This window comes from Chrysoperla carnea, chromosome 4 (assembly GCF_905475395.1).
Source record: "Chrysoperla carnea chromosome 4, inChrCarn1.1, whole genome shotgun sequence".
Classification (NCBI taxonomy): domain Eukaryota; kingdom Metazoa; phylum Arthropoda; class Insecta; order Neuroptera; family Chrysopidae; genus Chrysoperla; species Chrysoperla carnea.
The window spans coordinates 13,830,563-13,974,741 of NC_058340.1; the positions used below are offsets into that span (position 1 = coordinate 13,830,563).

Here is a 144,179-nt window from a genome sequence, read left to right on the forward strand (position 1 = left end):
GGGAAAATTCAGTTTACTTATTTTGGTTAAAACTTTTCATTTCAAATGCATTATTTTATTTAAAATAAAATTATACCAAAAATATTTATTTTTTTTATTTTTAAATATTGGTTATTTTTTTTGTTTTTTGGTATTTTTATAACATGGAAAAGGTTTTGTTAATATAGAAGAAAATAAATTTTGATCAAATTTTACAATTTATTAAAATATCGATTTATAATTATAACATAAATAAATTCTTGTTCATATCACTTAGAAATTACTTTAAGTGCAAAAAATTAAATAAATAAACTATAATAAAATATGATACAACAAATATATATTTGTATAATAAAAACATAATGAACCAATTCATTCATTGAGAATTCCATTTCAAAATCGGAAACGATCTAATTTGTTTAACAACACACCCTAAGTGAAATCTCTTCATGATGGATTTGTCAACTTTATTCAAAGTTCAATTAATTTCTCAACTTTTCTCAATTGAAAATATAATTTTAATAGAATTTTATATAATATTAAAGATGCATTTTTTTCAATCTTTAGGTGGTCTATTTACCGCATTCTCCATTATGTAAGTATTAAGGGCTCAAGGCAAATAATAAGTGTACACTGAGATATATTCAGTATCTGACTATTTTTGAAAGTTGTAGAGAAACTGCTTAAAAATTTTCTTTCGCTTATATACAGCTTAGGGGCCATTTATTAATTATTGAAATTTAATATTAGAAATAATGTATGTACATCGCGAACTATAGTCTTTGTCCTAAAGAATAAGAATCATTAATTTACGCCAAACTGTGAGTTTTTGTGTAACTATGGTCTTTTTAACAATGTTTTGTTATTCGGCAAAACGAGATTGAATCTTACGTAAGAAGGGGAAAAGGATAATTCGAGAAATCTTATGTATACTTACGTGGGGAAAGGAGGTGCCAACAATCGTCAAAACCCCACTTAGGTAACTAATGAATGGCCCATTATTACGTATAAACAATATTTATAACGTATAGCACAAAGAATATATCTATTCATAGAATAAAGTTTCCAAATAGTCCTGTAGGAGTTTTACAACACTTGCGAAATATTCTTGAAGAGTTTACATGCAACGTTAAGTTAAAAAGTGTCTCAATTCAGCTATAGATTTCTAAGGGCTGTCAAACAGCAAGAGAATTAACGTGAAAATTAAGTGAGAGTAAATATTTGGGTAAAAAATATTTTTAATCTACTATTTTATATCACAACGCTGATTACAATTAATTTGAAATTATTTCATAAATGCCTGAAATGGATTTTATAAATTTCCAATTTATAGTAATTAATTAATTACATAAAGATCAAAAATATGATATTTTTGTACAAATAAATATATATCTTCAAATTTTTGATCAGTATCGTTTGACTACCCGAAAGTTCACTCCTTATTGGTTCAAAATGATGAGTAAAATCAAATTAAATGCAACATTTTTGCATCTAATTGGATAAATAAAATATATTTAAATTTTTATAATTATTATTGATATACATTTACATTTCAATCCATATTATATAAAGGCATCTGAAAATTAAGGTCCAAACAGAAGTAAGAAAAACGGTAGATATATATTGAGGTAAATATTTCAAGATAAACGATAAATATATTGTAACAATGTTGAAAATGATTATGAGCTTCGTAGTATTAATTTAACAATATGTACAAATAATAAACTTGAGTGGAAAAAATTTCTCAAGGAGACATTTCTTAAATCGATTTTTCATTTCTCAAATTGTTTGTAGTTTTCTAGTAATGAGGGCCGTGTATAAAAAAGGTCATTTTTCAATTTTTTTTCAAAATTTGTGAAACTTCATTCCAAATAAGGGCGTTAGATTTTTGTATCTTTAAATTTTTTTGATTTATTACAAAAAAGTGACCCTCGAATTACGACTCAATAAAGAAGATAAAGATACTTAAAGCTACGCCGAACTATCAAATATCGCTATGAACTTTAATGTACTTTACTATTACCAAGTCTAGAAAGTAGCAGTGTTTGGTAAGTTTTTTCAGATGCCTAAATAGATATTTTAAATCTACATATGAAGAATAGAGTTGCTTACCCTTTACACTATATCAAGTGAAATTTTTAACACTACCCCTTAAATTACGACACAAATAGGAAACCAATTATTTTTGTGTATTTTGTTAATCACATAAAATATCCATCTTACATATTGACTTACGCCCGCAACCCAAGTGAAAGCCGTTTTACTTGAAGGAACATTATACAAAGGCTTCGAATTTTACCTAGACTTTCAGGGTAGTTAAAAATTCAATTATTCACCCAGGTAAAAGCTAAGAGATACAGCAAATGTCTAACTTAGAAAGTTTTTCTTTATAAAATAACAATTACCTTTTGTTGGAAAAAATTTTTTGGAAACTTTGTAAATTGGGTGAAAATTGAATTGATTATTTCTCTGAATTTATTTTTATGTTCGATTTCTAAATTTTTGGGACTTCCTCTCTATACCTTCCGCTTTAAATTTTCCTATCCCATTTTATGACATGTTCTGTACAATGTGTATTGTTAAAAAAGAATAAATAAGTTGCTTTGAATTGATTTTCGAAAAAAATTTTGTTAGTACCTTGGATATTAAAGTTTTTCTTTATTTCCATTAATTTTGTTTCATTTTTTTATTTTATTTCTGCCGAATGTATTAACAGGGTTTCAAAAAAGAGGTTTTTTATTTTGTAAAGAATAAAGAATTTAGTCTTTTTTCATTTATTAACATAAATTGAATTTTTAATGGCCTGGAAAGTCCACGTCAAATTGGACACCTTTGTAAGATATCCTCCTACAAGTAAAAAACCTTTCACTTGAATGGAACACCCTGTACGTACTCGATATAGAAAGTCGAACTGTGGTTTTTGCTGGATGACACTGGCAACAGCTACTCACATCCAACTTATAGATTTATTTGAGATTTAGTGTAAAAGGAATGCAGCTTAATGTGTACAATAATTTAAATTGATGAAATGGTGGGAGAAATATTACTATTACGTATTGAATATTGAGAATTACATTTATTAAATTTATTTTCATTTTATTTACAATTTAATATTTAAATTTTATTTCTTGTATACACATTGAAAACGTTTGGAAGATTGATACACAAATACAAACTAATAAGGAGAGTCAAAAAAATAAATTATCAAACAAATTCCGTTTTCGACTGCTAACACGCAATACAGGGTATAGATTCTTGAAGCGCTGACCTGACTTAAATCAACTGTGTGTAAAACGAACGCTCATAGTATGAAATTTGATTACGTCCGCGTCGAGTTGTCTCAAATTAGTTACTTTACTCTACACCCAATAGCCTATATAAGATAAAACTGGCAGCCTAACACAGTAATAGTTTTAAAACGATTATCCAACTTTAAGTCAGTTCATGACTTTAATAATGAATTCGTGAGCACTTTCATTGCTTTGAAGCGCTAGGTAAACAAACTGAGTGCCCTTTAGACATTCAGTACGACATATCGAGAATTAATTTGTTTTCTTTTAGAAAAATATATGCGTGAATTTTTAAAAGATACTCAGTCTCTTTAACGACCTTTCTTATCGACCAAATGCACTACTTGTAATAAAATGGAACTACCAATTTATTGGAACTAACAGAAAAACCAATTATTCCGTTTTACAGTCTTGGACTAATCTCTAATCGGAACAAGTCTGTAATAAAGGCCTAAAATTTAAAACAATTTCAAATTTTTTTAAATAAAATTGTTATGTCTGCTATTTGAAAAAACTTTAAAAAAACAATTTTTCAGTAAAATTATATCGAATGAAATATATTAAATTCCTCAGCTATAAGAGAGTATTTCTTAAAATTATTGTTCAGAATTTATTGTTTTTTGAACAATATAAACTTTTTTTACTTAAAAATAGTCAATTTGTTTCTTAAAACTTAATGAATGAAATTGGTGTCCCGTAAATGGTCGAAAATCTTTCGACTTTCACAACTGTATTGAAATATATACAAAAAAATGCCACGGATTAATATCATAAAGTAACGAAAAACTTCTAAAAAGAAAAAAATTAAAAAGTGGACAAAAAATTAATGTTAGAATAAAACATTCAAATTTTACTTCCTTAAATAAAGTTCAAGTATAGTAATCGCGAAAAACTTTGTGAAAAACTAACATATACTCATTCATACTCGATAGATTGTCTGTCAGTTACGGGACACCGTTTTTATAAATTACAATAAAATTATTTAGATTCAATAGATCTACTTTCAAGTTTATCAACATCACTAATTTCTTTTTGAGTTAAAATTGAAATAAAATCATCAGCAATGTCAACAGATGGTCGTGGGGGCATCATTAAAAATGCATCATGTGCTCGTTCCCAAAATGTGGGTGGGCTCGTTCTGAAACAAACATTAACCTGTTAGAGTTTAATTAATGAAAAAAACATTCAAGAAGAAAGCGATTTTAGAAATTTAAGATTTGGGCTTTTTAATAAAAATAGGAATCTACTGAAGAAGAATCTAGAAGTCCACTGATATTTCTTAAAATACTCCATATACTTGTCGAGCCTTTCTGGTAAACATATTGTTGGCATATCTAATGATTTCACGAATTGTGCAAATTTGCACAGTGTGAAGCGTAGCATAAGTCAGTTTGGTGAAATAGCAAAAAATAACTGAGAATAATTTATCTGCCCAATATCAAATTGTCTGTCACTAAAAATAGTGTCGTCATATATCAATTTCGCAACTCTGACACTCGCTTTATTCAGCAAACCAAATGAAGTCTTTAAACATTGTTTATTGGAATACAAGTGGTAAATTTTTTAACCCAGGATAATAGCTAGTAGTATTTGTTAGTAATAATAAGCAAGTAAATGACAAATATATCCTCTTTTTATTAGGCCCAAATAAAAATTATTTTTTTAAACAGATTTTTTATGAAAATATTTACAATGAAGTATAGTTTAAATTTTATATTCATTACTATTATGGATCTACCCATAAATGGGAAATTTATATACAATGTGTTGCATTTAAAATAAATACACCCTCATATTTTTGTTACCTAAAGGAATATCGATTTGAAATTTTGCAGTCATACAAGGTGATGGGTCCTTTTTTTTAAGATACTTAACCGAAATCTGAACTTTAAACTCAGCTTAAGACGAATTGCCAGGGCCGATTCGTAATATTTTGCCTAGCGCCAGAGAGGGTTACAGATATCGAAAAAAAAACTGTTAGAAAAAGTTGCTTCGAATATTTTTTTTATTCCCAAACACCGATTTTCATGACAAAATTCGCATTTTAAATAGTTAATTATTTTAAACAATTTTTTCTTATAATTTTTTTTTCAATATCTGTAACCATCTCTGAAGCTAGGCAAAATATTGCGAATCAGCTTTATTTGTCAATTTGTAGTAGGCTGAGTTTAAAGTTCATATTTCGGTTTTAAAAAATATCACACATCTTAAATGTATGTCTGTGCAAAATTTCAAATCGATATTCCTATAAATGACGAAAATATGAGAGTATCTTCTTCTATAATAATCTCAGTCTCCCCTGCTTTCAGGAGAAAAAAATGGTTAGAGTAGAGATAGAAGTAAAAGGTAAAATTTAGAGTTAGTGGTTTTCTGTTTTAATTTTCTTACCTACATAACAGATACTCAAGGCTTTTTAAAATTTACGAAATCTATTTTTCTAGCGTAATGTGATTTATCATCAGATTGGAATTGGCATGCGATGAATATAAAAAATAAACTATATATCTAAAATATTGAAGAACTTTTGAATAAAAACAGTAGCGGACGTAATTAATGTCCAATTAAAAAAAAAATTATGTATATAAAAAACTACCCGCTACCAAAAAGGAAGATATTAACTCACATGCAACCAGGACTTACGGCTCGTCTACATCCTGCACAGATTCTTTTAATTTATTTTCAACATTATCCAATTTTTCTTCCATATTTTCTATAGTGTTTTCACCTTCAATTTTAATTAATTGAATCGTTTCGTCTGTTTCATCACCAAGTTTTATTATTGTATTTTCCATATTCTCCTTTAAGGTTTCGATTTCCGTATTAATATCATTTGTTAGATTTTCTACATGTGAATCCATTTCATTCTTCATATTTTCCATATTCGTTTTAATATTTTCTATTTCATTCATTGCCGCATCTTTTCTATTATCTATTTCATCCGTTATGTCGTCAAATTCACTTTTTGTCTCTTCCACAATATTATCAGTTTCTTTTAATACTTCGTCCATCATATCTTCAGCTTCATTGGTTACTGCTGTTTCTGCTTCTGATAATTTTTCAGAAATTTCTTTTGTTGCATTATCATGATGAATTCCTAAGAAAAAAAATATATATAGCCAATTTAACTACAAAATGAACAGCTTCATTAAAACTGAAGCATAGAATAAACGAATACCAAGGCATAGCCCCCGCAAAGGATTTGGATTGAAAAAGAATATCTTACGAGGATCCAATTAAGTAATCATATTGGTGACAAATTGTGAAAAGTAACGGACTCTCTAGGTGTGTAACCCATTTTAATGTATTTAAAATATGTGGGATCTCGAAGCGTTCATAGCGCACAGTGATATAGAGATTAAATGTCTAATAGAAAAGTTCCTGCAATTTCCGACGAATCATTAAGAAGATTGAGCTTCGTTAGTGATAACTTTCAATTTTAATTATTTTTTTATTAATAAAAGATTTGCGTTCACGGGTTTATTATTGCAGGAATCGTTCAATGGGTTATTCAAGAAGAAAAATCGCGAAATGTTATTAAATGAGAGTGTGGAAATTAAACATAAATCAGATTTTTATAGAGAATCAAATTTTACATCGGATAAGTATTTTTAAAATTTTTTCAAGCCAAAACAGTTAGAACAAACAGGAAAAACAATGGCAAATTTTGATTTTTTGCTTTTTTCTCTGTATATTTTTTTTGGGTAGAAATGGGGATAGGTATTCCAGCAAACAAAAAAAAGTAGATTAAATTTCTTTTTAAAATGGTATACTGAAATTTTTTTTTTTTTGTTAATATAGTCAATTCAACCTGGCTTTTTTTCTCATTTCATCCCTTGTTCACATTTTATTGTAAAAATTGTTGTTGTTCTCATTAAAAAACGGTATTTTACGTTTATTATTTAGGAATATACACATCAATTGATGGTGTTGCCGCAAGGCAGTAATCAAAGTTTCTTCAATGATTTTCAAAACTATTTGATGTAATTGAAACATATTATTGCATGGTAGTTATTTTTTTATTAAAGCAAATTACTAATTTTTGTTTCAACTCACTTACCTAATGTTTCTCCGATCGTATCCACAGCTGATGTTAGGCCATGTTCGACTGATGTAACCGCTGACTCCATAGCATCTTTCATATGTCCTACACCAGTAGTAACCGTTTCTTTTGCATGTTCTCCAATATCTGCAATATAACGAGATATTTATTATTGCCATAGGTATTTTTAAACGAACTTTCTTAAACACTTCCGATGAATTACCATAAAAAATAATTTAATTATTTTTAACTATTTTTATAAATATTCAAGGTAATATTACAAATATATAAAAAAAGAAAATAACGGACATATTATAAATGACTTTTAGAAATTAACATATTGTTATTGTATTCATTATACGACTACTTTCTCGCCAAGGTTTACGATAATTAATCAACGTTTTTTTTTTTAATCGATAAAAAAAATTATATTTATTTTACATAGTAACAGGTTTAATTCAACTTGTAGGTGTAACATTAATATTTACTTTTTAAGAACTTTAACCTCGATCAAAATCACCATTTAAGTTACTCAGATAACAAGGTTAGAATTCATAACATCAACTGTGACTAAATCAAGAATAGTGCTCATTTATCTAGAGGCTACAAAGTGAAGGGAAACATTTAGACAGACAAACTGACAAAGGTTGCAATAGCAAGACAGTGTCAGGAAATTTTTACTGATCGGTACCACCAATCAAATGTCGAATGGATCTTTTCCAGAAAGTTACAATGAAAAAGTAAATACAGATATGACAGAATTGAGTTGATTGTGATATTGTTCGAAATTTGTGCCTGAAGATTAAAAGCAGTTATATTGAAAATTACTGACTCATACGAAGAACTAGCGAAATCTAAACTACGAGATCGAAAATGACAACTTCTGCGAAGAGTGTGATGAGGAAGAAGAAGCAGTAGAGCATCCGCTAAACCAATCCAAGACACAGGAAAACTGGCGTTCTAATACCTTGGAACAAAGTCCTTTCAAATGATCTTGAAAAGACAGTGTAAACGGGCAGCGAGAAAATAATAAGCTAAAAATGCTTCATTGCGAAAGCTTATGAGAGATTCTTTTTTCTGAAAGTACCCTTCAGTTATTTTTATACCATGCATATAAGTAATATGCAAGGTATACTAAGTTTAGTCCCAAGTTTGAAAAGCTTAAAAATATTGATGCTACCAACAAAATCCGTCTGTGGGCACGATTACTCAAAAACGAAAAAAGATGAGGTCGAGTTCGTAAATGAGCAACATAGGTCAATTGGATCTTGACATATGGGTCCGTAGGACCCATTTTGTAAACCGTTAGAGATAGAACAAAAGTTTAAATGTAAAAAATGTTCCTTATCAAAAAATAAACAGCTTTTGTTTGAAATATTTTTTCGTAAACATCACTGTTTACCCGTGAGGGCGCAAATTAGGCGTAAATTGTATAGTATATACATATTATATAAATTGTATATGTATGTGCAATGTGATAGAGTAATCAACACTACTTATGCATGGAATTTCAACAATTAACTCAGTCAATTGTTTGTTTTCACTTGTAATTTTTTAATTTAATTTAATTTTTTTTTATTTGCAGTGAAGAAAAGAGCAAAAACCAAAAAACAAGATATAAAAATATATTATTAGCAGATTTATATGTATAAATATGAAGATTACAATTTTCGGTCAAAAACTATTCTATGTAAATCGATTTAAACAACCTTTATCAGAAAATTTTTTTTAATGTTTGTTAGAAATACATATTTGGCTTTTTATTTTTATGGAGGGCTTAGTTTTTGAGGGGGGGGAGTTAGATTTTTTACAGGAAAAAATCTATTTTAACGAAGTTACGATTCATTTATTAAATTCTCTTAGTATGTAATAATAATTATACTATAAACGCACATATATAAATGTGCGGTAAAATATACAATTGGTATTTAAATTTAATATAAACTTAATGTCGTTTAAAAATAGTTTCGTTAAAAATATTTTTATATTTACGCTTCTTGCACGTATTTGTCCATCAATTGACGTAATAAATTTACATTAAAAATTAATTTAAATTGTAAATTTAATTTTATTATATTATTTTTTTTTTTTTAAAGGACATACATACTTGCATGCAAGTATATAGTTGTACCGACACCATCATACAAAATTTTCAATTTAATTAAATTAAATAAAGTATGAAAAAAAAACATACAACAAAGTAAGTTTTTGACTTTATAATATTATCTTATTTTGACTTATTAATTGAAGTTGAAATATTTTCACTATAACAATTTTCAGCTTTAATAAATTCAATTAAATACCACGAAAAATATAAATGAATCTGATGTATTTATTGTTCACAAATAAGCGCTGACTGACCAGCCCTGTTTTAACACCTAACTGACTGACAATCATAACTGCTATTTGTATGCTACATACAATCTGTATAACAATTTTCAGCTTTAGTAAATTCATTTTAGTTCCACGTAAAACTGCACCGTTTCGATAGCACATATCTGACCCATGTTCTATCGTTCGCTTGACTGACCGCAATATGGGTGTGTACACAACTACTATAGCCAATCCTCAAATGATTAGCTTTAGTAATTTCAACGAATTTTTTTTGGCCTGGCTCTTATTCCGTAGTATGTAACAATAAACAAAAACCGGACAAATTGAATCAATCGGGAATCTATTAGCTAAAGTATAAAGACTGTTCTGGGGTGGAATCCGGGAGATGTTTCAAAATTAGCAAAGGTGAACATTGGAGATACTGGTGGAAGAAAACAGGTGAATCAGTATTTGAGCCACCTTACACAAGAAGGACACATTCCTGACCAAAAAATGAAGATTTTGCATGTTGCCCAAAAGGGTCCAAAATTAAATCTATGGGAAGCTATTGAGATATACAAACATAAGGAAGAAAGTTTACTAAACGACCAAGCGAACTTCTATTCGACCTTTTTCGGGATTGTCCAATAGCCACCTCAAAAATCTTCTCCCGATTTTAACAAAAAGTTCATAGATCTTTATAATTCGTAGATGTGTAGTAAATCTATCGTTTTTCTAATTTATATGTTTAGATCTTGTTAATCTTATCTATTATATCTTTTTATATCTTGTTATATAATTTGTTACCTATTTATTATCTATTTAAAATTTTATCTACTCTAAAATATTATCTCTTGTTATTTAATTATCTTAAAAAATTTTTATCTATCCTAATGTTATCTATTGTTATCTAATTTTAAAACTTTTTGATGATTTATTTTAACCTTCATAAATTTCTATTGTTTTTAAGTAAAAAATCCTAACTTGTCGAATATTGTAACACATTTTTAAAAAATACGTCAAAAGAATTTTGGTACTTATCAACATATTTTTAATTATTAAAATATTAAAAAATATAGTGGACTAAGCAAAGAAACTTAGAAATTTTTTTTCTTCAAACTCCTAATTATGGAATTATACAAAGTAAAGCTCTCTACAATTAATTATAGTATGTGTATATTTAATAAACCAGCCAGTCACAATCGGGGTTTGAACCATTATATGTTGTATATATGCTTGTTTTAAGTTGATCGTCTTTCTCACATAGCCAATTTTGGTTCGTTATCCTTGGTCAAAACTAGGTAAAGACAAACCAACGCCTTGTTCATTAGATTTGATTGAGGCTTGGACAAGGATTGGAATAACCAATTTGGTTCTTTATCCTTATCAAACCAAAGCTTAGTTTATTAGACTTGTTTGACGCTTGAACAAGGATTGGACCAGCAATCATGGATTACCCAATGTTGACCCGACCTCAATATTGTTTGCAATAAAACCGCCACCATTAATCAAATGCAATTTGTATGTGAAATGATTACAACAATTTTTCATTGATATGATCAGATATTGTGCAGTATTTAGTTACATAAAGTATTTGAGACGTTGCGGTTGTTATTATGAGTAGAATGCAAGTAAATAAATGTTACCCAGTGATAAATATTTGAAAAGTAAAATGTATATTAATTAATTTTAAATATCATGGACATTGAACGTACTTGAGAATCTAAAATCATTTTTTACAGAGTGATTAATAAATTATAATGCAATGAAATGGATTAAGTAATGAATAATGTCTTTTATATATGGATGCTACCGACAGACCTTATGGTCTGTAAAGTATACGAGACATTAAACAAAATGATTCTGACCTCTTACAAATTTTAAACAGAAATTTAAACCTTAAAAGTCCGCCAAATTGGTATTTTATTTCAAAAGTGCTTACAATGTTCATGATACTTTTCATAATAAAAACCATAAAATCCATAATATTTATATGTCGTCGATACTACCTAAATAATTATTTAATACCTTATATTTATAAATATTGATCCAGCACTGAAGTACGCTAAGCTGAGCGTATCATCTTCTGCGCCCTCTATTTCAAAAACAGTTCAACGTACAAAAAAAAAAGTTTCAAGAAAATGTAAATACGATTGAAGGCAAAAAACGAGATATTCAGAAAAAATTGATTTTCGAGACCGTTGACCTTGAATATCTAAGAACGCGCTCGTGAGACTGTATGTGATATTTGAGACGAGATTTGTACTATCAAAGTAAAGGTTTGAACAAAAATTCAGCTTATTCCGTTAGATTCCGAGGTGAAATCCTAAGAAGATTGGATTATTATTTATTTGTCTTCATTAATTTGTTTGCAGTAATGTTAAATAACGCTCCAAAAAAACATTCCGTCAAATGTACTATTTTTGCTTATTTCCCATTAGAAAAACTAAGAAAAAACGTTATTTCACGATGATATATTGTAGAAATAAATATATAGTTTAGTGCACGCCTATGGTTTTTAGTGATTTGTCGAAAAAATTTCTAGGACAAAAACAGCCATATATGTGAGCTTGTTTCAGTACATGTGTATCTGTATTCTTTAACGCTTCCAAAGTTCATAAACATAATAAAAAAAAGCAATAAAATAAATCAAAAGCTTTTCATTTTCGAGATATATACGATCAAATTTTTGAATTTTTGTTTATTATGATCGAATTCCTCGTCAATAAAAGTGTGATGACCAAATATGACCTTTTTCCTTTTTTTTTAAATTTATCTCATAGTATCTTAAAGAAATAAACTACTATTCGTTATCAAATTTTGGTTAAAAGTGTACCACCATGTTGACTGGCATAATATGTATAGATTAGTAAAAAATCTTTCAAGAATTTTCCATAGATTTTCTTTAAATCAACCTGTACAATATATAACACTAAAATAATTATACAATATTCACTCTACATATTATAAAAACTAAGGTTTTATTATATGTTTATCAAGATAATATTAAAAGTCAAGTCATATAAAATAGCTGAAATCAAAAAGAAAATGTTAGAATTGTGTATCGCATCGCGTGATTCTAATTCTAAGTACACAATTGAACTAGTAAGCACTAGGTAATGGTAGGTGAACAAGTAATATATTCGGCCATTGAATTTTATAAAAACATGTTGCTTTACCTAATTATTTTTATTTTAATCAAGGTTTATTTAAATTTTATTTACATAAAAAAAAAACTAAACCACTTGTAATTAACAGGAGATACATACAAAGTGATTTTTAAGAAAGTTTCCATCTAAATATTTCGAAAATATAATGGAGAACCACAAAATGGTAAAATGATAAAATGCGTATTCGCTTATTTTTAAGGGAATAGAAACATTTATTTCTGTTTTTATAGTTAAATCATTACAAATCAAAAAGGAAGAAACTTTTATAGGATGACTCCCGTATCTGCGTCTTGATAGTTCCAACTGTCACAGCCTATTTGCTTATAGCCTACTTGGTGAAAGTGAAATTGGGTATCCGTATAGAGTTTTGTGACATAATATTGGGCTTATAGTTGCTCCAATCATGAGCTTATTGTGTCATCAATCGAATTATGATTTTAGGGACTAGTTCGAGGGGTAAAATAAAATAATTTTTCCAAATTAAAATTAAAATTTTTCAATAAATTGAAAAAATTACAAAGTATTGTGGCTGACTCAAAGTTTACAGAAAACCAAAGTGAAAATTATAAGCTGATTTTAAGGGTTTACTTTAGGGGATAATTTATTAAGGTGAGTAAAACTTTTTCAAAGTGTATCATATTATATCAACTGAAAGAGGAGAGAGACGAATGGGCCGGGGGGGGGGGGGGGGTACACAATTAAAATATCATGAATATTGGGCCTTATTCAAAGTATACATAAAAACCTAAGCGGAAAATTACCACGATTTAAAAAAAAAAAAAAGAATATTACATATAAATATTCGTAAAAGAAGTTAAATTTTATAATGCAAATATCTTTTATCACTCAGGTCATAAACCTTTGAAAGGTTTATGTAGTATGCACTTTGAGAACGTGTATGAAGAGAAATGCCAAAGGTAAGTTTGCAAAATTATAATCGAAAAAAGCTGAAATTTTCACGAGTTTTTTCGATTTTTTACAAATTTGACTTAGTCGCTCGAGGTCACAAACTTGGATTATTCAATGGGACAATATCTGAAACAAGTCTTCAAAATATCAGAACTACCGGATTTTATGCAGACTGTAATGTATAAAGTTACTGTAATAATTGTAAGATACAATCAACTATCGCATCATTTAGAAAACATGATTATTTGTTAAAAAATCTTAGAAACAATAGTTACCAATTTTAAAACAATCCAAAAATTCAGATCGCATTCTAATAAAAAAAGAGTTTTTCTCATTGATGTGTGCAATTTTTAATAGATTTTCAAAATTGTGGGCAATTTCAGTCATCACCAGTGTATAATTCAATCAGTATAGAAAAAATAAACTATTTCGTGGGAAATCTAAAAGTGGTTCTATTTAAATGGCAGTACGATTTAGGCAACCCGTTATGAATTAATTAAAAATGTTTGTTTCTTTTTTTCCAGTGTGTAATATTTGGTGTAAAACAAATATCATGAAAAGTGTACTTTAAAGTGTACACACTGACGCACAAAAAAAAACATACGAATAAAAAGAAGATATTTATATTGTCATTAAGGTAGTACGAGCGCTAAGGCAAGTTTAGATTTGTGAATGAAATTATTTGTACCTTATTTTCAACTTTTATGATGAATTTTATTATAACGTCATGAATGTAGACGAAAAATAAGAATCTAATTTTTCGAGATCTGCCTTGGTTTTCGAAATATCGATTAAACAAAATTTGCAATTTTTGAAAATTACTCCAGGTATCGAACAATTTTACTCTCTTTACTTATTGTCAAGTTATAACATTCACCATCAAAATTGAAAAAGTATATATTTCTTAATTTGTGTCCTCACTACAGTGCTCATATATCCTTAGTAAGTCGGGCACAATGGGTTTTTATTGTTTCCAATAATTTATTAAGGTTTTAACTTCAATATAAATTTAATTTCCAGCGACTAGTTTTGGAGAAATCTATGAAAACATACTTATCATTCATCTACATATATGCCTACTTTTGAAATCATTTATTTATTTAAATAATCGGGCAATCCCCAATAAAATTTTCAGAATTGATTTAGTCCTACTTTATATTAAAAAAATCAAGCCTTTTTTCCAAAATTTCCCTGGCGTTCGTACATCCTTAAACCAAGGCTGCTAGTAAAATAACACACTTTCCCGCGCGTTATTGTGGGGTATCCTTTTTCGATAGAATGTGGGAAAAGTGATGATTTTATGCTAAAAAAAATATACTATTGAGAAATTGGTCCGTTCGGTATGGTAGTAAGGGTGATTTATATCAGTTGCAACGAGATAATTTTAATCACCTCCAAGTCAACTATTCTTGACCCAATACGTTGTCATCCACATACACAATGAAAGAATAGATCTATGAGCAATATATGATAAACATAGATAACTTTTAATTAAACAATCTTATTTTCTTAATTATAAAATAAAAAAAAGTATATACCGCCTGCGAGGGTTTCACCAGCTTTAACTGTATCACTGACAGCATTCTGAGCAGCGTCCAATAATCCATTATTTGGTCCACTACTTGCACAACCCATAATTATCAAAAAATTCAAACTCAACTAACTTTTAGTAGGATAAAAAGTTTCATTTAATTTTATTTAAAAAAAAATAGAATTGATGTCTTTTTAAATTTTGTTCGTATTCACAAAAAATATCACAAAATCAAAAAGGTATTTCTAAAAAACTATCATTATACTTTAGCACTTGATGTTAGTACTTTTTTTATTAAGTCCACGCTAGTGAAAGTGTTGACTCTAACTAATGGCTATTTCTACTGACCAGTGCCACTGTCGACCACAAAGGTAGTAACCGTTGAGTTTTCATATATTGTGTTAAAATTACGATTAAAACTAATCAATATTTTTATTTCTTGTACCTATAACGTTTTATTTTATGTACATTTTTTGTGTGTTTTGTTTTTATTTAGTTATTATTGGTTTTTTTTCGTAGTCTATACTTTTGTGTTTTAGACAATTTGCAGTTGAAGAATGTTCAAATCACCAGCTCTGGATGAAGTATGAAAATAAATTTACACTATAACTAGATTTACTTCAGTAGTTGCTAGGTTCATCTTAATAGGCAAAATTAAGAAAGGGGAAAAGAACCACTATTATTAGTTTAAGGATGTACGAACACCAGGAAAATTTTGGATAAAAGGCAAAAAAAATAATATAACTGCATAATTTGAAAAGAGCCCGAAAATTTTGCAGTTTTTCACGGAATTCGCAGGTAGCACAACTTTTTTTGCTTGCAGTCGTCCAAATAACATACCAAAAAACAGCTTTACATCGCGTTTTGTGATTTTCTTTGTTTTGTTTGTAAGATTTCATTGGCGTAATTAGAAAGCATTTACTGTTAGTTTTCATCAATTTTATTTCTCCCATTAATAGATAAAATTATCTACTCCTAAGGTTGATGAAGGATATAAGCAATATAAGATAGGAAAATGGCTTTCTGTGAAACTTTTTCAAACCGCCCCAAAATTTTTTTCGTATCGTTTCGATCAAAAGCTTTCACGGCCACAAAATTTTTAACGATTAGTTTTCGAGCTTCGATTGCCCGTAGCTCAAAACCTACCCGAAGTTTCACAGAAAGTCATTTTCCTAGTCATAAACTAAAACTATAATATATTCGTAGCTTTGGTTGATCCAGATTGATCCAAAAAACATTTTAAGGTGGATTAGAAAAAGTTTCACAGAAATTAATTTTCCTATCTTATATTTCGGGGTCCTTTCCGTTTGCTATGTATTATTAGATAATATAGTTCCGTTATTGTTAAACATAAGTATGCTAAATTTTCAATTTTCAACGAAATATGAAATAACTAAGAACGCATTATTTGTTTCCACTGGTTAGAGATGATATTTCATTCATGGTACGTTTTATCTATTTTATTATTTCATTTTAAATAAACATGCTTAATTTATGTAGCTCATGCAATACGGAATTTTTCGGAATTTTTGTACATGGATCACGTTGAACCCAATTTTGTAGCGTAAAAAACGGAGGGAATATTTTTTAATCGCGCACTTTCATTTTTTTCAAGTTTTAAATTCAACCCATTTACGAAGTAGTTGTTTTCGATCAAATTTTCAAGGCTTTATCGAAATGGCGTATATAATTTGTGAAGTTAGATACGAATCAAAATTTATACAAAAAATAAATAAATAAATATCAAAATCTAGAAAAATTGAGTTATAGATTATTTATATTTGATATATTATATTTAAATATTGCGTGCAATCAAAACATATCAGTTGAAATACATTTTATATCTTTATCTATTTTACTATGTTTTATGTATACTTTATTGCACTCACATGTTCATTTCAAGATCAACAGCAATAAAAACTATAATAATATACCACCACGAGTAGTTGGGGTGGTCAGCCCCAAACGTATATATACCTACAATTCTATCCATAATTGATTTTACATTACCTTAAAAATTTGTTCTTTGTTGTCCATATCAAGTATACATTTATGTAAACATGGCACTTTTTAGAAGCTTTTAGCTATTGTTGCTTATTTGTTGGTACACGGACAAAATAAAAATCGAGAGGTGTGGTGGAACACCCGGTAAGAACTATATTCCTTTCGTACCTTAGTACATTATAAATGTGGCGCTTTATAATTTAAGGTATTAATTTTAGAAGTCAAATACTTGTTTGATTAATTTTATAGCTGCTTTTGTTGAATTATGTATCTTTATAGACAAAGTTGTTCGAATTTGGATCACAAATAATTCTAGTTCGTACATATATATTTCATGCCTTGTAAAATTACCTCCTGTTGTGTACTGTAATGCTGTAAATTGAACAACTACATGTATTTACTGTACACACATAATAATATAATCATTATTTATAATGTTGTTACAATAAAAGTTATTTTCTGACCGTCAACCTTTTCAAATTGATTTATTTTGTTGAACAAAGAATATTTCTATCATTCCATTCTTTGTTTTTTCTCTGTCTCACGTAGGTAAATGATATTTATGTAACTGTCGGTTGGTCATTTGCGTTAACATTACTAAAGCGGAGTCAATAAACAGTTAGGAAAAACCCGACTGCACGAAAGAAAAAAATTCCAATAAAGTTGATTTTATATGCCAGAGAGCGGGGATGAAGCTGGTATCAAATGAGAAGGCTTAATGTGTATATACATTAAACAACTCTAAGTTACATGAAAGTTAGTTCAGTTTGGAGCTTTTCTTGGCAAAAGTTCTAAAAATCGAAATTGTATCCACGTAACTAGAAATAAAACTGTTCATTGATTCAACTAGGTACTATAACATTTAAAACTTTAACCTTTTAATAAGTTTTATTTAATAAATAATTTCATATTCTGTTGATAGATAATGTGTTCCTGTAAATAATAAATATCTTTTAAATGTGTGGGATGCTCTAAGTAAATGACTTGATACAGCAACAAAAAATATTCAATTAAATGAATATTCAAACTATTTCTAATAATAGATATAAATAAAATTAATATACATACAGAACGGATTAAAAAAGTTTGCACCTTTATATTTCGTAAACGTAAAGAAAAAGCTAGCAGTGGCAATTTAAGTCCGATTTGGATAAAATTTGGCCGCATCAAGAACGGTTTTGGTATTTGAAAGGTCAAGTTCTTTATTTTTAAATATAACAATGGAAATAGTCTCTATTACAGCACTTTTATTCCTACACGTACACTCTTCTGAGAAGTTAAATATTGAACAGCTCTAGAAAAATAATTCGTGCTATAAGATCAAAATGTGCCATGGACCACATCCTAATATACCTAGTATCAGGTCTACCGATTATATTTAAAGGAGCTTTCTTCAACATTTAAGCTTCATAATCATCTTTAGATTACTGCATTATATGGATTTATTGTATTTTTTTTTTCGTCCACATTTAGTTCCAATAAAAAGAATCCAATATTTGTTCAAGGTGTTGTTTTCTACATTTCAAAGAAAAATTTTCCTACTGAACATTATTTTAATACCTTATCATTGTCTGAAATCAGAATCGTACTATGTTTTTTTTATTCGTTACGTTCCACTTAAAAGCAATCGTTAAGCAATCAAATTAATTAACAACAAAAATAAAGTGTACTATACTAATATTGTAGGTGAATGAATGCTTTTATAAAAAAAGCACAAGGTTATATGCAAATTTTATATTTTTATTTTTGTTATTAAAGTTTTAGGCATAAAGCCAGCAAAAATTTGTATACACCCTTCTTAATGTTGAAAAACTGCTTTTTTAAATTTTAATTATGCCACAGACTTAAGTTTATAAATTTTTTTTTATGTTATTGGATCGGGATATTGTTAAACCAATTTTGAAAACGAAAGCTGGTTCAATCCTCCTTTGACACCGAATGATCGTTTCAATATTGGTCCAGCAAGTCAGTAACTGCAAAAAATAATAAATACAAAATAACAACTAACTTGGTAAATTACTGTTCCGGGTAAACAGTGATTAAACCAAGTATCTCTCTAAAGGAATGCTTAAGACTTTTTTATACAAAAATTAAGGAAGAGGGACATACTGTATACACAAATTAAGGCCTCTTTTTATGTGAACAACAGTTGTTGCGGTCTTTCAGCAGGAAATAAGAAAATATTTTATTATACTAATTTATACATTTTATGTACGTTAAAATTTTTTATTGTTATACCTTTAGTGGATAATAATTATTTAGTCAATAAAAATATTAAGAATTTCCATGAAAACTTACATTTTGATTACTATAATACCTAATATTTTCTTTTTCTAAAATATATAGCAAACGTTGACCCCATAAATGGATAAGAAAGCGTGAACGACAGACCACAAGAGGATAATTTAACGTAATTTACGGATTAATTTAACGTTTTAAGAATGTATAAGGGTTACAATCGAGGACTAGATTTATTACGACGAATGAGATTTTTATAAAATTGTTAAGATGTACATATTTTCAAAACCTACCACATATACAGTACATGGAGTTTCTGAAGGTGGGAGACTGCTTATTATAATCAGCTTAGGTTGAATACGTTGGAAGGGTTTCTGCTGTGGATAAAATTAATTGTCACGGAGTTAATTAATAGAGGTTCTTTCTCTATTAAAATTACTTACAAACCGTGTTATTTAACCACTCTATGAATCAAACTAAAATTATTTAGTGATATAATTGATCTTTATTTTTTCTTTTTTGTGTTTATAATTTTTATTTTCATTAATAACAGACAACAATAAATATATTTTAACATCCAGTCTTACTATAAAATGTACAAAACTATTGGAGAAGTGGCTATATACATATATATTGGGTGTTTTTTCTAGCTTGACACAAGAAAATAACTCGAAAAATAAGAGTAATTTAAAAGTATGTCCATTTTCATAGTTAAAAGTGTTCTTTGTCTCTTGCCATCAATTTTGTAAGACAAACTTGAGTACCTAGTTAAAAAATAACCAAAATTTTTTTCCTAAAAAAAACATTAAGACGGTTCTATACACATTTTTCAATGGCGTGAAATTATGATTTGATTGGCATGAAACTTTATAATTTTTAAGAGCCCTATTAAACATTGGTTGGTGGAAAAAATGTTTATAAATAAATACGGTTTTCCAGATAAGAATGGTTAAAGTAACAATTGAATTTCAAGCACTGCGATTATACCCTTTCCTCTATCGATTTGAAATTTGGATATGTTATAGATACTCATATTCTATCTGTCCTGATTACTTTTATTTTTCGAAAATCCTGTTAATTTTCACAATTTGCATTGTTCACACTTAGGTATTTTTTCGTATTTCACTATACCTGGATGTGAACAATCAAAATTTTGAAAATTAACAGGATTTTCGAAAAATAAAAGTAACCAGGGCAGATATAATATGAATACCTATAACATGTCCTAATTTCAAATCGATAGAGTAAAGGGTATTAATCGCAGTGCTTGAAATTCAATTGTAAATTTGACCATTCTTATCTTGAAAACCGCTTTTCATTATAAACATTTTTTTTCCACCAACGAATTTTTAAGAGGAGTCTTAAATAAATTATAGAGTTTCACGCCATTCAAATAATGATTTCACGCCATTGAAAAATGTGTATAGAACCATCTTAAGAAGATAAATTGAAATAATATATAAAAATTCATTTTTTTATTTACTAATCAACATTGAATTTCTATTTGATACCTTTTTCTTCGTAAAATTTATATATCGAATTATTTTCTTTTATTAAGATAAAAAACCACTCTTTATTTAAATATGTATACAATATTACATAGTGTTTTATTTTGCTTTTACAAAAATGATGAAAAATTTATTTTTAATACATAAATTTCAATATAGAAATTGTCAAAAATCACAATTAAGTAAAAATAATAATTATTAATTATATTATTTATTCTTATATATTTTATAAATAGTTGATTATATAATTCATAAATAATTTTTAACAATTTCTTATCCTTTTTTATTTAATTGGAATTTTTAAAATTTGATTTCATATTCATAAAAAAGTGAGCCCTCCCAGATTAGTTAGTATACAATATCGTAATTAAACAACAATTATTATTTTTTATACATTTTCCCTAATTTACGAATTTACGGTTATCGTAATTATTCCGTTAAGTGTTAACATAAGTATCCATCCGAAATTTCTTTAGCAAATAATTTAAAAAAAATAGTAAAATGAACAAGATAATCTAATAATATATTTATAGCAAAGTAAAAATAAATAAAAAATTTTTAAGTAAATTTTGGATATCTTAAAAAGGGACTGTTCTTATGCGTTAATTTTTATTAAATCAGGATTGATAATGACGGAAATTGCGAAGAAAAGTCACAGTTTGGCAGATATAGCTTAAAATATTTTTTAAATATATTCTAAGCTGTATCCATTTATTTTTTAAATGGTGCAAAATAAAATCGTTGGTATTTTTGTAGATATACCTAATTACTTATAATATTTTCCTACTTACACTCACGAATTTATTGGCATTAATAGCAGCCACCCTTTGCTCTGCTTTGTTGTGGGATGCAATAAACTTTTAAAATCAAAACAATGTCTAGAATGTTTGAAAAATTATTCCTTTTGGTTTTTAATGTTAGTTTGAAATAACAAGCTTAGCCCTCTCATCTTTTACAGGTTTCCGATGTAACATAGCTCTGCTAGAGTTGAGATGGACATCCCTAAAGCCCTTGAGCAAAATATTAAAGCTATGCCAAACAAAATAGAATGAAAATAAGTTCTAAAACGACTTTTCAAATTATATTTTATGAAAAAGGTGACGATTTGCTTTGACGTAGCGCTAGTTTTAACGGAATCATTACTATAGCACATTTTTGAATTTTCAGTATGTTTGCCAATAAATAGTGAATTTATTACGAGCTACAACATATATTTATTGGTTTGTTTTTATTTTAATACTGCCAGTACAACATTCTAAATTGATTAATTTTTTATTTTACGAGTTTTAAAAAAAAAATACTCAATTCCAATACTAGGTTAAGTAGAACTAAAACAAAACAAAACAGGAAATGGATAAAAGACGCAAAAAATGATCTAAACTTGTTAAACGTTAAAATTCAATAATTTTTTCAACGAATAAAGAAAGCAAAAAGCAGAAAAGAAAACCATTTTGAGGCCATAGGGTTATTAAAGGAAGAGGTGTTTCTTTTTATTTATTTTCAATAATTAATTAAGGCTTTTACTTTAATTGAAATAGTTTTTATTTAATTTCCACCGCCTAGTTTTAAAGAAATCTATGAAGACAAATCATCAAGCTACCGTTTTCCCATAAAACCAATGTTAAATATGCCAACTTGTGATGTCATTTATTTATTTAAATAATCGGACAACCCCTCCTAAAATTTTCATAATTGATTTAGACTTGGTTCAACCTCATTTAAAATAGAAAGTAAAACTAATAGGCAAATCAAAATATTGAAGAAATGTACAAATAGAATGAATACATGAATGTACAAATAGTATGTGCCCGCTTTTCTCCCAGAAAAATACTTTTGAAATCAGATAAATTCAAAACTGGAAATGTTGTACTGACAGAAATATTTAAGTATGAACGGCAATCAGTGCTTCAGTGAGTTAAATATAAAATATTGTCTTATAGATTAGTCATTACAAGAAACCTTTTCTTTGAAAAATTAGATACCTATTTAGATTTTTTTGTATGATACGATCTTTTCATACGTTTAATTTGTAAAGTACCTTGCTTATTTCTATTCTATAATTGAAATCGTATGCGAATTGTCGGATGAGAATGTTAGACGTAAAAAACAAACGACAACATCCGAAATAGACTTATTTATAATTTTAAATAAACGTCAAAAACTGCTGTCAGTTTTTCAATGATCATAAATTTTCAATTTCTCATTATAAATGAACTATTCTAGGATATGGTGCGTCAAAAACTCTATGAACCCTATCTTTTTGCCGCGTGGTAACTAAGCTCCTGAGACGATGTGGAGCATTTTCTGTCATTGGAGACATGTATGACAGAACGGCTATTTTCGAGATAGAAGGGGCTGTAGAAATCTAGGGAAAAAAGTGGATCCTAACCGCCTGGAAGCAGCGATAAGTCAAAGCAACCATTTTTTATAAATGGGGAAAAATGGTAGCAGGAAAAACTTTATGGTGGTTTCGAAAGTGGCGGGTTTGAAGTAAACCGGCAAAAAAAGTTTATATATACTCAAGTGCAATTTTCGTGTCGTAACCAATACTTTAATGGAAATTTAATCTCCTACTTTTTAGGATCTAAATTGTCTACTAAAGCAACCCGGAGAATTATGTTCAATCTGATGTCAATTTGTTTAACTTTTTTTTTTATTGGTTAACTACAAAACGAGCTATAATCCATAATAGATTAAAATGATCCACCCTGTATTTTTACTTTTTTTAAACAATAATTTTATTATATCGAATGTTCGATTTACATCTAGGCATATAAATATCACGAGTATAACAGAGTTCATGCGTTAAACAATGCATCTAAGTAAGAGGTTTTATAGGTGTTATATGAAATTGCAAAAGTCACTTTTATCGTGGCTTATCTGTTGTAGTTCATCTCTTCAAAGAAACTCCCACTCTCCAAGCGTCTTACAACTATCTCAACGCATATCGAAGCTTCAACAAATGTATATAATACCTCTCACTTAAATGCATTGCTTAACGCATGTATTCTGTCTTATTCGTTATATTTATATGCCTAGATGTAAATCGAACATTCTGTATATGAATTCAACATTTGTCATTCAACAACAGGAATAATTCTTTAGTTAGAATGGAGTTTGAGTCTCTTTATATCAGAGTTAATTTTGTATTTTGTAATGACTATTCTATTAATTAGTAATATACAATAATCAATCTCATAATTATATAAATTTTTATTAATATTTATATTATTTTATAACAAGAATCATGTAATTTCACTTTAAATTACTTTTATACAAAACATGATGTATTTATTTAAAAATACACAACAGGCCTATAGTTTTATGTTTTAGAATTTTGGTTTTTGTATTAATTAATTTTTATTAAAATTTTTTTTAAATTTAATTTTGAGCTATTCAATTAGTTACCTAGACTTAAAATAAAATATTTTCTCTCAATTCGTTGTGGTTTCTTTCATCTGCAATTTATTATTTCATTTAACAAGATGTAACCGTAGAAAATTTCGGTACAGATGAAGGAGATCACATTTCTAATAAAAAATAACACTCCTCGCAATGACTTGAAATAAAATTATTCATACGTTATTTCTTCGTCTTAGAATTGATTTATTTGTTCAAATTTTATTTGAACAAATTGAAATATATTTGAAATATTCTATAGTCAAAATATAATTATAGTTTCTTGTATTCGTTTGAACAAGTTAATGTTATAATCTGTTTATTTGAATTCTAATAATGTTTTCTGGTTTGTAAGTTTTTTTATCACTTATCAAACTAATTGTAAATTTAATTCATATTTTATTAATTACTGATTATAGGTATTCATTAATCATTAATTTAATTCACCTGTTTATATAAAATTTTCTATATATTCACGGGCAAAATATCCGATTATTTCGAAAATATATTTGTTATTTACTGCATTTAGTAAAATAGTTGAAGCTAAATAAAAACAACGAGAGGTGTCCTTTCTGTATATTCCTTTCGTACCTAGATACATTATAAATGTAGCGCTTACTTCTTTATTTACAAGATATTTTTCTGAGAATTTACGATATTAATTTTAAAAGTCAAATACTTGTTTGATTTAATTTTAATTTTAAAGAATTTAATTGTATAGCTACTTTTAGTTAATACTGATGGAATTAATTGTAATATTAGTTTAAAACAGACATACTCCTGATTTATTTGTCAACCCAATTACTGCGTTCAAACGTTTGGTTTGATCAGGATATTGATTATGACATAATATATGAATTTCGTTGTACTTACTTTAAATTATCTCTGTTATCTTTAACTTGTGATAACTTTCACAACATTATATTTTGACAAAAAATACAAATTGACAATTATATTACCTTGATATTAATCCCGAAAACTTTGAATTCAAAGTTTGAGATATCTTTGCCCGTGAATTTATTATATTTATTATGAGTGTATGTATAATCGATTACATTTGCATTGCGCTTAAAATAACAATAGTTTTTTTTTTTTTTTTTTTAAATAAATAAATAAAATTCTCTTTATTTCAATGGAAATAAAAAATGTTCTTAATATTAATAACAAACGTATTCTTATTGCGAATCAATTTTTATAAATGTTCATAAAAAATATGATTTTTTGTTTTATTCTTAATAGAGAAAATTTAAGAGGACGAATGAGTTTAGAGTGGTTCGGTAATTGAAGGCAAAACTTTACTGTAGATATTAATATCAAATAATAACTAGTTCATTATGGTTTTACACTATAAAATTTCTTGAAAGAAGGTGTACAAATTTTTTGTCAATTGTGCTTTTTTTAAACAGATAACTTCAGAATTTTAACAAAAAGTCCGACTTCGAAAGTTTCTAAATAGAACCAAAAAAAATCTAAATAGAATTTAAAAAAATACTCTTACATGTAGTTGATAAATGTTGCTTATTGGCTGCCATTCGATTTTTGAAATAATAATGTTTAATTTTGAAATAGAAACTAAAAATCTCCACTAATTGCAAAATCTTTATATATAAAAATGAACCTATATTTTTTCAAGTAATAAATATTGCCAGAAGAAGATTTTCATGAAAGAAAAAATTAAGAAAGTTGAAAAATTAAGAAAAAATATTAAACTCAATAAATGGTGGAAACGCATATAAATGAGGCATTACATTACATCTTCATATGTATTATCGATTTATTTGCGCTCCCACCATATTTATCTAGATTTGAGAGCTATTTGAATAATATTGAGGTTTTTCAAGGACTGTGAATAGGTATTTATTTGAGCTCCACTGTCGAAAGCTTTAGCCAGACCAATGGCCTGTCCAAGTGATAGAAGTAAAATTTATGTTTGGCAAGCAGGCTCAGCGGGCTCGAACATTACAATAATAAACACTAGGTTTTGATAGTTTTGATATATTCATAGTTAAGACAGGACAACGTCTATCGGGTCAGTAATTAATAATTATAATAGTAATGTTAAGCACATTTGAACAATGCTTGCATTGAAATATTTATTTACTTTATGTTATTATTTTATTTGAATGAGTTTCATAATTTTTAGCTACTCCCTACTGATGGGCAAGTCGTTCTTATATCATCGCCGATCAAGATTAAATTACTATTGTGGACCAAGACACAAACGACGAAGATTTTTCAGTTCACGTTCGTTTTTTCGCTTTTTAACTTGGATTTTTGCGAAAGTGATTAGGAAATACTATCAAATTATTGTTATTATTTGAATTTAGATTCCAAATTTAAAAACTGAAATATTAAAAATTAAATTAAAAAGTTGTGTAAGACGAAACTAAGTAGTCGTTTTTAGGCGCTCTGACCACATTTTTACATTTCAGGGGAATAATTCAGATTTTTAATATTATTGCATTAAATTTAATGCTTTTTCTTTATAAAATAAACGTTTGACTAAAATGGACATTTTATAAATATGTGCTTATATGATTAATTTAAATTTATGAAAGAAGAGCGTATAAACAGTAATGGAAAAATTAAAAATTTTAAGTACGGGAATTTTTTTGTAAAGATTAAGATTAAATTTCTATATTTGTTTCTAACTTTTTTTTTAAAATTGCTTTAAACAATTATGAATTTTTCAAGAGTAGAAGCATTTTTAAAACTAGAGCTTAAGTTTATATTTGAATGGATGATATTTCATGTATCGAAATTATAATTTGTTTCATCTTAAAATATAGTCGAAACATACAATTTATAAAGAGAATTTTATTTGAAGCAAGTAGATTTTAATTTTATAAATATAAATATGTTTTGAAATCACAGTTCATTAAAGTTTTCTTTTAAACATTATTTACTATTTCAAATAAATTGAACATTAATTATTTCCCTGTAAATGATCAGTTAATTCGAAATGTATCATATAAAAAGAGAGTTTTTATAATTTTTTATCCCTTTAAAATGAAAAGTAGTAAATTATTGATATTAGACCCTGTAAAGACATATATTTTTTCATCTATTTAAATATTGAATTAATTAAGTAATATTTGCAAAATAGTTTTTCATAATTATTTATAATAAAACAAATTTAACGGATGGAGTTAGATTCGATAACCTTCGGATATGACGACAAGTGATCAAAAACCAACATAAACACATGCATACACACTTCAATATTAAAATAATAATTAGTAGTGTTAAAATTAGAACTTTAATCAACAGGTCAAAAAAATATTAAATAACTCAGGCTACGCCAAAAGGGAGCAGCAATTCCACTTTTCAGCCGCACTATTTAGGTCAGCTTCATTTGTAGATCGCAAAATTTGGTGTCTGTATATTCGTTTTATTTTTTTGCCTACACAATTGTAAGTACCAAGTGTTTTGAGTCCGTCGTCAAGATTATTGTAACAATCATAAATGCCAAAAACCAGCGATCAACGGGGCCCGGCCTAGACTCAAAAAAATTATCCTAGCCGCCTTTCTATTCTATGTATTAAGTACACGATTCAATGACAAAATAACTGATCTGCAATGCGAGTTTCTAGCCGTAAGTTTCTAGATTTCCGTATCATATTACAATTACATATTACATAAATAAGTTTTATAACAAAACTGTTTTTATTTTTTCATGATATTTTTAAAGTTATAGGCAGTTTTAAAAGAACTTTTCAAAAGAGAAACGAAAACGCCCAGCAAAAAAAATGTTCGTAAAATATCGTGTAACGTCATAATGTTAATTAATAATGGTATACAGTGTATACTATTCAATTAACATTATTACGTCACAGCGATGTTTTACGAACATTTTTTTTGTCGGGCATTTTCGTTTCTCTTTTCAAAAGTTCTTTTAAAACTGTCTGTAACTTTAAAATTACCATGATAAAACAAAAGATAAAAACAGAGCATATCTATCCATTTTTGTCCAAAAAAAAATTTGGTTCAAAATCAATCATCTCTTCATTTATTGAGATTGTAAAGAAATAAAAACAATTGTTGATTATTTTTAGAATTTTACTTATTTACCCTTATCTACACAGAAACCTGTGATCCTTATGGGGTCAGGGCCTCCAAAAGGTAGCTTGGGCCTCCAAAAGGTAATATGAATTCTAATTTTAGCACCATCAGATATTTGTTATTTTATTTGCTTTAAAACTTGTTAACATATTCGAAGGTGTTCAATATTTAAATCCACACCGCTTGTATTTAGTTGCAGTATTTAGTTATTTATTTTGTATGATTGTCAAGTATGAAGATAAACAATATATATTAATATTATGGTTTCTATTTCAATTATAGGTCGTTTAATCATATTTTTAACGCTACCTATATTCAAATATCTAGCTTAAAAATTTTAGGAAATTTATAACGGATTACATCGATTAATATAATATTTCTAAATGGAATAATGATTAGAAAAATTCCCGTTCAATATATGACAAGTTTGCCATTATCTTTTTATAGAATAGATAAATATAGTATACATAGGATTTACACAAATGACTATAAATAAAAATATATTTATGAATGATTTGCAGTGAAATTTGCTTTATCCTTCTTTCAATATTTACGCAAATGTTTGAATTAGATAATTAAGATTTTTAAAGAAAATTATATATTTTATCAGTAAATATGCTACATTAAACTCTGTTTATCGATGTTTATTTCTACAAGACAAAAAAAAATTGAGTAAATTAAATAGCACAATCGTCTTTTAAGATCTACACTTCAAAATATTTAATTTGAATTTGAGATATAAAATTGTTCAATATTATTTCTATTCAAAAGAAAATGGATCATGTAGTATTTATTTTATTGCAAGCAAATTTTATTGTAAAATTGGTCGAGAAATCAGTCATTGAAATTCAAACACCAAACCCAAATCATCATATTCATAATTTTTGAATGAATCGTATTCATGACATAATTTTCCATTTTAATTCTGTACTCCTGCATTAATATAAGGCATGCTTCTGGTCAAAAAATTCATGATTATCGAGTTTATTTAATTAATAATCAAATATCTAACTTTTTTGAATCAAAATATAATTTTAACACCATAGAAAAAAACAAAAATTGGAAAATATTATTTATTATCAGTTACCCGCCCGCATAGCTGAGGAATTACAACTTCAAAGAAAGAAACTACCCCGGCATAGCCTTTACTTTCCTTGCTCTCATTTATCCACACACTTATCAATGGAAAATCACGAAAATTTCATCAGCCAATTACAGATCGATTTTTAGAGCTACGCGATAAGTAATTTATTTTTTACTTAATGCAAAACATTGGCACACACATTTTCAAAATTGTATTTTTACATTTAAAATTTTCGATTTTTAGAAATTTACAAAAAGTACATAGAAATTTTAATTGTACACGCCATCACGAACATTAGCACAGATTTTTTTATTAAAAATGATTTAGTTCCAAGAACGTTTTATACCCCATTTCATGTATAATAGGGTATTTGGCGAAAACATAGAGTTTAAGTTTTATACATATGAGTGACTACCTATTTAATTTTTAATTTATATATTGAAGGGTAGACCTTATAAGCCCTATTATGAATCAATCTTCTGCTTGAAAATTCCTAAAATTCTTAAACTATTTAGGCGAAAATTTATTTTTATTGACAGGTTGTGCGTAATTTCTGGTGATTGATATACATAAAAACAAAATCTATGTTTATAGAATAATAATAATAACTATAATTGATAATAATAGTCTTTTTAATTACTACGATTACCACTGCCATTATCTTTAGATTCAATTGATGCACCTCCTTTAGGACTATAACTGCGTTGTTTTCTAAACTCACAACTATTTCGATGAGTTTTACAATGTGATTGTGTATGTTTTCGTCTTTCATTTACAATACTCGATAAACCCGTGCAACACGAACTTCTATGTTTCGAATGTAACGGTAATTCCTGTGAACATGTGACTCGATGATTGTATGACGGATTTGGATGATACATTTCATGTGTCATTACACGAGCATCAGTACTAGCAGCCCGCTCCAAGAACGGTCTCGATGTGTCTCGACGTCGTTTTCTAGCATGATGCATGTGATCGGATGCATTTGAACTTCGACGTCTACTCATATGCACTCTTGGATGCTGTTGTTGTGAAGTTGTGGATGACTGCGATGGAATACTTTGTAAAATAGTTGATATTGGTGATTCCATTGGTTCTTCAACAGCTTCAACCGGTTTTTGTCTCGTTAACATTCTTCTTCTGGCTGTATCCTTTACACGAAGTGTTACAGGTTGATCATTTGGATAGTGTAAATCCATTGCCATTGATGTTTGGCTTCCATGCAAACTTTCTCTACTATTTTTGTGAATATCACTGCTATAATAAATAATTGTAAAATAGTTTCTATTAATTTAATTACCTTGAATAAATTTAGTGCCGTAAACTTAGGTTTTGAATACTCACCCACTATTTTATGGATATATTTGATATAACAGGGATCATTAACTTCAAGAGAAAACAAACCATTTATATTTTTAACAATCTCTTCTCATATACCCCCTATGAGGTTAAGATTCCAAAATGTTTAAATAGGGGGAAAGGATAGAAATCAATATCTGAATATATCTAAAATAGTAGCTGAAAATATCAATGATATAAAAAGGCCCCCAAATAAAGATAAAGAACCCTTCATTAATTTGCAGATTTGAATTCATTGCACCAATAAATCATTAGATTTATAAGATAGTCATAAAATATCCCAACTGTTAGCAATTTTAGTTTGGTCACGTTGGATAATAGATTCTTATTAAGAATAGAATAAAATCTTTGTGGTTTTTTAAGACCAATATTTTGCCAGATATAAGCTCTCGAAGGCGTTATTATTTTACAGTTTATGAGTTACCTATTCTATTAGTATCTCATAATAAATTACTGTAACTAAATCTTCTCAAAAATCGTAGAAATCCAGCATGATAATTTAAAATATTTTTTAAACTTCATATTTGTATTCATTGATCGTTTTCTAACTAACTAAAAATTTAAGTTTTTCTTTCTTTATCTAATTTACCCATTTGCATTTTTGAAGGAGAAGGGGTCGTTAAACCTCGAAAATATTTGATTTTATATCAAGTTTTTATGATAGAAGTGGTTTCTTTTTCACCTGAATTTACAGCACTGTTTATATATAAACGTTGTGTATTAAATGTATATGCAAATCACCTGTAAGGCCCACTTTCATCAACGGATACAGCATGTCGTTTTAAAAGACCAGCTGGACTTAATAAGGAATAAGCCCCTGGCCGTGTAGAAACTACGCCTTTATTAGATCCATGCGCTATATTGGAGGAATAATGATACCTGGAAAATGGATGTAATGATGGACGGGGACTTGCCGATGCAGACGGTGAGGCAACGCCTTCAGATATAATACTTGGTGGCATACCAGGACAAAGTAATGGTGCTGAAGGGCTTCGATTTAATTGTGTTTTTAATATAGGGGATAAATGATTGGAACTTTGTTTTGGGGAGTGTCTGTGAAAAAAGAAGAAATATTTGTCATAGAAATTAACCAATTATTTATAGAGTTTCAGAATAAAAGTCATTTCATTGCAGAGTATAATCTGATTTTAAAACGAATTCGAATTTGGAAATTTTGTTAATAAAACCACTCATTTAAGTTATTAAGGTAGTACGAGCGCCAAGGCAAATTTAGACTTGTGGTTGAAATTATTTGTACCTTATTTTCAACTTTGATGGTGAATATTGTTATAACTTCATGAATGTAGACGAAAAATAAGAATATAATTTTTCGATATCTGCTTTGGTTTTCGAAATATTGAAAGCTAAATAATTAAACAAAATTTTCAATATTCGATACTTTGTAAATTACTCCAGATATCGAAAAATTATATTCTTACTTTTCGTCTTATATTGTCAAATTATAACATTATTCCCCATCAAAATTGGAAAAATAATTTTTTTTAATTTTTACCGTGCTGATACATCCTTAATTAATTAGTAGTTTTGTAGAAATCTATGAAAACAAGCTACCGTTTTCCCAAAAGACCAATGTTAAATAATCCTACTTTTGAAGTCATTTATTTATTTAAATAATCTGGCAACCCCCTTAAAATTTTCAGTCCAGTCCAACTTCATGTTAAAAAAAATCAAGCATTCTATCCAAAATTGGCCTGGCGCTCGTACATCCTTAATAAAATAGAGTGTATAATAATAATCTTAATATCTGTGGAGATATTATTGGACGGCATTTTCTTTCGGAACTTAGTTTAGGTTCCGCTGTATTCCGATTAAACTCCCATGAACACATTTTTTTATAAAAAGTTCAATTTGTAGTTTCTGACTCAAATCTTGATTCGTTAGGATTATTTTTCCTTTTTTTTTTTAATAGTATATAATAATAAGTAGCTTTTTTTATAAAGAAATTGTTATACTGTGCAAGAAAACATAAAATATTGAAGAAAATCTAAATAAAATCAAAAGAATTAATAGATTATTACATGCCATTCTATAGTTAAGATGTGTCATGTAACTATTAAAGTAAATGATTCAACTAAAACTTCTAATTAACATATCGATATTTTTACTAACTTGATACCACATGTGGTGCCTAATTCTCTACTAAATTGTTGTAAAGCTGCAGTTAAGGCTCTCCTGTCGGTAGGTGAGGATTTAAAAACACCTAATTGTTGGTCCCATTCGTTAATAGGTTGTTGTTGTACAGTTGTAGTGCCAGTATTTGTAGCAGCATTCTGAGTTTGCGACACGGCTGATCGTCGACTTGAACCACCAACGGTTCCAAGACCTCTATGATAGCTTAAGCAAGTTCCTCCAGTACTACCCATAGCTTTTAGTCGTGCAGGAACTACTTTAGCTGCTGAGTCACGTGCTTCAAAGGTCATTACGCATGCAGCAACCACAATAAAACCTGGAACAAAACATTAATATTTGCAAATCAGTTTTTTATTATAATAAACATGGAAGTAAATTTGACTGACTGTATGTAATCTGGCCATCACATTCTCTACATAATTAAACACGTTAGCAGACTTACCCCCCCCCCTTCGCAAGAAATAGAGCAAGAGCGCAAGAAATAAAGAACCAATAAAATGCTAGATGATCTGTAGTGACAACTGTCACCTTAATTTATTTGAAGTAACAACTTCTTTTGACACGTTGAGCAGTTTTTGGGGGAACAAAAATCATGGAACTCTCGCCATCGCGTGTTTGTAAACGAACTTCTCCTAAACGAATAGGCCGATTTTGACGAAATTTTGTGCGTGTGTGTTGAAGTAAGAACGAGTATGGCTTTAATTTACAATTCGGTCCACTACAAAATGTTTTTGAGGGTTCCTCACTAAAAAATTAAAACCTATAAAATAAATGATGGAAACGCATATAAATAATATATTTCATACATCTTACTATTCAAATGTATTTATTTGCACTCCCACCATATTTATCTAGAATTTTGAACAGCAATATGAATAGTTTTGAGGTATTATTTATTATTATTCTGGTATTGTGCATAGGTATTTATTAGAGCTATATACGAGCGCAGCGAGCTCCACTGCCGAATCTCCAGCCAGGTCTAAAGCCAAAGCCAGTTATTCCAAAGTTTTAAGTTTTTACTTCCGTCGACAGTCCTCATGACTATCTTTTTTTTTAATTAACGAGTGAGAGTAGGCAGTGACACATTATTTTTCCCACTGATGATTATCGAATGTTATTCTTCTCCCCACGTTTTTTGAAATCTTTTTAATTTTAATATGTTTAGTATCACCGTATGGTGATATTAAAAACGGAGTGCTTGTGATTTTATTAAAGCATATCTTTGAAGTCTGTATTGGAAAACCCCTTTTCTAGCGTGAGCTACTAAAAATAGTAAAATAGTGTCCAAATTACATACACCCATTTGGTTTATCGAAAAAATTTAATATATAGTTTGTATACGAAAACAAATTATATATACGAAAAATCAATTTACACTTAATTAACGATATGTACCCTACAAGGTATAAGTTGACCTCACTATAACATACCATGTGAACAAATTAAGTTCAATGTACAGTTCAGAACCTTTGTTACTTCGATGTTGACGAAGTTAGAAAAATATACTTGATTGAATCGACTAGAAATGCTGTATGTGTGGTTGGTCATTCATAATATTTTAAACGCTGTACATTTTTTTTAAAACAAAGTTCTAATCAGATATATATTTTCACGATTTAATGTTCTTATAGATTTTCTTTGTTATAAGTGACGTAAACCGCCGTTCAATGATACTAAGAAAGGTAACTGAACGATTTGAATTAATAAAGTATTAATTATAATAAGTTTAACAATATTAGATTCTTATCAAGGACATACCCAGACCTTGAAATGGTTTATTATAATGATGATTATTATAAATATTAACAAATTTGTCCAAGAAACTTCTTTTCGAGTTCTTCAAATTTCTACCGATCCTAGTATATATCGAAAACCACTAACGTAAAAGTATGAATCTTTCATTATTATAATAAATAAAGAATCATACTTGCCAAATTTCCGACTAAAGAAACTCAAAAAGGAGAGCTAGATTAGCTAAATAAAAAAACAATCTATTTTTCTCACACAGAAAATCTTACTTTCTAGCGTTTAGGTCACACTAAATAGAAGTAATCCAATTATCCCCTAAACACTGTATTTGAGCGATTTTGATTCTATAAAAAAAAACCCGTTCAAAAAACTTTAATGAGAGGTGAGTAGTTGATTTTTGAATGAAAGAATAATACCCACGTTTACACGCTAATCTCTTTAACCGCAGTAACCAAAGCAGTGTTGTAACTATATTATATCATGTTTTAGCGGTGTCATAATCCAGAGTTATTTCACCGTTGTACCGCTGGTTTAATGATTCTGGATTAAAATATGAATGTGTAAACGGGGCCAATGATAATCCTTTATCACTTCATTGGCAAGGATTTTTATTGCATCTACATATCTTGGGAAACATTAATATGGTTTAAAGTTGTAGAGTCGCGGAAACAAAACACCAAAAACAGTTCGAAAAATTTAAACAGTAAGACGAAAAAATTATGCAATTTTCATAAATAATATGGTTACAATTACCACAATTCGGTTAATAGTTATAAAAATTATTCCAAACTTATTACAAGTTTTTGGGGTCATAGAACACAAATAACTCGATAGAATTGGTCTCTCAGGAATCTGGAGCTCAGGGTGAACGATATCGCCGTCGTCTCTTGCAGTTTTCGGGAAATTCGTTATATAAACAGTCTAAACTCGCTCCGCGGGTATTTTTAGGCTCGTTGAACACAAATATTGCAACAGAACTGGTCTCCGAGGTACCTAATACCTAGAGTACCACTGGTACCTCGGGTACCCCAGACACCAGGTACCGCCCGATTTTCACCGATCCCAAAAATTCCCAATTGGTAGCTATTATACAACAAATTTCCCGAAAACTACAGGAGACGACGGAGATACCGTTTACCCTAGGCACCAGGCAATTTTTACAAGAATTTTCATGTATAAAAAGTTGCTTGACTTAGCATAATTAAGCCGCACACCAATTTCTCGAGATATATTTACCATTGACATACGTGACCACAGGGACTAATTGATTTGCGTCTATTCTACTCATGTATTTGGCATTGATACAAAATGAATTGTTTGTTTTTTGTTATTTAAATTTTTATTAAATGAATAAACTTAGTAAGAAATCATACTTGAATTTATATTTTCAATATTTGAAAGCTTTTTTTTTACAAGTACACGCAATCACAAGTGAATATATAAATATCGTATTTAGATTAATCACTTTTTAATTATGTTTGTGACATTGACATATGAATGAAATTTAATAGAGGTACTACCAACTCTCATCAATAAAAACATAATTTTCTTAGAAATATATGTAAACAGAGTGGTTCACTAAACATATTATACTAAAGCACAGCCAAAGATGATAGTATAAACATTGTGTGAACTTTTCTGATCCTACCATCCTAATGGTCGCCTAAAATTGAAAATGTGCTACTATCGACACCTTAAGAAGAAGTGATAAAAATATAAGTTTTTTCGTCATTACTGCTAAATATTAGAGGTAGACAAACAAATTCAAATAAAAATTGAAGACCATTATAAAAATTAATAAAAACAAGTAAAAACAATCAATTGACTGAGTTAATTGTTGAAATACGATGTATAGACAGTTTTGATGACGCAATCGTTTGTTTTTTTGACGTCAAGTAAGTAAAGAAAGATATCCACTCTTAGATAGCCACACATTCATAACTGATATTCCCATATAAAACATACTATAAAATTTGCATCTAATTTGCGCCATCGTGGGTAAACAGTGATGTTTACAAAAAAATATATCACACAAAAGCTGTCTATTTTTTTATAAGAAACATTTTTTATATTTAAACTTTTGTTCTATCTCTAACAGTTTATGGATTCTACGGACTCAAGACCCGATTGGCCTATGTTGCTCATTTACGAAATCGAAATCTCTGACCCTACGATTCTGGATTGTGCTTAGATTTTTGCCGATTTGTTAAAGTATCAAGAGAAACGGATTTAAACTGCTTTGACGTAGTTTGATAGACTTTAATACAAACATCTCTCAATGGGTTTTTTTGTCTGGTGAAAAAGTTCCTTCTATGTCAAATTTTAGCAAGAACGTGGGATCTGGTTTTAAGTATTTCAAAAATTTGAATTTAAAAACCTCTTAGTTCCTAAACGAAACAACTGTGTACAGGGCAAGGTTTGCTAAAAATAGTTATTTTGATGCCTGGTATACGGGGTGGAGCATTGTCCATACACTATTCCGGGGACCCTGTATGTAAAGAATGGTAAGAAAAATAGAGATAGTGTAAAATATCGCACTAAGCTACAAAGAATCGAATGGTAAGAAAAATATTGTTTGATATAAATGGTGCCGTTAAAAAGAGTTCCGCTCCATTTTCGAAATAAAAAAATCAAAAATAAAATTAAGCAACCGCATCTCTAACTTTACATATCCTGAAAAACCTGATCAGTATTCCGTGAAAACTCAATCTGGACCACTCTGTTATCATATACAAAAGAATTAATTTTTTTATGGAATATATTTTATTTTTCTATATTATTTCATATTAATATCACTTCAAGGTTGCACAAAATACGTATATATACTTATATTATTTTTTATTGATCCTTAAAGTTCATTAATCAAACATACATATATACCTACTTAGGTGAATGTAAAGTTTTAAATCGGTTGACATCAAAAACAACCAAGAAATTATTTAAATACTCAACTCTAAAATAATTAATTTGAAAATCCAAGTCACATCAAAGTGCAGTTAATCAAGAAGACCATTTGCAAGTGGCGAACATTACTGCTACACATCAAACTTTTTGGTGAACAATAAACATTCGTCAATGGAAACTTATCATTTTAATTTTAACTATCATTCTAAGTTAAATAATAATTAATCTTATTGAAAAAGTGAAAGAAGTAAAAAAGTTTTTCAATCAGAATTGGAATTGAAAAAGTTTAAAAAAAATAATAAACAATAATTTTGAGTCTTCGAACATTAAAACTTAGTTACTGCAATCAAATAAAATATCTTTAGAACCGCCTCACATGAATGTAAGTTGGAAACTAGATTTTTACCATCAATTTGCAATTCAAAATGAAGTAAATGCAAATAACCACGAAAGCTGATTATTTGCAACCTAAATTGCTATCGTTAGATAAGAGTAAAAAAAGGTAACAATTAGAACTTTTTCAGATACAGGAAATATGTTCTTATCAAGTTTGAGGATTTATTCATCTTCTACACTTCAATTTTTGCATCTTAACACCTGGAACCATAAGATTATTATATTGTGTTCAATTTAAGGTGTCTTCAAATCTACTAAAATTAGAACACCCTATAAAAATTAATAATTTCTGTTTTTATAGAAATGGATTATTAATGATTATTAAAAAAAATTAATTCAATAATGATATGATCAAAATCATAAGAATTCATTATAAACTAACCCTGGCCTAATTGAGTGAAAAATATTTTATTAATGGTTATTATATCGTTTTATATCTGTTATTAATTTTCCAAACAAGATACTCGTTCTGATATTGAATAAAACAAGTGAAACCAAACAATTGACAGAATTAATAGTCGAAATACCATGTATATACAGTGTTGATTACTCTATAACATTACATATATACCGATACATGTCACAAATACATAACTGATAATCCCATATTAATACATACTATAAAATTTGCATTTAATGTGTGCCCTCGTAAGTATGTTTACAAACAGTGATGTTTACAAAAAAATGTGTCAAACAAAAGTTGTTTATTTATTTATAAGGAACATTTCTTAAAATTAAAGTTTTGTTCTATCTCTAACGGCTTACAAGATAACGAGAGATAACGAAGGTTACGAGACCCAATTGACCTATGTTGCTCATTTACGAACTAAACCTCACTTTTTACGTCCTGAGTGCGCTGTAAAAATTTCAGCTTGATATCTTTTTTCTTTTTGAATTAGATGATTCTATGAACACCTATACTAAAACTTTTTTCGTTGCATCAATATTTTTAAGCGTTACAAACTTGGGACTAAACTTAATATACTATTTATATTTCATATACACATGGTATACAAATCTAGAAGGAGTGTTTTTTCTGTGGAGATATCTTGAATTAATCAAATAAACTAAAATCCAATGTACCTGCAAGGCTGCCAATGTAACTCTGGAACAAGAGGCAGAAATATTGGGTTAATCTCACTACTTTAAGTGAAAATTCTTTTTTTCAATTACAAATTTATTTTTTTACTTGAATATTTATGGGTATATTGCACAATGTTTCCTCGTCCTTGTAAAGTTTGGACGCAAACACTTAAAATGCTTTTTTTGAATTCAATATTGATTGACTAAACCATTTGTTTAAAGCTGATATATTTTAAGAGGTAGTTTAATAAATTAATTAAAATGAATCACCTTGTATATTTCGATATTTTTTTAATAAAGGAGATTAGTTACACAAAATTTAAAACTTCTAACCTCGGGTTGTACTTTTGTCAACTGTATCAACACTACTCTGATTGTACATGTATCCAAAAAAAATGAAAAAAAGGTGTGAAAACCAAATTTAAAAACCTTAAAATTTTCTGCGGGAGAAACAATCTTACAAAAATTTTCGCATTTTTCAAGGGTTTATATTTAGTAATTCCACTCTTGTCGTTTACAAAACTAATGATATCTCACAACCCAAAAAACGTACAGATATAATTATGGACTAGTTGGTTTAAACGTTATAATTAAACATTAAATTTTAATATTTGAACAATTGGAATAATCTTAATGACTGAAGATAAAAATAAGGTGAATTTGAACATTCATAATTATGTGCAAAGCATATACAAGGTGAGTTACAAGACATGTAAAACATGAGTTTTTTGAAAGGGTGAATAGGGTATGAAATTCTAAGAGGAAAAGTTCTGGAACATTTTTGTCTCATCGTTAATTAGATATTAATTAAATTAAGTAATTGATTACAGAATCGCTTTCACTCGCTCTACGGTAGTGGTAAGAAGAACTCTTCTTTATTGAAAGCTCCTGCCACGTCATTCCCCACCATTTCTTATTCTGTTTGCAGCTAATCAAGTTACAGCGTGCTTCTATAATTAGATACTTTATTTAATTAATATCTTATTACCGGTGTGTAAAAACTCCATAACTTACAACCCTAAAACATACAAAATACATTCAACTTTCGATAATTCTGCTAAGAATATTTTCTCTGAAAAATCTTAACTTCTTTGAACCGTATATCAGCAGTTTTTTTCAAATTTTGTTTATGTGGAAAGATATTTTTAATCAAGTGTTTTTCGCGGTAGAAAAACTTCCTTTCCCATCCTCTGCGTATAGAAACCATAGCAAAATTTCATTAAAGTAACCTTAGGGCATGTATCATGAGTGTACAAAAGCACCAACTTTGAATAAAGTTTTAGGTTTTGTGTAACAAACCTCGCTAGTAAATTATATTATATAATATATCTTATGAATATTATTATATTTATATAACGTGAATATCTTAAAGTTGTCATATTATATCGTTCAGAATAAGTAGGTAATATATGATTCAAATACACATAAATAAAACATTCATAGAAGCATTGAAAAATACACAGCCACTTAAATTATTACAAGTATTGTACAAGTTTTGTTTAGATAACGCGAATAGACCCATGGGGCACTGTTTGTGTGTATACTAATCTACGAAGATACCACTCAAAAGGTCGACGGTTCAATTCTCATCGGAGAAGAGAACGAAGGATATGTACATATAAATTGTCAGTATCGTACATAAATTTTTTCTGAAAAATCTATGTTAGTATAAGTAATATTACACAGCCACCAGAAGTATCGTGGTTATCGCCAATCGGTATGAGCCTGACGCCTATACTGCATTGACTCGTCCACCATAGCTATGACTAATGATACTACTCCTTCAATACAGTACACAGTACACACAATGTCGTTCATTGTAAGTAGGATTCAGAAGAATTCGAATCTTTCTTATTTTTTGCTAGCTCTTTAAAAGTAAGGAAGTGTTTTGTTCTGAAAAATCTCCAAAGTTTAATTCTCTTCATGGGTCACAATGAATATTTTTCATATTCGAAAATATGAACTATTTCCGTACCTACATTTCAAAAAAAGATCTCTATCTCTATCTCTATCTCTATCTCTATCTCTATCTCTATCTCTATCTCTATCTCTATCTCTATATATTATAAATACGAAAGTAAGTAAGTAATTCATTTCAAACTTTTCTGATATACTCAATGAATTATGCCTATTTTGTATTTAACAAAATTGAAAACTGTTCACATCAAGAGAGGTGGAGGATATAAAGCGGTGTTTTTTACTTTTAGGCCCAGTGATACGGGTGGATGTCAGGCTAGTTTATGAATAATTTAGAAACACACACATATGCAAAACTAGGTCGTAGGTAAAAAACGCGAAGACTAACGTAGTAACGAAGGCTAAAATACGTATATTTTGATTGATATTTTAATAAAATATTTTATTACTTAGCAGATAAAATATGACTAGTAAGTCAGTGTTTTGCGGTTGCTAGATTTTGTTGGGGTGTGAGTGGAAAATTTCTTAATCAGCCTCTGATAGTCGAATCTATTCATATTTTTTTAATAAATACTCTCTGTAGGTATTTTATAATATTATTCTAAATAAAAATAAATAAATAAATACTAGTCAAATATACATACCACCAACTCCCATTACAATTGGTCCAGCATATGATAAATTATTCAAATGGAAGCCTCTCGTTTCATTTTTTACTTTAACTGTATGATTTCCACGTACAACTTGAGCTGATGATAGTCGATCTGCATAATATCCTAGTGGAATTTTAAATTGATATTAAAAATTATTATTATTATTTTAACAACAAAATAACAAGATTAACAATAATAAAATGTTTTTATTCAATTTTATTACAGTTAGTTTAATTTTATAATAAAGGAATGCCAAAAATAATATACAATTTTTTTTCATTGTATATCCCTGCAATGTGTTTAATAGTTTTCATAAATTTATATTTCAAAATAAATTCCATAAAACTCAAACTAAACAATTGAAGATCACTAACTAACCTAATTGATTAAATATTCTGGACTTTTATGCTAGAATATGCATTTTTTAAATGCTAATAATTATTGTTAAATTACACAAACTACATTCATGTAGATAAAAACTGACTTTGACCTGAAATTGAAACAAATTTATAGAAAAATTCGAACAAAATTGTAACTTTTTTCAAAAAGTAAGTTTATCAATAAAATTTTTCCTACGGCTTAAAAGTTTTTGCTCGAACTAGTTTTTAGGTCATAGAGACGTTGTAAGAGTTGAATCTCACTATCTCTTTTCGTTTTGGATTTATTGTGTCGAAAGACAGGCAGGTGGACATTCAAACTCCATTAACTCACCATGTTACTGGCAGTATAGTGGGTTAGTGAAGCTTACTATAGCTATTTTCTAGGGGGTAAAATTTCATATCGAAAGTCCAATTGCATGATTTTATAAAAGTAATTCGAATGATTATTCTCTTATTCACTTTTTTTTATTTTTGTATGTTTAATTTGTTACTGTATCACAATTATATGTAATTTGATTAGCTGGCCGAGCATATAAACTAAGATTGTAATAATAAATATTCCCTTAAAAATTATTTTAAGTCATGGTTTCAATAATTATTTTTTCCAATAGTTCTTAATGTTAACTTCAACGTCCAAAAATTCATAAGCATTATTTTTCCTATGTCTCTTTTTTGCGATATTTAAGAATCTAAGAATGAGGAAACACACATCTTGGGAAACTTAACCTGACCCAATATTCGCATGAAAAGAAAATCAAAGGAACATTTTAAAATCATATAGAGAAATTCCGCACATAAAGACGATAACGAAAATACTTTTATCACAGACAGAAAGAAGACAATATCCAAAAAGTTGGATTAAAATTTTAATTTTTTTTTAAACTTGTTATGCTTTTACAAACCGCCATATAATGCCAAAGTTCTACCAAAGAACCTCACCAAATCCTAAGAAATTTTATATTTTAAAGTCGGGTTTTGTTTACAAATGGAGCCCTAAAAATTGTCATTTCCGAGCATACACATTTGAATGTAAACTAAAACATTTTTTTTTTTTTCAAAACCAATTAATTTGGCTGATAGAGGGAAAATCCGCACGAGATGGCTACATTTTATCTATATAAACGATTGAAAGAAAATTACTTGAAATTAAATTTTAAATAGAACTGAATTATTTAAGTAACAACTTTCCTGTTCGCTAATTCGGAAAATTTCAAAAAAGAAAAAATAATTTACTGATGACTGCTTATATTCCAAAGAATAAAAATTGTTCTTTGAATGATTCTTTTTCTAAAAATTAAGTTTTTATTTTAAGCAAGCGTCCAGGATTGCAAGAATTAAAAAAATGTCAAAGTTTATGTGAATAAATTATTTTATAATATTTTTTTATTGAACAAAATAAATTTACTATTATAATTAATGATATCATAACGTAATGAGTAAACATACGGGCGTAAGCATATAAAATATATCATTGAGTACGTTTACTTGACAGAAGAATTATCTTTTTTACTTCAGACCATGTTCTATATTCATTCATACGTAAATTTACAGTGTGTATCAAGGTAATCGCATTGAAAGAAAAGCGATTAGGAATAATCAAATTTTAAATAAAAAACTTTATTTTTCTATAGTTGGACCAAGTCTAAATCAATTCTGAAAACTTTAAGGGGGGGAGGGTTTGCGCGATTATTTAAATAAATAAATGACTTCAAAAATAAATACATTTAACATTGGTCTTATGGGAAAACTGTAGATGGATGGTATGTTTTCATAGATTTTTCCAAAAATAGTCGGTGGAAATTAAAAAAAAACTATTTAAATCAAAGTTAAAACTTCAATAAATTATTGAAAACAAAAAGAAAACATAGTGGGGACACAAATTTTTAAAAATATGTATTTTCAATTTTGATGTTGAATTATGCTATAACAATTATTGATGTTGAATTTTGTTATAAATTTTCGTTTCTTGTTGACGAAAAGTAAGAATAAAATATTTCGATATCTGGAATAATTTTCAAAATATCGAAAATTGAAAATTGGTTTAATCATTTAGCTTTCGATATTTCGGAAACCAAGGCAGATTTATTCTTTGTTTTCGTCTACATTCATGAAGTTATAACAAAACTCATCGTCAAAGATGAAAATAAAGTACAATAAAGTAAAACTGTTTAGCGAGAAATTCTTCTAGTCGCCACTCTTATTTAAAAAATGATAATGGGGCTAGATATATAATTTATCCTTTATCGTTATTTTTAGGTTTTAATTTACAATATTTTGCACGCGGATATTTCCATAATACATGATTTTGCGCGCGGAAAAATATAATTGTTTTTTTTTAAACTATAATTGAACTATATCTAATTTTCGAGTAGGTGAAATCTGTTTATTTCTTATAAAAGGGCTATAACAGGCAAAGACGACGTACGCAGAGTATCTAGTCACTAGTTTTATGTTTCTAAAACAACAACTATTCAGATTGACACTTTTTTAAGGCATTATATAGAAAGTTGTTAGACCTATTTAAATCCGTGGCTGCATCTAATAAAAGTCATTTATTTATTGAATTATAGTTTTATATTTGTAACAAAATGATTATAATAAAATAATTTTACATTTAATTATTTTATTTGTAATATTATTGTTTTATGTTTCATAAAATTTATTTAATAAAATACTGATATAATCATAAACAAAAAACGAATCAAACTCGAATGCTGAAGAAAAAAATGCTTCTTCTAAAGTGCTTATCATAATTTGACAAATGAGGTATCGTTGGAAGCGTCTTGATCGTCCGCTGGTTAAGCTATGTACCGTCACGTTAAATTAAATACGGCGCCCTCTAGAGGACATAATATAGGACTATGATAGGATTTTTCAAATACATATATGTTGTTATACTTTCTCACGAAATTATAACCCCAAAATGGTTTAAAAAAATAAAGTTCGAAAATTAAAACCCCGAGAATTACAGAATCACGTTCTTAAAAGTATGAAAACAAGAAAAGATTTTCATCTGAAATTATTATAAGTAAAATTGTCATTAACCTCTAAGATTAAACAGTTTTCCACAGGACCAAAAAAAAAGATCCTCCGACTGTAATGACGATTTTCTTGTTTTCATACTTTTAAGAGCTAGATTCTGTAATTTTCGGGGTTTTAGTTTTCGAATTTTTTTTTATAGTTAAAACTTCTTTCTATCACTCTATAAAAACCGATTGCCTTTATACAGATTGTATTCTCGAATATATTACTTATATACTTTTATATACAATTGAAATGAAATGTAATTTAATCTACCTTAAAGCTCCACAGAGAGTATCATTGCCTTGGGTAACAAACAGTGCAGAATCTGTATAAAATGTATATGAATGTTAAATGCTATGTTTATGTTCCTTGCCATATATTTTACTATATCGATTTTCAACTTTTCATTTCAAACATTATATATTTTTCTTAGCACTTAAATAAATTATTTAACCAATAAATTATATTACGGTTGAAGTATTTTTTTATTTATCATATATTCGCTTAGTGCCCAATCAAAATACTCGTCACCTCGTAGTAATATTTGTCACATCAAAAGTTCAAACTATAAATTACATTATGTGTAAGCTAAATTTGGAATGTTGTTTATTAGTTCAAAAAACGAAAGAAATGGCTGAAAAATTTTGACAAATGTGATATTTTTGTGGTAATTAAGTAAAAATATGAACTGGTCACGTAAAAAACATTTAAAAAAATTCTAAACATATCAGAACATGTTCAAAATTGCATTTTTACCTAAGACAAAGGGAAATTTTCAAAATTTCATAAAATAATAATAACACAGCATGTATTATATGCTACAGTAAAACCCATAACCAGTCAGAATTTATTCTGATTGGAAAAAGCACTCAATATGGATTTTATTTGGAAGCTTCAATCATCAGTCAAACTAATTTTGATTGAACAATATTGGTATAAAACGATCTTGATCAATATTTTTAGTTAAAATAACTTCAATTTCAAGAAGAGAAATGTCAAGTGAAAAACTACTTGCAAAATCATTTTACTTTCTTTAAGTTAGACTCGTGCAGATTCATTTAAGTTACAAAGTAAATAATAATATACTTATACTTATTTTATCCGAAATAGTATTTCTACTACCTTGTATTTCTTTCAAGTTTTGTTAATTTGATTGACATTTGGGAAAGAAAAGTGGATACATCAATACAGGTTGGGGGGCGTTAGTGACCCATGAAATTTTTAATTTGCAATTTTTCCTATGCAAAAAATGTTCTTGAGGCACTTTGAAACCTACACCATTTTAAAGTCTAATTTGCAATCATACGAAATATCATCGCCTGGCATGATTTGGTAGGGGCCAAAATAGCCTGGCAGGTGATTTTAATTTGCAATTTTTCCTATGCAAAAAATTTTCTTGAAGCACTGAAACTTACACCATTTTAAGGTCTAATGTGAAAAGTGGATACATCAATACTTCTTATATTCTTCTTATATGGAAAATATAAAAACTAATAAACATCATAGGTGTAACCAGGTTATCCGGTGATTTACGTTATAAATAATATGTGCCAAATATTGAATAACACCGGTAACACATTATATGACTTATTTGGGAAACATTGGAATACCAAGAAAGAGGTGTTTTGCATATACAAATTATGCCGTCGAGGTTTTGTTTTTTTTGTAGATTTGTATGCTTCAAAAACAACTTTTTTTAAATGTTTTCAATAATAATCAATTACCAATTGTTGCCATAGCAGTGCCTAAAACCATTAACAATAAACCTAATGATAATGCTTTACAAGCATTCCATAAGCAGCGTCCCGTCATTTTCCCTTTAACAACTTGGACATTCCATTGTGCTCCACTTGCTGGACATGCCCTTCTTAACGGGCCTGAGACACTTTGTCCAGTTAATTGCACATTTGTATTATTGTTAGTTATGTTATTCGTCGTATTATTATTGGATGAAGATATTCCACTATTTGAATTAATTCGAGCCATTCCAACATTAGATGGATTGGCTGGGGCAGCTGGAGCAGTCCAAACACCACTGCCATTACCACGATTCATTTTATATTCAATTCAATTCAATTCAATTATTTTAATATTAAAAATAATAATCACAACATTTTATAAATCCATGTAAATAAAAGATCAACTAATATCAATAAACAATATGTTAAACAAGGATGCAAAAACAAAGAAAATGATATGGAATCACATTCACATAACGTTTTTAAAATGAGATTTACATGTAAAAATTTATTTTTTATATCACTAAATTTCTAATTATATTAAATTTTAAGTAATCATTATTAAACTTTTCATTTAATTGTTAAATTTAAGATTATATTGGTTAAAGATTTAATTCAACACTCTTTATACTCCAGATTTTATATTATATCACTAGTTATATTCCAGGTTTTCATGTGTGTTGTGTGTATATTATACTTGGTATCTTTATTTCTCTCATTTATACAGGATTTGTCTGGATGCTGTTAAGGGCAACAGGTGCTATGCGCAGGACTTACATGCTCCGAAAATAGTATAATATTATATGTTATATTCACACACATTCAGAAAATTATTATCATCATTTTCAGTTATACAATCAATGTGTTCAGGAACGGATTTAGGCTCATTATATTCAAAATAAGTTGAGTTTATATAAGAAGTTTGCTGTATGCGAAGCGTCACTCACATGGCTATAAAAGTTATAGTTCAATTTTGTATACTTCGCAGTTTGGTATAATTGAAATTATTAAAAAAGAATTCGTGAAATATACGGAATTTTATTTAAAAAATTTGGAGAAAACCTTTAGTTTGCTGTACTTCGCAAATTAAAGTAAATTACATCTGAATAAATAAAAACAAATGTAAAAGACGTTTGACCTGGTTGTCTAGGCTGGTTCACCTCTGGATATAATCGTTTTAATATATAAAGAAGTCGTTGAAAATAATGTAATAAATGAATTAAATGATTCCAAAAGCCAAAGTTTCCTTATTTTTTATAGTTCGAGATAATGAAACTCGCTGTATTCCTAATTTTAGTGCTTTTGCCTTGCTTTTCTTTATGGCCTAAATCACATTCATCAAACTTAATTAGGATCTGACCGATTTAGTTCAGATTCCTTTGCTCTGAAATATACCGTTTAGATTTGACATTATATATTAAGCATTTATTTATTTTACAAAATAACAAAACTATCAAAGAACCCGTTTTGCCGAACACATAAGCCTAAAACGGGAAAATCCCTTTGGAGTAGATTATAAGCAATGGATATACTATAACTGTTATAACATTGCCTAGACTAATAAAAAAACTAATTCAATTTAAATAAAATTAAATATATTTGTAATAAAAAGCACTACAAAAATGTTTGTCTATCAACATGCCAAAATAAAATATTTCAATGGATGTATTTTGCAATTTTTGCAATTTTTTCAAGGGGTACCCCTTAGAAAAATTCGAAAAAATCGTAAAAAATTATTTGTTTCGGAATTTGATGAAACTCAGTTTATAAGGTAATTTTGACCCAAGAAATTCAAAAATCGAGTTTATTTGGGGATTGGCCGAGAAATTTTCGAAAAAAACGATATTTCGGATCGATTTCCGGTATTATCTCGAGAATTATTCGCCCAATCGTTAAATGAAACCGATTTTTGTATTTTTTGGGTCAAAATTACCTTATATACAGAGTTTTATCGAAATTGGAGACGGTAAATTTGTATCGATTTTTTGCAATTTTTTCAAGGGGTACCCCTTAGAAAAATTCGAAAAAATCGTAAAAAATTATTTGTTTCGGAATTTGATGAAACTCAGTTTATAAGGTAATTTTGACCCAAGAAATTCAAAAATCGAGTTTATTTGGGGATTGGCCGAGAAATTTTCGAAAAAAACGATATTTCGGATCGATTTCCGGTATTATCTCGAGAATTATTCGCCCAATCGTTAAATGAAACCGATTTTTGTATTTTTTGGGTCAAAATTACCTTATATACAGAGTTTTATCGAAATTGGAGACGGTAAATTTGTATCGATTTTTTGCAATTTTTTCAAGGGGTACCCCTTAGAAAAATTCGAAAAAATCGTAAAAAATTATTTGTTTCGGAATTTGATGAAACTCAGTTTATAAGGTAATTTTGACCCAAGAAATTCAAAAATCGAGTTTATTTGGGGATTGGCCGAGAAATTTTCGAAAAAAACGATATTTCGGATCGATTTCCGATCGATTTACCTATACCAAATTTTTTTCGTAGCATCAATATTTTTAAGCGTTACAAACTTGGGACTAAACTTAATATACTATGGTTATTTCATATATACATGGTATAAAAACATAATATACAAATTAATATACAAAAGTGGATTTTAAAAAAATTTTAAACACGATACCTAACGCAAAAGAAAGCCAAAGTTAAATGAATGGCTTTCCAATTAAACATATAAAAACATGATTTATCTTAATATCATAAAACTGATATTTTATTATAATATTTATTTTGAAGCTAAACAAACATTATCTTAATTATTATCAATAAAATAATATGTTTATATCCTAAAATATAATATGTAATATGTTTATATTCTATATTCTTTAATGAGAAATACATTAAAAATAATCAAAATTTGTTTGCATCAAAAAAAAAAAGAAAAAACCTCCCACCCAAATTTCTTGCATAAAGTCACTCACAAGAACTTTATAGAACGAATATAGCAATTTTATGCCCTGTCCCATTTTCCCGTGACACTAACTAAATGATTTTTTTAATAGTTACAGTAAGTATAGTATCATTTAAAAAATACTTCATCCGGTATCTCGATAGGTCAGGTTATACAGATATCATTGTGAACATAACACGGCGCTTTTTTAAAAGTTTCCATTCTTATATTATGAAAACGGAATGAAAAATCAAAAAGCATGAAAGAACGTATCAGCTTATTTTTATAGGAAATGAAAGTACAATTTTTTAGTTTATTTTAGAGAGGACCGTTTTCTTGGTCAAACAAGGGTCAACCTTGTTCTTTTAAATAGAACTACAACTTGAAGGATACCTGGGATTCATGAAACAAAATAGTAATAAGTGTAGAAAAAATTAAACCAAAAATTCCTTAACAAAATCAAATATTTTTAATATAATAATAATATGTACAAATTTAACTAAATGTTATACTATAAATTTAATCATTAAAGTTTGCTATCGACTGCCGTTACTGTTTCCACGTCGCCACTCAATGCTACAACTTCGATTTCAACGTTTGCACCAGCCGGTAGTTTTCCAACTTGATATGCAGAGCGTGCAGGAAAATCTTTTTTGAAAACTAGGGAAAAAAGCCTCATTTAATGATTATAAACAAAAAATATTGATATACAGAGTGATCCAAGTTATAACAATATGACTTCAGCAAATGGTAAATGGTTTAAAAAAAATGAATTTACAACACAGAATTTACACTCGTTATTATTAAGTTTTCTAATAAAAGGCCGTAGTATAATTTAATGAAATACCATATAAAATGTAAGTAATTAATATCATACAGTAAGTCAACAAATTTGACAAGCCCGTACCATGATGTCACGTCCGTATAAAAATTTGAATTTTCGTTTTAGAAATTTTTAATTGCCCTCACTGAATTTGTACTTTTATTAATTAATTTTAAGTAATTAAAAATATATTAATTACTAAAATAATGGTTAAGTTGAAATGTTCAGTCATTAAAGTTACGGAAGAAAAATATTTGAACCAAATTTAAATTTCATGAATATTCCCTAATGGTAAAAATAAATAGTATAGTAAAACTTACATTCTTTATAAACTTCATTGACCGCACTGAAATCATTGATATCATTTAAAAATAACGAGGTTTTGACAACTTTTTCATATGACGAACCAGCAGCATCTAATACATGACCCAAATTCTTTAACGCTTGTCGTGCTTCACTTTGAATACCACCTCCAACCAATTTTCCCGTATCCTTATCTACACCCAAGCAACCACTTACATAGACAGTACGATCAGCTACAATCGCTTGACTAATGAAAAAAAAAGCAATGTTTGAAATGTCCTATGGCAGTCCCTAATTCGTATTCAGATTATTAAATTACATAAAATGCGTATCTGCACTGCTAGTTATAAATTATAGTCTATTAGTACAGTTAAAGATGTTACAAATAAAGGAAAATGAATGAAACCGCTCGCATTTTGCTAAAACCTCATGAATTCTTAGGTGTCAAATATCATTAGTAAGGCACGATTTAGTGGCGTAAATGTTTCTATAAATAAACAATAAATTGTTAATTCAATATTAAAATTGACTCACTAAATTAATAAATAGGCAACTTGAACTACTTTTACGTTATACATTGTATAATAGTTTTCGATTATTTGACAAACACTAAACATTTACGTCATACAAGTTGCCTAATTACTAATTTTTTAAGTGAACTTCAGCATTGATCGTTTCATTGAATTAAAAATTTATTGTTTACTCATGCGTTACTAATGTTATTTGACACCTAAGAAACGCATGCAATGAGGTTTTAGCAAAATGCGAGCGGTTTCTTTCATGTTCCTTTATTAGCCAATTTTTGTAACATCTTTTACTGTATTATATGTTTCATTCTGATGTATGAGATACATTATTGCAAAGTTTTATTAAAATTTATTCAATAGTTTTCGAAATTGTCCAGCGGAGTGTGACGTTATATAGGGAGAGCCTTCCTCGTTAAATGGGCTTTCTATTAAAATAATTTTTCAATTCGAACCAATAGTTCTTAAGTTAAGCGAATTCAACCAAACAAAAAAACAAACAAACAAACAAATAAAGAAAAAGCAAATAAACAAACTCTTCATATTTATTATATTAGTTAAAATTCACAGGGTATACAGATCATTGTAAAAACGGTACTTTGCTCAATCTTGTCGTCAAAAATTCGATTAAACACAGGGAAGGTTTATCACATATTATTCGAAAAAGTTAGGATAATTTTATAATGTGATTTAAAAGAAATATATCGGTTTGTGACAATTGAGAGACTTAAATTTAATACTTTATGAAATATTCACAGGGTATACAAATCATCACCAAATATTAGAATATATTACAATAGGTACTTACTTGTAAGGTGCAATTGGTTTCGGTGCTAAAGCTGTGCTTATTATTTTACGTAAAATAGTTTTTGATGCCATATTTGTGACTGATTCCTTATTACAACAACTCATATTATAATTTTATTATTTAGTTGAAGTATTTAAATTTTACAGTTCAAAGTTTAAAGTATAGTAAAACAAACAACATTTATGCGAACTAGAATTTATTGTTTATGAAATAATAAATAAAATGTGTGTATTTTTTTTATTACATAAACTATTACTTGTTTCTTATCTTTTAAATTGTGTCTACAACAAACATCAGGTGCGTATGTTAAATGGGACTAAAACAGGGGGGAAAACTGATAAAGTTATAAATGATAATATTTGCATTTAGCCTTTCTTAGTTGTTAAATACATTTGTTGACATTGTGGCAGATAATAGGCCCAATATTATAAATGAGCAATCGATTTGGAAAGACTATTCTACAATTCTACAAAATTTATCGGCTATTATTATGTTATTTGCTTTATTTAGTTTTGAGTGGGTATCACTCTAGTATATAACAAATAGTTCAAATTTCAGTTTCTATATAGTGTTTGCAGCAAACGCTCAACAAGTTTCATATTTTATTAAATATAAAATTCACTAATTCACTAAAAACTATTGATATCAAGAAAGTTATTTTTCAGGTGGCATGGCAGATGAATTTGTATTTTTTTTTTTTTTTTTGGGAATTTATTCAGTCACCTAAAAAATTAAATATTTCAAATGCTACATAAATGTCAAGTTAAACGCTTTCCTGCTGCATGAACCATTTTTCTCCTATAGCTTAGGATCCTCTAAAATAAATCTCTAGCTACGTACTTGAAGAACATGTGAATATGATTATCTATAAATTTTAAACAAACTGATGCAATGTAAATTACTTATGTCTCTAGTAGTTGCTAATTGCTATCACAAGAATGGGAATATATGTTTATCATACCAAGGATATAATAAATATAAGGAAGTTAATTATATGTCTATAAATCAAATCATTTTTTATCAAAAGAAAATACTATAGTTTAAATGGTAATTATAGTACGGCAGCTGATCGTGAAAATAGCATTTTTTTCCTTTTTGTCAATCACTATGAATAAGTAACATGAAATGCATTTACTAACCATGCCCACAACACCTCACTGTAAACGGTTGCCACCTTTCGCTATAGTTTTTATTTTCCATTTTCCAACTCTAACCCCCCATCCTCGTTCTCGCTGATTATCGTCGAAGTACGGTTTATACTCGAGAATTCTTTCCTCGAGAATTATCAAGAAATTTTATCTGTGTCCGAGATAGGAAAAAAAACTAATCGCCTCGAGAACTCGAGAAAAATTTCGTGAACTAGGTAACTAGTAGATAATAGATTATATCTAAACCACAGTTTTAAGACATCCGATAACTTTGGACTGATCTACTTTTTTGTTTAAAATGAAATGCATGAAAATCGTAGAAAAACGTGAAAAATCCTTACCTTTTCAGAAATCATCCTTTGTATTTTCCTGAGCAAATAAAATTTTTGATTCTACAGGTATAAAGCAAGGAATTGACATAGGTGGCATTGCTGTACCCAAAACTTACCTGATGGGACTAAAATATAATTATTTCAACTATTCTCAGTACCTACATAATATTATAGCTCCTACATAGAATTTTGCGTCAAATCTATTTAGATTTCTTCAAAAATTAAATTATAATAAATGAAGACAATATTTCTTACAAGTTTTGTTTGGAATATTTTTCAATATTTTGTTTTTTTCCTGTTTCTAGCCTATTTTTTCCCTGTCCACGCGAGATCTTACTTATTCCTTTATCAAATTCCAATATTTACCCTTCATTTTCTAGCTTATCGTGCTGACTTAATATGAAAAATAGACTCACGGTCTAAAAATGTTATACTTACGAAAAAAAAACTAAAGAAATAATATTAAGATTTAATTTTGTTCATTATGTAATTTGTATATCACATCTATGTAATAAACTTGGTTATAAATAAAAAGAAAGTAAATTAGTATTGATAACATTGTTATAATATTATGAAAAATAGATTCACGATCTAAAAATGTAACACTTAAGAAAAAGAAACTAGAGAAATAATTTTAAGATTTAATTTTGTCCATTATGTAATTTGTATATCATAACTGTAATAAAATTGCCTATAAATAAAAAGAAAGTAAATTACTGTTGATAATATTATTTCTCTAGCCTGCCTCCAGTCATGCTAGTTTAAGTTACTAGTCAACGTCAACATACTTTCGCGAAGTATTGTTCTAATTATTCGATTTTTGAAAATTTACATCGCAAGCAACATCGCTTAGCGTCTTGTTTTCTCTATTACAAGCACGCATTACTATTTTTACCACATCAATATCTTTTATCTTATTTAGCTCATCAATAATTCCGACATCACCTTCTTTAACTGTTTGAAATGACTCATTAATTAATTTCAATAAACTAGTTACTTCAGATCCTTCACTAAAGTCTAATGGTGTTTTGCCACTGTCAGACAGGGCATCATATACCGCACCATAGGACAGTAGAGCATTTACAACTTGTAAATGTGAGAACTTAGCAGCATAATGTATAGGTGTATAACCATTTTTACCAACCGCGTTAGGATTGGCTTTATTCTGCAATAAAATTTGTACAATTTTGTCATAGCCTTTCCATGCAGCATAATGTAATGTTGTTATATTATCAGCATTTTTTGCATTAACACATGCACCTGCTCTAATGTTATTCTCAACCTCTGAAATGTTATTACATTTTACAGATTCAAATAATTTTTTAGTTAATGTTAATGAATGTATAACGTCGTTGTTAGATGCCATGTCTATAGGTCGCATAAAATGTTCATCTATAGCATTGTAAATAGCGTAATTATTTAATAAAATTTCTATAACGTCTTTTTTACAACTACAAAGGGCAGCCAAATGCATAGGAGTTACACCTTTATCATTTTTAGCGTTAACATCAGCACCTTTTTCTATCAAATATTTTATAACTTCTAACTGGCCTGTCGTTACCGCATAGTGTAGTATTGTAAGGTTCTGTTTATCAGGCTCATTAATACACAATCCTTTACTAACAAAAAATTCCACAATATCTTTATTACCCTCTCTGGCAGCAATATGTATGGGCTTCAAGCCACCATCAGTTTCTAAATTGATATTACATCCTTCATCTACTAAAAATTTTACCATTGCCAAATTATTTTCCTGTGAAGCATAGTGCAATATCGTCCACCCATCAATGCATTTAGCATTCATATTCACTTTTTTATGTTGTAGAATTATTTTTACCACTTGTAAATGACCATTTGTCACAGCTAATTCTAAAGGTGTGCTATTATCAGTGTCCCTAATACTAATGTCTGCACCATTGCGTAAAAGGTTTCCTACAATATTTACATAACCGTTTGCTGCAGCTATGTGTAGTGGAGCACCCATAATATTTACAACATTAACGTTAGCTCCATGCGCTATCAAAATTTCTGCTATTTCTTCCTGACCAAGATATACTGCCAAACACAATGGTGTTAAATTTATAATACCGAAGGAGGTAATACCATCATTGACTCCATTTATTATTAGATCTCTTATTATCTCCGCGTTATCTTTTTTAACAGCCAATTGTATTAACTTTCCTGGTTGATCGCCTTCTTTAAGATGTAATTCGCTGAAAATCATTGCATCAACACTTATTCCCCTGTTTATCAAATCTTTTACCATCTCTTTTTGGTCTTTTAAAATAGCCAAATGCAAGAGAGGAGCGAATCTAGCATCATTTATATTGATAAGAAACTCGCTTTTTAGAATAATATTTAAAATATCTTTATTTCCAGCAATTACTGCAGCAGCTAAAATCTCGAATTCTTTGGAAGTTACTCCAGCTTCATTTTCTATAAAGTTTTTAACGATTTGTTTTTGGTTGTTAAGAATACTTGAAAGTAATGAAGTGATTTTGATATTATTGTCTCCATTTGCTTCAAAGCCTTCATTTTCAATTATGAGTTCAATAAGTTCTGATGAATTATTATTATTATTTTCCGTTGGTGATGAAAGCACAGAATTTGTTTCAATATCGTTTTTATTCATTTTAATTCTTAAACAGAAAAAAATTATTTTAGGCACTTATTGAAATAAGAAAAATTTACTTTAATTTTAACTTCCTCATATTTCATTCCCTTAATATTATCGAATCGGAAATTACGATCAATATACCACAAATTCAACGCTACATGCAAATTTACAACCTTTCACCTTTTATAGTCTCGAGTAAAGCTCTGGGAACTGAAATTTACAATTTTTTTATTGTAAACGCAAAACCTCAATTTTTTCACTCATTTACAAACTTTTAATTAAATTTTTTCCAAAATGAGAATGCTAAGAGAATAGTGAGAATAATTTTTTTGGTAATTTATTGGTAACTTGCTACGAAGGCATTAGGTGTCGGAGGAATTTCCTCCCGAAAGAAATGAGTTTTCGGAGAAATTTCAATGGCTTGAAAAGTTATCTCTTTTTCTAGTATTATACAACTGTTGTCTACGTGTCTGTTGATTTATCGGTTTGTTCACACGTCACACAAAAACTACGACTTGTGTGAATGGAGATATAACGAAAAGCCACATTATCTTACAAGTCATAAATGTTATAAGCCATACTTTTAAACTCATGAGACCGAAGCCAAGACGAAAGCCATCTTATTGTCCAAGGAATGGAAGTAAAGTTGGTGTTAAGGGTATGGGATAAGCGAGGGAATTATAAGCACACATTTTGATACTATCCGATTTCCTCCGAATAATGATCCAGTAAAAGTTGTTTGGTATTTAATAAAAAATAAATTTACAATTTAAAATTTTTCTTATCTCTTATCACTTCTACTTTTTAAAAGACCTTATTGGCAGTCAAGGTCAAGATTAAACTCTCTACTCTGAAGGAGATGTCTCCGCCTGAGTACCTATACCTATAATAAATTTTGCTTATGTCTTTTTTTCTCCAAGAAGCTTCGTTTTAGATACATTCAGCTGAATTGTTTAAAATGGAACACCTGGTAAACGATATTTGATTACTTACTTTAATGGTATACACTGTATACAAAACAGTTTTAACAAATTTGTTAAACAATTACGACCTACACGGCCAACACTAAACAAAATTTAATTATTGTATTAATAACTAATAAAGATTTAGGTATTTGCTTATAAAAACAATTTTTATTTTGTTCACTTAATTTAAAAATTATCGAGTAATACCAATATAATATTTGTACCTACATTTGTTTTAGTTTGTAAAACTCAACAAATTTTAATCATTTGTAGAGAAAACGAGTTGTTTTGATAACCTTATGTCAACTCGTTGAAGATTTTATAATATTTTATTTATTCGTTCTTATTCAATTGTTGGAAATTTGTTGCCGTTTTTTAAAGTGATTCATTATTATAGAAAAGCGTAACCTTTTTAGTAGCTCAAGAATCGAGCGATGTTTTGTTTCATTCTAGGATATTTTACTCCCATTTTTTTCAGGGTATACATTTTTTAGGTCTTATTACAATTTTATTAAAATATCTAGAATGCAAAATATCATTTTAGATGGGTACATTTAGTGAAACACTACTTCCAGATACGAGGACCCTCATGCCGTCCGCGCAAACCGAGATTGTCTACCTATAAGGGATATGGGGTCAATTTGTCTCATATTTGGAATGTCTCATGTTTTTACGGCGAACATGACGTCACTCGTACATAGGGTTGCCAAATGTCTCTCTTTCCAGAGTATTGTCGCTTTTTTTTTTCGTTGAGAATTAAATAGAATTTATTAATTGATTTATTTACTTCTTTTTATTACACCGTGCAATTACTTTTTCTCAGAGTTACTCTATTGGTACCTGAAAGAGGTATCTAATAAAAAAAACAAGCCCTCTCTCAGTGCCATAGCGGCTTTATAAAACTACCCCTTATATGTAATCAATCGGTTTGCGTGAATGGCATGAAGTCATTTGCACCTGGAAGCGATATCTAATTAAAAAATTGTTTCAGTTACAAAATCTAAGCACATTCGACTCATAAATACTAGCGCCTAGCGTCGATTTTGTTAGTAGGTAAACAATTAGGTTTTACTCGGTCGAATTGACATAACATGCACAGAAGCGATATTTTATAATCAAAGAGCTAAAAAATATTGCAGCTATTTTATTGGATGCACCATGAAATCTTTAAAAACAATCACAGGCCTCAGTCAACTCTTTCCTAAATGTTGGTGGCAATTTAAAATTTTACGACCTTCAAATTTCCAGGCAAATTCAAAATATTGACAAATGTATTTCATAAATGCTACGATTTAAATTAATCGCAAACATCCCACTAAAAATGTTTTTCTTCACTATATATTTGTTTAAGTCTAGCTAAATTTGATTTGTTGGACCCGATGTCGATTTTACATTTTTATATTTCCCTCTCGTTGACATAGTTGGTCCCTCTATACTTTTCAATTTTAACTACATTTACTATGGTCAAAGCATGTTAATTTCAAAAGTAGTAAACAAAACCTCAAAAAATAATTCAATTACTAATATTGCTGTTCAATACCAATATAAATTACTTCTAAATATTAAATAAGTATGGAATCAGAAGAAAAGAAACAATTTGATTCATTATTAGGAGGTGATCATTCACTTCCTAATGATATCAACATCTTTAAATATGCGGCAGCCAGAGCTCAAGAAATTGAATTTTTGGAAAATTCCTTACAAAATCCAACATCTACAAAATTAATATTTCAAAAATTACCTATACATATGCGTCGACGTGTAATGAGCCATAATACTAAAAGATTACCAAGACGTTTACGAAAAGGTCATTTAAACCAACTCATTAAATCTGGATTACCACCGAAACAAAAACGTCCATCTCGAAAATATCGACGACGTCCAGTCAATTTACAAAAAGAATATTTAAGACGCCAAACACGAATATGTTGGCTTGAAACACATTTATGGCATGCAAAGCGTTTTCATATGATTGAACGATGGGGTTTTAAAATTCCTGATAAACCTTGCGATAAATCTTTTCGAGCACTATATCGAGCAAGTGCACAACATTGTCTAATCCAAGATATTTCTTATTATAATTGCATTGAAATTTCTGGAATGCAAAATAGCATTTTAGATATATTCAGTGAAATGACTAGTCCAAAAACTGGTTTAAGCATTGGAGCTAAATGTTACATAAACGGGCAAAGGGAAGGTACAATTATGCTTTATTATCCAAACTCGTATCCAAATCAATCAATAGGTGAAGCTACATTTTTTTGGAAACCAAATTTGAACCAAAATGATTTTCGTACACTTTGGATATGGGTACATCCAGGATATAGTAATGAAGTTTTAGAAGTGTTAAAAAGTAAAACTAATAAAAATGAAGGTAAAATCGAAATAAATAATTTGAGAAAAGATATTAATCGTTTTCGATTAACCGGACCTTTATCACATATAGTCTTAAAAAAGTGTTTTGAAATTGCAAATAAAAATAATATATCAAAAAATAATTGGTTTGAAAATCATCTAAATTCAAATATTGAACAATCTGAGTTTTGGAATGATCTGAATGTCTCATCGCCTGCAGAATTACCACCGCGAATTATAATCGGTTTAACTGTATGCGATCCACGATTCAATATTCCAAAAAAACGAACTAAAGCTGTTGCAAATGATGACGATGAATATGAATTAGCGTTTATTCCATCCTTACCAAGTAATCTATCGTTTAGTCATATTTGGGATCCTGCAATACGTAAGCAATCGTTAGAAGATCAATTAAGTAATACACAAATTTGTAATCTTAAAAGCAGTCAACTTGTTCCTGGTGAGCAAGATTCAATATTCAAAAAAGTAGCTACTTTACCAGTTTTAATTATTCAAAGGCCTGGAAATCAAACTACCAATTTGGGTAAGTAAGCCAATCAATAGTTTTACTTTGAGAAATATATAGATTTTTTTTTTGCAAAATATTTCTTGATTGGTAAATTAAGATTCTGTTCCTTATTGTTTCTGTAAAAACCTACAAATTTTTTGATGCTTAGGTTATGGGAGTGGATACGACATTATTTTACCAACTGGTTGGGGTTTACCTCTTTGGAGAACATTAATTATGTGGGGCGCTAGAGCTGGTGGATTACGTGAAGATCGTGTATCAATTCTTGAAAATTTCAAAGGAGTTCATTTTCCCCCCGATACAAATGCTGGTCAAAATGAAAACAATCGAATTAAAAATTTCTTAGTTGAAAAATATTTTAAGCTGCCTCCAAGTAAACGAGTCAATTATACAAAATTTGGTATCGTTTCTCCATTTTTATGTAAATGGAATATGTTGGCAAAAGAATGGCTTGAGAATCCAGTTGGAGATAACTTTTATGTTTTACGGGATGTGCAATTACTTACCAAAATTCAGGTATAAATAATCTATACATATTGATATAAGTACGAAATGTAAAAAACCCTCGACAAATTTTTGAAGCACTGAACCCTAAACTCGCACTTGAAACATATCAAAGTACACTCCATTTACCTTTTTCCTTTTACCTTTAATTTTCAGAATTATTTAGAAACAAATCGATTAGAAATGAAAGGAAAATTAGAAATTGATTGCACACAAGAGGCGGTTTTAGTGCCTGTTAAAATACAATTAAAACATCGTGGTTTAGTTCAAAGGTTTGCGATTATTTGTTTACCAAATGCAAATGATACTACAAGTAAAAACAGTGAGAATATCCTCGAAAAAGTACATGTTGATGTCAATGAAATTAAACGAAAACAGTTACGAAACGAACATAAAACACTGTTAAAACGACTTAAACGAAAACGAACAGCTATTAAAAAAAAGTGCAGGGTAAGCATCTATTAGTAATATATTTCGTATCTCATTTTAGCCATAAAAAACCTTTTTCCTTAAAAATAACCATAACACTTTTCACTATTTCCAATATGGAATTTACAGTTCCTATGCTAAAACTATGGTCAAAAATTTAACGAGAAATTAAATTTAAGAACTAAATAGGGCTTACTATTAGATCTCAAAGTTTCAGAAATTTCCATCGTTTAAAACACGATATAATTATGCCTACGTTCCCAATTTTTTCCAATTTACATCAAAATTAATATCTAAAATTTTTTTATTTTATTCTAAAAACTTTTCTTTCAACTCTCCTAATTTTTGTTAAATTCTGCCAAAATAATTTTTTAATATCGTTAAAAATAGATGGGATGACAGTGAGTTTTACATGCTTTGAGTGAGAAAATCGCGAACTTTGCAGCTGATTATCTCGCGATCTAAACGACCAAATAATACGCAACTTCGGGATCTCACAGCTAACATTATTCTAAGTCTATGAAAAAAATAGGCTAAATCTGTCGACAAGTCTGTCTATTAATGTTGGAAATACCTTAATCTTCAATAGTAGAAATAAAACGTCTGCCTGTTTGTCTAATATGTGAATTTATGAAATCAGATGTCATTGTCACTGGCACATTCAACCATTTTCAGCGCTATGTATTATTCTCGGAAGGCTTTATTATTTACTAATAATTATATTTATTTATTCAAAGCAATATCTTGTAAACAGGTCTTTAGAGATATTATATATAAATTTATAAAAATTGGTTCGTTTTTTAAATAATAATTTTTTAGGAGGAAAATACAACACCAAATATGCAACAAAACACATCACAAATAATTGAAGATCAATGCAAAAAAATGCGTGAATTATGGATTCCAGAGGCAACAACTATTCGTCATTCTTGTGATCGTGAAGTAATTGGTTACATTACACATGGTGATTTCAGTTTTAATAAAGCCAAATCGTGTGCAGTGGGCTTTATAACATTACAAAGTGTTGCATTCATAAAAAATAAAACTATTTTCGTTAGAAATACAAGCAATCGATGTTATCGATTAGCTAATATTGAGATTATTATTTAAATGTAAAGAGTAATTAAAATTTGGTTATTATGTTTAAGCATTGAATATAGGAAGAATTATAATATAATTTTTTTTTTTAGGTTTAATTCTTTGACAAAAGTTATATTTTATGAGTAGAAAGAAGTTATATATTTATTTAAATTTAATTTTTCTAATTATACGATTGTTATACATTATTATTAATTGTTTGTGAAGGGTGTCGAATGTTCTGTAAGAATAAGTAGTTTAGAATCTAGGTGGGAACAGATGAACATACATACATACCGGCCAAACACATAACCCTCGTCATAGTATAATCGGTGTAAAAAGAAACATACGTTTTAATCAACGGTATCCAATATTTAGATCTCAGTCTACGCGTAAAGCAGATCTTCATTTTACTAAAAAAAGTTATGAGTTTACTAAAAAACACTTTTTGGGAAATCAACTTAATGCTTTATATACGTATGTAATATCTTACTCATGTTTTTAAGATTCAAAACTGTTACCTTTGACCTGATATGGCACCTTTTTTTTTCATCAATCTAATGGTATGTAAACTTTCTATTCATTATTAAAGTAGTATCAACTGTTCTTGCTCCAAAACCAAGTTTCAGCTTTATAGACCGTAGGTGGCTTCCTTTTGGCGAGTCTACTAAAATTTCCTCTTTTTACGAGTTACCGTTTTGAAAAAACGCAGCAGGGAATTTTTCAGGGACACTAAGACCATTTGATAATATTAATAATTATTAAACAATTCAGCAAAAGTGAACCATGTACGTATTATACTAGCTCATCGGTGCAGTATTATTTGTCGGACTAAATATTTTATTGTTTAATAATTATAAATATCATCCAGTGATTATAGTGTCTGACAAAATCCGCCTTTTTTTCAGAATGGTAACTCATAATGACGTCATCATGCTCATTTGAAAACGCAGCCTTTTCGAAAAAAAATTATAAAGTTTGGTAGACTCGTCAAAAAGAAGTCACCCACGAAGTTTCAAGTATGAATTTATCATTTAAAAAACCCGTGGTGTCCCACGGTCTATTATTAAAATGTCTAACCATTTTCATTTCTACCCCATTTAAAAAAATGCATGGACACTCCACAGCTACTCTTCAGTCATACCGCCCGTTCCATGGTTGGGACGATTTGAAATAAACGAAAAAATAATTGTTGAACATTAAAATCTGGGAATGCAAAAGTAGGGGAATAACAAATTGCTTAATAAATATATTTTCGGTTTGTTTATTGTTTTGCATAAACTAGTTAAATGGTCAGATAAAAATTAACATAATAATATCAGAGTACACAGACAAAATATTCTGTACAGGATCCAATTAGTTTTAAAATTATTAATATTACTAGCGTTTTAGTATTAATAACTAGAATGCATTTTTGTTTACTTTTAGATTCTAAATTTGAAATATTGCTCAGTATCTTAAGATGAATTACAATGATTCTTATATATTAGTACAAAACAAGAATCAAATTTTTGTTCAAATCAGTGTTATCCAAATTATTTAGATCGAAAAATGGGAAAAATTAATTTAATACTCATAAGTTTGCTTCGTTAATCAACTATAAACTTCCAATTTTAAATCGAATTGCCATAATAAATATTTTTAACAGTTAAAAGATTTAACCCTTTCACTTCGTAATGTTAGTCTTTAACAATTCTGTATAAAGACTCTCCTCACTAATGTTATAAAAATTGGGTATTGGTCAAGTTTACTCTTTTCAAAATCTCTTTTTATCGGCTCATTTTAATCGTTTAACCATTTCGCAATTCTTGGCATCTTGGAACGATGATCTAAATACTTCTTTGTCTGATAACTTTTTGAGTTAGGTATAGGCATTAAAAAGTCAATAATTCCTGTGTAAAGCTGTGATTTTTAAAATTTTTTACTCTTACCTTAGCCTTGTGGGACAATTTAAAAACAATTCTCACGTATGGAAATATATATTTTGTTCATTACCGCCCTAGTGTGATAACACATTATAAACGTACTTCTGCGATTGTCCAACTCATACTTCTTATATCAACCGCAACAAAAAAATTAGGCTACTAGTTAACGTGGTTGTTTTGATTTGGATAACACTGATCACACTACAATTAATTTACTCATTAAATAGATTAAGGTACAATTGCTTGTTTTCAGAGTTTTCAAATTAACTAACAATATTATTTTCTCTGAACTATTGCTTAAATTCAAGTCAACTTGGAAAGAATAATCTACATCTCATAACTTAAAATTTTGTTTTTTTAACGTGAATTTTGAATGTTTTCAAAAATTACTTACTATAATTTAAAGGCGTTTTATTTGTACTATGATCCAATGATTCTTTAAAATCTTGTTCTCATTTCGAAAATATCTTTAAGTTTTGTAAAAAAAGATTAGTAACATGACTAAGAATGTGTTGAAGAAATTTCCTATTTTATTTTAATTACTTGCGAGCTATATCTAGCTACTCATTATTTTTATAAAAATAAGATATTTAATCACGCCATGAAAACCTCTTAAGGGCATTTAGAAAATGAATAAGATATGTAGTGTAGCCGTTTTCAAGAGCTTTTATTAAACTTATTTTAATGGGCTTGTTGGGGTCTTAGAAGCTAGAGCCCTTATAAACGTAGTTGTTAACTATTGTAAATAATGTGTTAGCGATTTAACAGAAGCTGAAGGTAGAATTATTTGCAAGCGATACCCGCCAAATCTCTGATAGTTACGCAAATAAGACTTGTTTGCTTGATTGCGGAGCATCACCAAAATTGATTACAGCGACTGAATAGATAAAATATATGTTCGATTACAGCTGCATCTTCCAACGACTTATAGACCTCAATTTTAATTCCAGAAACTGAACGAATAAAACTTATCAGTCTTGTTTTTGCTTGAAGCGCGTACATCAATGATACATGTTACAATTTTATTTACACAGAAGTTTATAGAGATCAGTGATCTCCACGGAGAAATGGTAGGCACGCAGGCGGACTCCAAGCAAGCTTAATATATTACAAATTAATAATCTTGAATAAGATTACTTTTCCAAAAATTTATTGAAAAATAGTTTAATTATCTTAATTGTATAGTTGTGATTCAATGTTATTTTATAAAACGCTTAATGTTTGTAAAAGTTGATAATCAAAATGCTAAACTTGAAAACATTCAAAATGCAACACATACAAAAACAATTTTTTATGTACCTACAATTAATCGGCTCAACAAGCAACTAATAAGAAATTCATTACCGTAACTCATTGGTAATAAGTTTAAAAACTGTATATTATTGACGTTTAATCAATCAAGTGCTAATACCAATATTTTCTTGTGCATGTAAATTTTAATAATTTTAACTGCAAACAGTAAAAAAAGATGATATTGCCGTTTTGCACCAAACTGTGCTTCTGTTCCTGTGTATTTAATATTATCAACGATGACGACATTATAATATTGATGCTGGTAAACATGATTTTGAACCTCAAGCCATAAAAACCTATCTAAATAGGTTGCTTTACTTTAGAAAAGACAATATTCGTTTTGTATATTTACCCTGTTTTCCCTAGAAAAATGACCTCCTTTTCAATATTTGATAACTCATCCGGAAACCTCCGCATTCGATTGATATCAAGCCGCCTTATGATTTTTTTCGTTTTTGTTGCGATAATCGTCCTAGATTGCAATCAATAAATATTTCATTTATTAACTACATTATTTCTTTTCTTTATAAAAAAATTTAATCACCTTACTACAAATCATTTTTGAAATTACTAACATTTAACAAAAATTTGTTAACTTAAAAATATAAACTATTCTGAATTCTCTGAATACTGCTGAATACAACATATCATTTTTATTAAATACAGTGGATTTCCGGTAATCCGGCAATCTTTTATCATGGCAGTGTCGTACTATCTAATTTGTCGGATTATAGAGTACTGCCTAAGACTCCTTGAGTACTCAGGTACTCAAAAGAATACCTTGTAATCCGACAAATCATGAATCCAATGATAAGATTCTATATGTTATACTCTGAAATACAATAGTTGGATTACAAGGGGCGCCGGATTAGCCAGGAGTCGGATTACCGGGGATCCATTGTACCTATTATTTTAATTTATTGCTTTAACGTCAACATGAATATTTATGGATGTCAAATTTGCAATCCCTATTCCCTATAAGAATTATTCATGAAGTAGTTGTTGGTATGTATAAAAATATACTCATAGACAAATCAACTGAGTCATTATGTTCTAAATTTTCGAGATATTTATGGGAAGCCTTAAGAAATTTTTCTCGTTTAATAAGCCTTAAAATATTTTTACTTAATAATATTTTTAACACTTATTACTTTTAATTTTTGAGAATGAATGAAAACTCGTGGTTCATCGACTTTGTGCCTAAGAAGAATAATGTAATTTTGTAGTGGAACCCATAAAAACTGGAGCCCTTATCATAATTATCCCAAAAATTTGGAAATAATTAGGAATCCGTTTTCTTTGTATACGAGTGTATACGCATGAACTAATTATATTCATATTCGTCATATATTTTGACGTTTATTTTTCAAAAGACAATGATGACAATAGTTACACAATATAATGGTTTTCCTATCAAATTTTATTTAGATAAAATCATTTCAATACTTTACAGCTTATGATCTCTTATCAGCAATGCTTTTATTTTTTAAATTTAATAGAATATTCTCACTGTTTTCTTAAATTCAAAGTGATTTTAATAAAAAATACCATAAGCTGCAAGAAACACCCCATTATTAGCTTATTATTGCAAGATAGAAATCCATATTTACATATCCTACAACTTTTATTGCATAATAAATAGAGACTATAAATTATTTGGATTCAGGTGTCTCAACATTGAATATTTAGTAACTTATACGTCGAAAAATTTTTATAGTGGTGACAAAACATTTTACTTTTTATTTATCAGTCTTGTCTTAGTGTTTTTTACAAAATATTAAATGTTTAATAGATTTCTATAAACTTTAATTAGTTGAAAAATTACGAGGAATTAATATTACCTACTTTATTTTAGCATATAAGAGTCTTACACTTTCATTCGAAAAAAATGATTACATTCATTCTAGATGTTCTCAAACATTGGTGGAGTATAATTGTCAAACTTTTGGAATAATTAAGTTTTCAATTAAAATTTAAAATACATTTTTTAATTAATCAGCTTTTAGAATCCCTGAAAAAATTTTCAAATATTGTGTAAGACCCTATTCAATTAGAAACAAATACTAAACAGTTAACCAACATTAGCTTATTTAAGGTAGCTATGCTATACTGTAATCAAGCATTGAACTGAGAAAAGCGACTTTCACGTATAGTTGTTTAGAGGTGCATGTAACAAAAACCACACAGTAATACAGACTGCTTCCATTTATCCAGCAAATTGGCTATGGGACTTTCAACTTGCCACTGATTACAGTTTTATTTCCTAGCATAGTTGCGTTTGCGACCCTGTTTTATCAAATTGCTTCAACAACCTTTTGGTCTGTTATTGCCTGCTGTAGACAATTAATCATCGCCATCAACTGTGGTATACTGAAAAAAATGACTACAAAGAAACAAAAAAAAAAAAACGTTCTTTGAATTTTCCTTTGCCGTTGGCTGTGACCGCTAAATATCGATATTTAAAGACATGTAAGTCCGTTGTATGTTTTTTAATTGTATTTTTTAAATAGAATTTCTTAATATACAATTTTATATTATTACACACAATGTATTAAAAATAGCAAATAATGAATACTGAATATTTCATATAATATGTCGACAATTTTTTAGAGATTTTAGGGGGCTTCAAAACAAACATTTTAATTCCAAAAACGTAGGTACTAATGAGGATGCAAATTTAACATAGCTACCTTAATTTCAGAAGATATAAATAAGTAATAAAAATTTTTAAATAAAAAATAATTTTTGTTTGAAATAATAATATAATTTAATAAAATTGCGATTGTGATAACAAAGTCATCATTATTGTATATAATAGGTATTAAGACTAAATGTATACTTAGGTTTTTTTAAATACCTAAACTAGGTACATAATTAGGTAATTAGATTTAGAATGAATTTGAATGCATACAATATTTGACAAAATGTTTACACATTATTTAAAATCAAGGAATAATTGAATTTATTGGGCTGGTAATACTTTTTCAACGAACTTTTTAACGTCTTGGAATTCAGCATCGGATGATGAATGTGAAAGTCCTTTATAAGTTTTAAATTCGGTTGTATTTAAAAAAACTTTCAATAAAGATGCTGTCATTTGTCCCCATTTATATGGTACCACAGCATCGAAATCTCCATGGCACTGTAATACCTAAAACAATTATTAATTATATTAGAAAATAAATAAACACCCATTTTTTATTAGAAATAGGGTACACGCAATTAATTTTTGTTTGTTTAAAGTAGGAATTATTTTGAACTTTGTATTGTTTGTACGATGAGGATCGGTATGGAGGTACCCAGTTTTTAGCCCGATGGGGACAGGAGTGTTAAAAAAGCGATTTTCGATCTAGAGGCGAGTAAATTAGACATTTTTGATCTAAAAATTACATAAATTCTACAGTATTTGCGATGAACAACAAAGCCAACAAAATCTATCGTAATTCGTAAAGTCCATTTCCAGGGGAGGGTATAAGCCCATAAGTAAGCAGGAGTTAAAAATGGACACAAAATGCAGGTAATGCATCAAATTACTGTAATTCAAATGTTTGATAGTAGGGCCCATCTTGTAATCCGTTAGAGATAGTACAAAAGTTTAAATGAAAAAAAGTTCCTTATAAAAAAAACAACTTTTGTTTGAAACATTTTGTCGTTAACATCATTGTTTACCCGCGAGGGCGTTAAAAACATTATATACAGTAGAATCTCGATAACTTAAACCTCGGTAACATAAAAACCTCTGTTACTTCAAAAAATACTATGTTCCCTTCTCATCAGAGCCCAAAACCTCTATAACTTAAAATACGCAACCTCTATAACTTAAATAAATAATCTCTGTATAGGCCCTCAGTAACTACATAGAAACATGTACATACCTCTATATTAACCTTTACCTAACATAGACACTTGATAACTTAAAACCTCTATAACTTAAAATATTTTGTGTTTCCCTTGGACTTTAACTTATCGAGATTCTACTGTAGTATATATACAGATATTGTATATATTTTAAATTTATACGCAACATATATTATTTGTTTGTTTGTTTATAGCATATACTATATCCACTGAGGAAGTGAGAAAAAAGATACTCTTATTACTTTGTGTGTAAGAGTTGTTCTACAGTTATCTAAGTCAGTTGTTTATTTTCACTTCTTTACTTAACAAATTTACATAAATTAAGAAAAAGATACTTACAGGTAAATCTGAAGGAGCTTTAAGACTGTCAGGGAATGTCTTGTGTAAAGGAAGCCAACATGATAAACAAACAACACCTGCTAATTTTTGTGGATAAGTTAACGCAGAATACAAGGCTAATGCACCTCCTTGGGAAAATCCACCAAGTAAGATCCTAAAACAAAAAAAATAAAAAAACAAATAATTATTTTGAAATGAAAATTTATTCTTGAATTATTCGAAAAATGAATTAATTACCTATTCGGCGGAATGCCAGCTTTCACTTCATTATCAACCATTGAATGAATTAATTTACATGCATTTTTTATACCATCTGTATCTTCGGGGCCTGATGAATCCAATGTTAATAAATCAAACCAACTTGGCATACGAAAACCAGCATTCAAAGTGACGGGAATTGTATTAGCTGTTGGACATATCACTTTTATGAATGGTTGCCGAATTTCTCCAATCGCACTTGCCCATCCATGCCTAAATAAAAAGTTATTATTATTAAAATAAATTTTAAAAAAATTACTAGATTGAATACGCACCCTGTATCACCTAATCCATGCAAAAATATCAACTGTAAAAACGAAGATAAATATTTAGCGCATAATTGTCAGTTTCAAAGTTTCAATAATGATATGATGTTGAATGGTACTTACAGTGGCTGTATGTTTTTCAGTTGCTGCAATTACAACTGGACTGGTCGACATTTTTCTAACTGGTAGAATGACTAGAAATACAATAAATAAAAGTATATAACGTAAAATCTTGAACTAAAATTTGTTAAGTATATTAAATTTAATCAATTTTTGACATCAGCACACGCCATTAAGCCAATTATATTTGCACTAACGTTATACGCAGTACACAGTGTACACTACTACCACTCTTATGACTTCAATTTCTATTTTCCACCACTTGTATAACTATCAGAATACAACCTATTCATTTTCACAGAGGACATTTGGAAAAGTTTTATATTGATAAGCATTTTTTTATCAAAATAAATCAATGTAAAAAATATATATGAACTATTACCTTTAATTAATTTAATTGTTGACCTACTAAAAAACATTTTGCTCATATAAACTCAAAAATTAGCATACAAAAGCAATCCAATCAAATATATTTACATTTATTATTAAAATTTTAATTTGAAAAAAATACAATTAAAAAGTTTATAACTAGTATAAAATTAATAATAAATTATCCCAATCAATATTATCGAGCCATAAATTAATTTATAATCATTATTATAATACGATTAAGTCTAGTTGAAAACCAGTGAAGTACCTATATTTTTTATTGAAGACAGAATCCTAAAAAACGTGATATATCTTTCTATGGTTCTGAATCAGATTATTTTAGTTTTTAATCTAGTGTAGTATTTATTATTTATTCACGCAACATTTAATATTATGACTATTAATAGCATTAATTACGCAATAGGTTCAATATGAATTATTGATTGTTTATATTAATAAATAAGATTTCATATATAAAAATTAGATTTCATTATGTAATACAACCCATACTTATTAGCTGAGAAGAAAGTTATAACATGAAATTCGTTTTAGAAAGGTTAAATGACTATATACCGGGTGTTTTTTTTAAATTGACAAATAGAAATGACAAAATCATAGAGCTGGTAAAATTTTTTAGGTTTGAGACTAAGGTAACACGATCGTCGATTTCAACTTATGTTTATTTAAAAACTGGTTTTTTAGAATTACATAGGATCATGAGCGTATACCCAACTTTGGCTCCAGGGAAGGAGTGAACATCAGGAATTTTTTGTCTCAAAATTTAATAAAATCAATTAACCAACAAAGTCTATGCGGTAAGTTCACGCACAGAGGGGAAGATGCACTGGTCTATACCTCCTTGGTACGTCCTTGGCTAAGATTAAATGGAACTCTAACTGAGGTCGAAATTGATGTTCGAGTAAAGCCTATTCTATAATTGAAAAATTGAGATCGTATGACGTTTTTTGAATATAGGATGCGTGCGATCGAAATTCAACTATAACACATCGGGTGTCATTGTAACCTTAACTTAGGAGACATTTTTTATTGGCCTTGAACTTTGCCATTGGCGTAGCTGGAGACTGCCTAAAGTGGGCAGCCTGCCAATGGGAACCCCCAAAAAACTCAGAGCCTATGAAAAGATAAATTTGTTTGAGAATTTGACTTTTGTATTGTTTTCTTGACATTTTAATTTTAAAATGAACCTCTCAAAATGATTCCTGCGCACGGATCTGAGATCAATAAATTAAGTCAGTTTGAACATTTTTCTTATCCTACAAGATCAAGAGAAGTTGTCTTATTTAAATTTTTCAGACATAGGTACTGTATTTCATAGTCCACGGTTAATTACTAGAGAAACTAAGGTCTTAGGTTCCTAATAGAGCTCCCTATCCATTAAATAACTCCTACATCCATTATTAACCATTGTGGTGATAACTAAATTTTCAGTAAATATGAAATGCCTTTAAAAGTGACTTTTTAGGATTCCAACCGTCCAAATAGCTGAATGAATGAAGGGTTAAATTCTACCTACAGGATCGTTTTGAAAATAAAACAATATTTTTCTGTTGAATCAATTTTTAATTGTTTTTAATTGTCAATAAATATAATTTATAAAATATATAATAGAATCGTAAATACATATTTTCGAATTTTAAGCCTCAAATCTATACAATATTTCTATACCATCATGGATTATTCATATATATAACGGTTAATTTAATTTTTTTTCCCGAACCTAACAAATAACTATACTCCCAAAAGTGAGTGTTAAAAATTAAATTAAAAACAATACCACCCTGTTCAAAAAAATTCAAAATTTTTATATACACTTTTTTTTTTTACAATTCGTAGCTGCGCGTACGTTTCATAAATTAAGAAGTTAAATGTTTGTGTGTAAATGCAATAAATCATTAAACAAATTTACCAAATTAAATTTAAACAAATTAATATAATTATAATAATACTGACTAAATTTTAATTTTTTCTAATCGCCATTTGGGCTTTATTGTTTTATCAAATAAATACCAATACAATTCTGAGTTCGGTTTATAAATTGGGATCACATTTACTTAAAACTAATAACTCAATACAACATACCACACTGTGACTTCAATGCAAGAACTAGAAGCGGGGATTTCTAATTTTTATTCAAGAAGTGTGATGATTCGAGATATCCCCACAAAATTCGAACCGATTTTAATAATTGTTTATTTTATTGAATAGACTATATTTTCACGATAATTCCATTTAAAGATGAAGAAAAAAGAATTCAAATTTAAGAGGTAGAAAACGGAATGCAAAAATTAAGATATGCAATTTTTTGAAAAGTTAGAAATTTTTAGTGACTTTATGATCATTAAAATGTACAGAGAAATTCAAAAATTCTATCTAAAATCACTAAAAAGTAAGGCTTTAAGAGTCTAAAAATAGTATTTGAAAATCGGTTCATTGGACATTCATTACGAAGTAAACAAAGTATAAAAATAAAATTGTAAAAAATGTTAGTATTTAACTGCTATTTGCCCATTCTAAAGGTGTTCCAATAAGAACGCCGATTTTAAATTGCACGCCATTATAGAAACGTCATCATTTGATATTAAAAAATAATTAGCCGTTCGTTAGGTAGACAGCTGGGGGTTAAATAAAATGGCGTGATACAACACACAACAATGAACAGACACAGTTCGCAAAATGTGTACAATTATGGGCCATCGAAATTCTCTAAATGAAGCCACTATGAGCAGATTAATGAAAAAATTTGAGCAAACTTGGTCTGCAAATAACAAAAAAACAGAAACACACGCCCGTCAGCATGTGGTTTCAACAGGACAGTGCAACATGTCATACAGCCAGAGAAACTATTAAATTACTGCATGAGTCATTTCCTGGTCGTGTTATTTATCGTTTTAGAAATCATCATTGCTGCCCAGATCATGCAATTTAACGCCTTTGGATTTATTTCTTTGGGATTTTTTAAGGCCACAAGTTTATGTGAATAAACCCACAATGATAAAAAAGAAAATTCAACGCTGTATCACTGAAATATCGCAAAATTTATGCGACACAGTCCTTGAAAATTTCATGAAAGAAGTACGCCTGTGCCAGCAAAGCCGAGGCGGTCATTTGTCGGATGTTTTATTTCATTAATAACCTCATGATGTGTACTTCATTATACAATAAATGTTTCAAACTTATAACACAAATACATGTTTTATTTTAAACTCAAAACCGACGGAATCTTATTGGAGGCCCCTTTAAAATGACTGTTAATGCATTGCAGCTTCTGCCTTACCAACGCCTTTTTAAACACTTACTGTTAGTAGTATTATGATGTAATTGAGTTATTAAATATTTTGAATAAAAACTTGACGCTGCTTTTAATCGGATCAATCAAAATTCAAATAGTTAATTTAGCACTCTTGGCAGTATGCGTTTGATAATGAATACTTTTAGAATCTTGTTATATTTGTAAAATAGTTCATATTCACATAGACAAAATATTTTTTATATTCAATTCAATACTGTATTTAACTCAAACAAAAAAAATACTTAAGATTAACAACAGTGGTGTAGATTTAGAACAGGAATAACAGTTTATTCATTTTAAAATGATTCATAAAATATACATAACTTTTAGTTAGATCCTCATTTGACAACGCTTCAATAATCGCCTTTTTCGAGATCTCTCACAATATATTCATTCCTTTTGAGTATTTTATTTAATAAACGTTTGAATTAACGGCTAATTAATTTTTGGAGCATATTCTGTTAATATGAATATCTGCATAAAGATCGTCATGTTTGACTCCAAGAACGATTTCACTAATGGCCTCAAATTTTCATATATACACTTTCTTTTATTCGAAAATTAACTCCTTTAATAAAACTACAACTTCGATTGACATACAAATTGATAAATAGGATCTATTCAATAAAATGAATAAATAAATAAATTTAAAAAAAAAAATAAAAAAAAAAACTAAAAACTTCCTAACAAAAATTTTTCATGAATTTTCAAATAGAATCTGAATTTTTAATCTAGTCCACGATTTTACCCATGTATACCCGTGGTGGGTCATTTTAATCTATAATGCCTAATAGCTCGGTAAGAGATAGAATAACACTTTAAATTAGAAATTTGATCCTCATTAATGAAAAAAAACTATCATTCATTCAAACCATTTTTTCGAAAAATGCATTTAATCGAAAGAAAACACGAAAAAATGCTTTGGCCAAAAGTTGTCAAGGGCAAAAAACATTCGTCTGTGTCCATGACTTTGACCTACAATTTTCTATAAGCTTAAAGCGTATTTTTTTCGATGAAATGCAATAATGACATATTTTTAAGTGGAATTTCCTCTGAAAGCTAAAGTTTTTCGAAAAAAATTTTTAACAAAAATTGTTAGTTTTGTTATAAGGATCAATTTTCTAATTTAAAGTACTTTTCTATATCTCTTACCTTTTAAAATTTAAATAAGCTATTAAAGCAACCCGAAGAACTAGATTCAATCTGATATCAGAATATGATGTCCCCATCAAATTCTACAATTTTTGTAACTATAAATGAGCTTTTAAAATGGGCCAGAAAATCGTAGATCCGTGGTTTCCGTTGCCTCATAATATTGTATTTATACAAAATTTAAGAACAATCGAATGACGACGTTATTTATAGATCTAATTTCATAAGTTTCATCGTTTGAACGAGGATCAACATGTGTTTATGTACAAGTACAATAAATGTTTGAGAAGTAAATTCTACACCACTAATGGATAAGTAAATAATATATCAGTCATTATTTTATAGGAATATGTGTTATTAATATAATTTTAAACTAACATGACTAAAAAAAACCTTAAGCTCACCTCAAAATGATAAAATTGAGTGCTCGCACTGTTTTTAACAAAATCAAATTCTTCTTTCATTCTATTATTGAACAAAAAATTTTAAACAATAAAGCTTTATAATCACATCAAAACAAAATTTTTCTTATTTTTATTTTTTTTAAATTTTTGTCTAATTCTAATTCTTTGGTTTGAACATTGTCATTGTTGGCGGTACGAGCACAAATCAAATAAAAAAAAATTAATTTTTAATATTCAATTAGATGTCATATTTTGTTTGTTTTATGTCTCAAATACTAACTTCGATCTGATTTTTTGTTGTTGTAATTATGATAATTTGACTAAATACGTTTTTTATTTCGTATTTTAGATTTCAGCAATTTCAGATGTAAGTACAAGCCCTTACAGACTCCACTATTTTCACCTAAATTTCAATGTTTTGAATTTTTTACATGGGAAAACTTTACAGCCATTTTCTGTGGGTTAAGTCGAATTTTTTAAATGAAATCTACCATTTTAATCTAAATTAAAAGAGTTCAAAATTTTATATAAACTTAACAAACAAAAAATCTATGTAAAGGGTAAAAATAATCGGACATTAAAAATATGACTCTTTTTTTATTTCTCATTACGTTTTCGAAATATTGGGACGGAAACTTTATTAAAATCACCCAGAATATAATACTTTGATTAATTGTTAAATTGATTCCTCTTCATAGTAATTATAGTCTATGCCACAGGTCATCCTATGCCTTGAGTCTCTATTGCATAGTATTTCGAAACAGCCTAATTGAATATTAAATATTTAATTCATAGCATACGAAAGCGTATATTATCAATTAAAAAGATGTAGAAGCTACCAAAATAAATCATACCAGTAGCAGAAACATTTACTAAATAAATACACTTCTGTTCAAATACATTTTAATGTTAATTAGCAGTTTAATATATTTAATATTAATATTTATTGAAAACTAATAATACTAGAATATAAACTTCGTGTAAGATAAGCAAGTGGCGTCACAACCATAGGAAATCGAAAATACTTTTCGGCATAATGAACTTGTTTTTTTATTTATTATTGGTAGGATAAAGTATTGTATCTTACTTTACAGGCAAGCAACCAAGAGAAACAATGATTTTAAAATAAAAATTTTTTAGTGCATATGTGTTTACAAACCAGCTGTAGTTGTCGAAATAAATACCACGATACTTGAAATAAAATTGTATATTAAGAAATTCTATTCAAAAAATAAAATTAAAAAACATACAACAGACTTACATTTCGCTAAATGTCAATTACAACGCAATCATCGTCTGTCGCTAAATATAAATAAATTTAGATACTGACGATGATTGCGTTGCAATCGATATTTAATGAAATGTAAGTCTGTTGTATGTTTTTTAATTATATTTTTTAAATAGAATTTCTTAATATACATTTTTATTTTGAGTATCGTGGTATTTATTTCCATAACTATGTTTCAACTCAAAGTCAACAAAAATTTTTATATCAACTAGTTGTACAGCCAGCCACGCTTCGCTGTGGCACATTATGGTTGCATGGATGAGAAATGAGGAACAAAACAAAGCATAAGTTTCATAGAAGCTGTTTTCTGTCGTTAGTTAGTATGGCGAATGTTCCCCACGCTTCCAATCGATGATTAATGGTACACAGCTGACCGTTAAAAAAGCTGTTCCTAGCGTGAGCTGTTAATATAACATGTTAAAGGGAACGCACTCGGTACAGTCGGTGGGTATGATCTAAGATACACTTAAGTTATCGATATCTATTTAATATTTAAAATCTCAAAAGAAAACATATTATGTAGAAATAATGGTGCTAGAAGGAGAATGAAACAAATTAACAACATACAGTACTATCCCATACATATTAAATTGATAAATACCGAAAAGTTACTCTTATAAGGCCAGATACAAACCTCTATTAATTATATTCTAGTTTAATTAATTTTCAATAAACTTGCGAACATATTTTTAGTTTGTTTCTTGTTTGTTAGAGCGGTTAAAAGCATATTTATCTTTGATTATTCTAGCCAACTAAAATTCTCATAAATAATGAAAATAATGAATTAAACTAAGTAAATGAAAGTTAAATTACAGTAGTAATTTTAATTTAAAAATCAATTACACTGTATTAATGAATTGTGTGTAATCGCACGCTACTCGATATAGTCGCCATTTAAACAAAACAATTATTGTTCAATATTGTTTAATATAAACTAAATTGCTTTTGCTATGGATTCAAAATGTAAATCCAATAACATAAAATCACGGTTATTCGATTCCATTGTACGTTTTTACAATGAAAAGAATTTCAAAAAATCTTGAGGTTGGACGGGATGATGCGGTGCCAATTCTGATGGTGATTCAACACATGGATGACCTAATGAGCGCCAAAATAAGCACCTACAACGTCGACATAATGCAAGAGTTTCAGCATAGTCATCACAGCCACGAGCGCCAAAAGTTCTGCAAAATAGAAAACATCAACATTAAATGATAGGATTTTATTATGAAAACTGGACAAAATAAAAGAGTCCCGTATGCAATTGAATTTGTTATTTTTTAAATAAGGTTAATTGTAAGAGCATAAGCAATTATTAAAGAATTATTTGAACATTTTTTATATTTTGATTCGTCATTATGGTTGGCTTGATTTTTTTTATATGCAGTTGGAATAAGTCTAAATCAATTCTGACAATTTTAAGGGAGGTTGTCCGATTTTTTATAAATTCTCAGCGTTTCAAATTTTGCTAGACAGATCATTACACAACTGGGGAAAGAACTGATCGTCTTCAAACAGCTGATCCGATAGATACTGATAATTTTCATTGAACATAGCTAAAAAACTCTATTATAAATTACACTGCCTTCATATTAATTTCTCAAAATTCGTTATAAGCGGACAGACAAGATGGTCGATATTATAAGCACGAACCATTGATTTAGTTGACTAAGTATGTGCTTATGCAAAAATACTATCGAATCTCGAACTATCTAATTTATCCCCCTCTAGACGAAAAATCCCTGTTTTAACGCTCATGACTATAATATGTATTAAAAGAACAATAGTGATAAAAACCTTTTTAAAGCATGATAAGTATCTTTCCAGTGAGCTCTTTGAGTAACACAAGACCTTTGTTGCGGTGTATAATGTGCAGCAGCTAATTCTCTCCAAGGCCTTTGTTCAGTTGCAGGTCCTGTTAATGGTACTCCTACTTGGGTACATGCTTCTAAATCTCGTACATCACCAATACGAAGTAATATTTCTCGAACACATTCTTCTGGCAATTCCGATAAAGTTGGTTTTATATTTGGTCCAGGCTAAAATAAAATAATTTGTAGCAGATTATATAAGCAATTTAATTCAAAAATAAACAATTTTAGTTCTTATTAACCATTTTTTATATTTGCTTTTTGAAAGTACAACAAGGAAGATAGATCGCGGATTGAACATTGGGTCACCATTACGCACAATTTACCATGGGCGTATAGTCCTTCTAAAATCCTATTTTTAAACTGTTAGAGATAGAAGAAAATTTCAAAAATAAAATTTTTATTCTTTTTTGAAGTGAACGTTGAGCATTTTATGGGTGAACAAAAATCATGGAACTCCCGCCATCGCGTGTTTGTAATTGAATTCCTAAACTAAATTGATGGACCGATTTTGATGAAATTTTGTGTGTGTGTTCAAGTGGATGCGAGGATGATTTAAATTCACAATTCGGTCCACTACAAAATGTTTTTTAGGGTACTAAAAAAATAAAATCCATGAACCCATGGTGGAAACGCATATAAATAAAATATTACATTACATCTTACTATTCAAATATATTTATTTACGCTCCCACCATATTTATCTAGAATTGTGAACAGCTATTTGAATAGTATTGGGATATTATTTATTATTTTTAAGGTATTTGTTAGAGCTATATGCGAACTTCTGAAGGCTCCAGCCAGACCAAAGGCCGAATGCCAGTTATTCCAAAGTTTTAAGTTTTCACTTCCGTCGACAGTCGCCATGACTGGATATTTTTTTTAAAATGCAGTCTAAGTACTTCATAAAGAAGAGGTTCACAGATTTTTGTCATATATAACCAATTAACTAAATTAAGACAATTGTTTTTAAATAATACGAAATTACCTCTTCAATTTTTAAACGAGACGTTGTATCCAATATTCTTTGGATAGCTCGAGCATTATGTTTCCATAGTCTTTGAGATCCAACAGGCCCACCCCAACAAACTGATCGTGGGCATACACGAGCCTCATGTAGTCCAGCAGCTAATGTTCGTAAAGCTCGTAAGTTTTGTTGAGATGTGCTTACTGAAAATGAAAGTTAATTTGTAAATTGGTATTACGATTGTAAATAAGTAAATTCATACCATGTTGTGCAACTTCTTCAACCATTTGTATTAAAGCTTTTTGGGCAGTACCAGACATGGATGTTAATTGTTGACCAACTAATAAATGTAATAAAGCACAAACGTAATTAAACCTACGGACATCTCTTACAGCATTTAAAAAGTCTAATCGTTTTACAACTTCACCAAGTCCATTAAAACCAGCAATCTAAATAAAAAAATGTTAACTTCTTTTAAGGTTTGTTTTTTATACTTAGATTTACGCATTATTCGAGAATAATGAATGGATATAATTTAAAAAAATAAAATAATATAATATTGATCGTTTTGAAAGCGGCTAAAGATATTGAAATAGCTCCTACATTTTTTTAGAAAACAAAATTTCAGACATTTTTTTGAAAAATTTTTTTATAAAATTAATTTATTAATTTATAATAACTAAATACTCTATTTAAAGCAAACGCAAAGAAATTTTCTTTGAATTCATCGATTCGCTTTATTTACACTTATTCTAACTAAGTACAATCTTATTTTCCATCAATAAAATTCATGATTTTAAACTAAAATCGATCTCTTTCATAGAAGTAATTATTTTGTTTATTTAACTTCAGTGATTTTGTATCATTGAATTCATATTTTTAATTCAATACCATTCTGTTGTAAATACAAATATTTAGCCGTACTTGTTCCAATCGTTAGGTAATTGTTTGAAAGTATTTTTACTTTATTTCAATATGAAACGGCCAACTTCGGGATGAGGTTGTCATTATTTTAATTTTTTTCAGTGTACAAATGAAAATACATGAAGATATTTTTTACCTCTCTAGTACATTTAATTGTGATATGACAATGTGGAGGAACTGTTTTCTCTTCTGTCTTAGTTGTCCCATCTGTATCAGTGGCACTGCAACAACAATAAAGTACATATTTTTATGAATCTATAAATAAAATTAAAATCAAGAAGGAAGTACTTAAGTTGTGTTGGGTTCATGTTAATGCTATTTTTAATTTAAATCATGTTATTTATGTGTCTATGGAATTTTTTTTAACAACTATTTTTAATACAAAATTTATAATAATAATAATAATAATAATAATAATAGTAATAATGGACTTTCTAAATTTAATTTTTAATTACAAATATAACAGTCAACAATCATCTAGCGGACCATAACAACCAGTCAACTGCTGCGGATACAAAACAAAAAATTAAATGATTAAAGTGATTTTAAAAAACACTTTTTATTTTATAAATCTTAATTTTATGTTTCATAATAGATTTTATCTGCAGCTTCGCTCCTGGATCATACTCCAGATATTTTTATATAGAGTGCCTATTTTAATTTTTCTAGCAAAAATTTTTACAATCAAGCGTTTTTGAAATATTGCCCGAATAAAAGTTGTATCACTTAGATGGTGGGGGGGGGGGATTTGTTCATCTTGAAAAAAACCTCGAATTTGATTTTTGGAAACATTGGTCTTTATATAAAAACCAAAAACTTAAACAGAATAAATTTTTTGCGCAAGTAGATAAAATTTTGTAGAAATTGAGCACAAAAATAAGATTTCTACATTCGATTCCCATCGAATTTACAAGGTTTACGAAGGAATGTTTCTAATAGAAGTTGTTTGTTATTTTATAAAGAATAACTTTCTTATTTACACATTTTCTCTAGTGGGCTGTTATTTTAAAAAACCACAGGTTTTTTAAATGATAAATACATAAATGAAACTTCGTCAGTGGCATTTCTTATAGCGAGTCTACCGAACTTTTCGATTTTTTTCGGTTATTTTATAAAGAATAACTTTCTTATTTACACATTTTCTCTAGTGGGCCGTTTTTTTTTTTTTTTGAAAAAAAGCCACGGGTTTTTTAAATGATAAATATATAAATGAAACTTCGTGAGTGGCTTTCTTTTGGCGAGTCTACCGAACATTACGATTTTTTTCGAAAAGACTGCGTTTTCAAATGAGCATGATGTCGTTATATAGCTAGGATTTTTTACCAAGTTTCGGAATGTAAACATTGCCTGGGGTTATTTGAAAACTTAACCCGGCCCTGGTAGATCCGCAATTAATGTATACTTTACACAGCTAATTAGTCACACACAAAATTTCTAAGTGACATTCAGTGTTCCTTCCTAGTGAATGTTTTTTCATCGATCCAACATTACAATAGTATGAACTTCAATTGTGAATGTAACTTTCACTGACCATTGTCTTCCATTATTATTATTATTACATTATTATAAATTACATAAATATAGCATTTATACAGGGTGTCAAACAATCCTGTAAAAGCGGGTCTCTTACATATTGGAAAATATGATATCAGTTCGATTACAATTTAATATAAGTAATTTCACCAAGAAAAAAAAGGATGGATCTTTTCTATCCAGAAATACTTTGATTACAAATACCTCCAAAATATTTTCGAAGATAAAAAATATTTGAAGAAAGAATAAGTCTTAAAATCTCTGAAAAAATCTAAGAAACTCTTATTCTTTTTTCAAATATTTTTTCCACCAGGTATATTTCCCGTAATTTTCACGGTACCTCAAAATTCAAAGTAAAATTTTTTTGTCAGGGAATGAAACCAAATTTAGACAAGCCAAACAAATGATAGTAAAGCTGGGTAAAATTCAAAAATATCATTTGCGCATTGGTCAATGGTCACTACAGGAACAAAAAATATCAACCTCATGATTGTTTCAAAGCTAAAGAACGAACGATACAGCTTTTTAGACTTAGAAAAGGCAATGAACGCTGGATTTAATTGCACTAAGCTTGCTAAAGGGTTAAAGTAGTTGAGGAATTGAATGCCTAAAGGATCATTAAATGGTAAATTTTCAGAATTTTAAAACGAACCATCATTTTTCCAAATAAGTTGGTAGAATGTCTGGGGTACTATCGATATCGAAAGGATGCCTAATTTCTTGTTACACACTGTAAATTTACAGGGTATAAAAATTATAAATATGCGCAATAAAAATATGATTTGTATCAACAATTACTACTTAAAAGCTATAATTAATAAAGCGTTCTTAGTTTTCATTAAAAATAATATAAACTTTATTAGAATTGATTAAATTCTGCGTATATAAAACAAATAGGTAGTTCAGGTCCACTGAACCATATGAATAATACAAAGATTACATTTAAGGATTTTAAAACAGGAAGAATAAAATCGTAAAACTTATCAATAAAATAAGGCCAAGGTTTTCTCTCCTAACAACAATACCTACATACATTACGATATTTACCCTACTTAAAGCTAAATCCAATATTCCGCAATACTTAAATAAATAAAATAATTTTATTTTTAATCCTCAATCTAATAAAATGATTGCGTGATGAGTTTTGCAATAATATTTAATTACGTTTTAAAAATTATAATTAATTTAAAATTATATATATGTATAATGTTATAATAATTATTATGCAAAAAATAAATTAAAAAATTGATTTAAAAAAATATTTAATTAGCCAAAGGATTAAATAATTTTGTAGGAATAACATTTTAAAATTAGCAAGAACAAAGGAACTTGAGCGTCTTAAGTTCATCGGACTGCATGGATTGTGTGTAGATGTATATGTTATGTACCTACACTAGGTTTTAAATGAAATCAATTGAAAACAGCTGTAAAATCAAAACAAATAAAAATTGTACTTACTTTTTATTTGGCGATGACAGTTGTCCTAAACATTCTAATACTTTTTTCTTTTCCCATCCTTCATCAGTTTTCACCCATTCTTCTCCTGGTGAACGCCAATCTTTTGAAATAAATGGCATTATTCACCACAAAATCAATTAATTTTATTTTGAACAAAGCACACAGAACTTGTAACTTGTAATTCTTTAATGACGACTTGATTTCAGACTTTCTGTTTTCATTGTGACTGTGTTGTGTATTTGTATATTCTGTATTAACAATATTATTTTGTTCAATTAGCGAAAACATATGATGTATATGCGACCAATATACCCGTTTATATTCGCTAAACAAAGATGGAAGTACTATTTTGACATGCGCAATGGCCGATTATTATTGGTACAGAATCATTCAATACACGAAACTATTAATTTTAATTTTGCGTATTTTCAACAAATTACCTTATTTTTATTCAACAAACAGGCAAATTATCAATTAATTACTAAAATAAATTTTATGAATAATTTTATTATATTCCATTATATATTATACGAAAAGGAAAATTTACTTCAAACATAGTATAATATGACAAAATGATCCCATATTTTTTGTTTATAAATGTATAGATTTTTACACTAGTAAAATGGTTCACAAGAAAAAATATCCAAAAGTGGAAGTAATTTTCACAAAAATTATTTATATGATATAATAAATAATTTTTTTGTTTTTCATTTTATATGCGGAAAGTAAAATTTACTTCAAAAATAATATAATATGACAATATGATTCCTTATTTTTGTTTATAAATATATAGGTTTTTGCACTAGTAAAATCGTTCACAAGAAAAAATATCCAAAAGTGGTACTAATTTTCACAAAAATGATACAAAAAAGCCTAAAATTTACCGTGACATCTTTCTATTTAACTATGAAAATTTGAATATTATCTGCTTCGGACTGGCCAATTAGAGTATTTTATCAAAATCAGATGAAAAATGTTCATTACGAAATAAATTAAAAAAATTCCCCTTTTGAGATTTGAGACAGAAACTGACGTCCATATACATAAGGCGTCAATCACCAATTTTATACGAGCATGGCTCCCCTAAAATTCACCTCAACAAATATGTGCGATCTACATTTTATATTTCGTTATTTCCCCGCGATTAGTCCAGGCTAAAGCTTTAATTTTAAGAAGGTGCTTTTGCTAAATTTCCCTCTTGATCCAAATTAAATAAATTGATTGTCTTGAAAAGAAAAAAATTATATTTTTCGTTTGAATCCAGAGAATTTATACTTTTGACCTCATTTCAGGCACATGTATTTTTTATGTGCCAAAATTTAAATGCCTCAAACACTATTTAGTTAAAAAAATTGAATCTGAATCAAGGATATTCCATGTTACAACACAAAACTTCTCAAAAGCACAGATTTGTTCCTTTTGGAGATAGCCAATTTAAATGAATTTTTATTTTTAACCTCCCTCGGTTTTGTTTCGTAATTAATTTTTGACAATTCAAAAAACCCGACCACTAAGACTCGTTCTTTAAAAGCATAACAAACTTAGAACTACTACTTTTTTTTGCCGAGAATTAGTTTTTACTTGAAGAAGTCTACTTGATTTCTGGGAAAAAGAAAATAATAAACAAAATTTTTGTGGTAAATATATTTTTTTTATATTAAACCAGCAAATTGAAAGGTTACAATACAAAGGTGTAATATATTGGAAAATAACTTAACAAATCTATTTTTTGTAACCACATGAACGTCTACGACCTCGAGCACGTTCAAATTTGCGACCCTTAGATCTTACAAATGGTTTAGTGTGCGAGTGTGGTACTCCAGGTGCTGGACCAAAGTGTTTCACTGCTTCTCGGGCATTACGTCTACCTTGCATTAATACAGTATTGTTTCCTGTTGGTGATCTAAGTGCTAATTGATCAAAAGTGATTACTTCACCACCTAGAACAAAGTTACAAAATAAATTGTAAATACTATAAATTTTACAAAAAATAATTGACATGGTCCCCCATTCCCAAGTTTTTACATAGGAAAGTAACCGCTTACAATTCTATTAGTGTCTCTTTTTTTATCTCGATCTTGCTTTTTAACAAGGGGTTATGAACGATAAGCATATAAAAATGGCCCATCACATAATGGTATATTTTTGTATTTACAAATTGGGCCTGTTTTTTTTTCTATCTGATCACAAATAATTTTTTTTATTATTAATTTTTTTTAAAGCGATATCAAAATACTTTGCTAGCTTTTCCTCGCCAAAAAGACAAATTCAAAAGATTTCAAACTATTTTTATTTCCAATTTAATAGTATAGGAGCTCGCAACGTTTTCGAGAGAGAATTTTATTATTGCTGATCTTATGATATGTTGTTCCCCTTGCTCTTTCTGTTAGAGCCGGAAATGGATGCGTTTAGTACTGCGCAGCCTAAAAGTTATGGAAAATAAATGACATTTGTTGAATATATATCTTATGTTAAATCTTTTTGTTAAGCGTGGTATATGGCTGTGGCCGTTAAGGGGCTAGCTTATATTATTTCAGTGATAACTAGTTCCGAGGTCGAATCCAGCGGCAGTCACCAATTTTTTTTTTTTTTTTAAATTTATTATATTATTTCTATTGAATTTTTTTTAATTTATTTAATTTTTCTTATATTGAACGTTTTTTATTTTATTTTTTGATAACTCTGTACGGTTTTAATTACGAGTTAAATTTTTAAGGCCATATATAATAATAATAACAATAAAAATCGACCCATTCTTCCTTTAAAAAATCATTGTGTCCCATTTCTGAACGCAAAGGGTAAAAACTTCTAGACTCAACCACCTCCTCTATTGAACAAATTCAACCCAATAATTAAAACTTCGTAACTAAGACGATACAGAGTTATCACAAAATAAAATATGAAACGTTCAATACAATAAAAATTAAATAAATTAAAAAACTTTATATGAAAGTATTGTATACATTTAGAATTTTAATAACAAAAACGAGATTTTAGAAGTTTTATTTTCTTTCATCAAAATGAAATTTTAAGAGAAAGTAAAAAGTACTTATTTCTTGTGTGACTTCTAGCAAATACTTGGTTAGAATCAATTTGAAGATAAAATGTAGAATTAAAAAAAGGGCCTTCATACAAAAAATAAGTATTCAGACTTAACAATTTTTAAATACAACTTAATTTTCCTGGTTTTACAACCCACGAATCAAAAAATATACTGAATGTGTGTGAACAAACCAGGTAAAAAAATTTAAAAAAACTATAAAATTTACCTGCTTTAATGATACGTGAACGAGCTTTTTCTGTGACATGTAAAGCACAGACTGTTAGTTTTGGAACGTCCCATATTCTGTCATCATTTGTAACTGTTCCTACGACGACTGCAATTCTACCTTCACGAGTTGGTTTCTTCATAAATCGTACAACACGTGCCAAGGAAATTGGTGGACGATTGATACGACTCATAAACAAACGTTTCAAAATAATTCTGTTAAATTTAGCTGTAGTACGACGAGCTAAAAATCTGTACAACTAAAAATAAAAATGTTTTAATAAAATAAATCAACATTAATAATATGATAACACTTACTTTTACTAATAGCCGAAGATATACATCTTGACTTTTAGGTTCTGTACGACGAACCTTGCGATCGTGTTTATGGTTAATGTCGATACCCTAGATAAAAATTAAAGTTTCATTTAATAAAAAATAAATGATTGAAAATATACGCATATATATTATTTAATGATTTCATTTTGATTTTAAGATATTTTTGGATTAAAATTCACAAATTTCACGATCATTTACACTTACCATGACGCTAACCGGAAAGAAAAATCAACTGAACGTGATTATTTACAACACTGAAAGGACTTAATCGGTATGTGTTATTCTACTAACCATTAACAAATTTAAGCCGTTGGGGAATGTCTACGAATAATAAATACTATGATTTGAAAGGTATTGGCGCTAGCACCTCATCTAATATTAAAAAAAAAGTGAAATGAAAATAAACTTGAAATACTCTGAATACACAATGTTTAATATCAGTGCTTCCATTATTTTTTATAAATTATAGAAGTTTAAAAAACAATCATATTTGTGGCGGCTTTCCATCCTTCATTTGTTTTAATTTTGAAAATTTCGAAAGTTTTTCGAAGTATTTTCTAGAAAAGTTTTTTTTTCATTTTGTTTTGTGTAAATTTTTTACAAGACTCACTATTTGAAGCTACCTATAAATTTTCAACTCTCTATCTTTTACAGTTTTAGAGAAAATTTACATCAAAATTTTGCCCTAGACGAAAAAATGTTTCAAACAAAATATTTTAATTTTTTTTATAAGGAACATTTTAAATATATAACAGGTGCTAAACATGTAACAGGTTGCACCCTGCTAGCAGGCGATAATAATTCGTACTAGTTAAAACAAGAAGTGGGCCCGTTTTCAGTAGTTCCAAAAGATACAAAATTTTTCAATTTTTTCTTTTGTCTCAAGTCTCAATTTCTATAAAATTTATAATGCATATCTTTCAAGTTTCTTGATAAGATTTACTTCAACATTTTTGTGTACTAAAATTCGAAGCAGTATAAATTGATGGAAAATAGCATGTACATATTTAGGAAAAACACACAACGTTTCTTGTGTGCAAATAAATTATTTAAAACATCAAAGGGGTGCCGAATCCACGGACCTCATTTAAATGGTTGTAAATAACAAAAATAATTTTCAAACTTATGAAGGGCGTCAGATAATCATTAATCATATTTCGTACATAATAAAAAGAGGAATTTAAAATGGAAGAAGGATTTTATCCCGAATTTATAGTTGATAAAGAAGAAAAATTAGAAGATATTGATTCAACAGAGAGTCAACAAATTGATGTAAATAAGCATCCAATAATTAAAGAAGAAAACATTAATACTGAAACACATCTTCAATCAGAATTGATAATCAAAGACGAAATATTAGAAGAAACTTATTTAGGAGATGATGTTGAAAAAAATAAAAATTCTCATCAAAACAATTTATTACATCAAGAAGAAAAATGTTTTCCTTGCGATATTTGTGATAAAACATTTACCTTCAAAAGTTATTTAGTCAAACATAAACGAATTCATACCGGAGAAAAACCTTATTCATGTGATGTTTGTGATAAAACATTTACTATTCAAAGTAGTTTGATTCTACATAAACGAATTCATACCGGCGAAAAACCGTATTCATGTGATGTCTGTGACAAAACATTTACCTACTTAACAGGTTTTATTGTACATAAACGAACTCATACTGGAGAAAAACCGTATTCATGTCATGCTTGTGATAAGACATTTAGTGTCCAAAGTAGTTTAAATCTACATAAACGACTTCATACTGGAGGGAAGCCGTATTCTTGTGATACTTGTGAGAGGACATTTATCACTGAAAATCATTTAATTCTACACAAACGAACTCACACCGGAGAAAAACCATTTGCATGCGATATTTGTAATAAAAAATTTAATCTTCAAAACCCTTTAGTTAAACATAAACGGATTCATACTGGAGAAAAACCATTTTCATGTGAAATTTGTAATAAATCGTTTAATCAACAATACACTTTAGTTACGCATAAACGGATACATACTGGAGAAAAGCCTTATTCATGTGATGCTTGTGATAAAACATTTACTGTCAGCAGTAGTCTAATTTTGCATAAAAGAATTCATACCGGTGAAAAGCCGTATTCTTGTGATACTTGTCATAAAACATTTACCATCCGAAACCATTTAATTCTTCATAAACGAACGCATACTGGCGAAAAACCGTTTACATGCGATGTTTGTGACAAAACTTTCACCACTCAAAGTAGTTTAATTCTACATAAGCGAATTCATACCGGAGAAAAGCCATATTCATGCGAGTCTTGTGATAAAACATTTATTTCTCAAAATTGTTTAGTTCTGCATAAACGTACTCATACTGGCGAAAAACCATATTCTTGTGATGTTTGTGAGAAAACATTTACTGCTCACAGCGGGTTAACTAGGCATAAACGAACTCATACTGGAGAAAAACCGTATTCATGTGATGTTTGTCATAAAACATTTGCTAATCAAAGTAGTCTAATTAGACAAAGGGGGATTCAGGGCCAGCATAGCCATAAGTGCAAAGTCTGTGTTGCACAAAGGCATCCGAAATAAGAGAACATCCAAATTTTATTCACCAAATTATCAATAATATTCCGATTGATTTCGTATTAATGAATTGTTTGTTGTTCCATGTCTGATCCCGCATCTATTAATTAGGTTTTGGAAAATGTTCTTTCTCATAGCCACGAATAATTTTAAAGGCAACTTTTCGACTTTTATTCGATCGGATATATGAAACATGAAGCAGCAATCGTGTATTATGGAACCGATTATTAGTTATCAAAAACATGCTTATACAATAGACAACCGAATTTTATGGTAAATATAACTCGATATCTTCAATCGACTTAATCGAAAAGTTACCATTGTATAACATTTTTCGTGGCCATGAGAACTTTAATCGGGATGATGCAAGGAACATTTTCGATGGCTTTAAAAACTTTGACCGAAAGAATTTACTTACCAAATCGAGCGATGCCCTTTGACGATTTTATCATATGACTGCTAGTTGATATTGTTATGCACGTTATATATTTTTCATTTTGTTTAAAGCTAGAGCTACTTCTAGAGCAAATTATTGTATTTTGTTCATTATAATTTTGATATCAATAAAATTTTATATTTAACATTATTTGATTGATTGATTTCTTTATAGCATGTATAATAATTCATAAATTATTCGTAGAGTCAATTTTTGGTGAATTTATTCTGACTTAAATAAATGGGTTAACATCAGGTTAAAATTTAAAAAAATAACATTAATAAAAATAAATATGCAATAATTTTATTGGTAACTTATCATCCATTGTCCATTAATAAAATATTTTTAAATTAAAAATCGATGGTTCACTGATTCTATTACAAATCTTTTATTTTATATATTTATAGATGGTCCGTTCGAAATTTTCACCCCTCAAGTAGGTGCACGATCCTGGCGCCTTTGCAAAATGAAGGCCTATAGAATTTTAGAATATACAGAAAATATATATTTTTATCCAGTAGTGGTAAAAATTACCTTGAAAATGACACCACATTCATTAAAATTAATGAAGTATTAAGGGAGCAAAATAAAGAAAAAAAATCTCTCCCTTACATATTTCTATGCTAGATTTTTTTCGAGATGCTAGGTTGGATCAGAAAACCATCAAAAGTTAATCGACTAGTATTCACATAGTTTAACTTATGTACTTAAATTAATAGCATGCCTCACCCGCATACGTAAATTTTTGACTATGGCACTCTTATAACTACATTTAGTACCTAATTAACTTTCACATCGTATTAAATTAAGCATGTGACGCTTAATTTAAAAACAATATTGTACATACCAGTAAAATTTTTTTAAATGTTCGGAAACAACTATGATTTGAACATAAAAAAGTTGCAAAGTAATTAAAAAATTCATTAAAAAAAGAGTGAGTGAAAAAGTCATTTGTCTCTTGAGGATTGACGCAAAAGGAAACTACTTTTCTAATTTCACGTAGCAATAATTTATACTCTACGTAGATGGGTGAGGGCAAGATACTTTAAATTATACATACATGGTGTGATGTTTCCGTTATTCATTCGAAGAAGAAAAATTAATAGATATTAAAAATATATTATTTTTTAAATAAAAACATGAAAATGGTTGACGAAAAGAAAGCTTTTCCAATTCCATTGATCCAATTTCATATGACCCAGTTTTCATTTTTTTGTTAAGTACTATTTACCATATTAATTTACTTATTTTTATTAAAAAAAATTTTTTTTTCTAATTTGCGACTCCAAAAACCTATACAGTGGCCCAAACATTTTGAAGTCTGACATCTGTATAAAACAGATTTGAACAGCCTCATATACCGCTGGAAGTGAGAAAGAGATCTTTCTGCCCTTGCCGCTTCTATTCTCGTTTTATAATTAACCAATCAAATAATAACTTAACAAAAATCGCAGAGTTTTATGGGAAACATCATGTTCTGACATCAGATTGGACCTAGTTCTTCGGATTTCTTTAATAGATAATTTAGACACTAAACAGTAAGATATAGGATAAATAACACTTTAAATGAGAAAATTTATCCTCATAAAAAACTAAAATTTTTCATCTAAACTATTTTTTCGAAAATCTTCAGCTTTCGGAGGAAATGCTACTTAAAAATATGTTATTATTGCATTTAATCGAAAGAAAACACTCTAAATACGAAAAAATGTTTATCTAAAAGTTGTCAAGGACAATAGAGGCCATTTGCCTGTGTGCTTGACTTTGACCTACAATTATCGATTAACTTAAAGCGTATTTTCTTTCGATTAAATGCGATAATGACAAATTTTTAAGTCGTATTTCCTGCGAAAGCAAACGATTTTCGAAAAAATGTTTTAAATAAAAATTGTTAGTTTTTTTTATGAGGATAAACTTTCTAATCTCTTACCGTTTAGAATTTAAATTGGCTATTAAAGCAACGCGAAGAACTAGGTCCAATCTGATGTCAGAACATGATGTCCCCCATCAAACCCTGCATCTTTTGTTTGAGCTATTTTTTGATTGGTTAATTACAAAACGAGCTATTAGTCGTTATAGATTAAAACGACCCACCCTGTATAGGAATTTTATTGGAGTCGCCAATATATCTGTGTACTTAAATTATATCCCATATAAATAAATAATTTATACATTCATTCCATTTTACTAGCACTGGCACCAAAAGAAGGAAACTTGCACTTTTTAGTTTACTCAAACTGTTAAGTATTAATTGCTCTGATTTAACTCGGTGTTGTTCTTATTTTAAGGAAAAAAAAATTATATTTTGTGTATTCATTTTCTACACACTTTCAGGATTGGTGATTCAAATTACATTGCGTTTAACTCTCAAGTTAAAAGGCAATGTATTTCAAATAGATGTATCAAAATTACAATATTAGTCGAGTATCGAGATTCAAGTTTTATGCAAGTTCCCTGTTCAGTAAATAATACACTAAAAGCCCACTGTATCTAAGTGGTACATCATTTACCACTGTCATATTATTCTATCTATTAAATAATATTTCAAGAATATTTATTTAGAAAATTTGCAAAATAAGATAAAAAACGATTATTACGTGGGCACTTATCTCGTTAGTATTGTATCGCAAAATTTCTAAGGACTTTTCCTCAAAGATTTGTATACTCGGTGAGTCTTTTTAATCGATACATTCAAAAATTCCCTAAAATGCACCATCAACTACAAATAATATTAAGTTTGATGTCAGATATTTTATTCTGACCTTGAATTTGGATTTGGTCTTCAAGGTCACTTAGTCATGTTTATAAAAGTTAAGACAGAACACTTTAAATTAGAAAGTTTTTCTGCATAAAAAAATTAACATTTTTAATTTGAAATCATTTCGAAATTCGAATTTACTCGGAGGAATTTACTTCAAATTTAATCGACAAAAAATAGACAAGCCACAGTTGCCAAATTTTTTTATGAGGACCAACTTTCTGAGATGGTTTCTATTTCGTATTGGGTACTCGATTCCATCACACAGGCCAAATGTCACTACATTGTTAGTTATTTAATTTAATTTTTCATCAAGATTGTGATACATAACTTATATTGCAAATTATAGAACAAATCGATGGTTTGGCATAGACGATGGATTTTAAATGTTAACTAGCTAGCAGAGGTTTAAATGCCGCTCCGATACGATGAACTTTTGGCATATAAGAGCAAAAAAAAAAATTTAACTTATACAATAATGAGACTAAAATAACGTCAAATTTTTGAATTGTTGGAACATTTAGAAACAATTTTAAATTCTGAAAAATAATTTTATTGGCAAATTATTTATGTTGTTTAATTTTTGCTCGAAGTATTGTTAGAACAAAAATAGCAATTTTTTCATAAGCAGCAAACATTAACGCCGCTGTTAGAATTGTTTGTAATAATTTAGCTTCCAATCCTTTGTAAAGACCAATAATACCATTAGTTTTAAGTATATTATAAATTAAAGTTATCATGTTGGTTTTTTTAGCCGTGTTACCGCCATGCCTAAGACGTGTTTGCGCAAGTTGTAATGGATATGTTGTCACCGTTGCAACTGCTTTAGCCAAGGCTCCCACCTAAAGAAAATTAAAGACAGTTTAATTTTAGTTCATAACTTAATTATTAAAAAATTTATTGTGATTGCTAACTATATTTGAATAAGATAGTTTCGGCCTATTCAGAAACTGAATGGCATTTTTAAAAGCAGTTCAGTTTTCACTGAACATAATAAAAACATGAATTCAAAAGTACTAACTTTTAAATTTGTCATTATCAAACTTTGAAAATGATTGGACTCCTTTTTTCGGTGAAGAAATACTACAATAAATGAGCCATAACTCGATAATTTACTATTTCTTTTAAACTTATCTTTTCTAAGTCTTATTTTGTGTTTTTAAACTTTTTTTTAAAATATAAAATATACGATTTTCGAATTATAAAGCTTGAGTAAAATTACTCATGGCACAACGCATATTTCTGCCAATTTGTATAGTAAAAAGGCGAAAAGAAATTACACCTACATAATTGTGTTAGAAACTACTTTTTATTAGAAGTATTTTATTGTAATTGTAATTTTTTCAGAGAAAGTAGAGAAAAATCGACCCTTCATTTCTTTTTTACCATCTTAGATTTCCGCGGATTCTTCAAAGAATATAACTTTTTAGTTTTTGTGAACTCTTTTAAAATGATATCCAAAGTGAAAGGTAATTTTATCCATAGTATATGTAAATGCCCGTGTTTTATCCAATTCCCTAGTAGCAAACACAAGTGTATTAAAAAACATAGAATCAATAATGCTCATTTACCAAAAAATATGTTATTGCTGGCATATCTCCATACGCTGCATTCAATTTCCGTTTAACAGTTTCATAAGTCATAAATTGAATGGCTGGATTTGAAACAAGTAATAATGATGGCAACAAACCAGCCCACAAGCCTGACCGCCCTTCATTTTTACCAATATATACAAGACCTTCGGTCAGTGTTCTAAATGGTTGTGGTGATGACTTTAGTCGCGTATTTACAACCCAAAGCGGACTTGTTACTAATACGTTAATTATACCCGCAACCGAACCCACTAATAAATCTTTGATAGCAGTACTTTCTGTACCAAGCATGCGTTTTAAGCCATGAAAAGTGTAAAAATAAATAAAGTTAGATGCGCACAGACTTTGAAGAACAGGAGACATGCCTTGATATAATGTACGGCTAAAAACAATAAAATTTATAACAATTAAAAATTTGTAAAAATGGAAATACTGAAAATGAAAAAGTTATGCTTTTTTTCAATTTTTTAATCTTTAAGTGTCCAACCTGTATTTATAAGTTATGTAAAAAAACCTTGATGGGAAATTAACAGTGCTTCAACAGATATAATGTACCTGGGAATGGGGGAAATGGTGTGGAAATTGGGGGAAGAAGTAAATTTGCAAACCATAAGGCCATATGATACCAAAGAGAGGAATTTTGAACCAATGTAAGTATAGGCAAATCGAAATATATTTATTTGCATTATTTTATACCTGGTGAAACGCTGTAATGAACTTTTAAGCTACTCTGTATATTTTAATTAAAAACGGGTTCTCCAATGATAATTTAGAAAAGAAATTAAGAAGTAGGTATTCACCTGAATATCCTTTAAAATTAGATATAAAATGACTGCGGATGTAATTATTTTTCAAACAATAATTTGTACAGTTCGTTAGACGAAACGATAAAACGATAATTTATAGTATATATACTCCAACCTGTATTTACATACGTTTTTTGTGACACAGAGTGTACATATATTACTCTCATAGCAAAATGCCTTAATTTGACGCCATTAATGGCAGCGCTTTTGCTCTCAGCGAGTAGTTAGCGATCTAGTTTTAGTGAAGAGAACTGTGAGAAATAATTAACTTTTTATGTGGGATTAGTAATCCATCCCACGATCATTTTTGTTTTTCAATAATATTAGATATTCTAAAACGCTATGTCATTTAACTTAGGTAAACTTTACTGATAGTGTTAAATAGAAAACTTACACTCCTTCATTCGCTATCAACTTTTGCATTTCTTTAATAGTACTTTCAGCTTTTTGATCGGTTGAAGACACTATAAATAAAAAAAAAAAATAAAAATATATGAAAATCACAAATTTATGCAAGTCATAGGTGTATTATACTTCATTTATAATATTTAAAATTACATTGCAGTCGTTGTCGAACTGTATCTAATGGGTAAAATGTAGCCATTGCGATCACGCTTCCCTATTAAAAAAATACAATTAATCAAAATTTTACTTAAAAAAAAAATTATTTTCGTAAACTTACCGTAGCTCCAGATACCGCATGAACCCATGTTTCGTAGCTCAATAATTTGTTTGTATTACTCATGTTTATGATAAAATACAAATGAATAAATAAATACCGCCTTTAATTTTTAGCACATAATAAACGTACCCCCACAGCCGTTCTTAATCAATAACATGAAAGAAGCAATGTGTAATATTAATAGGGTTATGTCTACAAATAATGTGTGATGTTTATATTGCAATTAAATTCAATGAAAAACTAAGTACAAATAAAAATAATGCATCATAAAATCAATTAAATAAAAAAAAAATTACAATTGATTTTATCTAACATGTAATATATTGCGTATTATAAGTAAACACACATTTTCCTTTCGTTTACGTTAGACAATTGATAGTAATTCATACATGATTCACACAATAATTTTGTAAAAATTAAATTTTTAAATTACTTAGTCCAATAAATAAAAGTATAAAATTTGTGAATCCACAAAAAGTTGTATCAAACTTTTTGGTTGAAAAAACGCAAGGATTCAAGTTGAAATGGATTTTGTTTTTGCCTTCTGACCATTAAAATTCCGCATTGCTAACAATTAATTTTTATAAAACTATATTTCTGCAAAGGCTAGCGCATAGGAATGTGCCCTCAATATTCTATAAACTTTTTGGAAAACCTAAAAAAATGGAGAAATAGTTTTTCCTAAATTATGCGTGTATACTTTCAATAATTTCATTTTGGCGTCGTTTAGGGATTTAGAGTAAAAATCATTATACATGGGGTGTCCCTATACTACCGTACTAGAATGTTATCGCAATTCTAAGAAGATAGTTCCAAGTTTACTGCAGTTTTTGGATTCGGGAACTTCGTTAATAATCGTTTGGAATTTTTTTAATATATCTTCTAATTGAATTTTTTTTAAAAGTAATTAAGTTGTATAAAATAAAATTAGCTAAAATTTATCTTCTAAACATTTTTCTCAAAGTTTAATTTGTGGAGCAAACCAAAGTAGTACCGAGCAAGAGAGAGTGTATGATGTATATCTACACTTTCTCTTGCTTAGTGCCAATTTGGTTTTAACTCTACAGATATTTGCGTTTAAAGTTTTAAAATACAAAATTTGATTTTCATGTCAAAATATTTCAAATAGGACGTAACCAGATCCAAAAACAGTAAAGCAAATTTCTTTTTTGAACGTTGTTTCTAAATTACTTTGATTACGAGTTTTGAAACGTCGTGATGTTTAAATTTTCAAACTCTTTCTAACTTAAGACTTCAAGGCTATGCTGACTCGGTCCAAAATCCAGCTCTGCTCCGATTTTCAGACTATTACGGGCTTACATCGAGACAATTGAAATCAAACATAAATATGCAAACATCTTATTTAAGATTATTTGTTTTGTATTATCAATAAAAACGCATGTTTCTCAAAATGATAGCAGTTTGCCACTTATCTCGCTTAAATTACATTTAGAAAAATTAGAATATGGTATTAGAAATTGGTCGAAACTTTTTGTGCGTATTCTGACTTCAACTGGTCTATAAAAGTTTATAATAATAATTTTGGCGACGCATGGTTACATCATCAAAATTAACAAGTGAATATAAAAATCTGACTGAATTAATTGTTGAAATACCGTGTATAGATTGTATCAAATATCAGACCTTATGTTGTTTTATAATTTAAATAACTTTTAAAATTACAAATAAAATGGTGACATTCTGGCCGCGCTTTCGAAATTTCGAAAAAATTGCTATTTGCCTCACTTCATATTGACTATCCTTCAGGCTTAGTCTGAAATTATAATCAATAGATTAATTATTTGAAGATACTTATAAATTCTCAACCTTCTATCTTGTATAGTTTTGGAGCAAATGGAAACTTATATTCTAGCCTAATTTGCGCCCTCACAGGTAAACAAAGATGTTTCGAACCACAAGTTGTTTATTTTTTTATAGGTAACATATTTTAAATAAAAAATTTTGTACTATATCTTACGGTTTACAAGTATGGTCCTGCGGACTCAAGACCCTATGTTTGTATATATCTATCAATATCTATTTTCATTTTTAAGTTATCGTGATGACAGACGGACATACGGAAATGGATTAATTAGGTGAGTTTATGAATACCTATACCAAAATTTTGTTCGTATCATCAATATTTCTAGACGTTACAAACTTGGGACTAAAATTAATATACCTTGATATATATTTCATATATACAGGGTATAAAAATTAATAAATGTACAATGTAACAATTACCTTGAAAGATGTTAAAATGGACTTTAAACCAATTAAAAATAATTGTTTTATATGCTAAATTATTAAAATATTTGAAATGCTTACAAAATATGCATATTTATATAAATTTTATATTTAATAATATGGTATTTTATTATCAGCGTTATGCACTGTGCATTGAAGTATTATTAGAATTACTTTTAAAAGATAAACATCGTTTATTAATATAATTTATAATTTTTTGTAAACAGCTGGAGGAAATTAGGGATTATTTTAACTTTTTTTTGTTTCATTTGAAATAATACAAAGTAATAAAAATAAAAGAAGCTAGTGGAATCAAAATATCATGGAATCATAACATCAAAAATGAAAAGTTTGATCCAAAATTAATGGGTTTCAAAAAAATTGATCGGATAAAATTTGGCTGTATTATAAAAAAAAATTGATTTTTTGAACTTGATGACGTTATCAAAATTCAAAAAATTGATTATTGCCCTATCACATCCAAATTATTTCCAATACCAATAATAAACAAAGTATGAAATTTGAAATTATACTAGTTTTGGACATAATTTTCAAATTTGCGGTCAAATTTAACCTACCTCTAAAACTTTTGAAGATGGTAGGGCCCTGGGTCCGATATTTTGCACAAAGGTGAATGTTAGCTAAAACATAACATCAAAAATGAAATTATTAAAAAAAAAGTATTCAAAAAATGATTTTTTGAACTTTTTGACGTCCTCAAAATTCAAAAAATTGAATTTTGCTGTATCACATCCAATATATATCCAATTTTAATAAACCAAGTAGGGAATTATACTAATTTTGGGTCATACTTTTCAAATTTGTGATCAAATTTAACCTACCTTTAAAAGTTTTGAATATAATAGGACCCTGGTACCGATATTTCGCACAAAGTTGAATGTTCACTAAATGTCATGAAATTCTTTTCGGATGATATTGTCGTTAATACACTTCGATCAACACCTCAACGGAGCCGATATCATATTTTGTTCCCACGATGTCGACGACGTAAAAAATTTCAACGTACGTACGTACATACTTCTTCTCCAAATTGGTGTTAATGCCTTGTCCTAACCATGAAACGTAAAGATATTTTGAAAATTTCGATTTCGAAAATCGGACCCATTGCAATAATTTCCTATACTGGAAAGTTAAAACCAGCAAAGGACCAAACAACCTTTCATTTTGAATTTTCTACCAATTAGCGTTACTAAAGCGCTGCATTTAACGTCTAATTTGAATATGATTTCTAAAATCTTTCTGGGAAACGCTAAAACTTTTAAATTGATTTCTTTAATCTTTAGTTCGGATCGATTTTGGCTTTTCAAATATCAAATATATATAGCCATCAGAAATTGTGACTAAAGAGGCCAAATATGTTTCATTGTTCTAACTCCAATAAGTTGAATTTTTTTCCAGAATAAGATAAAGTTCATTGGGATATTTATGTAGAAAAAAAAAACTGCAAATAGTTAGTCTTAGAATGTATGTATTTTGCCCTACTTAAGTTTAAATAACAGAATATTTTTATTTAATAATTAATAGTTCTTAATTAATTGTTTATAGTCTTCTTATGTGAACAGTATTTACAATATTATTTTCTTCCAATTCTTATGGTTGAGGTGAGGTTGATTTCATTTAAATTATCTCAACTAATTTTTAATAATTTTAATTTTTAGTCGTATCCATGTTTTAAAGATAATTAAAAATTAGCTTATAACATAATATTTTTTTATTATAATAGTATAAATTATATAGTTTTTTTTTTATAAATACAATTTTTTTCTATAATTTATTCATTCAGTTAATTTATTATCATTTACAAATAAAAAAAACAGATGTAAAAAATATTTTAATTTACAACATTTATTCACAAAATAAAGGATAAGTTCACACATTAAATACGTACCGTTTTCACCAATCTATACTGCAAATTCTATAAAGCTACAAGTCATACCACTGATAAATTATCGAGTCAAATAATTTGAACGAAAGAGTATAAGATCTAAATCTTAAATTTGCTATAAAAATATACAAAAAATTATTAAATCATTTTTTAGAGGAATTTTAAAGAAATACACTAAAAAATCTAAATTGTTTCACCATTTTCAGCAATTGTTCCTAGATATAAAAATTTGTTTTTAAAATCTAATAAAATAATTCATTTGGACAGATAAAAATTAAACATCATCTTTACCCCCAGAAGAGTATTTAAGTTCAACGCAGGGAATCATAATGTTAGGTTATATGAATATTCTCCAGCAACATGGATGGCTTCATAAAAGAGGCGAGCGACAAAATATTGAAAGCATTTTCTAAAGGCTGATTTTGAAATATTTACATTATATTGGGGGAATAGAGAAATAGCCTTCTGTCAATCAGCCGGTTTTTGTAGCGTTTGGTGCGGGGTCAGCTTTAACTTTGAATAAAACGTACAAGTATTTTCTAAAATTTGAAAGTTTGTATATTGGTGCAGAATATTATTATCAATATAAAAAATATAATCAGTCAGTCTATTTCTGTAGCTTGGCGCGTCAGTCACGCGTTAAACTTATCACCTTTAATCGGTGACTGACATTCTCTGTTACAGAAATATACTGACTGACTATTTTTTAAGTTTTTAATAATATTATGCATCAATATACAAATTTTCAGATTTTAGAAAATATTTGCAACGTAATTATTTTAGTGGAACATAAGATGATAATAATAATCAAGTAAAAGTATTTTTAGGAAATATATATCAACAAAAATTAATAAACATTTAGGTACTCAAAGTTTTTTATCATTTACCTTAACGAAGACTTAAATCATTGACTAACACATTTATTACATCAGTATCAAAACTTAGGTATGTTTGGCATAAATCATTGGCTCGCGTCAATTCTGGGAAAATTATTATTATTTTTTCAATTATAAAAAATTTGATCCACAACACCATAAACCACTTTTCTTCTTATTGGTCAATTCTCATGCGCTTAACATTCAATAAAGAACACATAATAATCCCATTCAACTAGTAAGATATTTTTGGCGGGTGACCTTTCACCATCTCGTGTTTTATTTTGTAAAAAGTGACTAGCAGAAACGTCATTATCATATATGTTACAAGTGGAATTAAAGATTTAAATAAAATGAGTATAAAACGATCGAATCGAAAGTGTAGTGTTGTTAATCGTTTTCCTGGATATTCCACTGTTTACAAAATTAAAACATATGACAATGACGTTTCTGCTAATCATTTTTTACAAAATAAAACACGAGATAATGTACTACTTTACTAGCGATATTGATTCTCCTTCTCTGATTTTAATTTAGATATTTCATCTCGTTAAAAACACAGCCCAACACCGTGCTTCACACTCACTATTTGATTTCTCACTATTTTACATTGTTATTGTTCGTTTAAACATAATTTTGATGGATTGATTGATACGTATTAAAAGTGTGGACTATTGAAGCCGAAATATTGAAGAGGTCAAGGAATTTATTAATTAAAAAATAAAATCAGTAAAATGTAATAAAATTAAGGCATTTTTTACGGATGACCTTTGCGCCATCTCGTGCTTTATTTTTTGCAGACAGTGGTTTAGCAGAAATAGTAGAAGAATTGCTAGACATTTTTGAGTAGGTGTTTGAGGCATTCTGAAAAGTCAAATACCTTTCCTATAATATCCTAATATAAAAATGCAGACCTGGCTGAAGAGTAGCAGTATCTTTAAAACCTCTTTATTATCAAATATAATATTTCTGGTTGCCAAAAAATTTTTTAAAGCAACTTGTAATTTCTTTTAAAGTAAACTTAAATATTGAGAAAATTAAGAAAATAAACAAACACCTACGTGCTTCAAACACCTACCCTAAAATGTCTACCAGGTCACAGGTTAAAATGTCTTTGTCATATTTTACAAGTGGAATTAAATTAATATTCAATAAAATGAATAAAAAACAATCGAATCGAAAGTGTTGTGTTGTTAATTGTGAAAACACTCCCAGTAATAATCCAAAATTGCAATTTTATCGTTTCCCTGGGAATTCTTATGAAGAGAGAAAACAAAACCACTGTTTACAACATAAAACACGAGATGGCGTTCTACTTTACTAGCGTATAGCAAGAAAATTGATTTTTTAGTAGTTTAATTTCCAGACTCTAAAGTATTTTTAATGAAAATGTTTTTTAATGGTGGAAAGAAACTTTTTTTTAAAAATATGTATTAGTAAATTTACTAAGACATGTATAAGATTGATTTAATCAAAAAAGGAATTCAGAGCGCCAAAATAGAACATGTTTTCTAGTTTTCAAAGAGGCTTATCAGCTGATCTGTTTGAACTAGGTATATAACTGCATAAAACAGCTATTACATTATTATATACAGTTGTTACGGCAGTTTTTAGAATTGGTTCTTATTTTGAAATTAGTACGTAAAATTTTAAAATCATCGTTTAAATATTTCAATAAAACTTGACTTCATTTATCTAAATAGATATGATTTAAAAAAAATTGTTCTTTATTTATTTTTATAAAATGCTTCTTTACTTATTGTTATTATAAACAGCAGTCTGTTTGCATATATTAACAGCTTTTTATAAATGATTTATTTTTTAATTAATTAATTTGTCTAATTAATAATAAGATTGCTTTTAATCATTAATATAATCGTTATAATTAATATGTATAAATATTTCTTATCGATGAAATCTATTATGTTTGGTGTTGGGGAAAAATCGCCGACGATAACGTTCTTTTGTGCCATTATAAAAGTTTGATGAATTTGAATCGAATTTAAGATGTTTTGTTCGAAATTGTAAAGCACTATTAGAGCCATTTTGCCAACGTCGATTATTTTGTGAATATTCTTGAAATGGATTGTAACCTGGATTTGAACGAGGTACACTACTATTTTGTCTACGTTTTTTAACACGACCACGATCCATTTCATCCACATCGGTTCGATGTCTCTTGAATTGTTCTCTACGTTCATTAGCTACTTCTTTGTCTAAATCAGATCGATCTCCATTCCATGTAACGACTGACGTTCCATACCTGTACAATCAATTTTTTCATTTAGTATTCAAAAAATATTAGTTTTAAAGTAGAAGTACCTTGGTTTTCGATATATCGAAAGCTAAATAATTAAACAAAATTTTCAATTTTCGATATTCTGAAAATTACTTTTCGTCTTATATAGTCAAGTTGTAACATAATTCACCATCAAAATTGAAAATATTTATTTTTTTAAATTTATGTCCATACTACCGTGCTCATACATCTTTAATTAGTCTGATACAACGGTTGTTTTTTTTACCCGACTGAGCAACGCAAAGGAGTGGTAATGTGTTTATCTGTGCTCATATGTGATATAATAGAGACCAAACACGAGGGCCGATTTTGATGATTCAGACATCAATCGATTTACTTTCATATAAAAAAAACATGTCTTTTATTCAAATTTGCCCTGGCACTCGTACATCCTTACTCAGGGAAAGTTTTGGTTACATTTAGTTTGTAAACAGAGCAATCGGCTAAATTATTTCTAAACCTTCTAACTTAGATTTAGATGTGGAAATTCGTAAATATTTATTCACGAAGTTATTCATTTTTACTATAAAAAAAAAACTATCTTACCCGCTATGTGACATGCGCATCAATTGAGATACGGTGTTGTTAGTACTAGAATTGCCATTCGTTTCAATAGTCGACGATATTTTTCCTTTATTCCTCCAACCAGTGTCGCCATTCAATGACGGTGCTCTGCTTTCAGGTCGAATGGATATTAACCATTTTCCAGAAGGTGCGTCTTCAGAGTCACTAGTAGAGCCACCGTCCGAGTCATAAGGTACTAAACGTCTATTTGCTGTTCCTAAAGTGAGATATAATGGAAATAGATTAAGATTTATATTGAATATCCTTTATAACAAAATTCTAAAATATAATTACCATTAATGATAGGTGCCACACTTTTAATACCATTTTTACCATTTGCTTCATTTACTTTTGGAGTACTACTATCATTTTTATTTTCTACTGAATTTTTATTTTCCATACTCTGTCCATTTGAATTTAGACTTTTACCGGGTGTTAATAAAGTATTTTCTTTAACAGTACGTTCCGGTGAATCCAATAAGCGTGAAATATCATTAACAATATTTTTATTAAGATCGGTGGCAACATTTGATGTTGACGAGCTGATCGATTCCGTTCTTGAATTTGAATTTCGATTAATCGAACTAATACCATTTAATTTTGAGGATGTTCCATTCATTGCATTACTGCTGCTACTTAATTTACTATTCGAAGCATCGGATGAGGATGATTGTTGATTGAATGTTTTCAATAAATTATAATTACTGTCTGTTTTACCGTTCTCTAAAATATTTTTATTACGTATAGGAGTGGGTATTAAATTCGTTTTGAAAGCTAATGATGGTATAATTGATGATTTTATTGACGATGACGTTGGACTTGGTTGTGGTGTTGAAGATTGATGACAACTATTTTGTATTGAAGATGAACAGCTGCTGCTGCTACTGCTCGTACTTGGTGATTTATTTTTTATTGTCATTTTACCATTTATTTTATCGGAACAAGATGATGGTTGCGAAGAATCTTGTTCTAATTCATAGAACATAATATAAGCGTTTGTATTGAGAACAATTTGTTGAGATACTGATCTTACTGAACAATCGTCAAATTCGTAATAACTTCCTGCAAATATCATAAATACATCAAAATCATATTAACTTATATATTGGATTTTAATACTAAGAAAGATTCTATCTAGCGATAATAAAAAAAACTATAATTTGCAACGCCCATGTATTATATAAAACATTAAAATTATTATTATATTGTTAAAGAATTATATAAAACATTAAAATAATTGTTTTTATTTTAATTTGGGTCATTATGTCGTTCTGAAAATGTAAATAGCTAGTTAATTTTTCATAGATTTCCAAATTGTAGTCAGGGAATAATAATTTTGTGCACAACTATAAAATTAAAACAAAAAATGTATATGAAAACATATAACTTAAAAAATTAAAAGTTCAATATGTAAATAAAAAACAAATTTTAATTTAAGGTCCTAACTTTGTATGAAAAAATGATATGTAAAAAATCCATTAAAAAAAACCAAGTACTAAGTTTATATAAAAAAGTAGGAAAACTATCGCAATTATAAAAGACTCGGGGAGTCATTATGGCATACCATATGCTGACATCTTACTGTTAAAATCGAATATTATTATATGATTTAAATTAATTCAAAAATTGAGGTAGATATGGAAAAATGCTTTTATTTTTAATTTTTTTTTCATAGAACTCTTAAAAAAATCAATTCCAAAAATTAGAATGCGTAATATAAAATACTTTTTTGAGAACTACCTAAAGAAGTCATTTAATAAGGACGTGTCGCATAAACTTAAAATTTTAAATGCTCCTCTTTTATGCTGGTTTTTCCTCTAAACGGGCAGTTGAGTTTTTATTGAAAAACAAAAACAAATCTGAAACTGTAATGGCTATTACATTGCCAAGCTTCAAAAAGTTTGTAAAAAGTTGCAGTTTTGGTTTTTTCGACACGAGTTTCTATTTTGTTTTTGTATATCCGTTTAGTGGAAAACCGACATTAGGGCAAAAGTACAAATCCTTCCTCCTTTTATAACGAATATTTGAGACTGCGCGAACCGTTTCAATTAATTATAGTGACTTATTATTATTTGACTTTAGATTATCATTATAAATTAAATCATACCTGAAGGCGTAAGACCAATGGCAGTGTAGTGTCCACAATTGGCAGACATTCCCATATGTGTAACAAGAGCTACAAGTTTATATACTAATGGAGTTGCTGGTTTCCGATGAGAAAATCTTGTTAATTCTAAACGTTGTCGAAAAGCAATATGTTTTGTAATTTTACCTAAAAATGATAAAATGTTAAAAATGGATAAATGATATGTGACGAATAGATACCAAAGGATATTAGTTTCGGAAATGACAAAACAATTCTAATTGATTTTTTTCCGAAACGACACCTCTTTTAAAAAATATAGTAAAGAAATTAACAAGCAGTCTCTTCTTTACAATTTTTTTTTTGATACTTTTATATCTAGATCGTTATCCGTTTATGAAATACAATGAAAAAGATAAAATGTTAATGCATTCTTGTGGACAATAAAAAGCAACACTTTGCTCTACATCAGATATATTTCGCAGTTGAAAAATACACATTAATTAATATGTATTTTAAAGCCACCAAATATATCTGATATACAGCCTTGTTGCAATTTTATTATCCGCAACTATACCAACCCTGACAGTAATAGAAAATAAAATATTAACTTTTACTTATTTAAACACTTGAATTAGTTGATATTTACCTCCAGCACCAGCAAATCGTTTTAATTGAATACAGAGTACGTAAGGAGCTCGTTCTAAACTAAATTGTTTGACTGCAGATACTTTTCTTCGACATGATTCACATCTGTATGCTAAGTCATCTAATCGTTCACACGCAAAGTATGACGTTAAAGCATCGTCTAGAGTTCCTGCTTTTCGAATATCCAATAATAAATCCTAAAAACAAAATAAATAAAATATATTTTATTACAATTTTAAACATACAGGTTGAATCAAAAGACACGCTGCATCTATGGAGAATGCATTTGCCATTAGACAAAATTCTTATAGGTTACGTTCTTTATGAGTTTTTTTTTTTTTTTTTGGGAAGACCAATTATTTTATATAAATAAAAAACGTGTACATATAGGACAATTTCTTAATTTTAAGATCCCGTTATCCGATTTCAAAAATTTGATATGGTACTGCTCCAGTAAACGATTTCTCTGGTTTGGATTATCCAAAATTAAAAAATCAAGAAAATTTCTTTAGTCGATTGATGAATACAGGTATTAATCGACGGAATAGTCAAAATTATGATTTTTGACAAAATGGCGGCTTCCAAAAATATTAATAATCAAATTCTTAAAAAATTTCCAACTTAATAGTGGTCTAAAATATCGTACTAATTTTCAGAAATATCATTGCTTCGATTAATAGACGTTTAAAAGACGTTTACGCTCTGTTCAAATTTTTTTTGATGCGTTTATTTTTGTGAATATTTATCGGATCAACTAGAAATTTGCAGAGAATTACTTTTGATATTTGAAGTAACTGAAAGGTCGAGGTGTATAAAGCTTAATTTTGTTTCTACTCTTTAATCGTACTTAATAATTCGAGAAGGAATGTAAAGAGTTTTCGAGGTGGCTCACTTGAACAGAGTCGGTTTTTTCCAAATCATCTAAAACCTACTAGTAAATATCCACGTTAATATAAAACAGAGGAAAATGGTCTGATGTTAAATTAAAGTTTTATACTCTAACAGTAAAAATTTTGATTTTTCTAATATTAAGAAATTCCCAAAATTAAATATTTAACGGACACTTATTTCGTTAAGATACATCGAATATTTTAAGGACTTTTCGATTAATTTTTACTTGACGAACTCATTCTCCAGAGATGCGTCGTGACTTATGACATATCCTGTAATTTTCGTTGAAAATTATAATTACTTGAGATATTAAAATATGCCTGTCTCTTCAATAAAACCAGAAAGTAACAACATCATATATTTGAACAAATTGGAAAAGATAAAATAAGTGATAATGAACAGCAAACATCATGAATTCATTGTTGAATCCAAAATGAACAATAAACTAATGGCTAATGAAGTCAATAAATTATCCAACTCAAATCATTTTATAATTCTGTGGTATTTTAATCTCTTATATCTTGTAATCGTTTATTTTTTAATACAAGATAACATTCAAATAAAAATAATTCAGTTGATTTCATTCATGACTACTAACAATACACGATGTATGTTGTCTTTCTTCGTTTATTGAATCCAATATCGATACCAATCGAAAACTATTGGGATTAAATTTTTAGAATTATACTCATAAAATTGTATTACATTGGTTGTTGGCGGTAGCCTCGCCATAATTTATTTGCTTTTTTATTTGCATTATTTTTATGCTAAATGAATTTCAGCCAAAGTATCTGAAACTACGGGATGTAATAAACTTTGATAGACGAAAAAAATTTCGACTTAAGGAACGTACAGTTTTCTACACCACTTTGGGTGCGTATATTTGGCGTAATCTTCATGGGATCAATATAAAAATGATTTCCCTTTTTTCATAAAATTCGAGAATGCTAATTTTCATTTTTGTACACCTAATCTTGTTGAACAGCTTTATAAAAATGAATTAAGTCATCAGTCAGTCAGTCTCCCAAAGTAGTGTATAACTTCTTATGTTTTAACTTGAAGATAAGACTTTTGATATACTCATAGAAGACAAATAGAATCTGTTTCAGAAAGTTTGGTTGAAAAGGGTAGAGTAGGGTCCCTTACTCCCAAGCTATTGAAAAACTTGTAAATAAATGTGACGAGATTTTTTTTATATAAATTTTTATCATAATATTTAATTTCATTACGAATTCAGTTTAATCGTCATTTTAAGAAATACGAAGCTATTAATATATAAAATTTGGATTATATAAAAAAAATCGTTCAAAATTATTAAAATCCGGCAAAAATAATAATATGCTGTTTATTCAATAAAACTGCAGTTGTATTTTTAAATTAGATAAGTTTATGGCTACATAATTGACAAATAAACGCCAAAATATATTCAATTAATATTTTTTATTTTTAGGCTAGAGACAGTCCAATTTCTTCGAATATCTTTTGAATTGTGAAATTTATTCGATAAGGTATAAAAAGGAAATAACAAATTTTCGATATCTCGCTTCATATTCGAAATATCTACAAGTATTCAATCACTTTGTATACAACAATTAATAATTAAAGTGTTACTATTAAGTTTATTTAAAAACTTTCACTATTGTATTTTTATTAATTTTTAAAACTAGAACTTTCAGAATCTAAACGATATATCGAAAATTGATATACTTTATTCACTTTGCTTATCGAATTTTAATCAACGAATCATAATATTTAGTTTCTGAAGTCTGATATCGCAGCCCCTCATATCGAACTTTATTTTCGAAGTCTGATATGATATAGTTTATTTAAATTAAGAATTACAAAAAATATATGAAAACAGTACCTGAAAATGTTGGACGGTTGTACTGACATGCCCACATTGCAAACAACGTACAGCGGATCTTAAATATCCACCTAATATTTGATTTAAAGGTGTTGTCTCCTTCGAACGGGCATCCAAATTATCTAGGTTACTAAATCTTTGAATATATGCTCGTTCCATAGCTTCTACGAGGTATCTTAAAAATTCATGGGCATCTTCTTGTCGTCCTGGTACTAAATGTCGACATACTAAACGTAACTTTGATGAGACTAACCATGGACGAATAGGTTGCTGGGACTGGGACTACAAAATTTATTTCAGGTTAAGTAACTTATTTATTTTAAGTAGTAGTAAGTAGTTGTAAATAAACATACCTGCGAGGATAACAAAGTTTTAGCAACAGCACAAACCATACAACTTTCACAATTGTTTCTGTGTTCACGATCCGAAACTAACCAATTTATTAACGCAGGAACATGAAATAATGCTTGTAATGTTGAATTTAAATAACAAGTATTGCCTGTATTTTGCATCCCAACACCTGTGTGCCATCCTGATTCCTTCCAACCTAGTTGAACAGCTTCTAAAGGAAATAATACATGTTTTGGTTCTGATAATATTTCTTCATCTTTATTGTTTGCCTCCGGTGTCATTTGCTGAGTGGCTTTTGAATTAGGTGATCCCAATACAATATATTTACTTTTGAGGTTATCCAACACAGTTGATTTATATGTTTCCGATTGTTCGAAGTCGATGTGAGAATTTAATACTGATTTTGCAGATACAATTAATCGTGAATCTAGATCGGAATTATTGCAAGATCCACGATCAGATGAAAGAGCGTGGCGTAAAGCCGCATTGACTGGATCACACGTTGATGCAGGCATTACTCTTTAAATTGTTTATAATAACTATTATTTTGATTATACAAATTTTAACACGTGCCCCTGTCCGTCAGGAGAACAAAAACATAATATTAAATTAATATTTTATCGATAATTGACCTTTCAAAAATTACACCGGTATAATATATTTGATTCACTGATTAACCTGATTACTATTTATGTTGAACAATTCATTATTTTATTTAGGTAAATGTGCACTTTTTTCCCGCGAACTAATTTCGGTGGAACCTGTAGTCAGGGTCATATACCGGGTTGTTGGCTAGACTATTCAGTATAGTATTCGTCTGTATGCTTGTTGTTATGTTCAACACGCCGATATCAAGTGAGACACTCCTATTGTGTTTACTAAGTAAGATAAAGATATATATATGTACTTTAACTGTAAAAACAAAATGGCGTCTAACTATTAAAACATATCTGCTTTCAATTGAATAGACTACCAATTGTTAGATATTATTAATCACTACTGTACCCATAATTAAATATTCAATATATGATTCCTGTATTACCGACTTCGACCTAGTTCAACATTTATTACATAGATAGAAGTAGTACCTCTATTTTAAAAAGCCTATTTAAAAATCAGCGCTTCGAATAATCCAAATATAACTTTCAAGCATTTGAGATGAATCAAAGTCTATTTAAAAATTAATTACATTTTTTTCTTATTTAACTTTAAAGCAAAAGGCCACAGTTAATTATTTTCATTGAAAATATAGTGTTATTTAATGAGTACCTATCCTATTTAACCCGAAAAATAATTCGGGACTCAACTTTTCAAATTAGAAATTAATTAAATCTTATTGGCATTTATATCAATATAAAACTGAAAGTACTTTACCTTGAATTTGAAATGGTTTTTAAATGTGAAATGGACATTAAAATGAAAAATTATCTATAACTACGTAATACGTAATAGCTTGGTACGTAGGTAATAGCTTTTTGTGAGGCCTTAAAATATATAAACGTTCGGGAGCCATTTATCAGTTTTGTTTTCTTTATCGCAAGTGTAGACGATGATCCGATTTAATTAACGAGTAAAAGTATAATCCATAAATCACTATATTTCATAGTAAACACGGAACATTCGTTTCGATTTTAGTTTTCCAATTGGGATCAAAGTTCCATAGTTTCCTGATCGAGAAATCCCAATAAACTCCCAACAAGAATGAATAAGAAATATCTTGTATTTATATCCCCATTTTACGTTATAATTTTGATGGCGGCATTCGAGCTTGCGAACATTAGAATACAAATCTAACGTGCTAGCCTTTAAACTATGGGATCTTGTTCCTATCGGTCACTGTTTATATTACTATGACAATTTTAACGTAAAGTTATTTCTATAGGTAAGTTTTCAGCTGAATTATCTCACTAACCTCTCAAGCAGATTTCAGTGTAGAAAAAATTTACGTTATTGGTTATCCCAACAAGTTCCCGGTTCATTTCCAGCGTGAAAAAAGCCATATCATGCAATACTGCATTTGGAAATCACAATAGTTCTCGCTTAGATCACATTTAGGATATAAACTGGTCTCAGGTAACTGTAATTGCATTTGGAAATCTCAAGAAATCTCAACCACATTCTGATAAGGAAACACTTATTGGGCATGCCACAGTCATTTCCAATTCAATCCCGAAATAGAGAAGTTGCATTAATTTTCTTTTGTCTCAAATTAATATATAAATGAAAGAATAATTTATCTAAAGTTAAAAGTTTTTTATTAAAAAAAAATTAATAATTCCACTCTTTATTAATTATTAATAAAAAATAGTAATATTTTTGAATAAATAAAACGGCAGTGGCTTATTAACCTCCGTTGAGGCTGTAAGCCAGTCGGTTTCTATGAAAATTTGCGTTATAATATAGTGAAAGCCAGCTGAGAACCAAACCATTTATCATTATTAATGTTATATAATATTATCATTTCACCGTGCGATGGCGTTTCGAAAGCGACGTGTTGACGTCACTGCAGTTTGAATTTTTAATTTAGAAAAACCATTTTCAACTGTAAAATTAAATTACATAAAAAATCAATTAAAAACATTTTTAAAAAAATTTTTCTTAATAATTTTCAGTACCTAATCTTTGGAAAAAAAATAAAAAAATAAAAAACGTGCAACTTTTCTATTGAAATATGTATTGGGATGATTTCTACTTGGGATATTATTATATATGCATTTTAACAAATACTAAAAATAACATAAAATGCATTTAAAAAAAAATCTGAACCTTTTTTTAATTAATTTCCATACTAAATTCGTAACCAGAGACATTGATAACTACCAAATATTGGAACGTTTTTATCAGTACCAGGAGAATGAATTAAAGTTGTATTAAAATGCATCACAAAATTACAGTATTTTTCTCGATTGTACATAAGTAACAATGCTCTTATGGTTTCTTCAAAAAATTACTGAAAACCGATAATTCTATCTAGATAAATATCTTAGTCCTTGATGTTATACTAAAATCGGTCGAATAGAATGTTTTTACCATTTTGGATTTTTGGTAGATTGGTATGTTATAAAACATGATTGTTATTACTATTGTTATTATGTATGTGGTATAATACTACGTATCTATATACTAGAATGTTATGTTATGAATGAGCTGGCTAGAGCTATAGCTAACTTAAACCATTGCATTTCATTGTATTGTATTCCAACATAAGAGTAGGTATTTTAGATTGTGATGTTTTGTATTTGTATCCCTTGTGAACTTAAAACATCACCGACCTGTTGATTGCCATCTGTATTGGTAGCTCCACAGTTCTATATATATATAGCTCTAGTTGTAAGGCTGATATGTCTATGTAGATATTTTTAAAGTGTATATGATTATTGTTACGATTAAGGATTTACGAGCACCAAGGCAATTTTAAATAAGAAAACTTGATTTTTTTTAATTTGAAGTTGGACTAAATCTAAATCAATTCTGAAAATTTTAGGGGGGGTTGCTCGATTATTTAAATAAATAAATGACTTCAAAATTAGTCATATTTAACATTGGTTTTATGGTAAAACGGTTGATGGTTGAAATGTTTTCATATAGATTTATCCAAAATTAGTCGGTGGAAATTAAAACTATTTAAATTAAAGTTTAATAAATTATATTGAAATAAAAAATTGAGGACACAAATTTAAAAAAATATAAATGTTCAATTTTGATGGTGAATTAAACTTGACAATATAAGACGACAACTGAAAATACAATTTTTCGATTTTTGGAGTAATTTTCAAAATATCGAAAATTGAAAATATTATTTAGCTTTCGATATTTCAAAACCAAGGCAGGAAAAAATGTATTCTTATTTTTCGTCTACATTCATGAAGTTATAACAAAATTCATATTCAATTTAAAAAAAAACGAACCCAATCGTAATTACTGTTAATCTAAGTCAGCTAAAGACCAATTGAGCAAAAATAAAATTTAGATTCTATTTTTTTGTTGTAATTTCCAACGGCGGTGTGGTAGGCTTGGTAGAGTATTGGACTTCTATTCCATAGGTTTAAGGTTCAAAGCTCATGCAAGTCGATCACCGTCAATTGTTCAATCAATACACAATATATGATCTGGAAGTGGTTATCTGAGGAACGCATTACTAAGGGCACTGATGGCACAGATCCGATTCGTCTCGACGGTAGTACAAGTACGCTAAGAATAACCCGCATCAGATCATTCTGTGGCCAGATTGAACAGCTGTATTGAAGAACAATTGAAGAGCCGTTTAAGCGACTGTCTGATGGTGATAACCTCACCATCACATACAGTTTTTGTTTAATTTTTGGAAAAAATTTAACAAACGAACCAGATAGGTGTCAGTTGTTCGTGCTTTTGACTAAGGATACAAAGTACCTCAGTTCGTATCAAAAGCGGGATCCCTGGTAAATTAAGAAAAAAAAATTCATAAACACCAACTTACAAATTTTTTTGTCATAATTTAAAAAAAACGAACCCAATTGTAGTGCAATTTTACCGTTAATCTAAGTCAGCTAAAGACCAATTGAGCAAAAATCAAATTTACATTCTATTTATTTGTTGTCATTTCCAACGGCGGTGTGGTAGGCTTGGTAGAGTATTGGACTTCTATTCCATAGGCTTAAGGTTCAAAGCTCATGCAAGTCGATCACCGTCAATTGTTCAATCAATACACAATATATGATCTGGAAGTGGTTATCTGAGGAACGCATTACTAAGGGCACTGATGGCACAGTTCCGATTCGTCTCGACGGTAGTACAAGTACGCTAAGAATAACCCGCATCAGATCATTCTGTGGCCAGATTGAACAGCTGTATTGAAGAACAATTGAAGAGCCGTTTAAGCGACTGTCTGATGGTGATAACCTCACCATCACATACAGTTTTTGTTTAATTTTTGGAAAAAATTTAACAAACGAACCAGATAGGTGTCAGTTGTTCGTGCTTTTGACTAAGGATACAAAGTACCTCAGTTCGTATCAAAAGCGGGATCCCTGATAAATTTTTTCTTTGGATTGATCGGATTGATAATTAATCTGATGGTTGTTAAATGAAGAAAGATATTATGTTTTCTAAACTTTCGATTAACATTTTGTCTGTTAATTATAGGTAGTTTTGGAAAAGTTTTTCTTTTGAAGTCGGTTTTCTTTTTATTAAAAGTTTTTTTTTTAACTTATCTCGATTCTACTCTTCTATATCTTACCCTGTTACAATGAAAAAATCTAGCCACATAACTTTTCATTACTGTACTTATATACACGAAAACTTTATACACGAAGTTTATTTATGACATTAACTAATCTGATAAGATGATAAGTTGTACGTAAGTACCTACTCAGTTAAGTTTCTCAATGAACTACAAAATATATTGGGTTAGACGTTTGATTGAAACAGATAATAAAGCAATGTAAATGTAGATATATTGAATAACGCCTCACATAAATCAATATTTAATCTGTAATATAAATGGTAAACATCATTTACGCACCCAATATGTCTAAAACTTGTGACTTGAAAATGTATTCTGACACATTGTCATCCAGATAAGAAAGAAAATAATAATGGAACGAACGAACGCATCATATTACCTACATTTACCTAGATGTAAGAAGCAAGAAGCAACCACTAAACAACCATATTAAACTACATTATCTAACTATATTATACAGTGGCTAACTAAAAGTTTGGAAAGAAATGAAAGTTTTCTAATAGAGCATCTTTTTAAAAGATAGCAAAAATGCTAGTAGATGCTATTTATTTTACTACGGTTTGACAAATAAGCATGACGTTTCAACAACTTATTTTGTCCACCGTCCACTTCGAGAACCAATTATTTTCATCACCTTCAAAGCGTATTGTATCAATCTTATCCTATTATATTTATCCTATACAAATTAGCCTTACCGCCTCCCTGTAGACCTCTAGCGTCCACAAGAGGAGCGTTATCGCCCACTTTGAGAAAGACTATGAAAATAAAAGTAGTCTTGCAAGTTTGCAAAGATGTTACAATAGCAATACTAAGTGTTTAGGGTAAAGATATTCAAATATACGTTTTTAATTGGCTCACACGAAGTTGTGATTTAACATCATTAGATTGTGGTTGTGGAATTTTTGGAAACTAGTGTCGGTATAAACTGGAATTTATACCGAAACCGAAACCAAATCTTCGGTATCTGTCTCAGTTTCGGCCGAAATCGAAACTTTTTTAGACATGTTAAAAATTGATTGTTTACTGAAATTTGGCTTTTTTACACTTATACAGACAGTTAACGCAACAACAAGATCGGACTTTGCCGGCAAAGTCAGCAGACACGAACTCCGATAGTTAGAGCCAAACGATGCGCGATAGTTCACGAACGCAGAGTTTCGGTGTGGAAGCAAAGTTCGGTATTTCTCCATAACCGTGTACTTTAGACAAAAATGGTAATAACCTTTTTTGCAGATAATTAAACCCAACTTTTCAGTCAATTTTTTTTTTAATATTAAAAAAAATTTCAAAGGGTGGGGGCTGCTTTTTAAGGTAAGAAGGCAAATTATTTATTGTTAATTATGTCACTTACATTAACATTTTTCATATATTTATTGAATTTTTATTATTACACTATGTATACTTCTTTTTTATCAACTTTGCACCCGGTGGTTGCAACATTAAACGCGTTATATCTTCATAAATATTAATTTTAGAAAAAGATATTTAAAGTAAATGTTTTAAAAAATACATATCGGTCAAATAGTCTATAAGTAAATCGTTATAGTCGTATAAGTCATAAACGGTTAGTGATACAAAAAAAATTCTTGTAAAAAAACGGTAGGAATTTTAATTATTTACAACAAAAATTATTACCATTTTTAATATAAAGTGCATGGTTATGGAGATATATCCGAAAACGGTTTTCCTTAAAATGGAGGCACTTCCCCCGCTTATTTTTGTAAGAATTTTGTGCATTTACATTCAGTACGTGATACTAAACCCATTTAAATAATAAAATAACTCCTGTAATTTAGTGCATTATGGACAAGAGTAACTAGCCTCTATGTAATCTGTAGTAACCGTTCCCATACTTATTGATACCCTGTATAAATTATTAATAAAATGCATGTTTCAATGATGATTGTTTTTGAAAATGAATGTCGAATTATTCGATATTACAATAGAAAACCTGAAACGTAGCTATATATCGTGCATTTTAGTACTTTTATATGCAACGTCGACGTTATGGTTCTCTGAACGTAACTACGTACACAATAATATTATTCTTCATATTATACATTTGTTATATTCCAATCGATGTGGATGTTCACTGATGGTAGGTGTTACACAACGCATGCGTGACACACCTGTAAGAGGTTTTCTGAAAATTTCATTGATTTTCATTATTATTCTTATTTTATTCTTTATTTTTATTTTTTATTTTTTAAATGTTATTATTATTATTAAGACAATATTTTTCTTTCATACATATTACACACTCACATAACTTTATTATATTTTATTAGGAGTATTAATTAGTAACGGTATATGCAATACTGATGTACAGGTTGTTCACAAAATATGTGACAAAAATTTAAAGAATGATTTCTTAGTTAGTTTTAAGAATATTTTTGTTTTTTCTTGTAACATTTAAAAAACGTATACTTTTATTTATTTTATTGTCCGTTAAAAACTTTTTTAATTTCATAAATGCACTCTTTGCTTGACCTATGCTTGCTTTTATTTCAACACTAGCTTTGTTGTTGTGAAAGAGCTTCCCCAGGTATCGAAATTCACCAACTTGTTTTAGGTAAACACCATTACATTCTCTTTTAATATTTTCTATCTCTTTTTTTTTGCGTGTAAATACCATTACTTTAGTTTTTTTATTATTAATTTTTTATCTTCCACTCTTCACTAGCTTTTATTACCTTGCCCACTAAAATTTGGAGATCATGTGAATTTTCTACCATCAACACTGTGTCATCGCTGTGATATCACAGTCCTTTAATGCCTTATCCATAATTACTTCACTATAAATATTACATAAAGCATCTATTGTTTTTATTATATTTGCTGTGAAGGTCCAAGTTTCACAAGCATAAAGAAAAACTGACCACATGTAACATTTTAAAAACCGCATAAGTATGCTTTTGTACGGTTTTTAAAATATTTATTGTGCTCAGTTTTGCTTTATGCTTGCGAAACTTGGACCTTGACAGCAAATATAATAAAAACAATAAATGCTTTTGAAATGTGGTACTATAGAAAGATTCTTAAAATTTGATGGAAGACATATACCTCAAACAGTAAAGTGATTTAAAATTATCGGACATTCACCAAAACTAAGCAAGACCGTAAAAAAGAGACAATTCAGCTACTTTGGGCATATTATTCGATCAAACCGCTATGCTATGACCAAGGTGGCTCTATTTGGTAAAATTCCAGCAAAAAGTGCAGTTGGAAGGAAAAAATTAGGCGGATTTATAAATTAAAAGCTTGACTGGAATTGGATTGGAAGAAATGTGCAGAGTCCCGGAAAAAATGAAAATATGGCCTAAAGTAGTCTCCAATTGTAACTTAAGATGCACTCTTCCTTCAATATGTAATCTTTATAGTACACGTTGGGGTAGATTTACTTATAGGTATGTGATTTATACATTGAAAATCCTACAAATAAAAAAGAGTATAATATGTGATAATACCTACCTATAAGTAATCTTGTTTACTCGACGATGTGTATTTTCAAACTTAAGCTCCTCAATATTACATGTTTGGTTTAAAATTGAAATGAAATTGATAAAAGAAAATATTAATCAAAAACCAGTTGTTGTGATTTAACAAATTTATAAACAAACAGCACAAGCTAAACAATACTTTTTGCACTAAATTTTTTTATTTGTATTTTACGTCTATTTTTCTTGAAAATATGAGGATGTAGATAACTATTCTCTTAGTTACTTACCTTCTTAATTAATAGAAATATGTTGTAAGCTTTGACAAGTTTTGTAAATTTATTTTACATATATTTTAAGTCTTAAATCAATAATTAAAATTTATTTTTTACTTAAATTTTATAAACTACATACAATAACACTAGTTTACATGTTATGTCCTTCCAGCGAATTAAATATCGTTTTATTTAGTGGCAATGACACATGCAAACAAATATTTATTTCGTCAAAGAATCAAGTTATCTTCGCATTTTATTTTCAGACTTTAGTTAAATAAATATTAATGTTTAAACTTTGTCAAAGATTTAGATGTTAGCACAGATTTTAAGCATTTTTGCAAACTTTTCTAAAAATACTGGGATCAGGCCATGTTAGATGCAAATCCACAAATTTATTATTATTAGCCCATCACGACAATAAAAAGTCTACTCACTTCCCATATTGAAGTTTCACTTTTACCAATGACAAAATATCTTTTTCATGGTCAAAATATGCCACAAATAATTTCTTAGAAGAAATTTGGAGCGCAGTGATTAAATCAAAAACAGTCAAAATTTCTGTCGATACCTATCATCCTTGAAATGTTTGGGTTAAAAGAATATTTTGACACTGACTGAAAAATAAAATTAGCTTTACAATCAGGATATAATTAATTTGCGAGAAAACCACCAGAGATTGTATGAGTAATATTGCTTAGCCCCCTCTTCTGTATCGTTTTAACAAGGGGGAAGTGTTTTATCAATTCGGTACAGTTTTTGATGCCACGTGACGGGCTGTATGTGGAGGAAGGTGTAGCACCTAAAATAAAAATTATTTTTGTATTTTTGAAAGTAATGCATTAAAATATCATAAAGAAATTTGTTTCTGGAATATTATGTATTGTTTTTATAACTTAATTATTAAACAACAATCGAGTAAAACGTTTGAAACATGATATAAATTCATAATGTACCATGGGTCACACACTAATGTACCTAGAATCACTCCCACTGATTATAACTATAGCTACCGAACATAATTTTAAATATTATATATTGCATATACATAATACCATCTATCAAGCTAATGTATCAAGGTATATCATGTTAGATTCAAAGTTCATTTTGCATATTTCAAACTTTACCTCTTCAAAATTTTAATTAATTTAAAACTAGAATAAGGTATTACAACTTACCAACCAATGGCCATCATATGCAATGGTAAGCTTGTGAATGGACAAGTCAGACAAATGAAAATTTGTTATATTTTTCCGCAAAAAATTTTTTTTAAAATTTATTCAAAGGCGCAAAATACAACCGCATTGACAACCAGCCTTTTCTACAGATATGCGGTTCATTTAATATGAATATCTGCCGAAAAACATAGAATGATTCAATGTATGTTTGATTCTAGGTACTACATCTTATCCTATATTTAATTAAATATTTAATAAATTGATTTTAAAATAATATAGGAAAGTGTATGTGGTGTGTTTTATAACTTTAATAGCTTGTTTTTTGATATCGATAATAACAATTTTATTTCTTATAATTTCATTAATTTAATTTTATTGTTTATGTGTTTATTCATAAAAAATATAATTTATTTTCTTCTTCTGTTTATGGTTTTTGTAAAAAGAAATTATTTCAGTTTATATTATATAATAATAATTATTATTAAATGGTTCCCGTAGCTTCGTACTTCGTATATGATTAAAAGTATATACAGGACATTTTCCATTAAAATCCATTCATCATCTTCAATTGTCTTTCTAATTTTTCGTTCTTTATAGCAGATTATTTTCTTTGAAGCAATAAATGCGTTGTTTTTTTTCCCTATGCTTCAAATTTTGGTATCTAATTTCAGATTTTATCAGGCTAAAAAGATTCCATACAGATGTATACAGATTTTATATGTGTTTTCTTATTGATACTCAACATTTGAAAGCGCGGTCTTTTGAATACCAAAGAATAACAGATAAAGAGTAGGTACCTACTTCAAAAACGTTCTATAAATTGTACATACGTTCAAGGATTTTGAATTTATAAATCGTTATCGCGTAATGAAGCGAAACTCCCAAGATCCTTTTTGTCAACTTTTTGAGGATTAATGTATGTTTGATATTAGAGATAATTTAGTAATATGAGGTTTTTATCTTAGCTCGAGCTTCGAATAGATGGAAAACATGCTTTTCGAAAAAAACAGGTAAAAAAATTGGTTTTCACAAATTGGACACTCGAGCCACGGTTAAAACTCGAGTTTTTTATTACCAAATTTACTTTTCACAAATTCGTTTATTTTGTTTTTCAACATACCTTGTACGACTTTATTGTAAGGCTTACTCGAAATTAGTAATAATTTAATCATTCACAGAAATTTAGTTCAAAAATTAAAATAAGTTAACAAATAATACTAGAGACATTGTTATTTTTTAGTATTTTTCATACAAAATAAAAAAAAAAAAAATTGTGTTGGCATAATGAATTTTGTTAATAAGATATAACTTTAATGTTACGTAAAATTATTGTAAACTATTATGTTGAGGAGCGTTGTGTTACACAGTGATTTAAAATAAAAATTTCATTCTAATATTTCGAAATCAGAATGGGAAATCAAAAAAAGGAAAAAAACATATCACTCATTTCTAGGGAGAATGAAAATATATTCAATTTTTTTATATGAAGGCCTTCATGGTGAAACAAAACTTTTATTTTTTAAACTACATATTTATAAAATCAGATGAATGAATTGAAAATTCTTGTTCCTAGACTCTAATTTTAAGCATCTAATTTGAGGTATTTTCACGTTAAAAAGTGTACAACAAGTTTTTAGCCTTAAAAAACCGTAAATTCAGATTACTGGAAATGGAGGTCGAGGGAAAAAAACTTTAACCAAAAGTTGCAACAAACAACAATTTTCTATAAAAAAGTAGTAAGTTGCCCTATTTGACCGTCTGAACGATTTTTTGAACTGAGCGTCTGAACCGTCTTTGAGCGTCTTCATGCTCAAATATAAACAAGTAAATATTGTATTTTCAATCCTCCTAAAAATTACTCGATAGGTGTTTTCGCGTTTTATGTTTTTCCAAGCCCTTTCCAGAATGCAAGGGTAGAAACTTAAAAAGTCAGGGCGCGATCATCACCCAAAAAAATTCTGAATTTAGACGACAAAAAAAAACAATGAAAATAGTAAAAAAATATTAACACAATTTTTAAAAGTCTGCACGTAAATTAACAATACAAATTATTTTTGCAAGCTCTTTACAAAGCTTGAGTGTATATGGTAAGTTTTGCCAGAATTATTTTGTAATACTAGTCATACGAGGAGCTTATTAGCAGTACAGATGTTGAAAATACATATTATGAATAGTAAATATACAGAAAATCACCAGCAGTCGATATATGTTTTATTTATGATAGCTACTAACTATTTAAAAAAAAAAATTTCAATTGAAAATTAAAGCTTATTTCAATAAAAACTGTAATTGCCAAGTCATTGTAGAAAGTCATAATATTTAGAATATTTTATTTGATAAAAACATTTCGTTGCATTCAGTTCTGTATTAATATAAGCGAATATATTTTTATAGATGAAGTAAATGGTGGAAACGCAATTAAATTGTATAATATATCAATTCTTACTATGTATTATGTATTTACTTGCGCTCCCACCATATTTGTTAAATATTTTTAAACTTAAAATTCAACGAAATGAATTCAACAACAGTTATTTCTTAAATCATTCCAAATGATTTAAACTTTTATTTAATCATAATTTTTTTTATTTGTCTATTAACAAATCTCATGAATGTACATTTTTTAATTATATAAATTTGACAAATTCAGTTTTGTAAATTTTTTCAAAATAATTTCTTTGTCCATTTGACAAATAAATGAGTATGATTTAGAGTATTTGATAGTAATATTAACTTAAAAAATTGATGGAAAATATTAAATTAGAGTAATATGATTGAAGTCGTAAAATCTATAAGAATGTTAAATAGAATCACATAATAATAATAATATTGCTGAATATAATTCACATGAAAAATTCTTTACATTCATAATTTAATTCCTTTTTTGGAGAAATTGTAAGAATATTATGATTGCGTGGACAAGCCCTTACAAAACAAAAGAATTAATTCATTAATTCTAATATAAATTTAAATGTATTTGATTGAGGTAAATATACACATGTTGATTATTTTTAGGCTTCAACCAAAAAGGTAGAAAGTGCTAATGTTTATACATGCATATTAAAAGAAAGTTTATTCGAAATATTAAAATTAAATCGAAAAATTTCACATCGGCCTAATGAAAAGTATACTCTTTAAAGATCGACTCAAGTGAAGTGTTGCTCAAGTGATATAAAAAAAATGCACAAAAAAAAATTTATAAATTAAATAGGTTCTTCTATCAATAATTGGGCTGCACAAAAGAAGAATTATAAGTTTTTTAGCTGAAGCAATTTTTGCACATCGACTTCAATTTTCTCACAAAGAAATTACTTACTTTTTATGGAATTTTTATGAATTTAATCCGTTTTATTTGTTTTTTTTTTTATGTTTTTTAGTTTTTACTTTTTAGTGGAATCAATAATAGTTTCCAAATTTCTTAAATTTGCTCAAAACTTCAGTGAAAATTTTCATAAACTGAAATAGCTTGGTAAAATAAAATAATTTATTTGTTTATCTAAAAAAAATTATTAATATATACGTTAACATTGATTTAGCATAAATAAATTTAAGAGAAAGAATAATATTTGAGGCATATCTTTCCTACCAGACTCCTATGTAAAAATATGATTTAGTTTCATCATCGTACAACCAAAAAATTTCAATAAAAATCATTGAATTGTTGAATATTATTCCATTCTATCGTTGAGTTGCTTGGACGTCATACCGTTGTTCAATGTATGATGAGTTAGTTGAGTTAGTAAGACCTGTTGTTTGCATGTGTTTGTTTATACCAAATGGTATAAATGTATGTTCCATTGTCCATTGTGAATAGATCGGGCGATTTTAACACAAAACAAGTGAAAATAAATGAATGACTGAGTTAGTTGTTGAAATATTCTGTATAGACAATGTTGAATATCGATGTTTGAGAGGCGTCGAATTTTGATATTTCGGTGGCTCCGTCAAAGGTGCTGTGTCTGATTCAAAATATACCAATGATCCTTATAGCCTGAATATCTTAAGCTTTTATAAATCATTATAGGTGGATGGTTTAAAACGACAGAAAGGATTACACATCTGTTGTAATTGAAATTACTCCATGGATTTGGGATTTAAATATGCCAATAAAGATTAATTATAGACAAAGCATTACAAAATTAATTCACATTTACCATATTTGACTCATATTTTTAGATTCGAGTTTTCGACGAATCAAATGCGACGACATTTAATGAGCCATACCTCGGAATATATTATTTTACAGGATCGAATCTCTTTTCACCCTTTTCTTGATTGAATTTACGGTTTTATCGATTGAATTTATGGCTTCGCGTATATCAGTTTGTATATATAAACATAAAACAAGTGAAAACAAACAATTGACTCAGTTAGTTGTTGAAATATCATGTATAGACAGTGTTGATTACGAAATCGTTTGTTTTTTTACGTCATGTAAGTAGAGCCACACAGAACTGATATTCACATATAATAACTCCATAATTTGCACCTGATTTGCGCCCTTATGGGTAAACAGTGATGTTTACGAAAAAATCTGTCAAATAAATGTTGTTAACTTTTTTATAAGGAACATTTTTTATATCTAAACTTTTTTTCTATCTCTAAGGGTTTAAAAGATAGATCCTACGGACACAAGACCCAATTGACAAATTTTGCTCATTTACGAACTTGACCTCACTTTTTAAGTCCTGAGCATGCTATAAAAACTCATCAGGAAAAACTATCATCTCCTTGATAGTTTTTCCTGTTTTTGAGTTATCGTGTTGACAGACAGACGAACAGACAACCGAAAATGGACTACTTAGATGATTTTATGAACACCTACACCAAAATTTTGTTCGTAGCATCAATATTTTTGAGCGTTACAAACTTGGGACTATACTTGTATACCTTGATATATTTCATGTAAACATGGTATAAAAAGTACTCATCGTAAAAAATCACATATCTCATACAATATTTGATGCTAGAACGTGTAGAATTCAATTAAGTAACTACAACTTTGTTGCTTGCTACAATAGAATTAAGGTAACTAAAAGTTCGTATGCAATTTTTATTTTAAGCTCGAGGATAATACATATTGGACTTCATTTTCTTTTCTATATCTGAACATTTTTGAAGCCATTTTTGATATGCGGAATGCTACGAAGAATTGGATATTTTAAAATATCTATAATAGTGACAAATAACAATTAAAAACTACATGAAAAGGTATGATTATTACGAAGTTTTCGTTCAATTTGATAGCTCAGTCCTTGGCCCGGTAAGAAAAATGTTTTAGGTGAGATCCCCGTTCTAGAGTACCAGCATCAGAAGTTAAAGATAACAGAGATAATTTAAATACAATGAAATTTTTATGTTATGTCATAATAAATATCCTGATCAAAGTAAACGTAATGTACGCACATATTGGGTTGACTACTAAATCAGAAATATGCTTTTTTTAAACTTATATTACAATTAATTCATATACAGTGAAAATTAAAAGTAGCTATGAAATTAATACGAAAGGAATAAAGTATACCGAATATAGTACTACCGGGTGTCCCACGACACCTCTAGTTCTTTTTTTCTATTTACATGTGAACTTTATGAATACTTATCGAGAAATTCTTAAAATTAAAAACGATAGTTAACGAAGCTCTTTCTCCCTAAGTATACAAAAGATTAAAAAACACCAGAGGAATTTCCATTTTTAGATTTCTTCTTCTATCCACCTCCTTTTCTAAAGTTGGGGATTTCTGAGCTCCTTTATGTTTGCACTATTTACGTAATTGATTTGTAGCATTTTTTTAAAACCATAATGTTCATTATTTGTCCCGCCATATCCGAATAGCAAGAGAAAGCAATATATATAGTATGTACCGTAGCTACACATTCATTCGATATAAACCATATACGAGGTAGGTTCGTACTACAATATAGAACCATATACCAAACATACATTGAAGGAGCAAGCAACGTTATCGAATGAATCGTAGCGCTACTAATACATTCAAATGTAGCACATTTATTGTATGTTTACTTTGTATATAGCATTGCGTCGTTATCAGTCACAACGTTTACATTATTTTAGAAGTAAACCTGTACATCTCAGAGTCAGTCCGAGTCAGTGTCTTCTAATCAAGTAATTCAACAATCCGTTCGTAGTGTTCTTTCTCTATATAATATACATGGTAGTGTTTTCATTGTGAGATAACAGAGATCTAATCGAGTGCTTTACACTGTTGCTCTTGTAAACACTGGTTTTGTTAAACTATAAATAAAACATTTTTTGCTAGTTAATAATAAATGTTTCCTAGAATCATGTTTTGTTCAGTTTTTTTATTAAATTAATATTATTATAATTAATTTAAAAGTGTGTCCAAAATGAAGTGTTTTTTATTGGTTGTATAATTTGTTTTTTTTTCTAAGTGTTTTTATTGAATTATAAATATACTACACACATTCATGGTATCATATTTTCAACAGGTATGTTTTTATATTACAATCATTACTTATATAAAGGCATGCTTTTGTATGACTGTGGAGTGTTTGTGCTTTGGATATTATTAAAAAAAACATACAAAAAGGTTTATTGAGTGGGCCCTTTTATTATTTTATATAATTGAAACAAAAAAAACAAAGGTTTGAAATTAAGTGTAACTAGTTGAATGTCAAGTTATTTTTTCATATTTTTGAAATATTTTATAAATTCTTAATAAATTATTCGTGGAGAGTCTGTTTGGTATTTGACCCTACACCAAAAAGTATATTCTAGGTAACAAAAACATTGATGATTTTTCGTTGAATGCTATATTGTACATTATTTAATTTCAGAAGCATCCAATTATGGAACATCTAAATCTTATACCTTTCAAAAACCCATTTACAATTCAATAATAATTTTGAAAATCTCATTTGAAGTTTCCAAAATTTATGGTTAATTTCTAATTCAATGATACCCATAATAAAAAATTTACGCCAAACATATTTACAAAAACTATTGTTAGGTTTAACAGATGTAAAACGAAATTTTAGTAAGAAAATCAACGTTTTATATTCAAAAATGAATATAAAAGCCTAAAAAAAGAAATAAAAAACAAATTCGGACAGCTTTATTCTTAAATTGCTAGGGTTAAAGGAACTAAAGACAATTTTTCCCGGTGAATTTCAATTTTTATGAATACTTACAAGTTCGAAATTGAGTTTCTAAGAAAAAGCATTATTCAAACTTTTTAAGGGGTAAAAGCGCGGGAAGCTCAAAATTTTGTCTTAAAATTTTTTGTGGTCAGCAATTCTCTCAAAACCCATATTTTATGCATAAAATGGCTTACATTTAAACCTTGTCATGAAAAATGGGGATTTCACGACTGTAAGTTTTTTTAATAGGAAATGTCTCATCATAATATATCAAAATTTCTATTTTAGCCAATTTTTTCATATTATGTTTAGACGTCATCAATATGCTTAAATGTGTGGTTTCAGGACTCTCAGATATAACCATCTTGGAGTAATTTTCTTTTTATAATCTATATAAAATTTTTAAAAACTGGGCAATTTTGTTTTGTTTTGCATACATATATTGAACATTAACTTATCTTTCATACATTTACAATGTTTATTAAAAATTTTTGAGATCAACTGAACGTCTGCGTTTGCTATCAGATAAATAACAAAGGAGAAATGAAGAAAACTTTTCTATTATTTAAGATTCAATAAAAAAATTATTAATAAAAATTGTATACTACGATTATATTTATAAAAATTTATAGAGTCGATATTGGAGAGATGTTTAGAAGTAAAAATTTAAGTTCTTTTTTTGATAATTTAATCCCAGTATCGAGCATAAGTTCAAAAAGGGGATTATAGATAACTCTCTTTACATAATAAACTAGTAAATTGGCTGCCCCTATAAACTATGGGACAAATCCATTCATATGTTGGCTGTTATTGATAACGAGAATAAATGATATAATCAAATATTAACTGATAATGATGGAAAAATATATTACTAATAACATAAAGTTCAAAAAGTAAAACCCCGACTCTTTAACAAAATAATGTTTTTAAAAGAATAAAAACAAGAAAATATTTTCATCTGAAATTGTTATGATCAGTAAAAAGTCATTACAGTCGGGGAACCTCTAAGATTAAACAGTTTTCCACATAACAGAAAAGAGGTACCCCAACTGTAATGACGATTTTACTGACGAGTAGTTTAGAAGCTAGGTGGGAACAGATGAACATACAAACATATGGGTCAAACACATAACCCTCGCCATAGTATAGTCGGGGTAAAAATAAAAAAGCGCTTCTTCATATTAGGGGGAGGGGAGCTAGTTTTAAATTGCTTTGTTTATAAGAGCAGTATTTAGTGTTTTTGAATTATTTGGTAAACAAATTAATTATATACCCCTTTCCCAAAGCCTCCACCATTTAAACATTAACTTTTCCCTTAAGAATATTTCCGATTTTGAGGATTTTTTCGTTGGATATTAAAAAAAAATTTATTTTAAGATTAAAAACATTATACTTTTATCATTAAAAGTTTTGAATCTTTCAAAAATTCAAAATTTTTCATTTAAATTATTTACACAAAAATTAAATTATTGTTGAAGGCTGAGAAGTAAAAATCTTTAGTGATTCAAGTTAAGAATTGGATAATTTTGATGAAAATACTTAATGTTTATAGAATCTTTTTAATTGAATGTACAAAAATGTGTTTTGATATTCGTGTGTAAGTTGATATACATAATTATATTTTCTTTCATACTCATGAAAAAAATCCGTAGCACAGGAGCCGTGTAAACGAAACAAATAGATGTGAAAAATGATCATAATTAAAATTTATTCAATTTCAAATATTTTGCTAATTTCCTTAAAACAATCTGATAAATTTTTTTAAAGGAAAGTGTATAAAATTGATTGTATTTCAACGATGATCATTTTCTTAAAAAGGAAATTGTTACTGGAATTTATGTTGATCGATTTTCTATTTGACGTTTTGACAGAAATTTTAAATTATTTTTAGACAAATTCAGTAAAATAATATACAGAGTGTATACAAATAAACATAGTTTAAGAAATTTATTCTAGGCATTAAAATATTACAAAAAGTTCATATAATATCGAATGCGGTTTCCGCATAGTTGGTTTCTGCATAGTCAAAACATACTTCAAGCAATATTTCGAGTTGTTTGGAATCCTGTTAATTTTTGAAAATATGTTTCGAACAAAATATGTTACTGTTTTAAAGTTTGCTCTATCTTCAACAGTTAGAAACATTCAATTGTTAGAAACAGAGAGAGGGAACAGGAAATACTAGAGATAAAGTAAAGCTTCAAATGGAAAATGTTTCCTCCATATACACACCAACAAATTTTGTATTGTAAAAATAATTTTATGTCAAATTTAAAAAGGTACATAAATTTTCTTTATTGACTATTAAAAACCGCTTGAAATGATGTTTTGATTGTGGTTGTTTATTTCATATTGGTGACAAGTAAAATGTTGTTAAAATCGGTTTTAATTTGTAAATAAACAAAATAATTTTAGTTGAAACTTAAAGTATAACAAATTTTGTGAAAAAATATAATTATTTTACTGAACGTAAATGCACTGAATGTAAAAGTACCATATCCTTCCAAAAAAAAAAAAAAACAGGGCGAAAGTGCCACCATTTCGAGAAAACCGTTTCGGCATGCATCTTCGTAATCGTGCACTTTAGATCAAAAATGGTATTTACCTTTATTGTAGATAATTAAATTTCCTATCATTTTTGTTCATTAATGTTTTTTGTATCATTTACCGTTTACCAGATACGGTTGGACGGTGTCTAGGGTCAGGTACAATGTACGGATATACTCTGGGAAACGTACACCAAATCCATCTTCAATAGCTATGTTTCCTGTATAGGTAATCTGTAAAATATGTGCATCTCTTACCAATTTTTTTTGTGGTGAAAATATTAAATCAGAAAAAATCTTGATCTATTGACTTTTAAATATTTTTAAGTTTGACATACATAAATTGTTTAGCACATGTTGCAACCAAGTTAGCAAAAACTTTATCTCATCCTTTGTCTTCCTTCTAATTTTGAATTAAAAAATTTATCTACGTTAAAAATTATTCTTTTTAAATCATCATTCTAAAATAATTTTAACTGCGGAGGTAACTTGACGATCATGACATATATAAAATATTAAATTTTAAAATTATTTTGACTTAATACAATTATTATTTTTTGCGTCATTTGACGTTAATTAATTTGTGAATAAATATTATGTAACTGGAGTTTGCTTTATAAATGATTTGTGCTATATAATTCTATCTTCATAAAAAGATTATTTCATGATTATGTTTTATTTTCTGTCCTCTTTTGAAATATCAAATACTTCGAAGATTGTATATTTGTGTTTGTAAGTTAATATGTTCTCACAGTCAGTCATATCATTTTTCATTTTATTTTTGATTTGTTGAAATAATTTTCATGTTTAAGCGCTTCCAGATTCGATTTTATAAGTTTAAATTGCTAGCTTAAACGAAATTTGTATCTTATTCCAAGAAAAAATTTCAGGATGAATTACACAAAATTACTAAGTTAACCAGATTCAATAGCTCTGAAATATTCTATCCAAAATTTTCTTGAGTTAAGATGCAAATATTACAGTTTTTTCATCATGATCCATTTTCAAAAATACAGAGCACTTTTTATTTGCCTTTATAAAAAATATAGGACACTTTTTATTTGCCTTTATCGAAGGTTACGAACAAACTCTGTCATGTTAATTAATGGCTTTTAGTTCGAATCCTGTGTGGCAATCTAAAGAGTAATAAATAATAATCAACTAAAACTGTTTGAAAAGTTTTGCCATTAGAAGATTGAGTGACTTTTATTTTATTAAATTTATAACTAACCATTAAATTGTTATTAACTTGTTGACGTAATAATTACATTAATTAATATTTTTTAAATTAAAACATATTGTCTTCATGTACAAGATGTCTCGGTTAAATAAATCATCACATTTGCCACATTGTTCATAAAAACGTAAAGTAGACTTGATACCATCTCAACATTTGAAAAAATTATTTAAAAACGAAGAATTAATAGTATAGATTTCAACAGAAATATCCATTTTGAACATTCCTGGATTTATTTTGTTTCGTCGGGATATCTGTACGTACGTACTTGTGTATCTCGCTTAATTAAAGAACCTAGAATCTCGTGTAATTAGCCGGAGAATATTGATAAAAATTAAGAATTTACCCTCAAATATTAACAAAATAGAATTTTTTATTACTTTTTATGGTAGTAAATAAAATATACTTACTTATAATTCCCTCATCCACACCTTCGCCGAACATACTCGCCAAAGTTAGCCGAAGTGGAGATCTCACTACGACACTCTCATCTTACTTCGCATTGGGTATATATGAAGGGTGAAGAGTTTTCTTTCATATCTGTCAATAAAAATGGCTGAGCATCGTTTACCGAACATACTAGCATTTCGTTAATTAATATTTTGACAAGTTATTCAAGTCAAAATGTAGGAGAGAAAAAACGTGAGTGTTTTAAAATTAGATACTTTTTACCATTAATTTACCTGAAATGCGCACAGGCGAGATCCCATAAGTTATTACCTTCACAGTCTTATTCCTCGCTCGACTTGTCTCTACTGCATGGGAGTGTGAGGAGGCTTTAGTATTTCCAAAGTATCTCCATTTGAGCAATGAAGTAATTAAAAGATCACGGTTCTTTACACTTTATGTATAAAGAAAAATTGATTCATAACTATTACTTCTAGAATATATTTTTAAAAGTTTTGATATTTACGGAGAACACTCTGTATAGACGTTAAATTTTTTCGATTTGAACTGTCCGTGTACACAGTACATATATTATTATATACATGTAGTGCTTTTATTCAGGTGAAAAACTTTTCAACATATCAAAAAAGTTTCCACTATAGTTTTCTCATATATCTACCAACATGTATTGTTTATTATGTGAAAAGTTTATAGTTTGATCAGCATCTGGTGTATAGCATATACAGGTGATTTTTAATAAAAATATGTTAAAAACAGTAACAGGGAGCTTTGAAATTTTAATAAAAATACATCAACTACTCGGTAGTCCAAGCAAAAGGTGGATAAATTCAGTAAAAATTGCATTAGAAGTTTTTTACGAATATTAGATTAATCAAAATCATACTGTCGAGACAATAAATTAAATTAATCAAAATCATACTGTCGAGACAGTCTACGACATCGTCCTATTTCGAGCACTTGGCACACATTTCCGGGAAGTGTGGGGAAAATTTTGAATTCCGGGTATACCTATTGAGTTTCTGAAAAATAGCATTGATGTTTATTATATAAAAAATGATTATGGTTTAAAAAAAACTGTATGAAACGGCCCTCCAGATGCAATTCACATTGTTGGAATCCTCTGTATAATATGTTTAATTTGTTAAATTAGGTTGCGTTGCAACTCTACTTCAATAACTCTCATTCTAATTTATTTCAAAATATAACAATTTAACCGTTGGTTTTTGAATTTGAAAATTGGATCTGATCGCCGTTTCATCAAGAATCAAAAAATGAAACAAAATGAATCAATGGGTTCTGGATATTTATATATTTCAGAGTGAGAGTGCTGATACTTTTTACATCCTTTTCAAATTTAAGTTTAGTGATTAATATTTATATGTCTATTATCAAGCACTTTAAGTTTTGTATCGACATAAATGACGATCGAAATTGTTAATCGATATGTTTCGAAGTGAACGTGGAACGAATATCGAAGCAGGGAAGAGGAAATTTTAAGAGATTGCTCTATTTTCTTTCAACCCTACATTCGATCTACAAATAATGCAATTTTTTAAGCGCTGTTGGAAAAATTATAATGCCATGGGGCAACCGGCTGCTTAAAATAGAAATATGATAAAAGGATTAAACTACATATTCAGAAACCATAGTAATTCACAACAAAATTGCTTAAATGTATTATTAAGCTGTCGAATAAATAACAGTCTACTGTTTTTAAATTTAACCCTGCTAATAAATGCCACATTTACTGCTTGACGTCATTGATGATTTTCCCAATACCTGTGAAAAAATTGCAGCCTTGATTAGTAGTTAAACAAAGTAAATTCTAGAGCAAAGTCAAAGCGTTGAACGTAACGGGCGCCGAATGTGGTTCAGTAGTTCCTAAGAGTTCTAGACAAAATCAAAGTGGTGAAAGAATGACGGATGACTGAATGATGTATATGGTTTCGTAACACAAAAAAAAAATATGTGTGCTAGTACCACTGCCGAGAAAATGAGATTAAATGAAGTAAATAGTTCGTTAGCTTGGAAGAGTGTCTTTAATTTAAATTCGACCAGAACATGTACTACTATCGAAAAGTAGCGAGAAAATAAATAGTTTTCTTACTATTTAATGTAAATCGATGTCGAGTTTTGTTTGAACCGTATGAACATTATTATAAGCCGTGTTTTATAGCAGTTGAACTTATAAAAAACTATAAAAAAGTAGATACCATAAGTACAAAAGTTGCAAAACATATTAAAAATTAATACATTTTATTCATCACATTATAAAATTTCATTTTATATATAAAAAGATTTTCTATATTGTTAAACTTTAAAAAGTAGGGTCAATATAATTCTTGAACGTCAAATTTAAAACCTTATATGGAAATTGGAAGCCTCTATTTTCCTCCCCTCTTTCTTTAAAAAACATTTTGAATCCTTTTGATATCCTTTTTGCTCTTCGAGAAATCATATAATTTTTATTATAGTTAAACAACATATTATTGTATTAATACTAATATCAACATTCAGGTAAAATTAATTAATTCTAATTAAATATTACCTACAGATTCTATTTACTGGAAAAAGATTTTGGTTAAATTCAAAATCGCTTTTGAAGGGGAATCGATGGTATTTTCAGATTGCGTAAATAATTTTTCGAGACAAAATTATTCACCGGTGTCACATTATTTCGAATTTAGTTGAAAACCAAGTTTTTTCCAGATTAAAGGGCGTATTTCTCGAAAACGTGACGTCCTGGAGCAATTTTACGCTCAGATTCGTATTCAGCACGTCAAAAACCTTTCAAAAAGTAAACTTCTTGGACAAACTTTGTGTTGATCAGTGTAATAGTTATAAAACTGACATCTGATTTTGTTTATGTTTTTACTCAAAATTTCAAGCATTTTACGCGAGTGACTCGAGTGAGCTTATTATTAAAAAAATTATTGGAAAACTGTAAATTTTATCAATCAAATTTTCCTTTTAAAAGAATGACTAATAATAATTGAAATATTTGCGATTTGTCACAATTAAAACAAAATACAATTTTTCTCAATTAAGGTTGTAAAGAAAAGGGATGGAGATCTCATTATTCCTCTCACTCTGTTCCAAGGAAACAGTTTTTTCTTAATTTTAAATTGTTAAAATAATTGATAAATATTTTCTCTATTTTTGTTATTATTCAAACAATATTTTTAATTCTTAGATTTTTTATTATTATTTCAAACAGTTTTGATGATTAAAAATATGTTTCTATGTATTTAAAAAAAAGTTACTTGTGGCGTTATAAAGTCTGGCAAAACTGAAATATTTATATTGACATTTTACAACAAATGTAATTGTAATTGTATGTTTAATAAATATGGTGGGAGCGCAAGTAAATACATAATACATACTAAGAATTGATATTACCACAATTTAATTGCGTTTCCACCATTTATCATTTATTATACCAATAAAGCCATAGAATACATTCTTTACTAGTGCGCTTTTTGATACACCACTTTTGAGTACAGTTTTGAAAATTTGCATACAGTTTTCCGAAACAATAAAAAGAAACGTATTATGTGGTGACTTAATTTTTTCGATGGAAATAGCTATATAAATTTAAATAGTCGATTGAGATATTAAAAAAAAAAAAAATAGTTGATTGAAATCTCGTTACTGCATGTTTCAGTCATCGCGAGTTTAGTAAAAATATTTCTATGCGACTTTTATTTAAATGCCGGAATCTTTTTTTCGAAAAATATTGAATACATTTCGAAAAATGGAAATAATGTATCATCCGTCATTCGAGTCATGGACCATTGTAAATGCAGTCTATGATCCGAAAAATGAGACTCTCAGACCAAACTTACAGCTAAATCGGACAGAGGGGTGGTTTTATTTGATTCGCCATGAACGAAATATTCGTGTCTAATACTTTCAACTATTGATCTCGATTTATTTTTAATTAAAAAAAAAAAAAACGAGAAAAGTTTTGAAATGTTGTAGATAATAAAATTATCTACAAATTTTGCCTATAACTTTTTTCTGCGCGTTAAACCTTTTTTAAATTAGAGGACGCAGAAGATGGAGCGCTCAGCTTAACGTACTTGGTGCAGGGTCAATATTTATAAACATAAGGTATTAAATAATAATTTAAGTAGTATTTAATGAATAATTAAGTAAACTGTATAATAGACTGAGTTAATCGTGAATTCCCGTCTATAATGCGATTTTTTTACCTAATTATTGATTAAATACTACCTAATACCTTATATTTATAATTATTGACCCTGCACTAAAGAATGTAAAGCTGAACGATCCATCTTTTGCGCCCTCTATGTCAACGGTTTAACGTATAAAAAAAAGTTGAGACAAAATTTTATTTTATTCTCTACAACTTTTATAATAAATGTAAATAAGATTTAAGGCGACTTTTGACTTTGAATATCTAAGGACGCACACACGTGACCATGTGTGACTTTTGAGACTACAATTGTAATATCAAAATAAAGGTTTGAACAAAAATTCTGCTTATTCCGTTAGATTCCGAGGTGAAACCCTACGATGATTGGAGTATCAACCTATATTACCTATCAGAAAGTAAAAAATCAGTGAATAAAGAAGAACATTTATGGATGAAGAACTATTTTGTAAAATCATTTTTAATGATACGATTGTGCAGTTAGTATGTTGTCAATGCGCTTATACATCTACATTTATTAAGAACGAATCCTTACATAAAAAAAGGTAGCAACATAGCAGCATGAATGTTGATCATTCATGTAGTAACTAATGGGTACGTTGAATGCCTCTTTTATTTATCTCTATCAAATATTTGAAGAATTTTCTTAAATGCTTAAAAGAAATATACAATATTCTCTATTATATGTCGTCAACTTATATACAAGTACAGATACAGGGCTTTTCGAATACATTGTACGAAGATAGCATTGGTATTGTACCCACATTTATCTGATTGCCAAGAACCAAAAGAAGGGTTATGAATTTAGTTTTTAAAATCCACGTAAAAGATGAAGATCATAACCCTGTATTTTCATCTTTTGTGCAGGTATCCGGTCAAGTTAAATAAAAAACAACACAAAAATTCGTACGAGGTCAAAGTTGGTAGGATTGACAAAACACCATCATAAATGAAATCTAAAAAGTACTTATGGATCCGATACCTGGAAAAATTGAATAATAATATTATGCAGTATGTCCCAGAAGTCCTTAGCTACCGTTTTTTGAATGGGATGTTTTTTTTAATGTGAGTAAGTTACAAGAAAATGGTCTGAGTAAAACTTGTTCCTATCTAAGGAGGACGTCCCGCCGGCACCTTAAATTGGACTATTTTTTGTTACTGCTAAGGATTAGAACACCACCTAAAATTAGGAAGTTGTTTTACTTAAAAAACCAATAATTTTTTTGTTTGAAAAAAATTATTTAAAAAAAAAAGTGAATACAAACAATAGACTGAGTTAATTGTTGAAGTACTCTGTATAGAAAGTGTTGAATGTTTGTGTTTGCATTATTTTGCTTCTAAATAAGAAAAACCAATATAATTATGGCGACCTTTCAGCCGATATTTTGGTTTTCAAAGTTCTTCAAAACTATCTTTTTTTTTCTTCTTTTTTTCGAGAATCACAAGACCATTAGATTAAGCTGTCTACAAATTTTTAACTCTTTACCTTTTATAACTTTGAAGAAAATAGACACCAAAGTTATTCCATGCAGAATACAACAAATCGATTTTAAAATATATAATATGTTTCATACTGTGAATAGCCTTTTTTCTGAAATTTAAAATTATAAATCGTTTGTTATATCATGTATATGAAATACATCAAGATATACTAAGTTTAGTCCCAAGTTTGTAACGCTTAAAAATATTGACGCTACGAACAAAATTTTGGTATGTCTGTCCGTCTGTCTGTCTGTCAATACGATAGCTCAAAAACGAAAAAAGATACCAAGCTGAAATTTTTATAATGTGCTCAGGATATAAAAAGTGAGTTCGTAAATGAGCTTCATATATCAATTAGGTCTTGGGCCCGTAGGACCCCTTTTGTAAGCCGTTAGAGATAGAACAAAAGTTTAAATGTTATGATACTTATAAAAAAATAAACAACTTTTGTTTGAAACATTTTTTCGTAAACACCTCTGTCTACCCGTGAGATCGCAAATTAGGCGCAAATTATAAAGTATGTATTATATGGGAATATTAGTTAAGTGTATATATATGTATGTTTGGCTATCTTTCTTTACTTATATGACGTAAAAAAAAAACGATTACATAATCGTCACTGTCTTTACATGGTATTTCAACAATTAACTCAGTCAATTGTTTGTTTTCACTTGTTTTTAATTGTGAATCGAAGAAATGATTTTATTAGTCGAATTCTTTAGAATTTGGTTCAACCTTCAGTCTACCTTGAAATTTTTGTGGGCTTGCAGATTCACATATACAATATGGATGAAGTTTAACAGCTAAACGAAGAATCAATCGCACGTATTTTTTTAAGTATATTATTATTACAAAATCTACTCTATAAGATGAATCAGAATGAAATGGTCATTATTTTTGTGAGGTGACAACTTATGTGTTATTGTGGTAAAACATACGCCAAAAATGGTTGGTTTAATCCATCATTTTTATAAATAAATGTTATCTTGGGTCCACCATAGAAAAACTGTAAATGTCCAGTCTACTGTAATGTTTAAGGAAATTGAAAATGTATTCACACATGGATTGATAATATAAAAAAAATTTATTTTTCTTTAATAAAAAAAAACTGAAGCCCTTTTCTAAAGTATTTCTGCGTAAATTATTTTGAATTAAACAGATACTTTTGAAAATGTACCAAGTTATTTTGTATAAACAAAATAACCTCACTACGCTGAAGATACTTGCTTAGCGAATGTTTAAATGAAGCAAAATAGTTTTTATAATTCATATAATTCATAACATAACGAAAATGAAAAAAAACAACTCATTAATTCATTGTTAACACGCCAAGTAAGATTTTTAGAACTCAAGCATAAAAAAAATAATTTTATCTATGCGTCACTCATACCCGACTATTTGTAAAAGTTTGAGGCGCATTTATAATATATAGAGATAGAGATAGAGATAGAGATACAAATTGTTAATTTTTTGTATCAATAATTATTTAAATTTAATTATTATTTTAATATTTTGTCTACTAAAATTATCTTGATAACCATATTAGTGCAAGAAATAGAAAGGAAATTTGTTTATAGATAGTTGAAAGTATATAAAATAATATTTCAAACTTGTTGTCATTTGGAGATTGAGGAAAATTGATAAATGGAAAATGATTTGTAAATGAATTGATAAAATAGACCTTTTCATCGATTTGCTTTTGTTTCGGACAGTTGTCAAAAAACTATTCAACCTAAGAATGTTAATATATTTTATCTTTTTCCAGCAGCGCTTTTTGTCTAGGATAGAAGATATAAGATATGTCTTTACTTGACTGAAAACTGTCCGAAACAAAAAGAATCATTTTTTAAATGAAAAGCCCTATTGAAATAACAAATGTAGGTAGCTGTTTTTTTTTTTTTTTTTTTTTGCAAAACAAATAAAAAGTTGAAAAGTTGTTTTAAACCTGCAGTATTTTGATAATACGGATTAGCCTTTTCTGGTCAAATGGGCTCGCCTCTACAAGGTGAAATCAACAAATATCTAATAATAAGAAAAAAATACTTACCGTAAAAAAGTAACATACTACAATCAATTTTCATGACAGAAAACCGTAGGTATATGAAATCAAAATGTGCAGAATTACGTGCGAAATAAGCCAACTACTACTTTTACTGTGAACTCTGTTATTTAATGTATAATTTTGAAATTGTTGGAGTAAAACTGTCTTTAATTTTGCCTGCTCCATTATGCAAATTTTCCCCCAGCTTTACGTGACAACCACTTTTACATACTATTTTACATTCTTTCAAATACATATAACCAAATTTTCTCTCTATTTCTTGTATTTATATAGCAATCTTGTTCATTTAGTATCAATAATATTTTATAGGTGAATATTGTAAAAAAGTACTAGTAATAAAATGTTTTCTTGGTTCATGTAAATTTTTAGCCAGTCAAATACCTATTTTTTGTAATTAATTATTGAGATTTTTGTGTCTAGAAAATGGTTACTTGTTATAAGAAATATTTAAAATAAATTTTACTGGAACACTCAGTAGATTTTTCCTTAAATATAATTACACTATTAAAATGATTCGTGCGTAACCTCTTACAATCAAGATACGGTGTTATAGGCATAATTCTGTATTAATAGGCACAAATTTATATTCTGGGTGTAATTAACGTTTATTTACAAGCATTTACACTGGTGAGTTGTGAGTGAGTGACTTAATGTTTTGATCAATTAGTTAAATTCTATAGATTCCGTAGGGGCTATCAAATCAATTACATTTTCATCAAAATGCTTCTAATATTCTAATATAAAAAACATTCTAGCCCGGATGAAAACCGCTATTGTCCCTACATTGAATAATTTTAGTGTAGTTTAATGACATTCTTTTTCAGTTCCAAGATGACACTCTCTGCTATCTCCAAATCAGTTCAGAGAAATAACTTGTTTATTTTCAAGTTTACAGGAAAAATGGTTATAAACAAAGTTGTTTGGAATTAAATTTGATACAATTTTATTCTTATCAATATTTTCCTATGATCGATATTTTTCGATTTGGACACGATTAAAGGTGGTTGTGAATTTTTGTTTGTTGAATAACTCGTTGATTTTTAATTTTATACGAACAATGGCAATTACCAAAGTCTTTTGAAATTAAATTTCCTACCATTTTGATTCTTAAAAATTTTTCTTTAGGATCGATATTTTTCGATTTAAACTTGAAAAGTAATTGTATATATGGATGTAGTTTAACAAATAATGGTCTCGGTGGCTTCTGTTACAGGAGTATATGTCAAAGAAACGGAGGTTTAACGCCATTATTATTATAATTATTTTTATTCAATATTCACAACTCGCGTGGTAAAGGTTTAAGGGCACGGATAGTAAAGTTTTAAAAACTCTCCTGCGGCTCGTTTCGTAAGCTTTTTTTTTGTCTGCGCTATAATCCTACTTATCACACTTATTATGTAATATACTATCATCGAACAGTAACAGAAAACATCAATATTAAAATAAAAATAATAATATGTATAGCTGTTTCAAATAATGATAAGCCATTTTTGAAAATTCGCCATATTGGGTAAACGCGTCGTAATAGAGTGGTAGGCTTTTTACCACCGTTTTTTACAGAAAATTTCCATTAGGAAACCACTCATAGAAATTGTATTGCAATTAGTTTGTGGTTCCACATTAATTTTACTAGACTAGTCGGCCAGTCAGTTTCTTCTTTTATGCATAACAAATAAGCATCTAGAAGTTGTGTGGTGTCACACCAAATTTCTATAATTTATACAAAACATACCTAGTTAACTAATGAGTATGTCGTAGTTATGTTAAAAGTACAGAATTTTAAGATTTTAATCAGTGCTTCCTCTCTGTTGTGTTCAATGAATAGTAGCAGACATTCAGTATATAACTAAAACAGAATAGATGATGTTTATACAACTCACACATTTAATAACGTATTATATACGAATCATTTCTATATTAAAACTGTTTATATGTATACAGCGCAGGTGAATTCATATTAGTCAAAATGAAATACGATCAAATATGTTTATTTACTTTCATATAACACGCATGGAAAACTTTTAGAAAATATAACTGATATAAAATGATCTAAGAATTAAAATCTGATGGAGGCAGAAGGAGTAAAAAAAGATATAAAAGACGCGGTATTAGCGGTATTACAACAGTTCTTAATCCAAATTTTTTACATTCTACGGATTATTATAGATAAATTATCTTCTAGAAAGTTGAGTTTAAGATACATTCAGAAATTTAAAACCTTTAAACAAAGGAAAAACATTTGCTGTTTTTATTCAAGATTAGCTGTGAATTACCCGCTTTGCTGGGAAACATCCCCACAATCACCCCTCTCTCCAAATCCCACAGGAGTTACAGTATTGTAATGTTCTTCAATTCACGTCATGTTCTTTTATTTGATACCCCACTTGGGTATATTTGGAAATATTCGATTATTCATCCAAACTTTCTCGCTCCACCTTTTCATCCCCCGAAGGATAAAAATAGATTAAAACAATTCTTGAAGCTTGTCAATATTTTGTCAATATTTGAGCTTAATCGATGCAGAACTTTTAAAGTTTTTGAAGCACATACATTTCGGCACCTATTTGAACCCTTTACTCTTCTATATCATGCATTAGCCCCAAAATATGGCTAAATCCTCAATTAGTTTTATTCATACAGATTTTTATTGCAGTAAATAAAACAAAACTTATAAACATTCAAATAAAATTTTCAGCTGGAATTCGGAGATCAAAAAATTTAAATTGCATTTAAAGAAGATTGCGTTTTTCCCTAGGGTTAAGTTCTGTAGACAAACAGTCAAATTTATTTTTGCTTTTATTATGTTAGTTACGATTTTGAAGTCCTAACCTTAGAACCTGTATTAAAATTGTTCGTAGGAAATTCTTGAGAAGAATTATTTATTTCTTGTAAATTTCAATTGAAACGGATTCATTTTTAATGTAACTTCATTTGCTTGACCTCTTTTGCAGTCGGTTAAAAGTTAAAGGTAGAAGATATATAAATGTAGAAATAACATAAAAATCGTACATAAAATGGACACTTTTTTCATGTTAAAAAATCTAGCAACTGATTATTTCTAGTATTATTTCAATTTAATATATTAAAATCTTTTTGAACGATTATTTACTTTTTACAATCTGGTAAAGAAAATTTTAAAATAATAAATTCGCTCACCCTGCGAATTCGAACACGGGATCCAAGGGAATCTTGGGGGTTCCAGAGTAGTTTTTCCATTTTCACCCCTTTCATAAAGTTTATCTACGGGTTGATATATAACAGGTTAATCGAGGAAGAAATATAAAAGGTTAATCAAAAATCGAAGCTAAAAATGGATAGTAATTTCGGTTAAACGACTCAGTTTTGCACTGAGATAAAATATGTAGTGTTGAATAAAAAATAATTATCAATTTTTGTATTTTATTTCAATACTTTATCATAAATAATATTGAACTTTTTTAAAAGCTATGTATAATTAAATATAAGTTAATTAAAATGAATAAGATATACAAAAGAATTCACAGATTTTAAATGTTATGTAGGCACAGTGTCTTTGTGTACGAAAATGTTTTTTTGGGCATTTTCGTTTCTCTTTTCAAAAGTTTTTTAAAATTTGTATAATGTAACTTTCAAATTATTATTATGATCGTATAAAACGTATATACGATCTTTCGTTTTTTTCTTCCATACTTAATAACTCTGGAATATAAAGCGAACGAGAATTTTAATTTGATAACGCTCAGAAATTTTATTCATAGAAATGCAGATTAAATTTGTCCAATTTACTTTATCATAAAAAAATATCCGATAATTCTCTATTTACATTGAACTTTAAATATACAATCATTTCGTTTTCATGAATTTCAATTTAAATTTAAAATTTAAGAAGATAATTTTATTAATTCAATATTAAACACGTATGACACGTACTATAGTCACCAGTACTTGTTATACGGGTCATTCTACGAGAAGAGATTTTTTTTAATAGAAAAGCGTCGCGGTAGAAGTTTTACAATTTCAATCAAATTATATTTTTATCGAAACAACTCATGTTTTACTAAAAACATCAAGGGGTAGATTAGGGTAGAGGATCTTTCAGACTTAAAGTACTTTGGATAAAATGGGTTTTAATAAGTATATTAAGATATTGCGATTTATTGCATAAAATCCCAATAATTAGGATGAGAAATCTATTTTAATCGATTGTCGTACATATTATCTCTTATCGTAGAGTGACCCATACATCAAATTAAAATTTATAAACTAATTCAATTAATTGAAGTTTTTAGTCAATTGCGCAAAAGCAGTAAATGTAAAGGCAAATATGGTTAATAGCAATTATTATGTTTACCTGTATATACAGTGTGTCGTCGAACGGAGTTCAAAAGAGGAGAAAATTTGTATTATTAACTGGTTTAGGTATGGAAAAGACCACGACGATTTTAGCTGAAAGGTGATTTTAGAATAAACAAAAAGCTATTATAATATTTATAATCTATCTGTCGCGTACCAAGTCAAGCCAAAATCGATTATTCATTAGTGACTTTTCTGAAATTCTACAAAATATTAGTTCAATCATCAATTTGATGCAGACTGTAATGTATAAAGTTACTGTAACAAATCAGTTTCTGTAATTATAACTATTAAATTTTTAATGCAAATTGTTGATAAATAAGTAATTGGTTGTTAATTAGTGGTAAAAAACTGGTTTACCATTAATTATCCTTAAGGCTAATGCACTAAAATAAAGACTAAATAGACTAAATATGCAAAACCAAGACTTTGATATTTTTGACCAATTGAGTATCAATTAATCACACAGACATCAAAACTAAAAAAGTTATGATGGATTTAAGAGATCTTGAAATGTAAACATTCTTTGAAAACACACTATCAAATTTTGATCACTACTTGATAGCTATACGTAAAAAAGAGGTCTAAATGCTTTGGAATTGGCAAATCACAACTCTGCATTTGATATTGTAACTAAATTTTAATAATTTAAATAACGTAATGTGTTCCTTCATTTTGGTTATTAAACCACAAATTTGATTCAGGAACTAAAACTACCTGGCTGCAGGCTGCTATGTATGTGTGTTATTTTCAAATATAATATTCATTCGTTTTCATTTATAATATGATAAATATTTACATTGAACCTAATTAAGTGAATCAGTGGCGAAGGAATTTACAATAATTGGTATTGAGTTTATTGGTATTAAGAAAATAATATTATATTCGTATAAAGAAAATGTTTTCAATAAAAGTTGAAGCTTTAAAGTTTAATATTTTCCTCTACCTCTTATCAGTCGTAATCATTGATTTTTTAAAAACTTTGC

General features: G+C 28.5%; 10 protein-coding genes across 11 annotated transcripts; 2 read left to right on the forward strand and 8 right to left on the reverse strand.

Annotated features, from left to right (window-relative positions):
* Positions 1 to 4,153: 4,153 nt before the first annotated feature.
* Positions 4,154 to 15,398, reverse strand: LOC123298499. 2 transcript variants are annotated; one of them, XM_044880518.1, is made up of 4 exons: positions 15,239 to 15,398; positions 7,327 to 7,455; positions 5,910 to 6,363; positions 4,154 to 4,407 (listed from the first exon to the last, which is right to left on the reverse strand). In XM_044880518.1, exons 1-4 carry the CDS (start codon positions 15,333 to 15,335, stop codon positions 4,248 to 4,250), a joined length of 840 nt encoding a protein of 279 aa, XP_044736453.1. In that variant the 5' UTR covers positions 15,336 to 15,398; the 3' UTR covers positions 4,154 to 4,247. The 2 variants fall into 2 exon arrangements, with proteins under 2 accessions (XP_044736453.1, XP_044736454.1); XM_044880519.1 differs by having other exon boundaries at positions 4,334 to 4,407; positions 5,893 to 6,363.
* A 34,886-nt stretch (positions 15,399 to 50,284) lies between these two features.
* On the reverse strand, positions 50,285 to 52,447 carry LOC123298399 (rutC family protein UK114). The gene is made up of 3 exons (XM_044880390.1): positions 52,249 to 52,447; positions 50,934 to 51,163; positions 50,285 to 50,450 (listed from the first exon to the last, which is right to left on the reverse strand). The coding sequence occupies exons 1-3, from the start codon at positions 52,350 to 52,352 to the stop codon at positions 50,317 to 50,319; spliced, it is 468 nt and encodes a 155-aa protein (XP_044736325.1). The 5' UTR covers positions 52,353 to 52,447; the 3' UTR covers positions 50,285 to 50,316.
* Positions 52,448 to 54,429: 1,982 nt separating this feature from the next.
* Positions 54,430 to 56,339, reverse strand: LOC123298182 (ankyrin-3-like). The gene has a single exon (XM_044880111.1). The coding sequence runs from the start codon at positions 55,992 to 55,994 to the stop codon at positions 54,534 to 54,536; it is 1,461 nt and encodes a 486-aa protein (XP_044736046.1). The 5' UTR covers positions 55,995 to 56,339; the 3' UTR covers positions 54,430 to 54,533.
* A 2,520-nt stretch (positions 56,340 to 58,859) lies between these two features.
* On the forward strand, positions 58,860 to 62,239 carry LOC123299151 (ribonucleases P/MRP protein subunit POP1). Its single transcript, XM_044881407.1, has 4 exons — positions 58,860 to 60,209; positions 60,343 to 60,710; positions 60,855 to 61,148; positions 61,947 to 62,239. Exons 1-4 carry the CDS (start codon positions 58,883 to 58,885, stop codon positions 62,235 to 62,237), a joined length of 2,280 nt encoding a protein of 759 aa, XP_044737342.1. The 5' UTR covers positions 58,860 to 58,882; the 3' UTR covers positions 62,238 to 62,239.
* Positions 62,240 to 68,164: 5,925 nt separating this feature from the next.
* Positions 68,165 to 70,746, reverse strand: LOC123299152 (acyl-protein thioesterase 1). Its single transcript, XM_044881408.1, has 6 exons — positions 70,646 to 70,746; positions 70,267 to 70,337; positions 70,153 to 70,184; positions 69,857 to 70,090; positions 69,620 to 69,773; positions 68,165 to 68,573 (listed from the first exon to the last, which is right to left on the reverse strand). The coding sequence occupies exons 1-6, from the start codon at positions 70,689 to 70,691 to the stop codon at positions 68,385 to 68,387; spliced, it is 726 nt and encodes a 241-aa protein (XP_044737343.1). The 5' UTR covers positions 70,692 to 70,746; the 3' UTR covers positions 68,165 to 68,384.
* A 6,904-nt stretch (positions 70,747 to 77,650) lies between these two features.
* Positions 77,651 to 83,799, reverse strand: LOC123298172 (F-box only protein 25). The gene is made up of 6 exons (XM_044880100.1): positions 83,540 to 83,799; positions 80,685 to 80,769; positions 79,887 to 80,073; positions 79,646 to 79,827; positions 78,584 to 78,825; positions 77,651 to 77,970 (listed from the first exon to the last, which is right to left on the reverse strand). The coding sequence occupies exons 1-6, from the start codon at positions 83,656 to 83,658 to the stop codon at positions 77,799 to 77,801; spliced, it is 987 nt and encodes a 328-aa protein (XP_044736035.1). The 5' UTR covers positions 83,659 to 83,799; the 3' UTR covers positions 77,651 to 77,798.
* A 1,369-nt stretch (positions 83,800 to 85,168) lies between these two features.
* LOC123297441 (60S ribosomal protein L18) lies at positions 85,169 to 87,446 on the reverse strand. Its single transcript, XM_044879104.1, has 4 exons — positions 87,351 to 87,446; positions 87,126 to 87,212; positions 86,809 to 87,067; positions 85,169 to 85,479 (listed from the first exon to the last, which is right to left on the reverse strand). Exons 1-4 carry the CDS (start codon positions 87,351 to 87,353, stop codon positions 85,262 to 85,264), a joined length of 567 nt encoding a protein of 188 aa, XP_044735039.1. The 5' UTR covers positions 87,354 to 87,446; the 3' UTR covers positions 85,169 to 85,261.
* Positions 87,447 to 88,331: 885 nt separating this feature from the next.
* On the forward strand, positions 88,332 to 89,717 carry LOC123297871 (zinc finger protein 525-like). The gene is made up of 3 exons (XM_044879682.1): positions 88,332 to 88,529; positions 88,608 to 89,217; positions 89,476 to 89,717. Exons 1-3 carry the CDS (start codon positions 88,332 to 88,334, stop codon positions 89,715 to 89,717), a joined length of 1,050 nt encoding a protein of 349 aa, XP_044735617.1.
* A 2,472-nt stretch (positions 89,718 to 92,189) lies between these two features.
* Positions 92,190 to 96,343, reverse strand: LOC123297303 (peroxisomal membrane protein PMP34). The gene is made up of 5 exons (XM_044878912.1): positions 95,986 to 96,343; positions 95,862 to 95,922; positions 95,698 to 95,767; positions 94,477 to 94,879; positions 92,190 to 93,747 (listed from the first exon to the last, which is right to left on the reverse strand). Exons 1-5 carry the CDS (start codon positions 96,046 to 96,048, stop codon positions 93,469 to 93,471), a joined length of 876 nt encoding a protein of 291 aa, XP_044734847.1. The 5' UTR covers positions 96,049 to 96,343; the 3' UTR covers positions 92,190 to 93,468.
* Positions 96,344 to 102,885: 6,542 nt separating this feature from the next.
* Positions 102,886 to 110,552, reverse strand: LOC123298268 (ubiquitin carboxyl-terminal hydrolase 36). Its single transcript, XM_044880229.1, has 7 exons — positions 109,716 to 110,552; positions 109,363 to 109,644; positions 106,609 to 106,804; positions 105,984 to 106,148; positions 104,171 to 104,938; positions 103,859 to 104,093; positions 102,886 to 103,276 (listed from the first exon to the last, which is right to left on the reverse strand). The coding sequence occupies exons 1-7, from the start codon at positions 110,226 to 110,228 to the stop codon at positions 102,919 to 102,921; spliced, it is 2,517 nt and encodes an 838-aa protein (XP_044736164.1). The 5' UTR covers positions 110,229 to 110,552; the 3' UTR covers positions 102,886 to 102,918.
* Between the last annotated feature and the right edge of the window lie 33,627 nt (positions 110,553 to 144,179).

Excerpts from the sequence above, each read along its gene's own strand:
- LOC123298399 (XM_044880390.1), bottom strand. The coding sequence starts at position 52,352 with ATGAGTTGTTGTAATAAGGAATCAGTCACAAATATGGCATCAAAAACT. Across the intron at positions 51,164-52,248 it reads AAACCAATTGCACCTTACAA|TCAAGCGATTGTAGCTGATC; the intron begins GTAAGTACCTAT and ends TTTTTTCATTAG. Across the intron at positions 50,451-50,933 it reads CAATGAAGTTTATAAAGAAT|TTTTCAAAAAAGATTTTCCT; the intron begins GTAAGTTTTACT and ends TTTTTTCCCTAG.
- LOC123297441 (XM_044879104.1), bottom strand. Across the intron at positions 87,068-87,125 it reads ATCTTCGGCTATTAGTAAAA|TTGTACAGATTTTTAGCTCG; the intron begins GTAAGTGTTATC and ends TTTTATTTTTAG. Across the intron at positions 85,480-86,808 it reads TTCACGTATCATTAAAGCAG|GTGGTGAAGTAATCACTTTT; the intron begins GTAAATTTTATA and ends ACTTTGTTCTAG.
- LOC123298182 (XM_044880111.1), bottom strand. The coding sequence starts at position 55,994 with ATGGTAAAAGATTTGATAAACAGGGGAATAAGTGTTGATGCAATGATT.
- LOC123299151 (XM_044881407.1), top strand. The coding sequence starts at position 58,883 with ATGGAATCAGAAGAAAAGAAACAATTTGATTCATTATTAGGAGGTGAT. Across the intron at positions 60,210-60,342 it reads AAATCAAACTACCAATTTGG|GTTATGGGAGTGGATACGAC; the intron begins GTAAGTAAGCCA and ends TTTGATGCTTAG. Across the intron at positions 61,149-61,946 it reads CTATTAAAAAAAAGTGCAGG|GAGGAAAATACAACACCAAA; the intron begins GTAAGCATCTAT and ends ATAATTTTTTAG.
- LOC123297871 (XM_044879682.1), top strand. The coding sequence starts at position 88,332 with ATGGAAGAAGGATTTTATCCCGAATTTATAGTTGATAAAGAAGAAAAA. Across the intron at positions 88,530-88,607 it reads AAACTTATTTAGGAGATGAT|AAAACATTTACCTTCAAAAG; the intron begins GTTGAAAAAAAT and ends GATATTTGTGAT. Across the intron at positions 89,218-89,475 it reads AACATTTACTGTCAGCAGTA|TTCTGCATAAACGTACTCAT; the intron begins GTCTAATTTTGC and ends AAAATTGTTTAG.
- LOC123297303 (XM_044878912.1), bottom strand. The coding sequence starts at position 96,048 with ATGAGTAATACAAACAAATTATTGAGCTACGAAACATGGGTTCATGCG. Across the intron at positions 94,880-95,697 it reads TTGATAGCGAATGAAGGAGT|CCGTACATTATATCAAGGCA; the intron begins GTAAGTTTTCTA and ends TATTGTTTTTAG. Across the intron at positions 93,748-94,476 it reads CAGCAATAACATATTTTTTG|GTGGGAGCCTTGGCTAAAGC; the intron begins GTAAATGAGCAT and ends AATTTTCTTTAG.
- LOC123298268 (XM_044880229.1), bottom strand. The coding sequence starts at position 110,228 with ATGCCTGCATCAACGTGTGATCCAGTCAATGCGGCTTTACGCCACGCT. Across the intron at positions 106,149-106,608 it reads ACGATTTGCTGGTGCTGGAG|GTAAAATTACAAAACATATT; the intron begins GTAAATATCAAC and ends TATCATTTTTAG. Across the intron at positions 103,277-103,858 it reads ATGCGCATGTCACATAGCGG|GTATGGAACGTCAGTCGTTA; the intron begins GTAAGATAGTTT and ends TTGATTGTACAG.
- LOC123299152 (XM_044881408.1), bottom strand. The coding sequence starts at position 70,691 with ATGAGCAAAATGTTTTTTAGTAGGTCAACAATTAAATTAATTAAAG. Across the intron at positions 70,185-70,266 it reads CTGAAAAACATACAGCCACT|TTGATATTTTTGCATGGATT; the intron begins GTAAGTACCATT and ends TCGTTTTTACAG. Across the intron at positions 70,091-70,152 it reads CATGGATTAGGTGATACAGG|GCATGGATGGGCAAGTGCGA; the intron begins GTGCGTATTCAA and ends CTTTTTATTTAG.
- LOC123298499 (XM_044880518.1), bottom strand. The coding sequence starts at position 15,335 with ATGGGTTGTGCAAGTAGTGGACCAAATAATGGATTATTGGACGCTGCT. Across the intron at positions 6,364-7,326 it reads TACGATCGGAGAAACATTAG|GAATTCATCATGATAATGCA; the intron begins GTAAGTGAGTTG and ends TTTTTTTCTTAG. Across the intron at positions 4,408-5,909 it reads GTGCAGGATGTAGACGAGCC|AACGAGCCCACCCACATTTT; the intron begins GTAAGTCCTGGT and ends TGTTTGTTTCAG.
- LOC123298172 (XM_044880100.1), bottom strand. The coding sequence starts at position 83,658 with ATGCCATTTATTTCAAAAGATTGGCGTTCACCAGGAGAAGAATGGGTG. Across the intron at positions 80,770-83,539 it reads CTGTCATCGCCAAATAAAAA|TGCCACTGATACAGATGGGA; the intron begins GTAAGTACAATT and ends TTGTTGTTGCAG. Across the intron at positions 79,828-79,886 it reads TGAAGAAGTTGCACAACATG|TAAGCACATCTCAACAAAAC; the intron begins GTATGAATTTAC and ends TTTCATTTTCAG.